Below are 106,918 nucleotides of genomic sequence, written 5' to 3' on the forward strand. Positions count from 1 at the left end.
AGGGTGTGCAAACAGTGTGTACTCATTAATTTATTCCACCGATATTTATTGAATTTCTACTATGTTTCCATCACTATGCTAACCACTGGGGAGTATAGTTGTGAATAAGGCATAATCACTATCCTTAAGGAACTTAGAGTCAATTATTACAGACTAACAAAGAAAAGCTAAGACAGTGGTAGGTATGGTATGCGAAGGACCTACTTGGGGTACACCTGACCAGTTTTAGGAGTCAGGAAGGCCTTTTAAAAGTGATACCCAACAGAGACATAAAGAAGTATCCATTTAGCCACATGTATGTACAGGTGGGAAGAGGAGTTAAGAAGGGAGAGGGTTTGCAGGCAGAGAGAACAGCATATGCGGACCCCAGAGGCAAAGAATAGCATGATAAGCCCGAGGTTTCCATATGATAGAGAACAGGAATAAGAGACTGGTTTAGTATTTAACAGGGACAGATTTTAAAGGCCTTATGTACATTGTTAAGGAGTTTAAAGCTTTTCTTGAAGACAGTGGGTAATCATTTAAGGGCTTAAAGTAAGGAGTAACATAATTTGATTTACATTTTAGAAAGAATGCTGGCCACACTGAAGAGACTGGATTGGAGAAAAGCCAGACTGGAGGCCTGGAAACCTCTTAAGATGCCATAGGAGTAATCTGTGGTAGAGATGCTGGTGATCTGAACTAATGCTAAGTAACATATTTTGAGGGATGAGAACTGAGGCACTTGAGGGGTTGTTACTTGTCCAGAATCATGCAGCTGGATGATGTGAGGTAAATGAGGATTTGAACCCAGAAAAATGCCTAGCTTCTGAACCAGCACTCTTAACCACTGTACTAAATAGTGACAGTGGACATTGAGAAACATGGATAGGTTTCAGAGGTTTTTTTTTCTTTTTTTAGATGGAGTCTCGCTGTGTCACCCAGGCTGGAGCGCAGTGGCGCGATCTTGGCTCACTGCAACCTCCGCCTCCTGGGTTCAAGTGATTCTTCTGCCTCAGCCTCCCGAGTAGCTGGGACTACAGGCACGTGCCACTATGCCCGGCTGATTTTTTGTATTTTTAGTAGAGACGGGGTTTCACCGTGTTAGCCAGGATGGTCTCAATCTCCTGACCTCGTGATTTACCGTCTGCCTTGGCCTCCCAAAGTGCTGCAGTTACAGGTGGGACCCACCACTCCCGGCCAGTTTCAGAGGTTTTTAGGAGACAGAATTCTTAGGACTCAGATAGTGGATTAAAAGATGAGAGGGAAACAGAATAAAACCTAGATTTTTTTTTTTTTTTTTTTTTTTTTTTAAGATGAGGTCTCACACTGTTGCCCTAGGTAGAGTGCAGTGGCTCAATCCAGGCTCACAGCAACCTCAACCTCCTAGGCTCAAGTGATCCTCCCACCTCAGCCACTCTAGTAGCTGGGACTACAGGTGCATGCCACCAAGTCCAGCAAAAAACCTAGATTTTGTCCCTGAGACAGGGTACGAGGAGGAAGAGCAAGAAAAGAGGGGTTGGGAATATGATTAGTTCAGGATTAGATATATTTTAATATTAAGTAGCCCATGAAATATGTAAAAGGAAATAAACTGTAAGCAATTAGATTTGTAAGTCTGAAGCTCAGGAGAGAGATTTGTTCTAGAGATAAAAGTTTGGGAATGATAGACCAAAAAATAATAATTGTAGTTAAGCTAGTAGATGAGATTATCCAAGTATGGTAAGAGCAGAGGACTGAGGAGGGAAGCCAGGGGGCTACCAATGTACTTAATTCCTAGAAGAAGAAAGAGGACTCCATTGAGAAGAGATGAGGAGGACAGAAAGCCCAGGAGTGTGTGGCTTTTAGAGGAAACAGGATGAGCTGGAAATGGCCATTGGATGTGGCAAAAGAAACTTCATAGGGAGCAACCATAGTAATAAGAGTATTGAGAATAGAAGCTAGTTAGCAGTGGGTTCAGTAGGAAATGGTAGATGAAGTGGTGAGAACAAACATGAAGATCTCATTCTCAAATTTGATTGTGAATAGGGAAGAATAAGCAAAAGCTGGAGATACAAGGACATGAAATTCTGGCAAGGATTTTCTGTGTATGTGTGGGAGGTGCGGTATTTGAGCATGCTGAAATAGGAAGAAGCCCTAAAGGAGGGAGGGCAACATGAAGTTTCAGGAGAAGGAATATATGGGATCAAGCACACAACTAGAGATTTTAGCTTTATTTATTCATTGTTTATTTTTTAAAAGTTTATTTATTAGGCTGGGCGCGGCGGCTTATGCCTGTAATCCCAGCACTTTGGGAGGCCAAGGCAGGCAGATCACCTGAGGTCAGGAGTTTGAGATCAGCCTGGCTAACATGGGGAAACCCCGTCTCTACTAAAAGTACAAAAATTAGCCGGGCATGGTGGCAGGTGCCTGTAATTCCAGCTACTCAGGAGGCTGAGGCAGGGGAATCGCTTGAACCTGGGAGGTGGAGGTTGCAGTGAGTGCGGATTGCGCCAATGCACTCGCAGCCTGGGTGACAGAGCGAGACTGTCTCAAAAAAAAAGAAAAAATATATTTATTGATTGATAGGGTCTTGCACTGTTGCCCAGGCTGGTGTGCAGTGGTGCATTCATGGCTAAGGGCAGCCTCGATCTCCCAGGCCCAACTGATCCTCTCACTTCAACCTCCTGAGTAGCTGGGACTACAGGTATGTGCTACCATACCCAGCTAGTTTTTGTGGGGTTTTTTTGTAGGGATTGAGTCCCACTATGTTGCCCAGGCTGATCTGAAACTCCCAGGCTCAAGCAGTCCTTCCATCTCGGCCTCCCAAAATGCTCATTTACAGGTGTGAGCCATGTGAGCCACTGTGCCTAGGCATTTTTTTTTTTTTTATTGGCTGTGTTGCCCAGGCTGGTCTTGAACTGGACTCAAGTGATCGTCTTGTCTCAACCTCCTGAGTAGCTAGGATTACAGGTGCATGCCATTGTTCCTGGCTAGAGATTTTAGCCTTAGATAGAATAACATTTTGTCAGGCAGAAAGTATGATTATCTTGCAGATGTTAAGGTAACAACTACAGGTGGAGCAATTGAGTGATTTCCTGTATTAACACAGCATTCTGTTGTAGGAATGGACATGAGGGATAGTTGATTGACCCAGGATTGGAGTTTTACTTTGTGAGTGAAAGGATGACGAGGTAAAGATGCCAAAGACTGGCAAAAGTGATTGGAGTAATGGTCCATGGAGTCTAGACTGCCTAGGGATTGAAGTGGAGATGGAGTTGATAACGGAGGATGTAGAGGAGGCAAGGGACTGAAGGTCCATGAAGGCTGTCTGAACTTGAGATTTCAAGAATGGAGCAACTGGGGAGAAGCAAGTGCAGGGTATGACCTTTGTTGGGACAAAGGTCACTTCAGTTGCGGTGGTCAAAGCAGTGGGTATGTGGGTGGTACTCAAGGACAGTGAGGTCTCCTGCGATGAAAACAAGCCAGGACTGCAGTGAGGAAGACTAACCCGATTCGAAAATGCCAGTGAATGGTGGAGGCTGGGAAATTACCTGCATGAGGAGGGGTATAGGGTGACATTATGCCTTATCTTCAAAGGGATGAGAGCTTTTACATGAAAGTGGAGTAATGGTTTGGAAATGGATTTGAGGAAAAGAGGATGCTGACATCAACTGGGATATGTGGAATTTCAGGGAATGGGCAACATCTTGTGTGTGAAACCTGCAGAGGGTGTGGGTTTTCAGAAAGAGCCGGATTTCAGTTAAGCCAAGGAGGCAGGGAAGGACTTTCAGTGCTGGATTGTGGAAGGTGGAAGTTTTGATTTGGGGGGCTAGTGTTACAGACAGACACAACCGGGGGGAAAATCTCAGTCTGCTTTGCATTTGAGCAACTGAGTCGTAGCATAACCAAGATAAAACAGGGGCTCCATTCATAGTACGTTGCATGAGTACTAGTATGTTCAGTCAGATATGTTGTGTGCCTACAATGTCCCACGCAATGTTTTGGGTTAATAAGCAGTGCCCAGTCTCTGTACTCTGGAGCTCAGAATCTAGTGAAATAAGTGGACAAATAAACCTATGTCCATGGGAATGACTAAGTACAATGATTTGTGAATACTGAGCAAGGGCACCTGGTCCTGGAATGGGAGGGGGGATTCAGGGAAGGTTTTTTAGACATGATGACTGAGCGTTAAGTAGGTAAAAGAAACAGGAAACTTTGCATGCAGGCAAAGGCACAGAAAAGCTGATGAAACAACATGGTCTTAAGTATGGGGAACTACGAGTAGCTCTTGTTGCTGGGATCGTGACTGTGAGGAAGGCAATGGTGAGAACAAGGCAAGATGTGTTATATCTTGGAGGGATTTGTAGGTCTTGTTTTGGATAGCCATTGGAGGGTTTCAGGGAAGAGTGAAAAAGATAAGTATGTAGGTAAATGCCAACAGGGTGGATGGGTTTAAGAGAGTCTACCTGCTAAAGGTCAGATGCCCTATTAGCAAGGGTCCTAACAAAATTAAATAATAGCTTTCCACATGTTTTGAAAGTAGGATGGGGCTGGGCAAATTTCTCATCAAATTCTCAGCTTTGGGCTGCACTCGGCCACTATTGTCTTTACTCTTCTTCCTTTTAGAAGCCAGTACCTTCATGACTCCCTTTTTTGGCTTTTGGTCTCCTGTTTGGCACTCTGTGCTCTAGTCATTTAACAGCTATTTGAACTAGAATCAGTTACTCTGATCTTCAGTTTTTGAATTTATAAATGAAATAACATCTGCTTTATTCTCTCCAGCTTTAGAATTATGAATTCACTTTTAGGTTTAAATATCTTGAGTCTTCTCTCACATTGTTTTTGTTTCCCATATTTTGGGGATAGTGCTTAACAGTAGTTTTTAAAAACCATACTCCTTTTTTTTTTTTTTTTTTCCTTATACATGTCAGGCAGGGTGCAGTGACTCACGCCTGTAATCCCAACACTTTGGGAGGCCGAGACAGGTAGATCACTGAAGGTCGGGAGTTCGAGATCAGCCTGGTCAACATGATGAAACCCCATCTCTACTAAAAATATAAAAATTAGCTGGGCGTGGTGGCAGGCGCCTGTAATCTCAGCAACTTGGGAGGCTGAGGCAGGAGAATTGCTTGAACTCAGCAGCTGGAGGTTGCAGTGAGCCAAGATTGCGCCACTGTACTCCAGCCTGGACGACAGAGTGAGACTACGCCTCAAAAAAAAAAAAAAAAAAAAAAGATACAGCCAGGCGCGGTGGCTCACGCTTGTAATCCCAGCACTTTGGGAGGCTGGGGCAGGCGGATCATGAGGTCAGGAGATCTTAGACCACGGTGAAACCCCGTCTCTACTAAAAATACAAAAAGTTAGCCGGGCATGGTGGCGGGTGCCTGTAGTCCCAGCTACTTGGAGAGGCTGAGGCAGGAGAATGGCGTGAACCCGGGAGGCGGAGCTTGCAGTGAGCCGAGATTGCGCCACTGCACTCCAGCCTGGGCGACAGAGCGAGACTCCGTCTCAAAAAAAAAGATACATGTCCATTGTTGGGAATCTAAAAAAATAGAGAAGCAAATGGAAGAATATAAAAACCACCTACAGTCACATTACTCAGAAATAATGACCGCTAACATTTTATTTTGTAGACTTTTGAATTTGTTGTGTGTGTGTGTGTGTATACATGCTTTTAAAAATAGAAATTCTCCCTCTAATTTTGTAAAAACATTACATCACCAGATCAGAGGAAATGGGCCTGGCAAAATACTGATATTTAAGCATTCAAGGATATTCAACATTTCCTATCAAATTTTTTCTCTATTTCCTTTCTTTTTTCTTTTGGAGATAGGGTCTTGCTCTTTTACCCAGGCTGGAGTGCAGTGGTGCAATCTTGGCTTACCGCAACCTCCGCCTCCCAGGTTCAAGCAATTCTTGTGCTTCAGCCTCCCAAGTAGCTGGGACTACAGGTGTGCGCCACCATATCCAGCTCCTATCAAATTTATATAAGCTATTCTTCCTGTTGTTACTGAATTTTATACTGATGACAAGATAATTAATTGGCCACCTTTTGTCAAATGGGCCTTTTGCATGTTTCCTGGTGGAAATTTGGGTTTGTCCCTATATGCAGGTTACAATGGAACTTATTTTATAAGCTTTGAAAAGTTTTCCATTTAGTACCATTCTGGGGCTTACTCTCTTGTTGAATATCTCTTGATAATAAACATGTCCCTGTACTGTATGCAGTAGTATCATGTATATAGCAGGATCATGTAGTGTTGTGGTTTGTCAACCAGACTGCAGGTTCTTTGAGGTGGGGCCTGGGCCTCCACTTAATATCTAAACTACATGATACAATGGTGAAACCAGAGATGTTAAGCATTTTGTTGGCCAATTAGTTGACTGCATTCATGCTTGCTCACCTTTCTCCCAAATCTAACACCAGGATGACTCAAGTACTTTCACACCTGGGCATATAGCTAAAATTTATTTCAAGGGGTTCCCCTCCACCACTGCCATGTTAACATTCAATAAACACTTAATTACAGATTACTATGTACCAGGCACTGTCTGAAATTTTGAGGACACAAAGATGAATAAATCAAGGCTCCTGACTCAGGGATATCAGGATATAAGTTAAAGCACTGTTGCACATTTTCACAAATTGTTAACAAAAATTTGAGACCATGGCTGGGCGCGGTGGCTCACACCTGTAATCCCAGCACTTTGGGAAGCCAAGGCGGGTGGATCACCTGAGGTCAGGAGTTCGAGACCAGCCTGGCCAAGATGGTGAACCCTCGTCTCTACTAAAAATACAAAAATTAGCCGGGCATGGGGGCGGGCGCCTGTAATCCCAGCTACTCAGGAGGCTGAGGCAGGAGAATTGCTTGAACCTGGGAGGTGGAGGTTGCGGTGAGCCAAGATCGCGCCACTGCACTCCAGCCTGGGCGACAGAGTGACTCCGTCTCAAAAAAAAAAAAAATTGAGGGCCGGGCGCGTGGCTCAAGCCTGTAATCCCAGCACTTTGGGAGGCCGAGGCAGGTGGATCACGAGGTCAGGAGATCGAGACCATCCTGGCTAACACGGTGAAACCCCATCTCTACTAAAAATTACAAAAAAATTAGCCGGGCGTGTTGGTGGGCGCCTGTGGTCCCAGCTACTCGGGAGGCTGAGGCAGGAGAATGGCGTGAATCCAGGAGGTGGAGGTTGCGGTGAGCCGAGATCGCGCCACCGCACTCCAGCCTGGGGGACAGAGAAAGACTCCGTCTCAAAAAAAAAAAAAAAAAAAAAAAAAAAAAATTGAGACCATGAAACATCAAATAATAGTTTAGGTGAAACAAAATTTTTCCTTGAAGCTCTCAGATTAAAAAATGTGCAGTAGGCCGGGCGCAATGGCTCGAGCCTGTAATCCCAGCACTTTGGGAGGCCGAGGCAGGAGGATCATGAGGTCAGGAGATCAAGACCATCCTGGCTAACACGGTGAAACCCCGTCTCTACTAAAAATACAAAAAATTAGCCGGGTGTGGTGGTGAGTGCCTGTAGTCCCAGCTACTTGGGAGGCTGAGGCAGGAGAATGGCATGAACCCAGGAGGCGGAGCTTGCAGTGAGCTGAGATTGTGCCACTGCACTCCAGTCTGGGCCACAGAGGGAGACTGTCTCAAAAAAAAAAAAAAAATGCAGTAATCAGAAATACAGAAATACTTTTCCAGCATTTTCCTTTATCATAAAATGTAATATTTTAAATTGTGTTTTCAAATCCTTGTGACACACTAAGTTTTAACAGTTTTCATTGATTGTGCTCTATGTGTCAGGCACTGCCAGACCATTTTCTGCCATTATCTTAATTTTCTCAATCGATGAAGTAGGGTTTGTTATCCTCATTTCATACAAGGGAAACTTGGGTTCAGATTAGATAATGTGTCCAAAAATAACAGAGCAGACTGAGTATGGTGGATCCTGCCTGTAATCCCAGTACTTTGGGAGGCGGAGGTGGGAAGATCACTTGAGCTCAGGAGCTCAAAACCAGCCTGGGCAACATGGCAAAACTCCTCCTCTACAAAAAAAAAAAAATTAAAAAATTAGCCAGGCATGGTGGCACATGCCTGTAGTCCCAGCTACTCGGGAGACTGAGGTGGGAGGATCGTTTGAGTCTGGGAAGTCGAGGCTGCAATAAGCCGTGATCACGCCATTACACTCCACTCCAGCCTGGGCAACAGAGGGAGAACCTGTCTCCAAAAAATGAAATAGAGACTGGGCGCTGTGGCTCATGCCTATAGTCCCAGCACTTTGGAAGGCTGAGGCAGACGGGTGGATAACCTGAAGTCAGGAGTTCGAGACCAGCCTGGCAAAGATGGTGAAACCCCATCTCTACTAAAAATACAAAAATTAGCTGGGCGTCGTGGTGCAGGCCTGTAATCCCAGCTACTCGGGAGGCTGAAGGATGAGAATCGCTGGAGGCGGAGGTTGCAATGAGCTGAGATAGCGCCACTTCATCCAGCTTGGGCAACAGAGCGAGACTACGTCTCAAAAAAAAAAAGGCCGATTTTCAATGTCAGATATTACTATATTCTATCCCATTTTTGAAATTTATTTTTTTATATATGAAATATTTTATGTATATATATGTGTATATATATATATAGATATACAGACATAGGGGTTTTGCTGTGTCGCCCAGGCTGGTCTTGAAGTCCTGGCTTCTTTGGAGGCTGAGGCAGGAGATTCGCTTGAGCCCGGGAGGCAGAGGTTGCAGTGAGCCCAGGTCGCGCCATGGAACTCTCCAGCCTGGGTGACAGAGCGAGACTCTGTCTCAAACCCACAAGACCTCTCTCTCCCGCTAGTCTATAAAGCTTCTTGAGATAAGGCTTTTGTGTTTGCTAGTGAATACTACTCCTGTTTCTCCTACCTGATACAGTGAACGCTCATAAGATGTTTGAGTGCTCGCATGAATGCACGACCAGACCCGACTGAATTATTTTTATTCTTCAGGCTCCTGAGTCTGGCCGACACTTTCAGAGTAGACGTTTCCAAGAGATGGTTAAGAACACACATCCGCGCGTCTGTACATGCAAACTCGAGCAATACAACATAAAGCACTGAAGATGCGACACTCAAAAGCAACTGGAAGCCTTCATTTATCAGGCTGGGGCTAGGGAAAATCCAGCCAGTGTTGGAGAGGTTCTACAAAGCTAATCTTTGTAATTCCTTGAGGTTCTACCGTTCCGTAGATGGCTTCTAGACCAAGGGCCGCAAGTGGTCAATTCACTAAATCCAGCCACAGTCACAGACCCCTGCTTTGAATTTACCACGCGGAGAGCAGCCTTTCCTGTGCTTCCTGCTTCCCCCGGAAGTGCCTTGCTACAGGAAGTGACGAGAGCCGGGAGGACGGAGGGTGGGGAACTACCTCTTCCTCTCCACGCGGTTGAGAAGACCGGTCGGCCTGGGCAGACTGCGCTGAAGATGCCGGGAAAACTCCGTAGTGACGCTGGTTTGGAATCAGACACCGCAATGAAAAAAGGGGAGACACTGCGAAAGCAAACCGAGAAGGTGAAACGGAGGGACCTGGGGCCAGGAGGGACGCTGAGTGGAGCAGAACCCCCGGGTGCGGGAGAAGGGCCCGGGCTGGGATGGTGGGAGCGCGCGGCGGGTAACAGCGCGTCCAGACACCGGGCGTGGGTCTTGGCGGGCGGTCGCCCAGGAGTGGTGCGCTCCCCGGGCAGTGGACGCGTCGTTTGCCCGACCGAGCCAGGTCCGCCGCGCGCTGATCTCTTCCTCTGAGTTTATAGGCATCCACATGTCCCAGGAACTCTGATAGAGAGGCCCTATTGGAGCTCGGGAGAAGGCCGGGTGTCCCACGTGGTCCCCGGCGACTTGGGCGCGCCTCACACAGTGCGCAGAGTTGGACCTTCAGTCAGGCTCCACGTTGTTGGCTAGGACATAACTCCCGGCATGAGCGTGCGCGAAGGGAATTAGAAAGTCAAGTCAAAGTGGGGACTGGAGGCCGGGTGCGGTGGCTCACGCCTGTAATCCCAACACTTTGGGAGGCCGAGGCGGGCGGATCATGAGGTCAGGAGTTCGAGGCCAGCCTGGCCAACATACTGAAACCCCTGTCTCGACTAAAAAATACAAAAATTAGCCGGGCATGGTGGCGCGCGCCTGTAGTCCCAGCTACTCGGGAAGCTAAGGCAGGAGAATTGCTTGAACCCGGGAGGCGGAGGTTGTGGTGAGCCGAGATCGCGCCACTGCAGGTCAGCCTGGGCAACAGAGCGAAACTCCATCTCAAAAAAAAAAAAAAAAAAAAAAGTGGGCACTGGAGCTTTAGAGTAGACTGGAGAGATCTTAACTTCATCTTCGCACGTGGGCCGCGTCTTTACTGACTTTTTAAACTCTAGTAAGGGAAGTAGAGTTTGTTTTCCGGTAAGCCGCCCTGAGAAGATGACGTAATTCAGTTCTTCTTAAGAAAATCTGTTTTACAACTGTTTGACCAACCACATGAGTTGACTAGATTTCCCATGGAAATATAAAGGCATGTGTTGCGGTGCTGAGTGTACACCATATTTTTTATATAGGCCAGCAGTGTGCAGTAATTTTAACCTTGATAGCTGTCCGCTGCTTTGCTGTTGCTTCCTAGTGATTTAACTTGTGACCGAGTCTCTGTTCTGAAATCAAGTCAGTGGGAACAAAGATTGTCCTTGAACTTAGGTTGTACGCTACTTAGAATTAACTTTCCTTGTTGGTTTCTCTGTCTTTTGATATGGAGTTCTTACAATAGCAATATTTTAGAATTGTAGGAAGCCGCGGCAGATTTGTACTCAGGTGCAAAAAGGTCGTGGTCCTGGTTTACATTGCATCAGTCAATTGCGTTCAATTTGGCATGCTCACATCCAGAGGTACATGACCAAACTCTGTTATATTCCAAAAGAGACCACCAGGATGGGAAACTCAGTCTTATTTGGTGGAACCAAGGGATGAAAACAAATTAAAATTTTGGAAGGAGACTAGCTTGTTTTTTGTTGGCAAGGAGATTATTCTTAATCTGTGATTTGAGAACAGAGACCAGGCCTGAAGTTTCCAGGAGGCAGAATTCAGCGTAATATGTACTTCCAAGATTGTTCTGGGGCTCTGCCAGAACAGGCTTCTAAGGAGGCTACAACACATGTCTAATTGTTTTCAGTAGTATGAAAATTTGTAGAGGGTCAGAAAGTTCAAATAGGAGCCACAGTCATGTCTTACTTGGTTCTAAGGTGTCACTCCTTCCATATTCTTGTAACTTACTTTATTTTAAATTAAGCACATCTTTTTTACACATGGGTGATAGACCGAGTTTTTATAACTTTTTGTTTCGTAAAGTGTCTCTTTTATTTATTTTATTATTTATTATTATTATTATTATTATTATTATTATTATTATTATTTTGAGACGGAGTTTCGCTCTGTCACCCAGGCTGGAGTGCAGTGGCGCAATCTCAGCTCACTGAAAGCTCCGCCTCCCGGGTTCACGCCATTCTCCTGCCTCAGCCTCTCCAAGTAGCTGGGACTACAGGCGCCCACCACCACGCCCGGCTAATTTTTTGTATTTTTAGTAGAGACGGGGTTTCACCGTGGTCTCCTGACCTTGTGATCCGCCCGCCTCGGCCTCCCAAAGTGCTGGGATTACAAGCGTGAGCCACCGCGCCCGGCCTTATTATTTATTATTATTATTTTTTGGGATGGAGTTTTGCTCTCGTTGCCCAGGCTTGTTCTCCATGTTGGTCAGGCTGGTCTCAAACTTCCAACCTCAGGTGATCCGCCCACCTCGGCCTCCCAAAGTGCTGGGATTACAGGTGTGAGCCACTGCATCCTGCCCTTTTATTTTTTGTAGAGACAGAGTCTTACTGTCACCCAAGCTAGAGTGCAGTGGCATGATTATAGCTAACTGCAACCTTGAATTCCTGGGCTCAAGCAATCCTCCCACCTCAGCCTCCTAAGTAGCTAGGAGTATAGGTGTGTGCCGCTACACTTGGCTAATTTAAAAAAAATTTTTTTTTTTTTGAGATAGTCTTGCTGTGTTGCCCAGGCTGGAGTGCAGTGGCGTGATCTCAGCTCACTGCAACCCCCGCCTCCTGGGTTCAAGCAGTTCTCCTGCCTCAGCCTCCTGAGTAGCTGGGACTACAGGTGCGTGCCACCATGCCTGGCTAATTTTTTTGTATTTTTAGTAGAGATGAGATTTCACTGTGTTAGTCAGGATGGTCTCCTTCTCCTGACCTCGTGATTCGCCCTCCTCAGCCTCCCAAAGTCCTGAGATTACAGGCGTGAGCCACTGCGCCTGGCCTAATTTTTAAACTTTTTCAATAGAGACGGGGTCTCGCTATATTGTCCATGCTTGCCTGGAACTGCTGGCCTCAAACAATCCTCCTGCCTTGGCCTCCCAGAGTGCTGGGATTACAGGCATGAACCACTGCATCTGGCCCTAAACTGTCTTTATATAAATTCATTTGCTCTTGTGAGATACACAAAGTGCAGAATTCCTGTTTTGGAGTTAGAGGTTGCAGTGAGCTATGATCATGCCTCTGTACCACAACCTGGGTGAAAAAGTGAAATTCTCTCTTAAAAAAACAAAAAAAATCCCTGTTGTTTTACCTGGGATTTTAGCAGGAAGAAAGAAAAGAAACCTGCTTAACATCATCAATCTGTAGATACATGGCCTTATTCTGTTGGAATAGAATTTGGACTTTTTATAGTATTGAGTTTGGAGCCTGTTGGACTATCCCATGAGCTTATCCAAATCCCTTATTTCAAATCCCTTATGAAAATCTGGTTTATAGGCCAAGCACGGTGGCTCATGTAATCCTAGCAGTTTGGGAGGCCGAAGTGGGTGGGTTGCCTGAGCTCAGGAGTTTGAGACCAGCCTGGGCAACAGGGGAAAACCCCGCCTCTACTAAAAATACAAAAATTAGCTGGGTGTGGTGGTGCGCACCTGTAGTCCCAGGTACTCGGGTGGCTGAGGCATGAGAATCGCTTGAACTCGGGAGTGGAGGTTTCAGTGAGCTGAGATTGTGCCACTTCACTCCAGCCTGGGCGACAGAGCGAGACTCTGTCTCAAAAAAGAAAATCTGTTTTATAACTGTTTGACCCACATGAGTTGAATAGTTACTAAGGGGCACTCTTCATTTTCCAAGATAGTGAAACTATCTTAGAAAATATACTCATCTCTATATATAGCTAAGAAGTGATTTTAGAAAAAGCTTACTATTTTGATTTTTACCTTATCACAGCGTGAAAGTACAAATGTTGAAATGCCCCAAAATTGTATTTTTTAAAGTTGAAAATGATCTTGAAATAATCCAGAATTGATGAATGTTGCAAATGTATAAATGCCTTATTCAGTGTTTGTATTTTCCTTATAAATTTTTTTTAGAAAGAGAAAAAAGAGAAGCCAAAATCTGATAAGACTGAAGAGATAGCAGAAGAGGAAGAAACTGTTTCCCCCAAAGCTAAACAAGTTAAAAAGAAAGCAGAGCCTTCTGAAGTTGACATGAATTCTCCTAAATCCAAAAAGGCAAAAAAGAAAGAGGAGCCATCTCAAAATGACGTTTCTCCTAAAACCAAAAGTTTGAGAAAGAAAAAGGAGCCCATTGAAAAGAAAGTGGTTTCTTCTAAAACCAAAAAAGTGATAAAAAATGAGGAGCCTTCTGAGGAGGAAATAGATGCTCCTAAGCCCAAGAAGATGAAGAAAGAAAAGGAAATGAATGGAGAAACTGGAGAGAAAAGCCCCAAACTGAAGAATGGATTTCCTCATCCTGAACCTGACTGTAACCCCAGTGAAGCTGCCAGTGAAGAAAGTAACAGTGAGATAGAGCAGGTACATTTGCACTTCATTGGGTAGAAGATATCTTTCATTGTTGTTTCAGCTAAATAAGTAGGTAACTGCTATATGTACTCTTTAATAGTAGGAGAAAATGTGATGTGTCAGCACCTTGTGGGTTGGGGGATACCTTAGGCTGAGTGGGACTGCATCTTAAAAATTAGCACACGACAGGGCACGGTGGCTCAGCTAAGAGTACTCTGTCTTTTTTATTTTTTTTTTGAGATGGAGTCTTGCTCTGTTACCTAGGCTGGAGTGCAGTGGCGCGATCTCAGCTCACTGCAACCTCTGCCTCCTGGGTTCAAGTGATTCTCCTATCTCAGCCTCCTCAGTAGCTGGGATTATGGGTGGCTGGCTAATTTTTTGTATTTTTTGTATTTTTAGTAGAGGCGGGCTTTCACCATGTTGGCCAGGCTGGTCTCAAACTCCTGACCTCAGGTGATCTGCCCGCCTGGGCCTCCCAAAGTGCTGGGTTTACAGGCATGAGCTACTGTTCCCAGTGGACTCTGTCTTTAAAAAAAAAAAAAAAATTAGCATAGTGTCACAATGCCTCCTTTACAAATAAGCAGATACTGTTTAAGCGTAGGGAGAGTCTTGGTCTGCTTATTTGCAAGTCAGTCAACAGAAGAGATACAGTTTTGTAAATGGGCCCTAGTTTCCCTCTGAGGGATTTAACCAAATAAATTATTGGAATTACTGAAAAGGTTGATTGCATAAGTCCTTTTGGTTAGGCCATTAAGTAATCATCCTGGAGTTGAACAGGATGATAAAATGTCTGTCCAGAACCTAATTCTTTTATCTTTCAGAAACTCAGTTATGAAAGAAAAATACTAATTGTATTAAAAAAATTTTTTTTTTAGACATGAGATCTCGCTGCGTGGCCCAGGCTGGTCCAGAACTTGTGGCCTCAAGCAATAATCCTGCCTAAACCTCCTGAGTAGCTGGGATTACAGGCACAAGCCACCACACCCAGCTGAAAAATACTAATTCTAATGAATTTTCTTTTTGCTATAGATCATGGTCAACATTTATAATTTTTTTCCTGATTATAAAAAATATGTGATCCAGAGAAAATAGAAAATGCAGACATTTTGCAAAAAGAAAGAAATGCTTCCTGGAATTTCACCATTCATTTAGTAAATATTAATACCTGTACTTTTCAAGTACAGAAGTAATCTTGTTAATTTTTGGTGTTTCCTTGTAGTACTTTTAGTATATGCATCTATTATTTTTAATCAGATTAGGATTGTACTATGCAATCTTGTATCTTGACTTTTCTGTTTCTATCTAAGCATTTTCCTCATTAAGTACGCTTAATGGTTACATAATCCTTCATATAAATGTCTTGAAATCTACTTACTACTTTTATTGAGCATTCAGATATCTTACTATCAAATAATGCCACAGTGACTGCTACCTCATAAAACGTTTGTTCATTTTCTATGGATGTGTGTTTACGAGAGATGCTGCTTTGGAAGAGGGCTAATGACATTTCCGACAGTGTATTGTTGGTTATGGTTATGGAGTAGATCTTAGTTGAGATCTAGTCACACATAATATACCCAGTATATATTTGCCTCAGATTTTTCTTTTGTTGAGGTTTTATAGATTTATGACAATGCTTCCTTTTCAGATCTCGATTTACCTATCAAGGTTTTTGTGTCTTTTTGGTTGATTTTTAAAGTGATGTGTTTAGAAGAATTGCTTTAGGATAGCTTGTTTTGTCTCTTTCTCAGAAGGTTCTCTATTAATTTGTGTAGGTGATTATTGATTTCTTTCTGTGGCCCTTTACTTGATAGGAAATACCTGTGGAACAAAAAGAAGGTGCTTTCTCTAATTTTCCCATATCTGAAGAAACTATTAAGCTTCTCAAAGGTAATGTTCTTGGAAATATCATATGATGTTAGAACGTATTATTTTAACAGAAGCACTCCACTGTTTTTGTTAAGATGAACCAGGATGTATTCTTATTGTAGGCTGATATATGCAGTCATATAATGAAGTAGGCCTGTGTATTCAATATAGTACTATAGTAGTGATAATTCTTCATGTTTCTTAAACAAGTAGTTAAAATTTCTTCAGGCCCTCTGTGGTGGCTCACACCTGTAATTGATTGAGGCCAGGAGTTTGAGATCTTCCTGGGTAACATAGTGAGAACCTGTCCCGACAAAAAGTTTAAAAATTAGCTGGGCACGTGGTAACACACATCTATAGTCCTAACTACTCCAGAGGCTGAGGAAGGAAGATCGCTTGAGCCTAGGAGTTCAAGGCTTCAGTGAACTGTGATCACACCACTGCACGCCAGCCTGGGTGACAGAATGAAACCCTGTCTCAAAAAAAATTGTATTTAATACAGTATGTATTCAGAAGTGTAATGACTAATGGTGCAGGTGAAATTAAGCAATTAGGTGATGCCATGTTAATGTTTTATCTCTTTCACTTCTGAGGCATCTCTAGATTAATTAGCCTAATTTGTAGGCGTAAACCCAGAATTCATTTAATAATCTGCTTCTGAAGTAGCTGGAGTCACAGTTACTCAAGTAGGTGCTTCCTAAATCAGGAGCAGCACAATTGCATTGCAAAGCACCAGATTTTCAGGCTTATGGATAAGACTTCAAATATTTACTATAATTGGATGCTTTACAGTTTGTTGATATTTTTCAGTCAAGCAGATTCTTTACTATCAGAATATTTCTGAGCCAGGTATGATGGCTTGCACCTGTAATCCCAGCTGTCCATCAGTCTGAGGCAGGAGGATCACTTGAGCCCAGGAGTTCAAGGCTGCAAGTGAGTTATGATCACACCACTGTACTCCAGCATGGGCGACAAAGCAAGACCTTGTCTCTTAAAAAATATATGTATTTGAGCCTAACTTTGTAGATGTTGACCAGAAGGTAAAATTCCTTAGTTCTACAGGACCAGAAGCATGAGTAATATACTTCAGTATGTCAGTATGGCTAATATTTTAAGAATTGCAATGTGAGATAACACAGTTAATTTGTTCATAGGCCGAGGAGTGACCTTCTTATTTCCTATACAAGCAAAGACATTCCATCATGTTTACAGCGGGAAGGACTTAATTGCACAGGCACGGACAGGAACTGGGAAGACATTCTCCTTTGCCATCCCTTTGATTGAGAAACTTCATGAGGAACTGCAAGACAGGAAGAGAGGCCGTCCCCCTCAGGTAACTGTCTTAAATACAAGCGCTCTCAGTCAGCACAGGAAAAAACACCACTTGGGCATTGTGTACATACCCTACTATTTTGTATTGTGTTCTTATAGTCACCCATTCTATTTACTGTGGATCTTTATGTGAAAGTAATCCAGGACAATTCTTTTATATTTAATAATTAATATATACAGATCATTCTCTGTATATTTCAGTATTTTAATTTTTCCCACAGTTTTGATCATCTATATAATTAATGCTCATCATATTTCCTTCAAACCCTTAGATGTCCCTGGGGCTTATAGCTTTGGTCAAGTGTCTGACCATTTTTGCCTAGATGGAGAAAGCATTTTTGGTAGAAAAGCATGAATGGGCGGTGGCCCACGCCTGTAATCTTAGCACTTCGGGAGACCGAGGCGGGCGGATCACAAGGTCAGGAGATCGAGACCATCCTGGCAAACACCGTGAAACCCCGTCTCTACTAAAAATACAAAAAATTAGCCGGGCGTGGTGGCGGGTGCCTGTAGTCCCAGGTACTTGGGAGGCTGAGGCAGGAGAATGGCGTGAACCCAGGAGGCGGAGCTTGCAGTGAGCTGAGATCGCGCCACTGCACTCCAGCCTGGGCAACAGAGCAAGACTCCGTCTCAAAAAAAAAAAAAAAAAAAAGCATGACTGGAAAGAAGGGCAAGTCAGAGGTGAAAAGGCCAAGCCCCCATATTAGGGTGAGTCCATTGGGCTCATTTCTAGAGAACTTGACATTTAACAAACATTAACCTCATTGAAATGATTGCAAATGCCCATGTTGTCACTTTGGCTGTGGGTTCTTGCAGTTGTCTTTCTGGCCTAACCTCACTTGCTCACTGGCCTTCCAGTGTCCATGTTCCCCCTTTGTTAATTTGTTTACTGCTGTATCCCTAGCACATAGAATAGTGCTTGGCCAATAGTAGGTAGTCATTAAATATTTTTTAGATGAATGTATTAGGTGTTCTTGAATCATATTAGTTTCATACCATTACCCTATTTTGAGGACCTGTAGCAGTTCAAGCGATTCTCCTGCCTCAGCCTCCCAAGTAGCTGGGATTACAGGTGTGTACCACCATGCCTGGCTAATTTTGTATTTTTAGTAGAGATGGGGTTTCACCATGTTGGCCAGGCTGGTCTGGAACTCCTGAGCTCAAGTGATCTACCCACCTCAGCCTCCCAAAGTGCTGGGATTATAGGCATGAGCCACTGCACCTGGACTTTTTTTTTTTTTTTTTTTTTTTTTTTTTTTTTTTGAGACAAAGTCTTGCTTTGTCGCCCGGGTTGGAGTGTGGTGGTGCAATCTTAACCTCTGCCTCGCAGGTTTAAGCGATCCTCCCACCTCAACATCCCAAGTAGTTAGGATTACAAGTGTGAGCCACCACACCTGGCTCATTTGTATTTTTAGTGGAGATAGGCTTCCACCATGTTGGCCAGGCTGGTCTTGAACTCCTGACCTCAAGTAAGCCACCCACTTTGGCCTCTCAAAGTGCTGGGATTATAGGCATGAGCCATTGCGCCTGGCCAGCAGTTTCATGTTTTTTATATATATATATATATATAGATCAAACTCATATTGCTCTAGGATTCAAAGCGCCCCTTACATTGTTGGCTCTACCTTACTTCTCTGACTTTGTTCTGCTTCAAATTTTCTTTACTGTAGAGGTTAAGACTATAGGTTTTGGAGCCCAATTGCTTGAAGGCTCTGCTCCTTCTTAGCCTTTGGGGCTTAGTCAAGTTATTTATCCTCTAATACCTAGCTCAAAAGGTTGCGAGAATTAAATCAGTATAATACATATAAAGAATTTAGTAGAGTCTAAGATCTATTAGACGAAAATATTAGCTAATGTTATTGTCATCATCAGTGTGAGACCTTGTTCAAGTCGTTCTTTTGCTGGAATGCTGTTCTTTAAGGACTAGATTAAGAAACAAATACTACACAGTAATTTGAATTCAATTATTTTTCTTTATCAGGTACTGGTTCTTGCACCTACAAGAGAGTTGGCAAATCAAGTAAGCAAAGACTTCAGTGACATCACAAAAAAGCTGTCAGTGGCTTGTTTTTATGGTGGAACTCCCTATGGAGGTCAATGTGAGTACATTCAAAAAGTGAGGGAAGTATAATGCCACCCATTGTTGACTGCTCTGATTGGATTTCTTTTCACCTTGACATCTGGCTTCTCTACATAGGATAGTCATTTATGGGGATTTTCTTTTGCCATTGTTTAAAGGTGGTCAAGAACATGATCCTGCTTGATGATAGGCAAATCCTATATATGGTTCTTAGGACTTTTATCTATTTATATTTATCTAGGGGCTACAAAGGTAACTTATTATTGAACTCAAAAAGACAGTCCATTTGGGCTCTAGGAAATAGGAAGTCAGAATTCAAGGTTACTCTTGTCTGTCAGGACCTTGGGTCTGTCCCTCTTTCTGCATGGTTGCTTCTTTCTTGATGTAGGCAGGCTTTCTTTCCTTGGGGCTCAAGGGCCAAATGTTACAGTCTCTGCTCTTGTATTCCATTACTTCCCAGTTCAAGGCCTTGGAGCTTTATTATTAGAGCAGATGTATAAATTAGGAGGGGATTTAAGGAATTAAAAAAATCATAGTTTTGGCTGGGCACAGTGGCTCACGCCTGTAATCCCAGCACTTTTGGGAGGCTGAGGCGGGCGGATCACGAGGTCAGGAGATCGAGACCATCCTGGCTAACACGGTGAAACCCCATCTCTACTAAAAATACAAAAAATTAGCCGGGCATGGTGGCAGGCACCTGTAGTCTCAGCTACTCAGGAGGCTGAGGCAGGAGAGTGGCGTGAACCCGGGAGGCTACCACGCCTGGCTAATTTTTGTATTTTTAGTAGAGATGGGGTTTCACCATATTGGCCAGGCTGATCTCGAACTCCTGACCTCGTGATTTGCCAGCCTTAGCCTCCCAAAGTGCTGGGATTACAGGCGTGAGCCACCGTGCCCAGCCAGAACTAATTTCTTTCCTGGTGCTATTGTCCTCCAGTAGTGCATATTTCTTTCTTTTTTATTTATTTATTTATTTATTTTTTTTTTGTGAGACAGTCTCACTCTGTGGCCCAGGCTGGAGTGCAGTGGCGTGCTCTTGGCTCACTGCAACCTCTGCTGCCCAGGTTCAAGCGATTCTCCTGCCTCAGCCTCCCGAGTAGCTGGGATTACAGGCACCCGCCACTGTGCCTGGTTAATTTTTGTAGTTTTAGTAAAAATGGGGTTTCACCACGTTGGCCAGGCTGGTCTTGAACTCCTGATCTCATGATCCACCCACCTTGGCCTCCCAAAGTGCTGGGATTACAGGCGTGAGCCACCACGCCTGGCTGCATATTTCTTTTATGTCACTTTGTACACTAGACTGTCATTTCAAATATTTACTATAATTGGGTGCTTTAAATTTTGTTGATATTTTTCACTTCTCATGTTTTTCCCACTAGATTAGGAGTGCCATGAGTATCTTTATCATTATTACTTAGCATATTACTTTGTACTTGTAGGTATTTATCAAATATTTTAGAGTAACAATACAGTTAACTGTGGTACCCCAGACAGATGAAAGTACTTACTTAAAAACCCAGCAAATCTTGTCATTGTTTTTTATAGTTGAACGCATGAGGAATGGGATTGATATCCTGGTTGGAACACCAGGTCGTATCAAAGACCACATACAGAATGGCAAACTAGATCTCACCAAACTTAAGCATGTTGTCCTGGATGAAGTGGACCAGATGTTGGATATGGGATTTGCTGATCAAGTGGAAGAGATTTTAAGTGTGGCGTACAAGAAAGGTAATCCACAAATTCAAGAAGCTGATAAAAAATACCAAAGGAAGGGTGGTAACTAAATAATTGTCTTTATTTATTTTGAGGCAGAGTTTCACTGTCTCACTCTGTTGTCCAGCCTGGAGTGCAGTGGCATAGTCTCGGCTCACTGTAACCTCTGTCTCCTGGGTTCAAGTGACTCTCATGCCTCAGCCACCCTAGTAGCTGGGATTACAGGCACCCGCCACCACGCCTGGCTAATTTTCGTATTTTTAGTAGAGATGGGATTTCGCCATATTGCCCAGGCTGGTGTCAAACTCCCAGCCCCAAGTGATCCGCCTGCCTCACCCTCCCAAAGTGCTGGGATTAGAGGCATGAGCCACTGCGCCTGGCCTGGTGACTAAGTAGTTTTCTAAGAGATGAATAAAGCCTTGGGAAATTGGAAGGGGGCTTATTTTATCTAGAAACTTGGATTAAAAAAAAAAAAGTCATTACTCTGGGATTAAAGCTGGTGAGGAAAAAAAAAGTCATGATTTATCATATTACCACAATGGGGAAAACTTGGGAAAGTAAAAGAAGAAAAATACCATCTTCTGTCATCTTGATGTGGTCTGCTTTTGGTGTATTCCTGATGTTTTGCATTTTATTGTGTATATGTGTTGATTATACTCTGACTATACATATACAAATTCAGCAAAAATACTGTATGAAGTGGTTGGCCATGACTTAATTCTACCATTTGCCTATTTTGATTTTTATTCAATATAAATAATTCTGTTTATATTTATTCAATATAAATAATTCTGTTTAGCCACTTTTATACAGATAGCTTCTCACCTCAATATCTGGAATTGTTTTTTTTTTGAGACAGGGTCTAAATCTGTCACCCAGGCTGGAGTGCAGTGGTGGGATCTTGGCTCATTGCAACCTCCACCTTCCAGGTTCAAGCGATCCTCCGAGTAGCTGGGACTATAGACGTGCACCACCATGCCCAGCTAATTTTTCTGTTTTTTGTAGAGGTGGGTTTCACCATGCTGTCCAGGCTGGTCTTGAAGTCTTGGACTCAAGTGATCCTCCCTCCCACTTTGGCCTCCCAGAGTACTAGGATTACAGATGTGCTCTACTGTGGCCGCCCTTTTTTTATTTTTAAGATAGGCCCTCACCCTGTCACTCAGGCTGTAGTACAGTGGCACCATCATAGCTCACTGCATCCCTAAACTCCTGGGCCTCAGCTTCCTGAGTAGCTTAGGGCTACAGGCGTGTGCCACCATGCCTGGCGAATGTTTTTATTATTCATAGAGACAGGGTCTCACTGTGTTGCCCAGGCTTGTCTTGATTCCTGGCCTCAAGTGATCCTCCTACCTCCACCTCTGAAAGCATTAGAATTACAGGTATGAGCCACTGTGCCTGGCCTGGAATTGGTTCTTTAGGATAGATTTCCAGAAGTGGAATTACTGAGCTTAAAAGTGTAAATAATTCATGCTCCTCAATATACACTGTCAAATTCTCTCCAGAAGGATTCTACCACACTTCTATTTGGAATGTTTGAGAATGTGATGGCACTCTTAAGTAGAATTGAACAAACAAAAATAGTAGCTGGACTCAATGATTGGACAAGAATTCTAAATTCATAAAATATTGAGAATAGAAATCTTAGAATAGATTTCGTTTGTAATTCAAAAGCCTAATGGTCAGAAAGCAAAATAACTTTAAAGTACTTTCACTATTTTAAGGATCTTTTAGATAAATTACCTAGAGGTATTTCTTTGCCCATTGGGGAACCTCTGTCTTCCAGTTTTGTGTCCTCAGTGCCTGACTTGGCCTCAGGTGGTTGCTGGTGAACATTGATGGACTGTAGAAGTATTAGGTTAGGTGGAATACTATGTAGGCTTGTTTGGATTATTCATACTGACTTTTTTTTCCCCCTCCTCAAAGATTCTGAAGACAATCCCCAAACATTGCTTTTTTCTGCAACTTGCCCTCATTGGGTATTTAATGTTGCCAAGAAATACATGAAATCTACATATGAACAGGTGGACCTGATTGGTAAAAAGACTCAGAAAACGGCAATAACTGTGGAGGTAAATTATTTACTTAGTTGCCAGAATATAAAATTGTATATTATTTTTTTCTTGTCTATTAGTATTAAGACTGGTAAATATTCTTTTTCCAGATAAATACTAAATCCATGTGAAAAGCCAAGGAAAGATATTTCTATTTGAGCTGTATATGATATCTGTGTTTTTATTTTTATTTTTATTTTTTGCGATGGAGTCTCACTCTGTCACCAGGCTGGAGTGCAGTGGCACAATCTCCGCTCACTGCAACCTCAACCTCCCGGGTTCAAGCGATTCTCCTGCCTCAGCCTCCTGAGTGGCTGGGACTACAGGCATGCACCCCCACGCCCAGCTAATTTTTGTATTTTTAGTAGAGACAGGGTTTCACCATGTTGGTCAGGATAGTCTCAATCTCTTGACCTCGTGATCTGCCCACCTCCGCCTCCCAAAGTGCTGGGATTACAGGTGTGAGCCACCACGCCCGGCCTGAGAGCTGTGTTTTTAAAATTTCATCATCGATGGCCTCATTTCATTTCAGAATGATTTGGAACTTAAATCTATCTGAATTATGTAAACATAAATCACACTTAAAATTTAAACATTAGAGGGCAGCAGAGAAATCTAGTGCTTTGTGTTTAAGCTTAAAAGTGTTGAAGTTTAAAATTTCACCTTCGATTCTGATACCTAGATGAATTAATTTCAGTGAGGAACAGACCTGTATAAATTAATCTACTACAGATTGGGTTTTTAAGTAAATGAAAGGGCAAAACATACAGAAATTTGTTGGTTATTTGGTTTCCTGTAGAAAGCTAGGGAATGGCATTTCCTGCATTTTCCTGGTTGTCAGAAAATAAAGAAGTTAGATGCTCTTTAGAGAAAGGGGAGAGGCATGGGGAGATGGGCAGATCATGTTGCTTTCTGCTTTACTGGCTTATTTAGGTTTTTTTCTCTCAGTGGTGGCTGCAGACAGCTCTTATTAGGCTTGAGTAGTTGTTTCCAGGAGCAAGACATTAGAACATTAGTGTTGTGCTCACTCATCATTGTGTTGTGATTTTAGTTTCCAGCAAAGCTTTACTAAGTAGATGTTTTTTTTCTTCTTATATAAGCATCTGGCTATTAAGTGCCACTGGACTCAGAGGGCAGCAGTTATTGGGGATGTCATCCGAGTATATAGTGGTCATCAAGGACGCACTATCATCTTTTGTGAAACCAAGAAAGAAGCCCAGGAGCTGTCCCAGAATTCAGCTATAAAGCAGGTTGGTCCTTCCTCTTATGCCAGCAAAGCTGGGGATATCAACAAATCTTCACCTTGGGCATATCTGCTCTTGGTCTGATTTTCATTCATTCAGTGAATACCAGTTTAGTTTAGTTTAGTTTAGAAATGAGAGGAAGCTACTTTTTTTTTTTTTTTTTTAATTGAGGCAGAGTCTCACTCTGTTACCCAGGCTGGAGTGCAGTGGTGTAATCTGGGCTCTCTGCCTCCTAAGTTCAAGTGATTCTCTCCCACCTCAGCCCCCCAAGTAGCTGGGATTACAGGTGGGCACCACCACGCCTGGTTAATTTTTTTTTTCGAGACGGAGTCTTGCTTCTTCGCCCAGGCTGGACTGCTATGGTGTGATCTTGGCTCACTGAAACCTCCGCTTCTTGGGTTCAGGCAATTCTCCTGCCTCAGCCTCCCGAGTAGCTGGGATTACAGGCATGTGCCAGCACGCCCAGCTAATTTTTGTATTTTTAGTACAGATGGGGTTTCACCATGTTGGCCAGGTTGGTCTCGAACTCCTGACCTCAAGTGATCAAGTGATCCACCTGCCTCGGCTGCTCAGAATGCTGGGATTATAGGCATGAGCCATTGCGCCTGGCCTACCTTTTATTTTTTGGAGACAGGGTCTCACTCCCTTTGCCCAGGCTGAAGTGAAGTGCATTGGTGTGATCTCGGATCACTGTAGCCTTAACCTCCAGGTAGCATGCACCACCATACCTGGCTTTTTTTTCTGGATGGTGTTTTATTATTGCTATAATTCATGTGCCACATATTACCATTTTAAAATGTACATTTCAGTGGCTTTTAGCATAATCATGAGGTTGTGCCACAGTCACTACTATCTAATTGGGAAGACTCTTTTTTAATCTTCAGCTTTTAGGTTCAGGGGTACATGTGAGGATGTGCAGGTTTGTTACATAGCTAAATGTATGCCAAGGTGGTTTGCTGCACAGATCATCCCATAACCTAGGTATTAAGCCCAGCATTTATGAGCTATTCTACCTGATGCTCTCCTACCCACCCTCCACTAATTTTATTTTTTTTTTTAATTTTTAGTAGAGACCGAGTCTTGCCATATTGCCCGGGCTGGTCTCAAACCTCAGGCTCAAGCAATCTGCCTGTCTGGGCCTCCCAAGTGCATGAGCTACTGCACCTGGCCTCACTTCTTTCTAATGATCAGAGTGTGCATGTCATGGCATCTCATCGCACAAATGAGGAAAGGGTGGCTCAGACCTAAGGTTACACTGATAAAATAGGTTTGATCACTCTTGTCTCATATCCTCAACTTCAATAAGTAAAGTTGGATACAGTTGGAATTCATAACTGCGGGTTTGGAAATAATATTGAGGCTTATCCATTCAAGACACATTTTCCCCTTTGTAATGTTTTCAACAGGCATATCACCAAAATATGAATGTCTTTTACAGGCGTAACTGATGAAGAGAAAAAGTACTTGTATTGTTGGAGCTGGTGTTCTTACATCCATTTATTTATTGGCAGGATGCTCAGTCCTTGCATGGAGACATTCCACAGAAGCAAAGGGAAATTACCCTGAAAGGTTTTAGAAATGGTAGTTTTGGAGTTTTGGTGGCAACCAATGTTGCTGCACGTGGGTTAGACATCCCTGAGGTTGATTTGGTTATACAAAGCTCTCCACCAAAGGTATGTGCTTTATGCTTAGATTTTATTTTGTTTTGTTTCTTTTGGGTATTAAAACAAATTGGAAATTGTATTATTTACTTTCATATCATTAGTATATAGCTATCTTTTGAGTGCTGGGATGCTAAGGGTGATTTTGAGAATGAACCTGTTATGAGACACCCCCCTCAGAACTGACACTTGAGTAGAAGTGCAATCAGCAGACAGAGGTTCAAAAGGTGACTTTGGGATATAGTGTGATTTTTGAGCCAAACCTTGAGAATGGGTGGAAGGACTTAGATGGGATAGGGGTAAGTAAGATAGATAAATGCATGAGCCTAGAGGACAGGGGAGAGAAAGAGCCTGTAATTAACCTCTGTGGTTAGAGATGCTTAGCTTTGTGAGTTATAGGAACCTCTCAAGGAGGACCCTGAAGCATAGTTTACTTGATGTGGATAGTTCTTCACGTAAATAAAGGTTGTTCTAAAGGTATTCCAATCACTTCCAACATGAGGACCACAAAATCTCACCCAAATTGGCAAATCCCCCACGGTTAAAGGCTGCTTACAACAATGGGGAAAAATAACTGAAGACTATGAATTCACCAGTTCTTAAAAAGGAAGTCTCATGAGTGTGTGGTATAAACATTGTTTCACGAGCCTTTAGACTTTTTGATATGGTAGCCACTAGCTGTGTTGAGCACTTGAGATGTAGGTGATCTGAATTGATCTGTGTACTGCAAGTGTAAAATACATAGTGCATAACTTTTTATTATGTGGTCTGGATTTTGAAGACTTATGGAAAAAATACAAAATATTGCATTGGTACCCTGGTTTGTGTAGATAGTATATTGAAATGATAAGACTTGGATATATTGACAGGCATGGTGGCTCGTGACTGTAATCCCAGCACCTTGGGAGGCTGAGGCAAACGGATCACTTAAGGTCCGGAGTTCGAGACCAGCCTGGCCAACATGGCGAAACTCTGTGAAACCCTGTCTATACTAAAAATACAAAAATTAGCCAGGCCTGGTGTCAGATGCCTGTTGTCCCAGCTACTTGGGAGGCTGAGACAGCAAAATCACTTGAACCCAGGAGGCAGAGGTTGCAGTGAGCTGAGATCATGCCACTGCACTCCAGCCTGAGTGACAGAGCGAGACTCTGTCTCAAAAGAAAAAAAAAGACTTGATATATTGAGTTAAAATACATTAAGCTTCTTGAAGAAATCTTTTCAGTGTGTCTACTGGAAGACTGAAAATTGGAATTACATATATGCCTGTAATGGACAAGCACTATTTAGACAATGCTCTTTGTAAGTTTGCCTGCAGGACAGGGACCACTGTTCTAGAAGCTTTAAAAATTGCCAGAGGTCTTTAAATTGAAGTGCTAAGGGACCTTCTTCCTCATGTCCCCAGGCTTATAACCACAATTGCTAGTGTTCACTGACCTGCGTAGGCTACTCAGGTGTTTGTCTCTCTTTTTTGTTTTAGTGTTACTCATGTATTTTACTTCAATAGGATGTAGAGTCCTACATTCATCGATCCGGGCGGACAGGCAGAGCTGGAAGGACGGGGGTGTGCATCTGCTTTTATCAGCACAAGGAAGAATATCAATTAGTACAAGTGGAGCAAAAAGCGGTAAAACTATTCTTACCTTTCATTAAGCAAATGTTGAGTTCTAAAGTCAGTCTTTGGTTTCTTCAATTTTTATCCACTTTAAAATATTTTTATTTCTAGTGTGTGGCAATGACTGAAAGCTTATTGTTAGGTACATATGTTGTCCTGTGATAAAAGGCCCATTCTGAAGTTACTTTGCATTTGAAAACAGTGATTTTGTTTTCATATGTTTGAAAGGCAGTTTTCAGACAATGATAATATGAACCAGAGATAATTAAGATTGAGGGGCTGTAGGAATTGCTTGAAAATCAAATGAATGAGGGTATGTCAAAAGGATAAAAGGGAGAAGAGACTAATTTTTCCTCCAGGAGAATTGGAATAGTGTATGTAGATTCTTGCCCCTTGGCAGGAGCTTAACTCGTCTGCTTCCTCTTGAGTGGACTGCACTTAGGGACTTGCTTTCAAAGAATACAGTAAGGTGGGGAGTGAGGACTTTACCGTGGAGAGATGAACAAACACTACCTAGGCCAGCTGATCGTGGGTCACGTCATCAGTGATAGGCACATAGGCATGTGCCCCTGATAAGAGGTGGTGAGGCAAGCATTCATGTCGGGTATTCCTCCCCCAAATATATAACCCTGAGCATGAGGAAAACACCAGACAACCTCAAACTAAGGGACATTCTACAAAACTGTTGACTAGCACTCCTTAAAACTGTCAAAGTCATGAAAAACAAGGAAAGAAGGAAAGACAGACATGGAATAAAGTCTGGGGTTCGATTAATAGTTTAGCAATGTTGGTTTCTTAGTTGAAACAAATATACCTTAACAGTGTAAGATGTTAACAATAGCAGAAACCTGGAGCTCTCTACTGTCTTTGTAGCTTTTCTGTAAGTCTAAAATTAAAAGTTCATTTTTTTAATGTAATAAATACATTTGGCCTATATTAAAAAATTAGGGGACTGCTTATCTTATTGGAAACAATTGATGGCCATTGTACATTAAACTGTGGTTCATTTTCCTGTAGGGAATTAAGTTCAAACGAATAGGTGTTCCTTCTGCAACAGAAATAATAAAAGCTTCCAGCAAAGATGCCATCAGGTATGTTCCCTACCACTGCTATGGTCTGTTTTAGTGTTTGTTCAAATACTGCATGTCTTTGTACAGTAATAAGATTTGACTTTTTAAAAAATTTTTTTTTTAATTTTTGAGACAGGGTCTCACTATGTTTCCCAGGCTGGTCTCAACTCCTGGTCTCAAGCAGTCCTCCCACCTCAGCCTCCCAAAGTGCTAAGATTACAGGCGTGAGCCAGCATGCACAGCCTATTCTTTTTAACTGATAACCTGTTTATCAAAAAAAAAAAAAAAAAAACAGACAGTGCTGAAGTAGAATTTCACAAAGTGGATATCCTCGTTTCTACTCATCCCTGTCCTATCCTGTTTACCAGAGGAAACCACTATTAAAATAGTTTGCTTTGTCTAGGATATTTTAAGGGATATCTTAGGTATAGTATAAGTGCTTCTCACCCACTGGCTGATTAGACCACAGATTACATTCCAAATCTACATTAATCCAGTTCCTTGCCTGGTAGGATGAAAGTTGATTGCTTCGTTAATAGTAAATGTCTAGATGGTGAGGATTGGGTTAATTAACAGTTTGTCAAATGGAGGTGCTGCTGTCATTGGAGGCAAGAGAATTACTTTTTATGGGATTGTCCTGCAAATGGAAGGATATTTAGCTGTTTAGGATCCGTGGCTGATTTCCCTGTGCCGCATACTCAGGGTAAGTAGGGTTGGCATTATAAAAACCAGAAACCATTTTCCAGATGCCTCCTGGTGGTGACCTACATTCTCTGTTAAAGAGCCACTGAGTTTGGGCATCATTTTTATAGTGGTTTCCACAGTTACTGTAAATGCTTATTTAAAAAACAGACACAGGGAGTCCATGATCGAAGGAAATCCTGGATGTCAGTCAGCATATTAATAGTTCAGGAAAGTTTTGTAAATGAAAGTTTTGGGCCAGGCATGGTGGCTCATGCCTGTAATCCCAGCACTTTGGGAGGCTGGGGTAGGCGGATTGCCTGGGCAACACGGTGAAACTCCATTTCTGTAAAAAATACAAAAATTAGGCCAGGCGCGGTAGCTCACGCCTGTAATCCCAGCACCTTGGGAGGCCGAGGTGGGTGGATTACCTGAGGTCAGGATTTCAAGACCAGCTGGCTAACATGGAAAAACCCCATTTCTACTAAAAATATAAAAAAATAGCCGGGCGTGGTTGCGCACACCTGTAATCCCAGCTACTCGGGAGGCTGAGGCAGGAGAATTGCTTGAACCCGGGAGGTGGAGGTTGCAGTGGGCCGAGATCATGCCATTGCACCCCAGCTTGGGCAACAAGAGCAAAACTCCGTCTTAAAAAAAACAAAAAAAAAATACAAAAATTAGATGTGGTGGCAAGTGCCTGTAGTCCCAGCTACTCTGGAGGCTGAGATGGGAGGATTGCATGAGCCCAGGAGATTGAGGCTGCAGTGAGCTGTGATTGGGCTAGTGTACTCCACCCTGGGTGGCAGAGTGAGACTATCTCAAAAAAAAAGAAAGAGAGGGAAGGAAGGAAGAAAGAAGACAGGGAAGGGAGGAGAGGAAGGATGAGTGTATTTTTTTTTTTTTTTGAGACAGAGTCTCACTCTGCTGCCCAGGCTGGAGTGGAGTGGTGCGATCTCGTCTCACTGCAAGCTCTGCCTCCCTGGTTCACGACATTCTCCTGCCTCAGCCTACCGAGTAGCTGGGACTATAGGCCCCTGCCACCACGCCCAGCTAATTTTTTGTATTTTTAGTAGAGACAGGGTTTCACCGTGTTAGCCAGGATGGTCTCAATCTCCTGACGTCGTGATCCGCCCGCCTTGGCCTCCCAAAGTGCTGGGATTATAGGCATGAGCCACCGCCCCCTCCCGAAAGAGTGTATTTTAACTGCATTTTTCAAATTTATTTTAGCATAGCATGTTTTTTTTTAAGTATCCTACAGACAGGGTTCCCTTGGGTGCCAGTTAAGGAGAGTTGGGGTTAGATGGCCAAGAAGGGGAATGGGACAAAGATGCTGGTGGTATACAACAAACAGCCTCCAGAGTGCCAGCCCTGACACTGCTGCATGTCACTTTCTACCCTTTTACTGGATGATCTTTTTCAACTTTGAATGGGACATTTATTATTGCCAAGATAATAGTGACCCCCCCTAAAAAATGTACAAATAGTCCCATAAAGGTCCTTATCATTTTTTAAACTGACTTTGGAGGTCTTTTTCTTATTTCTTTTATTTTCTTTTTTTTTTTAAAGAGACGGGGTTTCTTAAAATGATTGTGTGTGGCACAGTCATAGCTCACTGCAGCCTCAAGCAATCCTCCCACCTCAGCCTCCCAAGTAGCTGGGACTACAGGCATGTGCCACCACACCCAGCTTTTTTTTAAAACTTCAGAATGGAAATAGGTTTTTTCTGATCCTAAAAGTAACACATGCTTCTTGTATAAAAACTCTTGACATTATTCATCATCACATCTAATGGTAGTATGACATTTTATTATGACTGTTTTGTGGCTTATATAAGCAGCCCAGATGATGCACATTTTAAAATTATTTATACTTTTTGTATATTATAAGTAACACCATGGTGAACTTCTCGTTTTATTATTTCCTTAGGATAAAATGGTGGGGTAGGTGATAAATTAGAATTACATACAGTCAAAGGAATGGATTTATTACTATAGCAATATGATTATTATACACTGCATCAAAATAAATGTGTTACACATGTGAAAGATTTGGAAAGTTATTCATTTATCTTGAGATGTCTTAGAAATGAAATCTGTCCACTTCTAGTATCCTTTCTCCTAACACACTCTCAAACAACAGGCTTTTGGATTCCGTGCCTCCCACTGCCATTAGTCACTTCAAGCAATCAGCTGAGAAGCTGATAGAGGAGAAGGGAGCTGTGGAAGCTCTGGCAGCAGCACTGGCCCATATTTCAGGTGCCACGTCCGTAGACCAGCGCTCCTTGATCAACTCAAATGTGGTAAGGTTCTGCAGCATATTCCTGACACTTCATAATTTGGGGTATGAGCAGGATGTGAAAGGGTTTCATTTAAGCTTCCCAGTTGTTTTCATTTTCTCATGAAAGTAAGAAAGTATTAATTGTATTTTACAATTTCTGGCCGGACACAGTGGCTTATGCCTGTAATCCCAGCCCTTTGGGAGGCACAGGCGGGAGGATGGCTGGAGCCTACAAGTTTGAGGTCAGCTTGGGCAACCTAGTGATACTCTGTCTCTACAAAATATAAAAAATAAAAAATCAGCTGGGCGTGGTGACATGCTGTGGTCCCAGCTACCTGGGAGGCTGGGATGGGAGGAGGGAGGATCACCTGAGCCCAGGATGTTGAGGCTGCAGAGATCCATGATGGTGCCACTGCACTCCAGCCTGGGTGACAGAGTGAGACTCTGTCTCAGAAAAGAAAAGAACCAATAATTCCCATGTTTAAACACACACACATACACATTCAAATCCATATAGGCCGAAAATATGAGTGGTCCCGACTGGCTGTGTGGAGGGAGGAATGGCAGTAGCTAGTAATGGACGCAGGATTCTTTTGGGTGGATTATGCCATGTTCTGAAATTTTAGATAGTGCTGAATGGTTGCAGATCTTACAAATGTACTAAAACAAACAAAAAAAAACACTGGATTGTATACTTTCAAATGGTGAATTTTGTGGTATGTGATTTTTAATTGTTTTAATCCTAAAGTAGCCCAAACATATACATGCATAAATGCATATAATACATTTAGCCAGCATACCTAGGAACTTTAGAAGGTGTATGCTTTTCTTTTCCTGTAAATTCAAATTTTTATTGAGATAATTGTAGATTTACATGTAGCTGTAAGAAATAATACAGAGAGATCCTTTGTATACTCTGCCCTGCTTCCCTAAATGGCAATATTTTGGAAAACTATAATACCACACCAAGATATTGACATTGGTACAATCAACCAGTCTTACTCAGAGTTCCCCAAGTAAAACCAGGGACTGTTTCTACTAATTGTTTGTGTGAGGTATACGTTTTTAGGAATAACTTTTCAAGAAATATTTTAGAATCACAAAAGCAGGTATTTATCAATTAGGTTTATTTTCAGCACTTTAATTTTATTCTCCTTTCTTGTGTAAGGGTTTTGTGACCATGATCTTGCAGTGCTCAATTGAAATGCCAAATATTAGTTATGCTTGGAAAGAACTTAAAGAGCAGCTGGGCGAGGAGATTGATTCTAAAGTGAAGGGAATGGTTTTTCTCAAAGGAAAGCTGGTAAGGCTGGGGTCTCTGTTGTAACCTTGATGGGGCTTTATGTGGGCAGGAAAACAGTGTGGTGTGGGTTCTTCCTGTTCTGTGGGGATGCTGCATCTCTTCACTCTCTCATCTTCCCTGGGTAATCTCATCTGTGATCCTCAGATGCCACTCTGCCACTGACAACTGCTGTACCTCTATCTCCAGCCTGAACCGTTCTCACAATGCCAGACTTGATCCAGCTGCTTCCCTGACATCTCCACCTAAACAGTTATTTAAAGTAACTTTTTCAGAATCTTTTTTTTTTCTTAGCAATCCTATTTTAGCACTGGACTTATTCAGAATCTTGAATTCAAATGAAAAATGAAAAATTTTGCCTCCCAAACCTGGTGTTCTTTCTTCTGAGGCCTTCTCTTGGTTTATGCCATAGACTATCACAAGGATTCTCAAACATTTTGGTTTCACAATCCCTTTAGCAAATGTTAGGGACCCCCAAAAACTTTTGTTTATATGGGTTATATCTATTGATACTTACTGTATTAGAAATTAAAACTGGAACTCTAAAACACAATATCATGTTCCATTAGCCATCAGAGCAATGATTTTATCACATCATATAGTGTCTAGGAAACTCTACTGTACCTTGAGGGAATGAGTGTGGAAAGGGCAGCATTATTATGAAAATAATTTTGACTTGGCGAAGCCCCTAAAAGATCTCAGGTTTCCAGGTTTCCACTGGCCTAGTGAACCAATCAGGTTTATCTTCAACTTATTGCATGTCTAGCCATGTTGTTTATCTCCTTAAGCAACTCCACAAAACTTGTGGGATAAAGTCTCAACCCTTTCATAGGAGGATAAGATCCTTCATGTCCTGGCCTTTGCTAGCCTTACAGCTTAATTTCTACCTCATTGCTACCAACACCATTTACTCCAGCAGTGCCCAGTACACCATGTTTTATCTCATCCTCAGTGCATGCTGAACCTACTATTTATAGTAATCTTTCGGCCAGGCGCGGTGGCTCATGCCTGTAATCTCAGCACTTTGGGAGGCTGAGGTGGATGGATCACCTGAGGTCGGGAGTTTGAGACCAGCCTAACCAACATGGAGAAAAGCTGTATCTACTAAAAATACAAAATTAGCCGAGGATGATGGCGCATGCCTGTAATCCCAGCTACTCAGGAGGCTGAGGCAGGAGAATCACTTGAACCGGGGCGGCAGAGGTTGCGGTGAGCCAAGATCGCGCCATTGCACTTCAGCTTGGGCAACAAGAGTGAAACTCCATCTCGAAAAATAAAAAATTATATATATATATATATAAATCTTTTCCTCCAAAGTAGCTTTTATGACTTTGCTTAGCCTTAAATCTTACCAGGCAATGTTAGGGGCGTCTTTATCTGCATTTCAGAGTCTAGGACACATGTTGATGCAGGTAAACTTTTACCTTGCTGTGTTTGCTAATGGAGAGCCTCAAGAACACTCAAAGGCAAAAACTGTTTTCTAATTGCCTCTATACCCAGTGAATGCCTGGGATTATACTCTACTTTGTAAATATGTAAGCGAAGATTCCCATGAATGGCAAAATCCACCAGTAGGTGATGATACCTATGTTATGATTGGGTAAATTTTGGGGTGAAAGGGGTGTTCCTTATAAAATATTGCAGTTGAAGACAGCAGGGGGAGGAGTGCCTGTATTAATTAATACATAGTTTGACTATATTTTTAGATGATTTCCTTGATAGGAGAGGATGGCACTTAATATTAAAGATGGTGTCCTGGCTAGGTGCCATGGCTTACACCTGTAATCTCAGTATTTTGGGAAGCTGAGCTGGGAAGATAATTCTTGAGACCAGCCTGGGCAATGTAGTGAGACCCTGTCTGTACCAAAAAAAAAAAAAAAAAAAAAAAACCAGATGTAGTGGCATGCACCTGTAGGAATTCAAAGTTACAGTGAATTGTTAATTGCACCACTACACTCCAGCCTAGGCAGTAGAGCAAGACCCTATCTTAAGAGGGAAAAAAAAAAAAGGTGGTGTCCTGTATTATTTTTTTCATACTCTTACAGAAGGCTGAATTAAGAAAAACCAGAAAATCAACAATAGAAGATCACTTGTTTTTCTGCTTTTAATTAGGTCATTCTGAATAGCTGGCATTGCTTTTCTGATGGAAGGCAGTATATAGTTTAGACTATAGGTTTTAGAGCCATACAGACCAGATTTTAAATACTTGCTCCATTTAATAGCTGTGGGGCCTTAGACAAGTCAGCTAACCTTTCCAAGCCTGTTTGCTCAGCAATAAAATGTAGCTAATAGCCACTAGAGGGTTAGCACAGTGTAATAGCTAAGACTGTCTATAGTTAGAAAGTTCTAAATCGTTTGGGGTTCTTTTTTTCAATATTCCTTGTCTTTCTGCAGTGTACTTTTGGCAGCTATAATGTATTAGCTTTGGTCTAAAGTTCATCTAAAATTATACCTGGTGGTTTTTTTGCTTTATGTTTTTTGTTTTCTTTTTTTTAAAGAATACGTGGTCTTTTAAAGGGAGTATTTTTAATGTGCGTTGGTTGGATTAACTTCCATTTGCTTTGATTTCTAGGGTGTTTGCTTTGATGTACCTACCGCATCAGTAACAGAAATACAGGTATTCTTTTCCCTTAGATTTTAAAGTTAACGTACCTAAATTGTAGAATGTTAATTACGAAAATAGAGAATAATAGATTGGGAAACAATAGTTCTGGTTCCTTTAGTAAGAGATAATTGATAATTAAATTTTGGAATATTGCCCCCTAACTTTTTAATTCTGATATTTTTGTAGTTGAACCCACCTGGTTTCTATATTTCCTTTATACAAAGTTGTGAACGATGTCCAGCTCTCCCCACCCTTTAACACTTACATATGTCATACAGATTTTGTGTGCGTGTGTGTGTGTGCATCCATGTGTGTGTGCGTTTTCAGACAGTCTCGCTCTGTCACCCAGGCTGGAGTGCAGTGGTGCAATCTCGGTTCACTGCAACCTCCGCCTCCTGGGTTCAAGCGATTCTCTTGCCTCAGCTTCCCAAGTAGCTGGGATTATAGGCCCACCACCACCTCCGGCTAATTTTTTGTATTTTTAGTAGAGGGGGTTTTGCCATGTTGGCCAGGCTGGTCTCGAACTCCTGACCGCGGGTGATCCACCCACCTCCCAAAGTGCTGGAATTACAGGCATGAGCCACCACGTCCAGCCTACAGGTTTTCATAGACATTTAAAATTGTTACATCTTTATTCAGTACTGTGAGAAATGTGTGCTTAATATATTTGTTTTATCACTTTTGGCTGTAGATACCCTGTAGCAATTGAGTTGAATAAATTGTTTAATAACTTAATAAATGAAGTAGTGATGCAGGCTATTTCTCATAATGAAACTATATTTTCCCACACTTCATTGACACTGGCTTTTGGACCATGATGGTTGGCCAGTGTTATTTTTGACCAGTGACTTCTTAAGCACCTATGTTATCACCTTTTCTTTGAAGAAATGGCAAATGTTTTGCTTTTCTCATGCTTTTTAAAAATCGAATACTAATTAAAGCACATGAAAACAAAACATTCTCTCAACAGGAGAAATGGCATGATTCACGACGCTGGCAGCTCTCTGTGGCCACAGAGCAACCAGAGCTGGAAGGACCACGGGAAGGATATGGAGGCTTCAGGGGACAGCGGGAAGGCAGTCGAGGCTTCAGGGGACAGCGGGACGGAAACAGAAGATTCAGAGGACAGCGGGAAGGCAGTAGAGGCCCGAGAGGACAGCGATCAGGAGGTGGCAACAAAAGTAACAGATCCCAAAACAAAGGCCAGAAGCGGAGTTTCAGTAAAGCATTTGGTCAATAATTAGAAATAGAAGATTTATATAGCAAAAAGAGAATGATGTTTGGCAATATAGAACTGAACATTATTTTTCATACAAAGTTAAAAGCACATTGTGCCTCCTTTTGACCACTTGCCGAGTCCCTGTCTCTCAGACACAGACAAGCTTCATCTAAATTATTTCATCTGATCATTATCATTTATAACTTTATTGCTACTTCATCAGTTTTTCCTTTTGAAAGGTGTATGAATTCATTACATTTTTATTCTAATGCATTATCTGTAGATTAAAAGATAAAATCAAGCATGTATCTGCCTATACTTTGTAAGATCACCTGTCTTTATACTCAAAAGTGTCCCTTAATAGTGTCCTTCCCTGAAGTAAATACCTAAGGGAGTGTAACAGTCTCTGGAGGACCACTTTGAGCCTTTGGAAGTTAAGGTTTCCTCAGCCACCTGCCAAACAGTTTCTCATGTGGTCCTATTGTCTACTGAGACTTAATACTGAGCAATGTTTTGAAACAAGATTTCAAACTAATCTGGGTTATAATACAGTTTATACCAGTGTATGCTCTAGACTTGGAAGATGTAGTATGTTTGATATAGATTACCTATACTTATGTTCGTTTTGATGGATTTTTAGCTTCTCATTATAAGGTGATTCATGCTTTAGTGAATTCTTCATAGTATATATAAAAGTACATTTTAATAGAAAGCCAGGGCCTTTAAGGAATTTCAAATGTATAAGGTGGCTCCATAGCTTTATTTCTAAGTAGGCTGGATAAATGGTGCTTAAATGATAATGTACTCCACTTCTTCCTATTGGAAGATTAACATTATTTACCAAGAAGGACTTAAGGGAGTAGGGGACACAGATTAGCATTGCTCAAGAGTATGTAAAAAAAAAAAAAAAAAAGAACCAAACCACCGGAAAAAATCAAATGCAAAAAGGTAACAAATTCATAACTGGAGAGCAAAGAGAAGAACAAGTATCATTTCCATGATAAAGCATTGTTTTAATGGTGAAAACTTCACAGATCACTAATGTTTCTAGAGGTTAACTTCAAGTGGGCAAGCTGGGGTTTTTAGGTAGTCAGTGGCCTAGTTCCTAAAGCCACAGTATAGGATCTGTTTGTTAAACTGAATCTCTGTTGAAAGTTTGTTTCAGCTGCTTGGAGGCTTCCTTTTAAGACAAACTGTATGTGATTAAGTTGTTTTGAGGGAACTGAAGAACCTGATGTAGCCCTTGGCTAGATAACTGCCTGATTTCTCAGATATTATTTCTCTGGGAAACATTCTGCATAGCACAGGAGCTTAAGAGTGGCATTATCTTCTTGCCTTAATTTCCAGAGATTATTTCTGTACTGAGAATCCTGGAACTACTGTGCTAGGAAATTTAAAGCCGCATGGTCTGTCTTGTTTTCATTTAGTTATTGTGAACACCTAGAATCTTTCTAGGTCCTGATTTCTCTTGCTTAATCCAGTCTTTATCTCTAACTGCCCCTTATTTGATCACCATGTACTAGGAGCTCTGATGGCCAGCTCAGCTCTTAATCCTTGAGGCAACATCCTTTTTATATTTGAACTTCAGTTCTGTCCTTGAATCCTGACTGATATTTCTTGCCCTCTGGTCTCAGAATTCTCTTGGTTTTTATTCCTTGATCCACTTGCCAGTTTTATCACTTTACCCTTTTTCCTCATGGCTTCGCATCAAGCCATGGGTATTAGTTGACAGTGTAATTTATTAGATTCTGGTTTTGCCCAAATACTAGGCATGCTTTAATAACAACTGAACCATTTCGTTATTTGGATAGGCATGGGTACCTTATCAAGCAGATTAAAAGGATATGGTACCCGTCCTTTAGAAAAGAACAGCTAAAACCTTGTTGTGGATTATGGATTTAGCCTAAAGAAAAATAATCTGGCATAAATTAAGAGTAAGAGGGAAGATTAATAGAAATTTCACTTCACATAACTTAAAACATGGCTATTTCAATAAATGAAACTAAAGTTTCTCCTGGATCCCAGAATTCAACCTGTATTTATAAATGTAGAATGTATTTAGCTACTTTTTGGTTTAAATGAACTTCTTGGGTTAGCTTGGTAAATGTTGTAATTTTTACTATTTTCTACAAAGAAAATATTTTCTAATTTCAGTTGGAGCTATCTGTGCAGCAGTTTCTCTACAGTTGTACATAAGTGTTTTTACTATGAAATGAGCTAATGTATAAAATACTGCTCTATACCATAATAAAGATAGTAATACTTGATTTTGGTGGCTTTTGTTTTCTAAAATGAAAATAGCTTGAAATATTTATTATAAAAATAATAAAAGCTAGATATAAAAATCTAAAGATAAAAGAAACCAGTCACCCTTATCTAATATTTTAGTGAGCAGTCTTCCACATATTCATTTATAAAATTGGAATCATTTGATTTTGTGTATTGCTTTTCCCCCCCAACATGTTGTGCACAATTTTGTACAGGCTTACAAGGACATTTTTGATGACATGTTATCTTGTATGGATATGCCACTACACATTTAACCAGTACTTGATGTCCATGTTGGTTATTTCTAATTTTTCACCATTATAAACAACCCTAAAGTTAATATCCTCATATATGTGTTTGCATACTTGTCTGTCACCTTAGGATACGTTTTCTAAAGGTAGATCTACAGCTTTGAACTCCTAGGCTCATGTGATCCTCCCTTTCAGCCTCCCAAGTAGCTGAGACTACAGGGGGTACCACCAAACCTGGCTAATATTTAAATTTTTTATAGAGATGGAGTCTCATTCTGTTGACCAAGCTGGTCGTGAACCCCTGGCCTCAAGCAATCGTCCTGCCTTGGCTTCCCAAAGTGCTGGGATTATAGGTGTGAGCCACCATGCCCACCCTCTTCTAATTATCTGTCATGAGATGGATCTCCAGTCATTGCACTGAGGTTTATGTATTTAATATATTTAGTGTTTTCCCTATACTGGGGCATGGATTTTTGTCTTTCTTTGAGACAGGGTCTCTATCTGTTACCCAGGATGGAGTGCAGTGGCATGATCATATAGCTCACTGCAGCCTTGAACTCCTGGGCTCCAATGACCCTCTTACTTCAGTCTCCCACTTAGCTAAGACTATAGGCATGTGCCGCCACACCTGGCCAATATTTCTTTAAAAATGTTTTTTGTAGAAAAATTAGCCGGGTGTGGTGGCAGGTGCCTGTAGTCCCAGCCACTTGGGAGGCTGAGGCAGGAGAATGGCGTGAACTCAGGAGGCGGAGCTTGCAGTGAGCCGAGATTGTGCCACTGCACTCCAACCTGGGTGACAGAGCAAGACTGTCTCAAAAAAAAATGTTTTTTGTAGAGCCAGGGATCTCACTGTATCGTCCAGGCTGGTGAATTTTTGTCCATTTTTTACTGCTGAATTCCCAGCACCTACAACAGTGCTGGAAAATAATAGATACTAAATACTGAACAAGTAAACAAATCTTTTTTTTTTTTTTTTTTGAGACAGGGTCTCACTCTACTACCCAGGCTGGAGTACAGTGGCTCAATCACAGCTCACCGCAGCCTCCAACTGCCAGGTTCAGGTGATCTCCCATGTCAGCCTCCTGAGTAGCTAGGACTACAGGCATCCACCACCATGCCTGGCTAATTTTTGTATCTATTTATTTATTTATTTATAGATATGGGGTTTCGCCATGTTGCACGAGCTGGTCTTGAACCCCTGGGCTCAATCGATCCCACGACCTCGGCCTCCCAAAGTGCTAGGATTACAGGTGTGAGCCACTGTGCCCGGCCCAAATCATTTTAAATGTACTGGGAGATGCACTGATAAGAGGCCAAACTGGCAGCAGGACTGCCTGTTAGAAGTAATCAGATGATGGCGGCCTAAACTAATGGAGATAAAAAGATGTACACAGAGCTCTTTAGGAGGTGGACTAAGCAGTACTATTTGGTTTTAGGTTTAATGACAGAGGAGGCCTGGTGCAGTGGCTCATGCCTGTAATCACAGTACTTTGGGAAGCCAAGGTGGGCAGATTATTTCAGGTCAGGAGTTTGAGACCAGTATGGCCAACATGGTGAACCCCCCCCCACCCCGTCTCTACCAAAAATACAAAAATTAGCTAGGTGTGGTGGTGCACACCTGTAATCCCAACTACTCAGGAGGTTGAGGTTGCACTGAGCTGAGACCACGCCAATGCACTCCAGCCTGGGCAACAAAGCAAGACTCTGTCTCAAAAAAAAAAAGAATGACAGAACAGGCTGGGCTTGGTAATCCCAGCACTTTAGGGGGCTGAGGTGGGAGGATTGCTTGATAAGCCTGGACAACATGGCAAGACCCCATCTCTACCAAAAAAAAAAAAGTGCAGGAAATCGGCCTGGTGGATGGTGGTGCCATTCACTGACGTGTAGAACTGCAAATGTGGCAAATTTGGTATGGGAAGGAAGGGGCATGTGAAGAGGAAGATCATACATTTAGACTTGAACATACTGATACGCAGCAGCTATTGAAACATTCAGGTGTGATTGTTCTAGCTGGATGTTGGATATTCCAGTCTGGAGCTCTGGAGAGCCATCTGGCCTGGAGACAAAGTGGGAGTAAGCAGCATGTGTAATGATAGACCTGGAAATGGATGAGATCTCCCAGGGATAAGGTTTAGGAAAGAATTTTTAGGAGCATTAACACTTAAAGGATGGAAGTTTAATTTTATTTATTCTTCAGAATAATTCTGTCGAGGTAAGTAGTAGTATCATTCAGATTTTACTATGGGAAACCTGAAGCTTAAAAAAGTTAACTTGTCAGTAAGAAAGCTGGTCGATCTGAGGTTCAAACCATATGTCTATGAGCTCCCAAAATCAATGCTCCTTTGTATGTCTCAAAGCACTGTACACAGCTGGTGCTTAATAGTTAAAATCTATCACCCTTCCCCATTTGACTTGATAACTTAGGAAGGTAAAAGGCATGAGGTGGCTTTCACAGCTGTGGGACTTAGCTCTTGTTACCTTGGGCACTTGTACAGATTGCTACAACCTGTATTTCAGGGTCGAAGTGAAAATATTTGTCTATCACTGAGTGTTTTGTGTATTTACGGCCCTCGATCAAGAGATTATATGTTAATGATAATAATCAGCTCTTGGCTACATTTCCATTTTTTTTCTTTTCTTTTACTTTAAGTTCTGGGATACATGTGCAGAACGTGCAGGTTTGTTACATAGGTATACATGTGCCATGGTGGTTTGCTGCACCTATCAACCTGTCAGCTAGGTTTTATGCCCCGCATGCATTAGGTATTTGTTCTAATGCTTGTGTTTTCTTTTTCTCTGAGGCAGTCTCGCTCACTGTAACCTCCACCTCTTGGGCTCAAGCCATCCTTCCGCCTCAGCCTCCATGGTAGCTAGGACTACAGTCGCGCGTCACCAAGCCCAGCTAATTTTTTTAAAAAAATTATGTAAACCTGGGAGGCGGGGCTTGCAGTGAGCAGTGATCGTGCCACTGCACTCCAGCCTGGGCGACAGAGCGAGACTCCATATCAAAAAAAAAAAAAAAAAAAAAATTATGTAGAGATGGGTCTTGCTATGTTGCCCACTCCAGTGGGCATCCCAAAATATTACTGGCATCCCAAAATGTTAGGATTACAGATGTAAGCCACTGCGCCTGGCCTTTTTTAAAAAAAAGTTTTATCCAGTGACAGGCTGCGGTATACACCTAATGTCTAACGGTTTTTGCCTTTCAATTCATGTCAACGCGAGTAGAGTTAGCTAGCTATGTTTGTAAACAATATTCCGATATGCTTCGTTAAAGTAAGCCGATATTAAACATTTATATAAATCCATCCTCACAGGGTCAGTCTGGAGATAAACTCACCAATGCAGGGGGTGGGGAAGGAGGCGGGAACACGCTCTTTGACTACTTCATTTCCATGAGAATGGTTGCTGTGGTGATTGCTACGTCTTCCCATTGGTCACTACCAAGCGTACTGCGGTTCTCCGGGAGGGTTTTATTGGTTCCCGTTCCACAGCGGCCGCAACGTGTCGAGAGCCGTAAGTAAAGTGTCGCAAAGCAGAAGGAAGGCGGGAGTCCCGACTGCAAACATTGAGGAAAGCCAGGCAGTAGAGGCCGTTATGGCGAACGTTCCGTGGGCAGAGGTCTGCGAGATATTCCAGGCGGCGCTCGCCCTGTCGCGGGTGGAACTGCATAAAAATCCGGAGAAGGAACCGTACAAGTCCAAATACAGCGCCCGGGCGCTACTGGAAGAGGTCAAGGCGCTGCTCGGCCCCGCGCCTGAGGACGAGGATGAGCGGCCTGAGGCCGAGGACGGCCCGGGTGCTGGTGACCACGCCCTGGGGCTGCCGGCTGATGTGGTGGAGCCCGAGGGGCCCGTCGCCCAGCGAGCGGTGAGGCTGGCAGTCATCGAGTTCCACCTCGGGGTGAACCACATCGACACGGAGGAGCTGTCGGCGGGGGAGGAGCACCTGGTGAAATGCCTGCGGCTGCTGCGCAGGTACCGGCTCTCGCACGACTGCATCTCCCTCTGCATCCAGGCGCAGGTGAGAGCGAGCCCGGCCAGGCCGGCCCCTGTCGGCAAATGGCGAGGGATTGGGAGGAGCCCCTGCCAAGGCCAAGGGCAGACGTTCTAAGGCGCAATTCGTCCCCACGTTTTTGAAGCTCTGGACTGAGTCCCAGAGAGCGTCTGTGGTCTTCAAAAAAGCCAGTCATAAGGACTTATTGCTTTGTAACTAGATCTCCCACAGTCGTCCGTCCCCAAACTCCGTGTCCACCCTCGTCGCCCACTCCAACATCGCTTGCTGCTGCTTCACTTAGACGTGGCGATGCACTGGTGTCCGAGACCCTCCTACATCGTCATGCGCTTTCCTCTCCACCAGTCCAACTCCTTTTCATTCTGTTAAGAAAATCCAAAGTAATCTAAATCTTAACTTCTCAAGGAAATGACAATGACCGGAGTACATTCTTTTTTGATTTTGTTTTGTTTTTGTTTTTTTTTCTTAGAGATGGGGTCTCACTCTGTCGCCCAGGTTGGAGTTAAGTGGCACCATCATAGCTCATTGCAGCTTCCACCTCTTGGGCTCAAGCAATCCTCCTGCCTCAGCCTTCGTAGTAGCTGGAACCACAGGCGCATGCCACCATTCTTGGTAATTTTTTAAATTTTCTGTAGAGATGGGGGTCACACTATATTGCCCAGGCTGGTCTTGAACTCTTGGACTCAAGTGATCCTTCTGGCTCGCCTTCTCAAAGTGCTGGGATTACAGGCCTGAGCCGCTGTGCCTGGCTCGGAATACATTCTTAATTCAAAATAAAATGTCCAAAATCTTCAGCTTCCTTTCTTACCAAATTCATTTGTTTGCATCTTAGGGAATTCTTCCCCATTCTTGAAAACCTATCTCAAGAATCACTTCCTTTAGTATTAATAACTTTTTTGGGACCATTTTGGGCCAAACTGATCTCTTCTTCCTACCTTTGAATTCTTATAATACTTTTTGTTTCCCATTTATATGGTACTTGGTTTATTAAATAAATCTGGGCAGGGCACAGTGGTTCCCATCTGTAATCCCAGCATTTTGGGAGGCCGAAGTGGGAGGACGGTGTGAGGTCAGGAGTTCAAGACCAGCCTGGGCAACAAAGTGAGACTCTGTCTCTTAAAAAAAAAAACTCAGAAAACTAGCCAGGCGTGGTGGTGCACGCCTGTAGTCCTAGCTACTGGGGAGGCTAGGCTGAGCTGGGAGGATCACTTGAGCCCCTGGAGGAGCCATGATCATGCCACTGCAACTCCAGTCTGGGTGACAGAGCAAGACCTTTTCTCAACAACAACAAAATCCACATCAATATTCTAAAGTAATATTGGTCAACACCTGTGAAAAGAAGGGGTGAAAAAAAGAAAAATACTTTAAAAAGTTAAAATAATATTGGGACAGGTGAATATGGATGTTTATCACAGCAGTGTTGATTATTAAAGAAGGAAAATCGCAGGGCTGAGGCAGGAGGATCGCTTGAGCCCAGGAGGTCAAGGCTGCAGTGAGCCAAGATTGTGTCACTGCACTCCAGCCTGTGCAACAGAGTGAGACCCTGTCTCAAAAAGCAAAGAAAAGGAAAACAATATAAATGTCAGTAGGAATATGATTAAATTCTGTTACATCCAAACAGAAGAACAGTACACAATTACTAAAAATAATAGTTTATATTAACAAAAATTGGCAATATGAAGAGGGAGGGAGAAGACTCTAAGCCATGTTTAGAATTATGTAGAAAAGGCCGGGTGTGGTGGCTCACACTTGTAATCCTAGCACGTTGGGAGGCTGGGATGAGATGATTACTCAAGCTTAGGAGTTCAAGACCAGCCTGGGCACATAGTGACACCTCGTCGCTACTAAAAATAAGAAAAAAAAATTATTCCAGGCATGGCTGCTTTGCTAGGCAGTATGTTCTTTGGGCAGCCAGCGGGGCCCCGACCACCACCGGGCTCTGGGGCCAGGGTTCCCTTACTTACCAGCAGCTCCAGGGGCTCTGAGACCTTCTAACAGTACTTTGGTGGACGACGTGGAGTCAGCTTTCCAGACTTGCTTTGCCTCTCCAGTAAGTTAGGATTATGTCAGTGGCAGCAATCAGGAAGAAATTGGAACTGGTTTGATCCGTCTATACACAAGTTTCTGGATATTGCAAGACAGACAGAATATTTCTTTTTTTTTTTTTTTTTTTTTTTTTTTTTTTTTTGAGGCGGAGTCTCGCTCTGCCGCCCAGGCTGGAGTGCAGTGGCGCGATCTCGGCTCACTGCAAGCTCCGCCTCCCGGGTTCACGCCATTCTCCTGCCTCAGCCTCTCCGAGTAGCTGGGACTACAGGCGCCCGCCACCACGCCCGGCTGATTTTTTTTATATTTTTAGTAGAGACAGGGTTTCACCGTGGTCTCGATCTCCTGACCTCGTGATCCGCCCGCCTCGGCCTCCCAAAGTGCTGGGATTACAAGCGTGAGCCACCGCGCCCGGCCCAGACAGAATATTTCTTATCCTACAAAAAAGATTGCAGTTATCTGTCCAGAAACCAGAGCAAGTTATCAATGAGGATGTTGATGTCTCCAGACTAAGAAATGAGTAACATTGGAGACACGCACTGGTCCAGAAGCACTTGACAAAGCTAAGGCATTGGCAGCAAATGCTGGAGGTCATCACGTGCAGTACAAAAAGCTAGCCGACATTCGTCAAGGCTCCTTGGTCTACCTTGAGCAGGCATTCAATATCCCTGCACTTCTGAAGTGCACCTGAGCAAAAGGGTAAAGGCTGTGGGCCTGAGAGTGGGCTGGTGTGGGAGAGCCCCATGCAGATGGTTTGCCACACATCCCTTCTTGTAGACTTGGCATTTTGGAAGAACTCTTTGACAGAGAATGAGTTGATTTTAGTTTTATGCTCTCACCTAAAATTTTTTCACTATTTTTATAAGACGTTGATTTCTTGAGTACTTTATTTGTAACATGCCTGTACCTTGGGTAAACCAAGTAAACTTTTTTTTGTCTTAGGCAAAGTTTAGACTGTTCATATGATGATACACTTTCTTTTTTATGTGGGTTTTTTTTTTGCTTGTTTTTTATTTTTATTTTTGAAACAGAATCTTCCTCTGTTGCCCAGGCTACATAGCAGTGGCACCTTCACAGCTCACTGCAACTTCCACTTTCCTGGCTTAAGCGATCCTTCCACCTCAGCCTCCCACAAAGCTGGGACCACAGGTGCATGCCACCATGCCCAGCTAATTTTTGTATTTTTAGAGAGACGGTGTTTCACCATGTTGCTCGGGCTGGTCTCGAACTCCTGAGCTCACGCAGTCTACCCACCCCTGCCTCCCAAAGTGTTGGGATTACCAGTATGAGCCACCGTGCCTGGCCTTTTAAAAATTTTTGCGTGACTTTTCATCATTTTATGTGTGTTTCCCATTTGTTTGATATGAGGGAAAAATTTCTAATAGCTTGAGAATCAAGGGGATGGGGATTTTGGTTGTAGGCATTTTGTAATAATTACCCCTCAGCAGTGGTGTAGAAAAATAGGTAAATTTTTTCTGTTTCAAGTCTTAAAACTACCTCAAGAAGAACAATCTAATGCAACAGTATTTGTAATGCTTCCAGAGGTCTCAGATGAGGAATTTTTTTGTAAATGGGTTGGAAAAAGATTAAAACATCCTGGGTTAGTGTAGTAATATTATGGTAGGATCCTTAGGTTGATGCTGACTTTTGTTTGGGGTAAGTTTATATTTTGTGTGGTGTTTATTTATTTTTTTTGAAGAGGAGGATGTAGTAGGAGCAGTGTTACAAATCAGTTGAAGTAATGGAGTAGACCCTGTTGTCAGTAGGTGAGTTATGAGGGCTATGATGGTCTCTTTTTGTTTTGTTTTCTTTGCTTTTATCTTTTTTGTTTTACATTTGGGGAGGGGAGATATTTTCCATTAAGGAAGGTTATTGCTAGTGGATTTGATTCCAAGGGCCTGGGGTATCACAATAGGGTTGGGGAGGGGCTGCAGGGTGATCCTTGGCTACTGAACCTCCACAAACAGCATGTGGTGCCCCTGCCCTTTGAAGATAATTTACTCTCTTGTTAGTTTTGCAGTCCACCTCAGATTCTCTGTTGAATTGCTGTTAAGAAATACAGACCAGTGTTGTTTCTGGGCTCTTGTTGGGTGAGGTTTTCCTGAGTTTTATGTCTCTTAGTTCACATCGTGTTACCCAGAACAAATGCTTCACTGTCTTCTGAACAGGCAGTACTCCTGTGGCTCTGTGTCTTGGCTCGTTTAGTTTTCTTCAGCCTTGAAGGCTCCTTCCCACACTTACTGACATCCACTCATGTTCCTGGTATGACCTGGATTGCTGCCTGGACCTTTCAACCTCCCAGTGCCCTTTCTGCTGCATTCCCAGAGCACAGAACTTTTTTCTACTGACCTTGCTTGGTTCTCCCTTGTGGGTTAGTAAGTTCTGTCTGTCTCTGCCCCTCACTAATTGTTCACCCATGAGAATTAGGTATTATTCCTTTTAAATATACAGGGACCATATAGTCTTTATCTTTTATACATGATACTTATTACTCAATTGTGTGTGTGCAAGGTATCTGGCACATGGACCTATGATTAGTAGCCTGAGGTCAACAAATCTCAGTTAGAATGCATAGGTTAAAAAAGCTTTTTTTTTTTTTTTTTTTTTGATTAAATTTAATTTTATCTTTAAAGAGATGGGGTCTCACTATATTGACCAGGCTGGTCTCAAACTCCTGGCCTCAAGTGATCCTCACATCTCGGCTTCCCAAAGTGCAAGGATTACGGGCATGAGCCACTGAGCCCAGCCTAAACAAAGCTTTTAGAAGCTCCTGCAACCTCAAGGTTGTTAACCTGGTCATCTCATGGTAATTAGAAACTCTGATTGGCTGCTTTAGATTTCTTGATTAAAAACCTAAATAAACTGATTAAGTTTTAGGCATTCTTTCAAAGGTTTCTCAGTGAAAAGATTGGGAACTATTCTGTTTGGTGCTTTGTGAAAATATTTTGAATTAGCGTATGTGCCAGTTATTGCCATTTCTTTTTTTTTTTTTTTTTTTTTTTTTTGAGACGGAGTCTCGCTCTGTCGCCCAGGCTGGAGTGCAGTGGCGCAATCTCGGCTCACTGCAAGCTCTGCCTCCCGGGTTCACGCCATTCTCCTGTCTCAGCCTCTCCGAGTAGCTGGGACTACAGGCGCCCACCACCACGCCCGGCTAATTTTTTGTATTTTTAGTAGAGACGGGGTTTCACCGTGGTTTCGATCTCCTGACCTCGTGATCCGCCCGCCTCGGCCTCCCAAAGTGCTGGGATTACAAGCGTGAGCCACCGCGCCCGGCCTATTGCCATTTCTTAAGTCCAAAATGTTCTTCTGGTCAAATAAATAGCAGTTTTTCAAAAACAAAAATTAGCTGGGTGTGGTGGCATGCACGTGTAGTCCCAGCTACTCAGGAGGCTGAGGTGGGAGGACTGCTTAAGCCTGGGAGATCAAGGCTGCAGTAAGCTATGATGGTGTCACTGCACTCCAGCCTGAGTGACAGAGTGAGACCCTGTCTCAGAAAAAAAAAATAACTTGTAGAATGATCCTATTTTTGTATAAGACTAGGTATACACACGCACATATATTTACATTATATATACACGTATAATAAGTTTATATACATGTGAATATATACAAATACATATATACGTGTGTGTGTATGGAAGAGTTTTGCAAGTATCAGTTCATGGGAATTCATGATATTCTAGCTGCTTTGTCTTAATCTGGTGTCTTCTCCTTGGGGAACTCCAGAACTTGGATCTATATTATTTATCAAAAGAGACTGATATTACATTACATTATCAAAAGAGACTTCTGTCTTCTCTGGGTGCCTTAGGAATAATTTTTATCTGGTATTCCTTCACACTGGCACTACCATCTTGATTACTTCACTTCAGTAAAATTTCCTAGGAAATTAGTAGATTGCTGTCCCCACTCCAGGTTATATATGTATAGGAGTACTTTTTGTTGTTATTGTTCACAGCTTCATTGAGTTGCAGTTGGCATATAATAAACTGCACATATTTTTAAGGGTACAGTTTGATGAGTTTTGACATATGTATTTATACCTGTGAAACAATCACTGCAATCAAGATATGAACATATCTGCCACCACCAAAAGTTTTCTTGTGCTCCTTTGTAGTCCCTCCCTCTCTCCTATATTCTTTTCCTCCCTTCTGCTTGCCCCCAACCCTGCATTTTGTAGAATTTTATTTTATTTTAGAGACAGGGTCTTAACATGTTGCCTAGGCTGGCCTCAAACTCCTGGGATCATGTGAACCTTTCACCTCAGCTTCCTGAATAGGTGGGACTATGTCGAGATTTTATTTTATTTTTGGAGACAGGGTCTGGCTCTATCACCCAGGCTGGAGTGCAGTGGCGGGATCTCAGCTCACTGCAACCTCTGCTTCCTGGGCTCAAGCCATCCTCCCACCTCAGCCTCCTAAGTAGCTGAGACTACAGGGTCACGCCACCACGCCCAGCTCATTTTTGTATTTTTTGTAGAGGCAGGGTTTCACCATGTTGCCCAGGCCTCAAGTGATTTGCCTGCCTCGGCCTCCCAAAGTGCTGGGATTACAGGTATGTGCCACTGTACCCAGCCTGTGTAGAATTTTATATAAATGAAATCATATTGTCTATACTCTTGTTTTGGTATACCTTTTTTCCACTCAACATCGTTATTTCATTCTGTATCTACCAAGCTGATCGTGTCTTTTCATTTTCAGTCTGTTAATAGGGTGGATTACATTGATTTTTGTAAATGTTAAACTAATCTTGCATTCCTGGGATAAACTCCATTTGGTCATTAACGTATTATCCTTTTTATATATTGTTGAACTGAATTCACTAAATTTTTGTTTAAAATCTTTGCATCTGTGTTCATGAAGGATTTCAGTCTGTAGTTTTCTTGTTATATCTTTGGTTTAATATGAGATGGGAAGTGTTCTGTCTTTTTCTCTTTTCTGGAAGTGTTTGTGTAGTGTTGGTGTTAAACTTCGTTACATGTTTGGCAGAATTTGCCCGTAATACTTTTTTAGCTGTTTTTATTTTATATTTACTTTTCTCCTTACCTAGTTTGATAGTGGCAAGGATATGATATGTGAAAGATGCAAGACCTTCCATTGTAGCTTTTCTACCCTTAGTAGGATTTATATTGTATTTAAAGAATAATTCACGTAAAGGCTGGGCACGGTACCTCATGGCTGTAATCCCAGCACTTTGGGAGGCCGAGGTGGGTGGATCACTTGAGGTCAGGAGTTTGAGATCAGCCTGGCCAACATGATGAAACCCTGTCTCTACTAAAAATACAAAAATTAGCCAGGTGTGGTGGCAGGTGCCTGTAATCCCAACTGCTCAGGAGGCTGAGGCACAAGAATCGCTTGAACCTGGGAGGCGGAGGTTGCAGTGAGCCGAGATCATGTCACAGCACTCCAGACTGGGCAACAGAGCAAGACTCTATCTCAAAAAAAAAAAATGGTAATAATAATTCAAATGTCAATAGTGGTTATCTCTATGGAGTCAAGCTTTAAAAAAAAAATCCAAAATACCAAACCTAATTTAATTTTTAAAATAAAGGCGGGCCGGGTGTGGTGGCTGACGCCTGTAATCCCAGCACTTTAGGAGGCTGAGGTGGGTGGGTCACCTGAGGTCAGGAGTTCAAGACAAGCCTGGCCAACATGGCAAAACCCTGTCTCTACTAAAAATACAAAAATTAGCTGGGCGTGATGTTGGGCACTTGCAATCCCAGCTACTCTGGAGGTTGAGGCAGGAGAATAGCTTGAACCCAGGAGGTAGAGGTTGCAGTGAGCTGAGATTGCGCCACTGCACTCCACCCTAGGCGACTAGAGGGAAACTGTCTCAAAAAAATAAATAGGCTGGGTGCAGTGGCTCACGCCTGTAATCCCAGCACTTTGGGAGGCCAAGGCGGGTGGATTGCCTGAGGTCAGCAGTTCGAGACCAGCCTGGCCAACATGGTGAAACCCCGTCTCTACTAAAAATACAAAAATTAGCCAGGCATGGTGGCGCACGTCTGTAATCCCAGTTACTCAGGAGGCTGAGGCAGGAGAATCGCTTGAACCCAGGAGGTGGAGGTTGTAGTGAGCCAAGATCGTGCCACTGCACTCCAGCCTGGGCAACAGAGTGAGAGACTGTCTCAAAAAATAAAATAAAATAAAAAATATTTTGGCCAAGCTCAATGGCTCATGCCTGTAATCCCAAGACTTTGGGAGGCTGAGACTTGAGTCCAGGAGTTTGAGACCAGCCTGGGCAACATAGTGAGAGTTTGTCTCTATTTGAAGAAAAATAAAATAAAAATGATTTGATCATTCCACTGGAACATAGCACTTTGGTCTTCTGGCTTTACAAAATATATCCATTGTATATATATATTTTTAAGTGACTTGATCAGTCCTCAGTATCCAGGACTATAGGTCATACTGATAATGTTGTGAGATTGGATAGTTCTCTCCTCTGTGTTACTTATGAGGTCCTTTCCAGGACCTCATTCAACTACATAAGTAATAGAGGCTTAACATAATAGAGGACCTTATTAAACCTCATAAGTAATAAGAGACTTGAAGGGTGATATGGTTTGGCTCTGTGTCCCCACCCAAATCTCATGTTGAATTGTGATCTTCAGTCTTGGAGGAGAAGCCTGGTGGGAGGTGACTGGATCATGGGGGTGGATTTCCCCTTGCTGTTCTCATGAGATCCGATTGTTTGAAAGTGTATGTAGCACTTCCCCCTTTGCTCTCTCCCCTTCCCGCTCCAGCCATGTAGGATGTTTGGGCTTCCCCTTCACCTTTTGCCATGATTGTAAGTTTCCTGAGGCCTCCCCAGCCATACTTCCTGTACAGCCTGTGGAACTGCGAGCCAATTAAACCTCTTTTCTTTATAAAGTATCTAGTCTCAGGTAGTTCTTTATAGCAATATGAGAATGGACTAATACAAAGGGCTCTGCCTTCCTAATAACCTACTGATTGTAATTTCCTGATGTTAGACCTACAAGCCACCTTTTCCTTACTCTTCAGTTCAACTTATTTCTCCTTTGATGATAGACGGTACGTGGGAAACTCCTTTGACCATGTCACCAGTAAGCCCCACTGCAGCACACTGCAACTAACCTAGGTAGTCTAGAGACTCACCTAGTACCACAGACTGGTTAGTCACACTATTTTTGGGACAGGGTTGTGTTTGGTCTGCTATATCCAGGGTAGAGTATGCCACAGAAAACAACAATTCTTGGTATGTGACAAATCTGAAACCATGAAACCATGATTGTAAGTTTCCCGAGGCCTCCCCAGCCATACCTCCTGTACAGCCTGTGGAACTGTGAGCCAATTAAACCTCTTTTCTTTATAAAGTATCTAGTCTCAGGTAGTTCTTTATAGCAATATGAGAATGGACTAATACAAAGGGCTCTGCCTTCCTAATAACTTACTGATTGGTCATGTTACATGTTGGTCAGGCTGGTCTTGAACTTCTGACCCCATGATCTGCCCGCTTCAGCCTCCCAAAGTGCTGGGATTACAGGCGTGAGCCACTGCACCCGGCCCAAAAGATTTTTAAAACAAAATGTGTGATATAGTAATATATATGCTTCTTTATTAACACATTATATAATGTGTCTAATATCTGTGGTGATTTTCAAGTAATGATGAGCATAAATGATATTTTGAGATATCTGCAAACTAGCATAATAGAAAGGTTTTTTTTTTCATTTCTATTGTTCACAAAGTCCCAGGTCCTATAATACTGCTACAATTTGTTTCCTGTGTTCATAATGAAAAGAAATGCTGTATTTTAATAGGAGATTAGTGAAAAGAAATTTGTATTTTTTTCGCTATCCAAATTCATGGACTCTGAATTCTCTTTATGGATGCCTTGGGGGTCCTTAGACTTGAGGTTAAGAATTTCTGCATTAGGGCTGGGCGCGGTGGCTCACGCTTGTAATCCCAGCACTTTGGGAGGCCGAGGCAGGCGGATCACGAGGTCAGGAGATCGAGACCACAGTGAAACCCTGTCTCTACTAAAAATACAAAAAAATTAGCCGGGCGTGGTGGCGGGCACCTGTAGTCCCAGCTACTCGGAGAGGCTGAGGCAGGAGAATGGCGTGAACCCAGGAGGCGGAGCTTGCAGTGAGCCGAGATTGCGCCACTGCACTCCAGCCTGGGCGACACAGCGAGACTCTGTCTCAAAAAAAAAAAAAAAAAAGAATTTCTGCATTAAAAACTCTGTTTCCTTAACCTGTTCCTTCCCTAGTGGCAAAAGATGGTAGAAGGCCAGCCTCAGAAGTATCCTTGTGCCTGAAGGACTGACTATTCCAAGGGAAGTGAGGTAGACTAACCCCACTACATACATAATTTTTTTTTTTTTTTTTTTTTTTTTGAGATTAAGAGTCTCAATCTGTAGCCCAGGCTGGAGTGCAGTGGCACGGTCTTGGCTCACTGTAACCTCCACCTCCTGGGTTCAAGCAATTCTTCTGCCTCAGCCTCCCAAGTAGTTGGGATTACAGGCATCTACCACCACACTCGGCTAAATTTTTTTTGTATTTTTCAGTAGAGATGGGGTTTCACCATGTTGGCCAGGCTGGTCTCGAACTCCTGACCTCAAGTGATCTGCCTACTTTGGCCTCCCAGAGTGCTGGGATTACAGGTGTGAGCCACTGTGCTAGGCCCATATATATAATTTTTTGGTTTTGGTTTTGTTTTTGAGACAGTTTTGCTCCATCACTCAGGTAGGAGTGCAATGGCGCGATCTCGGCTCACTGCAACCTCTGCCTCCCAGGTTCAGGCAGTTCTGCCTCAGCCTCCCAAGCAGCTGGGATTACAGGCGCACACCACCACTCCTGGCTAATTTTTATGTTTTTAGTAGAGACGGGGTTTCACCATTTTGGCCAGGCTGGTCTTGAACTTCTCGCCTCAAGTGATCTGCCTGCTTCGGCCTCCCAAAGTGCTAGAATTACAGGCGTGAGCCACCACGCCCGGCCTATTTCTTTTTTTTAAAAAAGATCTCTGGAAGAGTGTAGTATTTTGAAAGTATTATATGTTTCTGATCCATCTGTGTCTATTATCTCAGAAATCTCAGCATGGCTTAGCTGATTGTCCCTTACTCAAAGGCCCACATCATATTGTTGACCTGCTGGGGCTCACGTAATACTTGAAGACTGGGACGCCAGGAGGATCCATTTCCAACTTACTCACATGGTTGTTGGCAGGATTCAGTTCCTCACAGGCTTTTTTGACTGAGGGCCTCAGACTGTTGACCGCTCTCATTTCTTTTCCATATGGTCCTCTCCATAGGGTGGCTCACAACATGGCAGTTGGCTTCCTTAAGAAAGAGCAGGCAATTGACCGGGCGCGGTGGCTGACGCCTGTAATCCCAGCACTTTGGGAGGCCGAGGCGGGTGGATCACGAGGTCAGGAGATCGAGACCACGGTGAAACCCCGTCTCTACTAAAAATACAAAAAATTAGCCGGGCGTGATGGCAGGCGCCTGTAGTCCCAGCTACTTGGGTGGCTGAGGCAGAAGAATGGCATGAACCCGGGAGGCAGAGCTTGCAGTGAGCGGAGACCATGCCACTGCACTCCAGCCTGGGCGACAGAGCGAGACTCCGTCTCAAAGAAAAAAAAAAGCAGGCAATAGATAGCATCCAAAATGGAAATCAAGGGTTTTGTTAACTAATCTTGGAAATGACTTTCCATCACTTCTGTGATAGTCTAGTCGTTAGAAGCACATTACTAAAACCAGCCTGTACTCAAGGGGAAGAGGTTACATAAGAGCATGAATACCCCGAAGCAGGAATCATTGGGGGTTAATTTTAGCAGGTACTTGCTGCACTACATAAGGTCAATATCATTGTGAATAATTAATTCATTGGTAATTCAACTCCACTATTTGGTTGGTAAGTATTGACTTCAAAACTATGAAAGTTACTTTAATTGGAAGTCTTATATCATTGTTTGTTTCTCTTTTTCTTTATTTTCCAGAATAACCTGGGTATCTTGTGGTCTGAAAGAGAAGAAATTGAAACTGCACAGGCTTACCTAGAGTCATCAGAAGCACTATATAATCAGTATATGAAAGAGGTATGTTACATATCAGATAATTTTTAAGTTTTGATTGAAACTAGTCAAGAATTGATAGTAAGAATCCCTCATTTGTAATATTGGTGTGACTCTTCACTATGCCCTAGAACTTCTCTATAGAGCTATTTGGGAAGTCACCTAATAGCTGAAATTATTGCATATTATAGACTTCAGGGTTTTTAAAAAAAAAATCCTTGGATAGGGATTTAGGCAACCTAGTCTAAATACAATTATAAAGGAAATATTATTCTAGTGTTATCCTAAAATACTATTTGCATGTTTTTGTATTTATAATCTAAACATTCTATTTTAGTTTTCCATGAAAATAGCACTACTTGAAGGAAACAAGAACTACTTTAACAAAACATCTGAAATCTCTGAAGCAATGGTTCTCAAATGTTAGCACCCATCAAAATCTGGAGAGCTTGTGAAAGCACAGCAGACTGGGCATCCAGGCTCTGATGTAGTAGTTCTGGGGTGGGGCCTAGGAATTTGCGTTTTTAATAAGATCCTGCCTGGGTGATGCTTAAATGCTGCTGGTCTAAGTACTATACTGTACTTTGAAAACCACTGCTTCAGGGCAATGATTTTTCAATGATTTTTTTTTTTTTAACCCATGAAACCCTTCTGAAAATGCAGCATATAAAAATTGATTGAATTACTCTGGTTAAGCAGGTTAGAAGGACCCAGAGCCCAATCCACTACAGATTCTTCCTCCTCCCCACTGTAGTAGCACCGAAGAGATGCTGTTGAACTTTCAGGGGTCTGGGGAGCCAATGTTGAAAACTCTCACTTTAGGGGTCACAGCCTGCAAAGGTGACAAGCCACTGTGTTACCATCTGTTTCCTTAATAAACTTTTTTTAATATGAAAGGGAAATTATCAGGCACAATATTTTCTTGTGGATTACTATTTGTCACAGCTATCTGCTTTAAAAATCCATTAATACGGCTGAGCATGGTGGCTCATGCCTGTAATCCCAGCATTTTGGGAGGCCGAGGCAGGTGGATCACTTGAAATCAGGAGTTTGAGACCGGCTTGGGCAACATAGTGAAATCCCATCTCTACTAAAAATACAAAACAGCAGGCGTGGTGCTGCACGCCTGTAGTCCCAGCTACTTGGGAGACTGAGGCAGGAGAATCGCTTGAACCTGGGAGGCAGAGGCTGCAGTGAGCCGAGATCACGCCACTGCACTCCGGCCTGGGCGACAGTGAGACCCTGTCTCAAAAAAAAAAAATCCATTAATAAAGTGCTTTTATAATACTAAAAAACTTGAAATAACATTAGATATCACATAAAAGAGACTAAACATACAAAATTATGTTTGCTAAATTCATGCGTCAGAATGCTTGACTGCAAAAGGATATAAGAAGCTCGGTATGCCTGTAATCCCAACACTTTGGGAGGCTGAGGCTGGAGGATCACTTGAGCCCAGGAGTTTGAGACCAGCCTGGGCAACACAGGAAGACCTCGTCACTACAAAAAATTAAAAAATTTGCCAGATGTGGTAGCACACACCTGTACTTTTAGCCACTTGGGAGATTGAGGCAGGAGGGTCACGTGAGCCCAGGAGTTTGAGGTTGCAGTGAGCTATCATCGAACCACTGTACTCCAGCCTGGGTGACAGAGCAAGATTCTGTCTTTTTTTTTTTTTTTTTTTGAGATGGAGTCTCGCTCTTTGCCCAGGCTGGAGTGCAGTGGCGTGATCTCGGCTCACTGCAACCTCTGCCTCTTGAGTTCAAGTAATTCTCCTGCCTCAGCCTCCCAAGTAGCTGGTATTATAGGTGCCCGCCACCATTCCCAGCTAATTTTTGTGAGACCGGGTTTCACCGTGTTGCCAGGCTGGTCTCTAACTCCTGACCTCAAGTGATCCGCCCACCTCAGCCTCCCAAAGTGCTGGGATTACAGGCATAAGCCACTATGCCGGGCCTCGCACCTTGGCATTATAACGTTCTTCCTGAAGTACTAACAAGAGCAGAGTGCCACAAAGCCAAATAGAGATGTTAGTCTACCCTTTCTTGCTTTTAGGCTCACAGTCTTGTATGTGAAATTGTTAATTTAAAATGTAAAGGCTGAGGCCAGGCAGAGTGGCTCACGCCTTTTTTTTTTTGAGATGGAGTCCCCATCTGTCGCCCAGGCTGGAGTGCAGTGGCGCAATCTCGGCTCACTGCAAGCTCCGCCTCCCGGGTTCACGCCATTCTCCTGCCTCAGCCTCTCCGAGTAGCTGGGACTACAGGCGCCCGCCACCACGCCCGGCTAATTTTTTGTATTTTTAGTAGAGACGGGGTTTCACCGTGGTCTCGATCTCCTGACCTCGTGATCCACCTGCCTCGGCCTCCCAAAGTGCTGGGATTACAAGCGTGAGCCACCATGCGCGGCAGCTCACGCCTTTAATCCCAGCACTTTGGGAGGCTGAGGTGGGTGGATTGCTTGACCTAGAAGTTTATGATCAGCCTGGGCCACATAGTGATATGCTGTCTCTGCAAAAACTAAAAAAAAATTAGCTGAGTGTGGTGGCGTGTGCTTGTGGTCCCAGCTACTTGGGGGGCTGAGGTGGGAGGATGGCTTGAGTCCGGGAGGTCAGTCGAGGAGGTCAAAGCAGGAGTGAGCAAGGATCCTGCCACTGCACGCCAGCCTAGGTAACCAAACGAGACGCTGTCTCAAAAATAAGTAAAATAAAATGTAAAAGCTGAGCGCAGTGACTTACACTTATAATCCCAGCACTTTGGGAGGCCGAGGTGGGAAGATTGCTTTATGCCAGGAGTTCAAGACCAACATGAGCAACAAAGCAAGAACCTGTCTTTGCAAAAACAAGAAAAAGTTACTAAGCATCAATAGTATTTCATTAAAAATAGTATTTATATGGAAACATAACACATATAGTGAAATTCCTTGTGCTTAGTTGTACCCCTATTTCAGTTAAGAGACTGATTTGACTGTTAATATTACCTATGACGTGTGAAAGCCATAACAGTGAAGTATGTACATAAAATAATATATTGATTAATTCCCCTCATCTAGACGGGTAAGCGTGGTAAGCAGCCCTCGGAATTGTTGAAGAGTTCTCTAAAGAATTACTTATCTATTTTGTTTGCCTTGGGCCTTGCTTCCTGTCTTAGTTGTTTTTACTTTATGTGAATCCTGGGAGCCCAAGTTGTGATGCTTTTAGTGTTTACATCCAGAATGTAAAATCATATTTTTATGGAAAGCATTGTTCCTTTTTGAGTTTAATGAATTCAGTTAAAAGCAAGAGTGTGTTTCTAGATGGGACTATCCTCATAGAAGTAGAATGAGGCAGAGGTTAGGTAGTTCTGCTCTTTTGGAAGATGTAAGAGGGGGTTGTAAGTGATTTATAAATATTAACGCCCTTAATCCTCATGAGATAGATACTGTTATTACCCTTATTTTATAGATGATTAAACAGAAACACAAGAGATCAAGTGACTTGCCCAAGGCAATAAATAATGGAATCTGGTTTTAATGTCCCTGTACTGAAAGGGGGTAATATACTTTTGTTATTTCCTTGAGAAAAAAATATTAGAATAAATATTAAAATCTCTTATTTGATTTTTATTAGTGGTCAGTTTAGAATACTGCTACTGTAGAAATAAATACATTTTTCCTATTTGTTTTGCTTATGCAGGTTTTTAAAAGAGCCGTTTTACCAGACAAAATTGCCAAAAGGGGTCGGGCACGGTGGCTCACACCTGTAATCCCAGCACTTAGAGGGGCCGAGGCAGGTGGATCATGAGATCAAGAGATTGAGACCATCCTGGCCAACATGGAGAAAGCTCGTCTCTACTAAAAATACAAAAATTAGCTGGGGGTGGTGGCACGTGTCTGTAATCCCAGCTACCCAGGAGGTTAAGGCAGGAGCATCGCTTGAACCTGGGAGGCAGAGGTTGCAATGAGCCGAGATCGCACCACTACACTCCGGCCTGGCAAAAGAGCAAGACTCCATCTCCAAAAAAAAAAAAAACTTAAAGTGCCTGTAGTTTCAGCACTTTGGGAGACTGAGGCAGGAGGATCACTGGAGGCTAGGAGTTCAAGACCAGCCTGGGCAACAGAGCAAGACCCCCATCTCTAAATAAATAAATAAGAATTAAAAAAAGAAAAAATACTTAAAGAATTATATATGTCTAAAAGCAAATTGGTGGATTTTTTACATATTTGCAATTTAACTGCAACAACAGTAAAATTTTGTCAAATGTGAACTTACAGGATATCTTTTATTTGTTTGACTCAGATTTTATGGTTAAGAAAATTATTTGTTGAGCCAGGTGCAGTGGCTCACGCCTATAATCCTAGCACTTTGGGAGGCCAAGGCAGGTGGATTGCTTGAGCCCAGGAGTTTAAGACCAGTCTGGGCAACATAGCGAAACCCTGTCTCTACAAAAAAATATAAAAATTAGCCAGGACTGGTGGTGCACACCTGTGGTTCCAGCTACTCGCGAGGCTGAGGTAGGAGGATTGCTTGAGGTGGGAGGATCGGGAGATGGAGGTTACAGTAAGCCGAGATTGTGCCACTCCACTCCAGCCTGGGTGACAGAGACCCTGTCTCAATAAATAAAAATTTAAAAAACGGAAAATTACTTCTTGAGTAACATAAAAATGAACTAGGAAAAAATGAAATGTATTTGGCTTGTAGAAGTTGATTTCTCCAGGTCCTCCAGAAGAGGGCACTTGGTGTTTACAGTTTAAAACTTTAAAGAGCTTTTGTTTTTCTTAATTGTAGGTTGGGAGTCCTCCTCTTGATCCTACTGAGTGTTTTCTTCCTGAAGAAGAGAAACTTACTGAACAAGAGAGATCAAAAAGGTGAGTAGGTGTAGAAATCAGCCCTTGCAAATATTTCCACATATCATAGATTAGTGATTGTTTAAAAAGGCACTTATAAAGGTTATAGAATGTGGATTCTGACATGAGTAAAACCTCCATTTACCACTTGTTATGTGACCTTGTTCAAACCTGAGACTCAGTTTCCTTATCTGTCAAATAGATACAATAAACAAATCCAACTCAGAGGGTTGGTGGGAGGATCAAAATAAATATATATGAAATTTACTTATAAAACGTAAACCATGGTCCGGACACGGTGGCTTACACCTGTTATCCCAGCACTTTGGGAGGCTGAGGCAGGTGGATCACAAGGTCAGGAGTTCGAGACTGGCCTGACTATTTTGGTGAAACCCCGTCTCTACCAAAAATACAAAAATTAGCCAGGCACGGTGGCAGGCGCCTGTAATCCCAGCTACTCGAGAGGCTGACCCAGGAGAATTGCTTGAACCCAGGAGGTGGAGGCAGTGAGCCAAGATCGCGCCACTGTACTCCAGCCTGGGCAACAGAGCGAGACTCCGTCTCAGAAAAAAAAAAGAAAAAAAAGTAAACCATTACACAAATATTGGTTTATTTTTTCTTTACAGATTTGAAAAGGTTTATACTCATAACCTATATTACCTAGCTCAAGTCTACCAGCATCTGGAAATGTTTGAGAAGGCTGCTCACTATTGCCATAGTACACTAAAACGCCAGCTCGAGCACAATGCCTACCATCCTATAGAGTGGGCTATCAATGCTGCTACCTTGTCACAGTTTTACATCAATAAGGTAAGCTTCTTGAAGTAGTTATCTAACAGAGTACCAATAGTGAGTATAAAAATAGAACCAGTAGTACCTTGAAAATACCATCTTTTAAAAACAGGTAGCTTGTATTTTATGATGTACAACTGAACCCGAAAATGCAGCCCAGTTTGCCCTTGTACTAAAATTTTGTAGCTTTTTGTTATATGAATTATTTTGAGTTTTAAAATACCAAGTTTTATCATTGTTTTACATGTTACCTAAGACCAATTCTTTTTTTAACATAGGCACGCTATCTCAACTCATTTTAGTGAGATATTACCTTAAATTGCAGATTTTACCTTGTAGATATAGCTTTATCTTTATGTAATGGTAATCTCATAACTCTGAGAATTTGACTGAGGAAGTTGACTGTTAAATGTGGGCTTTGATAAAAGCATGTGATGCATTTCAGTTATTTTTCAGAATTAACTCTGTAATAATTTTTTAATGTTGGAAATATGTCTGCTGAGTTCCAAAGTTCTAGGTCTTTATACCATACTTCTTTTGGATTGTTACACAGGGACAATGTTTTTGAGCTTCTTAGTTATTTATCAGAATTTCTCATAAAAATTTAAAAAAGCATTGCTCACATCATGTTGGTGTACTCTTAATTGACCCATTTATTCCTTTAATCCCTGAGAGTTTTTAATGCTAAAATAATTTTACACCACCTTTTCTAACCAGATTTTCCTATTAATCCTTAATAAGACATCTCGGCAGTATAAAGTACTTTTATTTATATTTCTGATTCGCAAGCCTCTGAAATTTTGGTAATTCTCTGCTTATCAGAGTTCCTTCTTTCATCTCTCTGGTAGCCTGCTGCCTTATCCTTGGGCCTTTATCCTTTTTGAGCATTTCATTAGCGTTGGTTCTGTAAATGCGCCCGATGATTAAAGTATTGTCCCACAGAATTTCATTCAGAAAAGCTATTAGCAGGAGAGAAAGGGCTGTGGTGACTGCAGCATCGCTCCTAGGACTTTGGTCTAAGATCAAGTGTGTAAGTAACGCTACTGCATATATCAGAGCATTCAGTTAACTAATTCTCATGAATCCATTTCATTGTCCTCATCCAAAGTGTTATCCAGTGCCTCTGCTTGTGACATCTTTTTTATAGCTGTTGGAGGCCCCTTATTCATTCTGTTTAGCAACTTTAAAATTATATATTCACTGTGACTTTAATTTATACTTAAAACTCCGTGGATATTGGCAGTACTAAGATATCTAGATAATTAAAGTGTGATTAAAATTTAAAGTTGTTAAGCATTACTTTTGTGGAGCATGCAGTAATTTTCATGAGACCTCCCACACCCTGCACTTCTATTTTTTTACCAAAATCTTTTTTAAGTTTTTGTTAAAACCAACTAAGTCATATTGCAAAAAGAGGGATTTGAACCATGTTTTTAAAAATGCAATTGTCATTTATATCATTGTCATCTTCATCTGATTCCAGTGATGAGGTTTTGCTACTTGGTGAATCCCTACCTGGCAGCTGCTAAAGTCCCACATTTACCAGCCACCTAGAGGGCATAAGAAACTCACTGTTCTAGCAGTGGTTGCTCAGAGGGAGCCAATCTGGACAAAGCTGAAATGACGATAATGGTTAAGGGATTGGATTATAGAGAGATAGTTAAAGTTTCATTATGTAAACTCTAACTTTCTTTTGGCTTTTAAGATTTAACACATTTTTATGTATAGATGTTGCTGGGCTAATACTACCCGTGTCCAGCTATTCTCAAGATGGCTTCTGAATTTGCCATAATGGAAAGATACATTTAATGCTGCAATTTTAAAGTTACAGCCAACCATTTAAAGCCTTTCGGGTATTACTAATATTTAGTAGACATTCTATTTAATGAGGGTGGCTTCCAACTAAAAGTTGGACTTTAACTTTGAACTTCTGCTGGGTGGTCCTTTGACTTACATGACAAATACAAAATGTTTCTATTAACAAGGAGGTCTTCTCTAATTGTTTGAGAAGTTTGCCATGCCCGGAATTGAATTATGAAGTCTTCAGGAGTGTTGGTAAAGCAGTTCCATAAAGTTCATCTGTAGAAGTCTGTTGACTTTAAAACTTGGTGGGAAGCCTTATTGTATGTAAAGTTTAAAGATTTTAGAACACAGGAATATCTTCTTACCTGAATTTATCCTATTTGCCTTTGTATAGTAGGATGTAAAAGGGCTGTCTAAACCTAATAAAAATTAAATCCTCAGGCTGGGCAAGGTGGCTTACATCTATAACCCCAGCACTCTGGGAGGCCAAGGTGGAAGCATTGCTTGAGGCCAGGAGTTGGAGACCTGTCTAGGCAACATAGAGAAACCCCAGAATTAGTTGGGCTTGGAGGCTAAAGGTGGGAGGATCCCTTAAGACCAGAAGGTTGAGGCTGCAGTGAACTATGATTGTGCCACTGCACTCCGGCCTTGGGCCAGAGTGAGACCCCTGTCTCGCAAAAAAAAAAAAAAAAAAAAAAAAATTCAGTCCTCTGACACAATGTAAATAGTCTAAGAATTTATTGTGCATGGGATTTTGGCTATTTAGACTGAACCTAAAGGACTTTTTGAGACAGTTTAAGTCTAGGATGACAGCCATTCCTGTATATCTGTTGATTATATAAGGAGAGCTAACTTTCAGTTGGCAGTTGTCTTTCAACCCGAGTGGATTATTATTAAGAGTTTGGGGGCATTAATATTTTAACCTTTGAGGTTACATTTTAACCAGATAATACGATAATATATCTTTTATACCTTCTGAATGATCTGCAGCTGTACAGGGCCTCCTTTGTAGTATTTTTATCTGATTTTATACCTTTTCCCATATTAAAAGAAATTATGCAAGTATCAGTTGCAAATAAAGCTGTGTGATAGTCGCATTCACTGTTGTTTATTTCCCTAATAGCTGTGCTTTATGGAGGCCAGGCACTGTTTATCAGCTGCTAATGTCATTTTTGGTCAAACTGGAAAGATCTCAGCCACAGAAGACAGTAAGTTTACCTTTGCATGTTTTTAAAAAAAGTTTGATTTTGAAATTATTTTAAACTTTTGTGAAGTTGCAAGAACAGAAGAGCTATCATATGCCCTTCTCCTAAATGCACCAATTTTTAGTATTTTCCTTGCTTGGAATCAAATTTTATTTTTCTCTCTGAACCATTGGAGAGAAGGTTACATAGATTAGGCTCCTTTACCCTTTCATACTTCAGTGCATATTTCCTAAGAAGAATATTTTCTTACATAATCATAGATCATTTATCAAATTCAAGAAATGTAACATTGGCCAGGCATGGTGGCCCACGCCTGTAATGCTAGATTTTGGGAGGCCAAGATGGGAGGGGCCAGGAGTTCGAGACAAGCCTGATCAACATAGTGAAACCCCATTTGTATGTTTTTAAAGAAATTAAAAAAAAAAAGTACTTTGATACAATTTTTTTTTTTTTGAGACAGAGTCTCGCTCTGTCGCCCAGGCTGGAGTGCAGTGGCGCAATCTCGGCTCACTGCAAGCTCCGCCTCCTGGGTTCACGCCATTCTCCTGCCTCAGCCTCTCCGAGTAGCTGGGACTACAGGCGCCCGCCATCATGCCCGGCTAATTTTTTTTTTTTTTTTGTATTTTTAGTAGAGACGGGGTTTCACCGTGGTCTCGATCTCCTGACCTCGTGATCCGCCCGCCTCGGCCTCCCAAAGTGCTGGGATTACAAGCGTGAGCCACTGCGCCCGGCCTGATACAATTCTTTTATCTACACTGCATATTTCTATTTCATCAGTTGTTGCCATAATATTCTTTCTAGGCATTTGTTTGCCAGTACTGGATTATACAGTTCAAGATTGCATAATGCATTCAGTTGTCACATCTCTGTAGGCATTTTTCATCTGGAATTGTTCCTCAGCCTTTCTTTCCCTTTCATCACTTAACATTTTTGAAGAATATAAGCCAGTTATTTCATAGAATTACTGCCAACTGGGGTTTGTGTGATGTTTCCTTATGCCATGATTCAGATGATATATTTTTGGTTGGAATACTACATGCGTAAGCGATGTAGCCAAATATCCATCTTTTTAAGTATAGTGTTTCCTTTAGTCTTAGAAAATCACAGTTAACATGTGTCTTTGAGTCATTTAACAGGTTTTGTAATAAGTTCTTCATTTTCTTTAAAAATAGTTTATTTTTAAAAATAGTTTGATTCTGTTACTCACTGTTGAACAGTTTCCAACCTTCTTACGATGTTTTAGATTTTGAAACATCATGTCTTCCTTACAAATGGACATTCTAATTGTGGATCTGAAAAATGCAGAGACTCTTAAGAGCTAAAGGAAAGTACATTATCAAAGTAAATAGTTGCTTTCTCCCCTAATATATTAACTACATTAATTATAGATTAGTTGAAGTCTAAGAGGCACTTGTCTCAAAAAATGAATAAAAACTAAATTGCTGAGATATTATTTAATAATTCACTTTATTTAAAGTAATATCATGAGATTTGTTTTTACTCTTCAAAATAGCTGAAAAAATGACAGTGTCCAGTGTTTTCAAAATGTTCTTATTGAGCATTCTCATATATTGTTGGTTGGCGTATTTGTTGAAAATAATTTGGCTGTATGTTGTGAATTATTTAAAATTGTGTAAACTCTTTTACTCGGTAAATTCCACTTCTAGGAACCTGCCCTAAGGAAGAAATCCAAAATCCAGACAGATTTTTGCACAAATGTATTCATGTTTCGAGTTTAAAAAAATGTGTGTGTGTGTATAAACTTTACAAACCTTTGTGTTGACGGCTGACTTTCAATAGATTGCAGCAAGAAAGCTGCTCTGCTATGTATGACACTCTGACCCAGAAGCAGGTCATTTGAATAGTTTAGCACCAGGTTCTCCACAACCATCTGTTGTGTGACATAGAGGTTTTTGTGATAGTAAAGAATTGAAAACAACAAATTCCAGGTTAGAATTAGAAGAATGGTTAAATAATAGAATATCTATTTAATTGTATATAATGGTGTACTTAAAAATGAAGCTAAGAGTTGATAATGATATGAGTAAAGTGTTTGTGGTATGAGAAAGAAATATGCAAAAATAATAGTGAGTGCTTCTGGGTAGTAGGATTTAGGGTGGATCTTTCTTCCCTTTTCCCCGAGCCCCCTGCTTCAGTAAAGATCTGTTACTTTTATAGTCAGGAAAAAGTGATATAAAAAAAATTACAGTACCCAATGAAAATTACAGTTGTGACCCTTAACTTAGACAAATCACATGTATATTTTAGCTCCTGAAGCTGAAGGAGAAGTGCCAGAGCTTTATCATCAAAGAAAGGGGGAAATAGCAAGGTGCTGGATCAAATACTGTTTGACTCTCATGCAGAATGCCCAACTCTCCATGCAGGTAATGCAGTCAGAAGTTGCCTTTTTCTTTCTTAAATGAGGAAATTGTAAGTAAAAACTCATAGTGGGGATTGTGCTCATTGGGGTCACATTGTGTTTAATATGAAAGGTGTGTAGAATGTTTTCGTAACTATTTCTTTCTTGGTTTTAAATCGTACTCTTTGAATTGCTTGAATCCGGGAGGCAGAGGCTGCGTGAGCCGAGATTGGACCACTGCACTCCAGCCTGGGCAACAGAGCGAGACTCCATCTCTAAATAAAGAAATAAATAAAATAAATCTTACTCATCATTCAAGGCCTATCTTAAATACTACCTCTTCCTTGAAGACTTTTCTTTGGTTAGAATATAAGCTTCTTGAGAGCTGGGAACTATATCATATTCTGTTTTTTGTTTTTTTTTTTAAAGACAGGCTCTTGCTCTGTTGCCCAGGCTGGAGTGTGGTGGCATGATCATGGGTCACTGCAACCTTGGTCTCCCTGGCTCACTCAGTCCTCTCACCTCATACTTGGAGTACAGGCGTGTGCCACCATGTCCAGTTAATTTTTAAATTATTTTGTAGAGACTGGCTCTCACTATGTTGCCAAGGCTGGTCTTGAACTCCTGGGCTCAAGTGATCCTCCCGCCTTGGCCTCCCAAAGTGCTGGGATTACAGGTGTGAGCCACTGTGCCTGGCCTAACTAATCTTTTATTTTTATTTTTATTTATTTATTTTTTTTGAGACAGAGTTTTGCTCTGTCGCCCGTGCTGGAGTGCGGTGGTGTGATCGCAGCTGCAACCTCTGCTTCCCGGGTTCAAAGGATTCTCCTGCCTCAGCCCCCCGAGTAGCTGGGATTACAGGTGCCTGCCACCATGTCTGGCTAAGTTTTGTCTTTAGTATAGATGGGGTTTCACCATGTTGGCCAAGCTGGTCTCGAACTCCTGACCTCCAGTGATCCACCCATCTCGGCCTCCCAAAGTGCTGGGATTACAGGTGTGAGCAACCACACCTGGCCAAGCCCTTACTAATCTTTATATACTTCTCAGTGTTATCTTACACACAGCATGGACTTGATAAACTCTAAAAGGGTAGACTTTTAAGAAATAGCTCATGTAATAGTTCAAAAATAGAAGCAGAACTGATGGCAGTGAAGTGCGTGGACTCGAAATACACTAGGCAGGTATGAACTCCAGCTCTGCCGCTTCGTAGCTATGTCTTTGTGGCAATTTACTTAATATATTTTTGCCTCTATTTCCTCACAAGTAAGTTGGAGATAATAGTACTTAATACTGTTGTTATGAGAGTTAAATCAGTATATATTAAGGCCTCAGAAATGTGCCTGAGACATACTAAGTCCTTAATAAATGTTAACTACCATCATCATTATTAATTTATGCCCAATCCTAGTTTCTAACCACTAGGGAGGATAATAAAATTAATCATTTAGATGTAATATACTAAGTGTAGATACATAGGAAGCTTTCCTGGGGGAGTCATTGTGCTTTTGTTTTTTTATATGTGTGTATTAAGGTATGATAATTTTATTTTTATTTTTTTTTACATGGGACTCTGCTTGATAAAAGTATAATAATCTTTAGTGGTTGTATTAGTCCGTTCTCACACTGCTATAAAGAACTACTTGAGGCCAGGTGCAGTGCCTCATGCCTATAATCCCAGCACTTTGGGAGGCCAATGTGGGAGGATCACTTGAGCCCATGAGTTTGAGACCAGCCTGGACAACATGTTGAAACCCTGTCTCTACCAAAAATACAAAAAATTAGCCAGGCATGGTGGTGTGCACCTGTAGTCCCAGCTACTGGGGAGGCTGAGGCAGGAGAATCGCTTGAGCCCAGGAGGCAGAGGTTGCAGTGAGCCAAGACTGCACCACTGCACTCCAGCCTGGGTAACAGAGTGAGACCCTGTCTCAAAAAAAAAAGAACTACCTGAGACTGGGTAATTTATGAAGAAAAGAGGTTAATTGACCCACAGCTCCTCAGGCTTAACAGGAAGCATGACTGGGAGGCCTCAGGAAACTTAGAATCATGGCGGAAGGCGAAAGAGAAGCAAGAATGTCTTACCATGGCAAGCAGGAGAGAGAGAGAGGGCAAAGGGGGAAATGCCACACACTTCAAAACCATCAGATCTCATGAGAGAGCTCACTCACTACCACAAGAACAGCAAGGAGGAAATCTGCCCCCAGTGATCCAGTCACCTCCCACCAGGTCCCTCCTCCAATTTGATGTGAGATTTGGCCAGGAACACAAATCCAAACCATATCAGTGGTAAATAATATAGAACCTTGTGAAACTACTAAACGAAAGAAAATCAAACAAACAAACCTCAACACATCAGAAGCATAGGTCTTGAAAAGATGAAGATAATTTTAGAGGTTAGAGGGTAAAGAGGAGGCATATTAAGGAAAGACAAGAAGTAGGGAGAAGAACTATGGGGCTTTATGTCTAGAGAATTTGGAGCCAGGAAGAGCTGTCAAGTTTATTCTGGCCAGGCAAAGAAAGCTGGAAAAGGAGGGTTGCAGGGACTATTGGAGCAAAACAGTAGGCTAATTTAAGAAAGCATCCTAGAGAGAACATGTAAGTAAACAAGCAGCCCCAGAAGGAAGGAAGTATACAAGATTTAGAGACTTATGATCTACATTCGAAGTAATTGTGTCAAGCAAAACACACTGTGATTTGACCCTTACCTTTCATTTTGTTGATGTTTCTAGTCTGGGAACTTAGAACTTCATCACTTGGTTAGTTTAAACTCACATATTTGCCATGCTACTAAATTACTCAGATTTTCCTTAAACCGGTTTTGTTTTTTGAGATGGGGTTTCTGTCACCCGGGCTGCAGTGCAGTGGCATGATCTCCACTCACTGCATCCTCCACCTCCCTGGCTCAAGCAATCCTCCTACATCAGCCTGCCAAGTAACTGGGACAACAGGTGTGTGCCACTGTGCCCGGCTAATTCTTTGTATTTTTGTTAGAGACGATGTTTTACCATGTTGCCCAGGCTGGTCTTGAACTCTTGAGTTCAAGCGATCCACCCACGTCGGCCTCCCAAAGTGCTGGGATTACAGGTGTGAGCCACTGTGCTCACCCCTGACTTTCTTTTTTAACCTTAACTTCATCCTTTATCATCTGTATATTTATCTGAAAGACCTTCTTCAGTTCAAGCTTTAAGACATACACAAATTTATTCAATTAAGTATTTATTTATGCCAACCCTGTGCTAGTCATTGGCCAAGGATACTATGATGAACAAAAATGAACCTAGCCTTTGACTTCATGTAAAAGTACAGTTTTGCTAAGTTCCACAAAGGAGAGACACATGATATGAGAAGGCACAATAGGAGGAAATAACAAGCAAGCTCCAGGGATGAGTAAGTAGGAGTTACCTAGACTGAAGAAAAGAAGGCGCACCATGTCAAGGAGCTGAAGCAGCATGTTTAGAAGTTCTGTGGCGTAAGGGAGGATGATATCAGAAGGGGTGGAGCAAAGGCTGTGAGGTTGGAGCTGAGGGAGAGGGAGTGTGATATAAGCTAAAGTTAGAGTTAGAAAGGGGCTGGAGCAACAAGGCTTTGAAGCATTGTTGTCTTCATCTTCTGAGCATTTGGAAACCTTGAAGGGTTTGTGGAAAGATCACTGGTGAGACAGTGTCAAGTGAAAAGAAGAAAAGTCCTTGGGATCCATTATTTATTTTTATTGGCCAAGAAGAGCTTACCCTATTTCTTAACCACCTTAGTTATTCTTTCTTTTTTGATTTGCTCCCCGACCCCCAAGAGGTAGAGGAGATAAAACTTTAACTAGGAAGGTAGATTTAACTCTTTGTTCACTTTGATGTCTTTAAGAGACCTAGAGCATTTCTCTCTGATATATTTCACTAAATAACTAATAGCATAAACATGGTAGCATTAATCTTAATGGCATCCTTGTGAAACATTTTTATGATGTAGATTACAGTCTTTTTGTTTGTTTCTTGAGATGGAGTCTTGCACTGTCACCCAGGCTGGAGTGCAGTGGCGCAATCTCCACTCACTGCAACCTCCGCCTCCTGGGTTCAAGCAATTCTCCTGCCTCAGCCTCCCAAGTAGCTGGGATTACAGGTGCCTGCCACCACGCCTGGCTAATTTTTTGTGTTTTTAGTAAAGACAGGGTTTCACTATGTTGGCCAGGCTGGTCTTGAACTCCTGACCTCGTGATCCGCCTGCCTGGGCCTCCCAAAGTGCTGGGAGTAATGTATCACATGTATATAATGTTTCACAATTCTCAAAGTACTTTTACATGTAGCATTTATCTTATTGGAAGGAGTAACTGTAAATGAATTTCAGTTACTCAGAATAAATGATATGTAAGCAGCTTGTCTATTTAAATACTTTTTTTTTCACATTTCTTGAGTTTTTAGTATAATTGGAAGAAAGAAAACAGTTTTCAAAGGTGTTATGATACCCTTCTAAACCAGCCTGGAAAGTAAGAGACTTCTCTTTTCTAAAAAACTCTGAAGTTTGCTTTAATATTATTTAATAGCAGGAGGTGAGTGTCCTACTTAACCATAATTTATTTTTTTTCCTTCAGGACAACATAGGAGAGCTTGATCTTGATAAACAGTCTGAACTTAGAGCTTTAAGGAAAAAAGAACTAGATGAGGAGGAAAGCATTCGGAAAAAAGCTGTGCAGTTTGGAACCGGTGAACTGTGTGATGCCATCTCTGCAGTAGAAGAGAAAGTGAGCTACTTGAGACCTTTAGATTTTGAAGAAGCCAGAGAACTTTTCTTATTGGGTCAGCACTATGTCTTTGAGGCAAAAGAGTTCTTTCAGATTGATGGTTATGTCACTGACCATATTGAAATTGTTCAAGACCACAGTGCTCTGTTTAAGGTGCTTGCATTCTTTGAAACTGACATGGAGAGACGGTGCAAGATGCATAAACGCAGAATAGCCATGCTAGAGCCCCTAACTGTAGACCTGAATCCACAGTATTATCTGTTGGTCAACAGACAGATCCAGTTTGAAATTGCACATGCTTACTATGATATGATGGATTTGAAGGTTGCCATTGCTGACAGGCTAAGGGATCCTGATTCACACATTGTAAAAAAAATAAATAATCTTAATAAGTCAGCATTGAAGTACTATCAGCTCTTCCTAGACTCCCTGAGAGACCCAAATAAAGTATTCCCTGAGCATATAGGGGAAGATGTTCTTCGCCCTGCCATGTTAGCTAAGTTTCGAGTTGCCCGTCTCTATGGCAAAATCATTACTGCAGATCCCAAGAAAGAGCTGGAAAATTTGGCAACATCATTGGAACATTACAAATTTATTGTTGATTACTGTGAAAAGCATCCTGAGGCTGCCCAGGAAATAGAAGTTGAGCTAGAACTTAGTAAAGAGATGGTTAGTCTTCTCCCAACAAAAATGGAGAGATTCAGAACCAAGATGGCCCTGACTTAATCCTTGTTTTTAAAGAAAGGAAATGTGCAATATTGAAGTGATCTTTTTCCCTAGTCAAACAGGCCCAATTCCATTGTGATATTTACCTTTATAGCCAGGTGAGTACAGTTTGAACTTGAGATACAGTCAACTGAGTGTTTGCTAGGATCCTGAGGAACATAAAGTTAATTAAAAACTTACACCTAATTATGTAAATTGCCTTGTTAAAGACATGTGATTTGTATTTTAGATGCTTGTTTCCTATTAAAATATAGACATTTCTACCCTCAGTTTCTAAATGTAGATTATTTGTTGGCTAGTACTTGATAGATTCCTTGTAAGAAAAAATGCTGGGTAATGTACCTGGTAGACAAGCCTGTTAATATATTAAGATTGAAAAAGTAACTTCTATAGTTACTCCTTCTAAAATATTTGATTTCCTAAATTCCCCCCACCCAAAATATTTCCCTTTTGAAAATACTAAAAACTAAGTTATGTTACTATAAAGTGTAAAATGGTTTGTCTTAATTATAGGAGAAAAAGGCCTTGTTGGAAATAAAATAAACTGACTTATTTCACTAATGAAAACTTCCATTTCCTCTTTTGTTTTATTGTGAGCATTGGTTTTTTTGATACCTCAAAGATATTAGCTTATTTGCACAGTTAGAAAACATTAAAATATCATTCATGGGCCAGGCGCCATGTCTCACGCCTGTAATCCCAGCACTTTGGGAGGCCAAGGCAGGCGGATCACAAGGTCAGGAGATCGAGACCATCCTGGCTAACGTGGTGAAACCCCATCTCTACTAAAAATACAAAAAATTAGCTGAGCGTGGCCGCGTGTGCCTGTAGTCCCAGCTACTTGGGAGGCTGAGGCAGGAGAATGGCGTGAACCTGGGAGGCGGAGCTTGCAGTGAGCCCAGATTGCACCACTGCACTCCAGCCTGGGTGACAGAGCGAGACTCCATCTCAAAAAAAAAATACCATTCATGGCTGAGTGTGGTGGCTCATGCCTGTAATCCCAGCACTTTGGGAGGCTGAGGTAGGAGGATCACTTGAGGCCAGGAGTTCGAGACCAGCCTGGGCAACATAGTGAGACCCCATCTCTACAAAACATACAAAAATTAGCTGGGGCATGGTGCCACCTGTCTGTAATCCCAGCTACTTGGGAGGCTAAGGTGGGAGGATTGCTTGAGCCCAGGAGGCCAAGGCTGTAGTGAACCGTAATTGCCACTACACTCCAGCCTGGGTGACAGTGAGACCCTGTCTCAAAATAAAATAAAATATTCACTTAGTAAATATTTATTGAGCTACTACTGTGTCCCAGGAAACCTTACTGACTGATTTCTCATCAGAGGATCCTGGCATGTTTATAAACTTTTAAGCACTGTTGAGAAAGGATATATATGTCATAATTAAACCTTGTTAATATGTGTTAGTCATGTTAGGAAATGCAGGAATGGAGTTCCTATCCGGTGTATTGTCAAGATCAGTCGTAACATTTAATATAGAGAATAGCTCTGTGCTTTAGCTTGCCTGTTACTTTGCTTCTCAAAGCTTAGGTCTGCGTCAACACTAAGATCCTGTAACATTTATGTAAAAAAACACACACATATGAAAATCACCTTGCTTTCCCTTTGAGATCAATTTTCCAGGAAGAAAAATCTTTGAGTATAACAGTCAGAAATGTGTAATTCACTCAATATTTAACTGATATTTATTCAAGTCTTTACTAAGGTCAGTCCCTGCTCTCACTTTTCTAATCATTGTTCTCACAGAGTGAATAAACAACTAAGATAATTTCAGGCCATAAATGCTGTTAAGAAAGGAAAACTGAAATGGTAAACTTTTTTTTTTTTTTGAGACGGAGTCTCACTCTGTCGCCCAGGCTGGAGTGCAGTGGCGTGATCTCAGCTCACTACAACTTCTGCCTCCCGGATTCAAGCGATTCTCTTGCCTCAGCCCCCCGAGTAGCTGGGATTACAGGCGCACAACACCACACCTGGCTGATTTTTTGTATCTTTAGTAGAGGCGGGGTTTCACCATGTTGGCCAGGCTGGTCTTGAACTTCTGACCTCAAGTGATCCGCCTGCCTCGGCTTCCCAAAGTGCTGGGATTACAGGTGTGAGCCACCATGCCCAGCCTGAAATGGTAAACTTTCAATGGAAGGGGTGCTGTCTTAGCTGTGTTGATCTGGAAAGGTCTTTGAGAAGGTGGGAGGTGACACTGAGCTGAGAATGAAATGGGGGAAGAAAGCAGCCAAGTCATGTTTAGGTAGGGTGTTCCCGGGAAGCCAGGCTGGAACAAGCTCAGGAAGGAGTTTGGCATGAGAAAGACCAGTGTGGCTGGAGCAGATAAGGGTGAGGAGTGGGGGCAGCAGTGGGGAGTACAGATGGAGAGGGCTTTGTAGATCAGGGTAAGGAGTTTGGATTTTATTCGATGTGCAGTGGGAAACTTCATGGAATTTTAAAAAGGGAAGCAGCATGATCTGATTGGAATTTTTTATTTATTTTATTTTATTTTTTTTGAGACAGAGTCTCGCTCTGTGGCCCAGGCTGGAGTGCAGTGGTGCAATCTCGGCTCACTGCAAGCTCCGCCTCCCGGGTTCACGCCATTCTCCTGCCTCAGCCTCCCGAGTGGCTGGGACTACAGGTGCCCGCCACCACGCCAGGCTAATTTTTTCCATGTTAGCCAGGATAGTCTTGATCTCCTGACCTTGTGATCCACCCACCTCGGCCTCCCAAAGTGCTGGGATTATAGGCGTGAGCCACCGTGCCCAGCCAATCTGATTGGAATTTTTAAGAAACTACTCTGGCTCTTAGGGCAAGGAAGGGGGAAGGGACAGCCAAGAACCAGAGGAAGAAGAGAGACAAGTGAGATTCTGTTAAGATTAATCCAAGTGAGAGATGAAAGTGGTTTGGAATAGGATGAGGGAGTAGGGATGGAGAAAAGTGGATAAATTCTGGTTGTGTTTGAACATGCTAGAGGGTAAAGTGTAGAGCATGAGGGGAAAAGAAGAACCATGTTAAGTAGAGGAAGTATGGAGGCAAAGCATGTTTTTATGGGGGATATGTGGATTTAGAATTAAGAATTTTGTTTAGGTCATGTTGAGTTTAGGATGTTAAGCTTGAGATGAAATGATTGCTATTTAATAATATCTGCTCATCAGACTTTAAAAGGAAAGCAAGGAGGATCAAGAGGAGGCAAAGAAGGGAGGGAAGTTTCTTGAGGATAGTGATATATAGCACTTCAGCTCTCTTGAGAACTGATTCTAAGACAAATCCCCCTGTGAAAAGCCTTCCTTCATATAGCCATTTTCCTCTCAACCTTAATCAACTTCGTAACTTCATTTATATATCCATTCATTTATTTAAGAAGTACTTAGCTCTTTTTTTCCCCACAAGTATATCCAATGTGTATCTTTATTTGTAATGGAAGATAAAAAATACTGGGGAGTAAAAAACAGGTCTGTGCCGGACACGGTGGCTCATGCCCGTAATCTCAGCACTTTGGGAGGCTGAGGTGGGTGGATCACCAGAGGTCAGGAATTTGAGACCAACCTGGCCAACATGGTGAAACCTCGCCTGTACTAAAAATACAAAAAAAAATTGGCCAGGCCTGGTGGTAGGCACCTGTAGTCCCAGCTACTCAGGAGGCTGAGGCAGGAGAATCGCTTGAACCAGGGAGGCGGAGGTTGCAGTGAGCTGAGATTGCATCAGTGCACTCCAGCCTGGTGACAGAGCAAGACCCTGTCTCAAAACAAAACAACAATGACAACAACAACAACAAAAAACAGGTCTTATATTAAGGGGGATAAAGATAGCTATATCAATACAATGGAATATTATATACATTTGTACATATTACGGCATACAAGTACAAGTAATTATAAAATGTAAAAGCATGGAAAATGCATGGCTAAATGTCAAGAAAGGATAGCAACATATTAATTTATAGATATACATTTAACATCTAATCTCAACAATTAAAAATGTATATTTAGCAGGGGGTGGTCATGTGCATCTGTAGTCACAGCTACTCGGGAAGCTGAGGTGGGAGGATCACCTGAGCCTGGGAGGTTGAAGCTGCAGTGAGCCGGCCGGGCAGGGTGTCTCACGCCTGTAATCCCAGCACTTTGGGAGGCCGAGGCGGGCAGATGTCAGGAGATCAAGACCATCCTGGCCAACATGGTGAAACCTCGTCTCTACTAAAAATACAAAAATTAGCTGGGTGTGGTGGCGTGCGCTTATAATCCCAGCTACTTGGGAGGCTGAGGCAGGAAAATCACTTGAACCCAGGAGGCAAAGGTTGCAGTGAGCCAAGATCACGCCACTGCACTCCAGCCTGGGCAACAGAGCGAGTCTCCATCTCAAAAAAAAAAAAAAGTTGCAGCGAGCCACAATTGCACCACTGCACTCTAGCCTGGGTGATAAAGTGAGACCCTGTCTCTCAATAAATAAATATTTTAAAATATAGAAATGTAAGTCCGGGTGTGGTGGCTCAAACCTGTAATCCCAGCACTTTGGGAGACTGAGTCAGGTGGATCATCTGAGGTCAGGAGTTTGAGCCCAGTCTGGCCAACATGGTGAAACCCTGTCTCTACTAAAAGTACAAAAATTAGTCAGGCATGGCTGGGCGCCATGGCTCATGCCTATAATCCCAGCACTTTGGGAGGCCGAGGCGGGCGGATCACGAGGGCAGGAGATCAAGACCATCCTGGCTAATACGGTGAAACCCCATCTCTACTAAAAATACAAAAAATTAGCCGGGCATGGTGGCAGGCGCCTGTACCCTCCCGAGTAGCTCTTCCAGCCTTCTTTCCTGGGCGTGGAATCCTGTGGCATCCACAAAACTACCTTCAAATCCATCGTGAAGTGTGATGACATCCACAAAGACCTGTATGCAAACACAGTACTATCCGGCAGCACCACCACTCAGGGCTTACCTATAGAGACCAGGTGAATAAAAGTGCACACCTTAAGAAAAAAAAAAGATAAAATTCAAGTATAACAGGCATGGTCTTAAAACCAGTCTTTATCCCAATAGCCATCAACATACTCTGCTGTTTGTCATTTGTTCTCTGTAGTGACTTGTTACATTTTAAGACTGTGTTTTTAGTTATCAGAAGAAAATCTCATTGGTTGCTTTGCAGTCCTGCCCTCTGTTCACATAGCCTGTGCCACAAACACTGCTTTCCCTGAGCCTGGCTTCCCAGAGACAGCTGTCTTCCAAGACCTCAAGGCCCCTTGGCACTTAAAATTATTGAGGACACCAAAGATCTTTTGTTTATGTATGTTATATATTTCTATATTTACCCCATTTGAAATTTAAGTGGATACATTTTAATAATTTATCTTAAAATGACAATAATAAACCCACTGCATTTAAAGATAACTTTTTTTTTTTTTTTTTTTTTTTTTTTTTTTGAGATGGAATCTCTCTCTGTCGCCCAGGCTGGAGTGTAGTGGCACAATCTTGACTCACTGCAACCTCTGCCTCCCGAGTTTAAGTGATTCTCCTGCCTCAGCCTCTGGAGTAGCTGGAATTACAGGCATCTGCCAACACGCCCAGCTAATTTTTGTATTTTGACTAGAGACGGTGGTTTCACTGTGTTGGCCAGGCTAATCTTGAACCACTGACCTCAGGTGATCTGCCTGCCTGGGCCTTCCAAAGTGCTGGGGTTATAGGCGTGAACCTGTAATCACCTTACAATGTGTTTATATAGGCTGACATTACTGAGTGCTAACTAATCTATTCCAGGCACTCTGCTAAGCAGTTTATATACATTATCTCAAGTAATTGTCTCAAAACTCCATGACATGGATACTATTACCCTCCGACAGAATGTGAAACTTTGGCTTAGGGAGAGCTTCAATGACTTGCCCAAAGTCAGATAGCTAGTGAATGGCAGAGCTGTTTGAACCAATGTCAACATAAATATCTTTTATAAAGTTAACAAGAAGTTGGTTCTATCAATTTTAGTTTGAATGGACTGTAAGAAGGCACAACTACACCTCAAGTAAAATTGCTGACAAGCCACTAAGCCAGACAGAAGCAACAAAGGAAATCAACCTCAAATCACACAATGTCCAAATCAGAATTATAGCTGTATCTATACAGATAGAGATTTTTAAAAAATTATCCATTTTGTTTCTAAGTAGTTGTAGCAATGTTTCTTCTTTTTAATTAAGAAAAAAATACTGGCCAGGTGCAGTGGCTCACACCTGTAATCCCAGCACTTTGGGGGGCCAAGGTGGGTGGATCACTGAGTCCAGGAGTTTGAGACCAGCCTGGCTAACATGGCAAGACCCTGTCTTTACTAAAAATACAAAAATTAACCAGGCATGGTGGCACACACCTGTAATCCCAGTCACTCAGGAGGCTGGGGCACGAGAATCGCTTGAACCCGGGAGGTGGAGGTTGGAGTGAGCCAAGATTGCACCACTGTACTCCAGCCTGGGCGACAGAGTGAGATGCTATCTCAAAAAAAAAAATATATATATATATATTTATATAAAAAAGAAAGGGAAAAATATATATTTATATATAAATATATTTATATAATATATTATATGTATATGTATTTTTCCTCTTCTTTTTTATAGAGATGGGGGTCTCACCATGTTGCCCAGACTGGTCTCAAGCTCTTGGGCTCAAGCAGTCCTCCCACCTCAGCCTCCCAAAATGCTGGGATTACAGGCGTGAGCCTATAACTGAACTTGAGGCATGAGTCTGTTTCTAAGCTTGCCATAGACACCTTCAGTCCATGTCTGCTTTTTGATTACCATAGTCGCTAATCATGGGTTATAAAAATATAGAATTCAAATATGTTAGGGCAATAATAAATTATATATAGACGCACTGATGTTGCAGTACATAAATGAGCCTTTCAGTCATTTTGCACTCTAGATAGATGTAATCTTTTTTAAAAAATTAATTGCTTTCATCTTGAGCCTGGGATGTCAAGGCTGCAGTGAGCCATGATTGCATTACTGCACTGCAGCCTGGGTGACAGAGAGAGACCCTGGGTCATAAACATAAATAAATAAATAAATATTTTTAAAAAGATTCCAAGGCTGAGCATGGTGGCTCACACCTATAATCCCAGCACTTTGGGAGGCTGAGGCAGGAGGATTGCTTGAGACCAGGAGTTTGAGACCAACTGGGCAACATAGGGAGACTCCTGTCTCTACAAATAAAAATTAAGAAAAATTTATTGGAGGCTGCAATGTCTATTACTATTTTTAAATTATTTTTTATTATTAGGGTTTGAAAAAAATCTAGGATGGGAAAACAAAATTCAAGAATGCAACCAAGAACTATGTGTCAAGGAGAACTCCCAGAGAAAGTATAGCTTTCGTTAAGCCTCGCCCATATAACTCATAATGCAACCAGAGTCTTTTTTTTTTTTGAGATGGAGTCTCACTGTGTTGCCCAGGCTGGAGTGCAGTGGCGTAATCTTGGCTCACTGCAACCTCTGCCTCCCACGTTCAAACGATTCTCCTGCCTCAGCCTCCCGAGTAGCTGGGATTACAGGTGCCCGTGACCATGGCTGGCTAATTTTTGTAATTTTGGTACAGACAGGGATTTCACTGTGTTGGCCAGGCTAGTTGAGAACTCCTGACCTCAGGTGATCCTCCAGTCTCAGCCTCCCAAAGTGCTGGGATTACAGGCATAAGCCACCTCGCCTGGCCCCAACCAGACTCTTTAAGCCAGTAACCTCTTTCTCAGGAAGGTCATGACCCAATATTAATTTTTCATCTGCAGGAAGTGACAAGAAGGCTTTATACATGTGCTGTGTAAAAATGGGGTTCAAGATGTAGTTAATAGAAACAGACCTGAGAATGTGCTAGATGATTATGAGTCGCTGAATCTGACATGACCTACAGCAGCCACACACCAACTCTACCAGTACAGAGCTCTTTCTCCCCACTTCCTTCTGAATTATCTCACCCGCTTTTTCTCCACTGGTTATCTTAATCATTTTGCCTTTCCTGTTACCACTGTAAGTCAGGTTTTGTTATCAGAAGAACTCATCACCCTTTAGTTATCTATACTTTTGTGTGGATGATTTTTATGCTTTAAATTTACCCAAAACCTATTGCTTAGACACTAAGAAAATGGAACAAACATGCAAGAAATGTTAACAATGAAAACAGAATAATTTCCAATCTGCTCCACTGATTGTGCAAAACTGTAGGATGGCTTTATGTTCAGAATCATTGCCCTTTTAGACTCAAGAGTTTTGAACTCTGCTTCCAAAGAGTTAATCCTTCATCCGTGTTTTCTGTGCATGGAGCCCATAAAATCTAATTACATTCCGCTTCTAAATAAGGAGAAATGACTTCCAAATTCGTCTGGAAAAGTAGCTTTCTTTTTTTTTTTTTTTGAGACAGAGTCTCACTCTGCTGCCCAGGCTAGAGTGCAGTGGTGTGATCTTGGCTCACTGCAACCTCCACCTCCCAGGTTCAAGTGATTCTCCTGCCTCGGCTGAGTAGCTGGGACTACAAGTGTGCACCACTGCATCTATCTAATTTTTAAATTTTTAGTAGAGATGAGGTTTCACCATGTTGGCCAGGCTGGTCTCAAACCCCTGACCTCAAGTGATCTACCTGCCTCGGCCTCCCAAAGTGCTGGGATTACAGGTGTGAGCCACTGAGCCCGGCCAGGTTTTGTTCACTGAGGATGTGCCAGTGTCCCAAGTTATAAAAAATTAATTCCATAGGCTTGCTTCTTACCTTCGTAGTTCGAAAATCATACATATCTTATTGTAGGAATACACTAAGGCATGGATACTAAATATAGAAAGTATGTTTGGGATGATCTGACTTGAAATATGGTTGTGTTATAAATGGAGATCACTTTGTGTTACATTGGGGTGCATAGAGAACTAGGCAGAACTCTCAGGGCAGCTGATAAGGTGCTAGAGAAGCAGGGTGCTGTGGCTCACACCTGTAATCCCAGCACTCTGGGAGGCAGAGGCAGGTGGATCACTTGAGGTCAGGAGTTCGAGACCAGCCTGGCCAACATAGTGAAACCCCATCTTCACTAAAAATACAAAAATTAGCCAAGCATGGTTGTGGGCACCTGTAATCCCAGCTACTCGGGAGGCTGAGGCAGGAGAATTGCTTGAACCTGGGAGGCAGAGGTAGCAGTGAGCCAAGATTGCACCACTGTACTCCAGCCTGGGTGACAGAGTGAGACTCCATCTAAAAAAAAAAAAAGAAAAGAAGGTGCAAGAAAAGAAGGTGCAAGAGGCTGAGATGCTACTAAGCCGACACAGAAGACAAATAGGTCTCAGCTATGAGCTCCAAATTTAAGTATTGATTGCCAATTAATCTGCTTCTCACATGAGCAACTCTGTGTTCCTGGGTCAGCAGCAGAGATTTGTTTGTATCATTCAATTATTTAATGATAGTTACAAATTTAACTTAATAATAATATACAATGATATGCTGAATAATGGGGGTAATTATACTTAACATCATAATTTTAATACAGATTGTGTCCACATTCAATATAAGGCATTGTTTCCTAGAGTCAAGTCCCAGGACTATGTGCATCAGAAACATTTAGTGATACTTATTAAAATGCAGATTCCTAGGCTCCGGCCCAGACCTGATCAGAAACGCTGGGAGGTGAGGTCCAGGAATCTATGTTTTAGCAGAACCCCATGTGATATTTATGTACATTAGGGTGCTAGAACCCCATGCTTCTGGAGTTAAGGAAGCTCAAGCTACAGAGTATTGGAAAAGCTTTTATAGGGAGAAGCATCTGAACCAGAAAGTTATTCCCAAGGGGAACCCAGCCTGGGGACAGAGGGACACAAAAGTGCTCCCAGCTGCCTTAGGAGCCTAGGAGCTGCAACCCTCTCCTTCCCTAGAGCTCCCTGTACTGGGAGTAGAATTCTGCCGTGTGGACCCCAACTGGGGGCTGAGCCTGGTAACCACAGCACTGGGTCTCTCAGGGATCTAAGGGGAGATCTCCGAGATGAAAGGTAGGCACTCTCTAATGACCTTTGGAGAATATTCCAGATTGCTTCAAGGAAGGTGAGAAAAAGAAAAGGGAGATTGTTTGACTAGGAACACAGACTCGGCAGGAGTCATTCCTGGGGCATTTGAATGGAATTACCCAAATGGTAGTCCCAGGGCTGTGGTAATTAACTATTTCCTCAGCAATCTAGAGCCAGGACCATCTCTCAGGAACTCTCCAAGTTTGGAGTAGAGCAAATACTCCAGGATTCCCCCACTTTTGTTCCCGGACCAAACTGAGGGTCGGGCTGCTATTCTCGTGGCCCAATAATGAGACCCAGATGAAACTGGGGAGGAAGAGAGTTTTTATTTCTGCAACCAGTGACAGGGAGAAGGCCTAGAAATTATCGCCAGACCAACTCAAAACGACAAAGTTTTCCAGACCTTATATACCTTTTAAGCTATATGTCTACATGTAAGTGTGCATTCATCTGAAGACGTAAGTGATTAATTTCTTTTAATCTGTAACTAAGGTGTGAGTCCTGAAGACCTTCCTCTGGAGCCTCAGTAGGTTTACTTAATCTAAATGAGTCCAGGTGCTGGGGTGATTACCTTTATCTTGTCTCCTGCTAAATCATAGAGGTTTGGGGAGTTCCTTCAGACCCCCAGTAAACTTGTTTGTGGACACCTGGGGAGTTTCTTCAGATCCACAATAAAACTTGTTTAATCCTAAATGGGTCCTGTTAAGAATTCCTTCCTTATTCTGTGATGCTTCAAGGCCCAGGAAAGGCATAGGCAAAACTCTTGATGGGCTTTTGTTACATCTCAGCCTTTGTATAAGAAAACCAGCTTCTAATATTCAACTTAACCACTCATTCAGTACTCAGACAGTTGTTATGGAGGCCTGCATTAGTGAGACCTGGCCTGCCACACTGTAACACCCCAAGAAGGGTTATATTCCGGTGATGTATGGCTAAAATAAAAACTGAATGCCTGCTTATAGAGAAGCAATCTTTCCTCCCATAGCAGACAGAGCATGCCTTCCCCAGGGAAATCTGCATCTGCAGGATGGAGACATTTTGTATCTAAAACCTACCGTCAGTGCTATCTTCCTTTGTTTTTTGTTGTTTGTTTGGTTTTCTTTTGAGACAGGGTTTCACCCCACCATCCAGGCTGGAGTACAGTGCCTGGATCTTGGCTCACTGCAACCTCTGCCTCCTGGGTTCAAGTGATTCTCATGCCTCAGCCTCCAAGTAGCTGGAATTACAGATGCGTGCCATCATGCCTGGCTAATTTTAGTAGTTTTAGTAGAGACAGGGTTTCGCCATATTGGCCAGGCTGGTCTCAAACTCCTGACCTCAAGTGATCTGCCTGCCTCGGCCTCCCAAAGTTCTGGGATTGCAGGGGTGAGCTACTGTGCCCGGCCAGTACTATCTTCCTTTGAAGGGGATAAAAGTCACATGCCAGGTAGATAAGAGCTTGGAACTTGGTGAATGAGAAAAATGCAGTTCTCCCCTCATATCTCTGTAGCCAGGCAGCCCAATTTATTAATATATGCACATACAGTGCATACAGCACATAGTGGACTTAGCCATTAACTGGAGGTCCAGGGACCTCCTTGCTGCTGTCCTAATGCCAACTTTTCAGTCCTCACGATTCCTGACCTCTTGGTAGGATGGCATTTAATTGACTGCTTCTTCCGTTTTTTTTTTCTTCCTTTTGAGACAGAGTTTCACTCTTGTTGCCCAGGCTGGAGTGTGGTGGCATGATCTCGGCTTACTGCAATCTCCACCTCCCGGGTTTAAGCAATTCTCCTGCCTCAGCCTCCCAAGCAGCTGGAATTATAGGCACCTGCCACTACACTCGGCTAATTTTTTTGCATTTTTAGTAGAGACAGGGTTTCACCATGTTGGCCAGGCTGGTTTTGAACTCCTGACCTCAAGTGATCCGCTTGCTTTGGCCTCCCAAAGTGCAAGGATTACAGGTGTGAGCCACTGCACCTGGCTGTTTCCTCCTTGAAGCTCCTTCCTCCTTTTCCGTCTAAAACACTGCACTTTTCTATTCTTCTATCTTACCAGCCTTTCCTTATGTTTCCTATAGGGCCTTTTCAATCTATCACTTGACTATAATGATCCTTAGGATTGTGATGTAGTCTTCTAGTCTCTCCAGGCACCCCAGGGCAATGCTGTTCATTCTTTTTTTTCTTCTTCTTCTTTTTCTTTTGAGACAGGGCCTCACTCTGTCATCTAGGCTGGAGTGCAGTGGCACGAACTTGGCTCACTGCAGCTTTGACCTTCCAGGCTTAAGCGATCTTCCCACCTCAGCCTCCAGAATAGCTGAGACTACAGGTGCATGCCACAATGCCTGGCTAATTTTGTTCACTTTTTTTAGAGAGGGGGTCTCACTATATTGCCCAGGCTGGTCTTGAACTCCTGGGTTTAAGGAATCCTTCTGCCTCAGCCTCCCAAAGTGCTGGGATTACAGACATGTGCCACCTCGCCTGGCCTCATACTTAAGACATATTACTTACCATCTATATCTAATTCTTCATCTTAAAACAATTGTTTTAGAGATGGGGGTCTCACTATATTGCCCTGGATTCTTGGGTTCAAGCAATCCTCCCTCCCCAGGCTCCCAAGTAGCTGGGATTATATTTTCAAGCCACTGTGACTGGCTTTTATTTTTATTTTTTTCATTAGTTCTTCATCTGTTTAGCTTACTTATCCTTAAATTAGAATTTTTTGAATGCTACTGTCTCTTTCTCTCTCTCTCTCACATGTGCACACATACATATACTTTTATTCATTTCCTTTTTAAAGTTATTTTATTATAAATAAGTACATATATACTTAATTTTTAAAATTATTATTATTATTTTGAGTTGGAGTCTCGCTCTGTTGCCCAGGCTGGAGTGCAGTGGCACGATCTCCACTCACTGCAACCTCTGCCTCCCAGGTTCAAGTGATTCTCCTGCCTCAGCTTCCCGAGTAGCTGGGACTACAGGTGCGTGCCAGCACGCCTGGCTAATTTTTTGTATTTTTAGTAGAGATAGGGTTTCATCATGTTAGCCAGGATGGTCTTGATCTCCTGACTTCATGATTCACCTGCCTCAGCCTCCCAAAGTGCTGGGATTATAGGTGTGAGCCACCACGCCTGGCCAAGATCCATCTCTTAAAAAAAATAAATTTAAGAAACACCCCAAATTTGGCCAGGCACTGTGGCTCATGCCTGTAATCCCAGCACTTTGGGAGGCCGAGGTGGGTGGATCACCTGAGGTCAGGAGTTCGAGACCAGCCCGGCCAGCGTGGTGAAACCCTGTCTGTACTGAAAATACAAAAATTAGCTGGGCATGATGGCGGGCACCTGTAATCCCAGCTACTCAGGAGGCTGAGGCAGAAGAATCGCTTGAATCCGGGAGGGGGAGGTTGCAGTGAGCTGAGATCGTGCCATCACACTCCAGCCTGGGGGACAAGAGCAAGACTGTATCAAAAAAAAAAAAAGAAACACCCCAATTTGAAAATAATAGTTGCAAGGAGTTTAAAATGAAAGTGCCAGTCCCAGTCCCTAGTACTATTGTTCCCTACTCATTCCCCTCCACCACTCCCAGAAGAAAATCTGTTTAACCGTCTTTTGGTGGTTACCTGGACATGTTGTAATAACATGTTCATATCACTATTTGTTGATTTAGCAATTTAAAACATTATGTGTTGATTTCTCCAATGATGGCAAATGATTCAGTTCACTTACAACACCCCACTTCCCCTCCTCACTTCTTTCAATATATCTCCCAATATAACACTTTTTTGTTAAACCACATATGTAATATATATACATATATCTGCTTGCATATGTATAATACATATAGTAAATTTGTAGATATAAGTGTGTGTTGTTCTATTTCTTGACCACCCACTAAGATAAGGGTATTATCTACCCTTCAAACTTCCCTTTCTTCATCAACCTCACAAATCCTCTGTATTCTCATTTATAATTGTCAGGGGTTAAGCATACATTCTATTATGTAGTCATAATTATTAGTGTATCTCTTAGCCGGGCATTGTGGCGGGCACCTGTAATCACAGCTACTCAGGAGGCTGAGGCAGGAGAATCGTGTGAACCTGGGAGGTGGAGGTTGCAGTGAGCCGAGATCATGCCACTGCCCTCCAGCCTGGGCAACAGAGTGAGACTCCTTCTCAAGGAAAAAAAAATTATTACTGTATCTGTCTGTAGGGAGATCCTGAAGGTTGGTAATCAATCAACAAATATTATCTACATTATGACTGTGTGTGTGTATATATATATATATATATATATTGTCCACTGCAGAATCAAGTAAAATATACGTCATCATTATTGTTGTTCTTTTGAGACAGGGTCTGTCTCTGTTTCCCAGGCTGGAGTGCAGAGAGGTGATCATGGCTCACTGCAACCTCAACCTCCCAGGCTCAAGTGATCTTCCCACCTCAGTCTCCCACATAGTTGAGACTATAGGCACGCACCACCACACCCGGCTAATTTATTTTTATTTTTGTAGAGATAAAAGTCTCCCTATGTTGCACAGGCTGGTCTCCAACTCCTGGGCTCAGGCGATCCTCCCACCTTGGCCTCTCGAAGTGCTGGGATTACAGGCATGAGCCACTGTGCCCAGCCTGAAATATTCTTTGATTATATTCCTTTCCTGCACAGATTTGTGTTCTTCCTGGAGTTCCTAACTTTGCTCTTTTTGCCTTCAGTATTTGCCCTTAATATCTTCAGATTGTCAAACTCACCATCATCATAACAAATTCTATAGAGTTATTTTCTCCCCCAAAGACCTCCCTCCAGGAGCTCCCCTTCCTACTCCAGTCCAGGCTGATTGTTCTCTGACTGCTGCTCAGCTACCACCCTGGGATGTGGAGGTGGAGGTGAGATGCCTCTCTAAGAAGATGAGCTGGGGCTGGGCGAGGTGACTCATGCCTGTAATCCCAGAACTTTGGGAGGCCGAGGTGGGCAGATCACTTGAGGTCAGGAGTTCGAGACACCATGGCCAACATGGTGAAACTCCCGTATCCATAAAAATACAAAAATTAGCGGGGCATGGTGGCAGGCACCTGTAGTCCCTGTTACTTGGGAGGCTGAGGCATGAGAATTGCTTGAACCTGGGAGGTGGAGGTTGCAGCGAGGTGAGATCACACCGGCCTGGGTGACAGAACGAGACTCTGTCCTGAAAAAAAAAAAAAAAAAAAAGGATGAGCTGGGAGGTGAGGTGCACAGTTTGGGAAGGAGGTGAGCCCTCTTGGATCTGTAAGCCAGCAGGCTCACCCAAAATGAGTCTTGTGTGTCGACACTGAGGAGTGAAGTTCACCTGGCCGAGCTGGGATGAAGGAAGAGACACATGCAGTTACAACAGGCAGAGGAAGCATGGCATGTTTTGCGGGGGAAGAGATGGAAAGACCTGGGTTAGTTTTGGCACCAAAGGCTCAGAGAGAAAAATAAGGAGATCAATCCTGGCTGAAGACATTGAAAGAAGTACTGATCAAGACACAAGGCCTGGCTTGGCGCGGTGGTTGACACCTGTCATCCCAGCATTTTGAGAGGCTGAGGCAGGAGGATCATTTGAGCATTGAAGTTCAAGACCAGCCTGGGCAACACAGGGAGACCCCCATCTTGGAAAAAAAAAATAATTAATTAGCCAGGCATGTTGGCACATGCCTGTAGACCCAGCTACTCGGGAGGCTGAGGTGGGAGGATTACTTGAGCCTGGGAGATCGCACTATGAGGCCGGAGGTAGATTAGGGCCAGACAGAGCAGCCCATGAAGGACCTGAATTCTGGGTGAGGACTGTGAGCTTGTCCTGCAGGCAGGTGGAGTCACTGGCTATGCCTTAACAGAGGTGTGTTATGAACCAGCTGGTGAAATACTGGATGTTTTAGTTTTCCATTTGCTGTAACAAATTACCACAAACTTGGTGGTTAAAACTACATGAATTTATTATTTTACAGTTCCATAGGTCTGTAAGTGTGACATGAGTCTCAGTGGCATAAAACTTAGGTGTTGACAGGGCTGCAGTCCTCTCTGGAGGTTCTAGAGAGAGTTTTCTTACCTTCTCCAGCCTCCAGAGGCTGCCCACATTGCTTGGCTTGTGGCCCCTTCTGTCATCTTCAAGCTGGCGAAGGCAAGTCTAGCCCCTCTCACATCACATCATTCGGACCTTATCTTTTGTCTTCATCTTCCACTTCTGTGAGGAAGGACCTCTGTGATGACGTTGGGCCCACCCGGATGATCCAGGAGAATCTCTCTTTTTTAAGGGCATATGATTGGCTGGGCGCGGTGGCCCACGCTTGTAATCCCAGCACTTTGGGAGGCCGAGGTGGGCAGATCACAAGGTCAGGAGATCAAGACCACAGTGAAACCCCGTCTCTACTAAAAATATAAAAAATTAGCCAGGCGTGGTGGTGGGCGCCTGTAGTCCCAGCTACCCAGGAGGCTGAGGCAGGAGAATGGCGTGAACCTGGGAGGCGGAGCTTGCAGTGAGCTGAGATCATGCCACTGCACTCTAGCCTGGGCGACAGAGCGAGACTCCGTCTCAAAAAAAAAAAAAAAAGTGCATATAATTAGCAGCCTTAATCCATCTTCATCCCCAATTTCCCTTTGCTGTGTAAGGCAACAGTCACCATTTCCAGGAATTAAGACAATTAAGACATGGACATCCTTGGGGAGGTGGCGGTGCTATTATTCTCCCTACTACATTGTATTAGTTGGGTCTCTTTGCAAGCAAAAAAGAAAGAAAGAAAAAAGAAAAGAAAAGAGCCATGTATTGACTTAAATAACCGAGCGCTCAGCATCTTTCTCACTTTACCTCTTGGATCTGCTTTCCTTGCTTTTGATTTTGGGCAGTCTCCTTCCATGAGTGGCCCTGGTACCCCAGGCTTACATCCTACCAGCTTAGCAATGTTAACGAAGGGTCCCCTCTCCTGGTAATTTTAGCATAACCCAGGATGATGAGTATTGACTCTCACTAACCCAGCTTCTGTCCAGGGCTGTCCCTGGACCAAACCCTGTGGCTTCGGAGAAATTCTCATGGGTCAGGCATGAATTTCATATGCATCCCTGAAGCTGAAACTTCAGAAGCCCCCCTAAACCACAGAGAATGAGACCTGGGGGCTGGTGATTCCTTAGACGAAAACTGGCAGATTGCTATCCCCAAAACAACAATGGCGGTGATAATTGCACAACAGCGTGAATATACTTAATGCTACAGAACGATACACTTACAGATGATTAAGGCTGGGCATGGTGGCTCATGCCTGTAATCCCAGCACTTTGGGAGGCTGAGGCGGATGGAGCACTTGAGCCCAGGAGTTCAAGACCAGCCTGGTAAACATGGTGAAACCCCGACTCTACTAAAAATATAAATACTAGCTGGGTGTGGCAGTGCGTGCCTATAGTCCCAGCTACAAAGGAGGCTGAGGCAGGAGAATCGCTTGAACCTGGGAGGCAGAGATTGCAGTAAGCCATGATCACATCACTGCACTCCAGCCTGGGTGACAGAGTGAGACCCTGTCTCAAAAAAATAAAAAATTGATTAAAATGCTAAACTTTAAGTTACGTATATTTTACCACACACAAAAACACAGAATCAATCTAGGATATAGCATCAACCCATGGACTTTTGATGAACCTGCTAAAAAAGAGGATTTTTCTCTTTCTCCTGAGGATGCTAGGCTGGTCTGAGCCTAGGATGGAGCTGTTGGGGCCATCATGTCCCCAGGTGAGGAAAGGACCCGCCTGAGAGCAAAGACAACATGAGGAAAGCAGAGCCCAGAGATGCAGGCAGTCAGGTTCCTGATGATGACTGGGACACCTGGACCCAGCTGTGCCTGAAGCCCTCATCTATCCAATAAAGTCCTTCTTATGCTTAGATCAATTCAATTTGAGTTTGAACTGGCCATTAAAAGAGTCCAGACTTAGAAAAACAAAAAGTATAAGGGATGGTGGGTAGTAAGCAGCAAGATAAATCCACAAACAGCATTCCTGGATAAGGGTGAAGCAAGGACAGTCTAAAGGCCAGAAAACAGCAGAATGTTCTTAAACAAATGTAGATGTGAGATGTTGAAAAAATGGAAAGGAAAGATGGTAAGAGAAGCTTTAAATCAGCAATCCTCAAACTTTCTGGTCTTAGGACCCCTTTACACTTTTAAAAATTATCAAGTTTTGGGCCGGGCATGTTGGCTTATGCCTGTAATCCCAACACTTTGGGAGGCTGAGGCAGGAAGATCACTTGCATCCAGGAATTCCAGACCAGCCTGGAAAACATAGAGAGACCTCATCTCTACAAAATCAACAAATAAATACATAAAAATTACTGAATTTTCTTTATGTGGGATATATCTACTGATGTTTGCCATGTTAGAAATTAAAACAATAATTTTATTTTATTTTTATTGTTATTTATTTATTTTGAGACAGGGTCTGGCTCTGTGGCACAGGCTGGAGTGCAGCTGTGCTATCACAGCTCACTGCAGCCTCCAACTTCTGGGCTCAAGCAATCTTCCCGACTCAGCCTCCTGGGTAGCTGGGACTACAGGCATGGATCACCATGCCCAGCTAATTTTTTGTATTTTTTTGTAGAGATGGGGTTTTGCCATGTTGCCCAGGCTGGACTTGAACCCCTGGACTCAAGTGATCTGCCTGCCTTTGCCTCTCAAAGTGCTGAGATTACAGGTGTGAGCCACTATGCCTGGCTGAGAATAATTTCAAATGGCAATGATAAACCGATTACATGTTAACATAATTAATATATTTCATGACAAATAGCTATACAGTCTTTCTTTTTTCTTTTTTTTTTTTTGAAACAGTCTCACTCTATCACACAGGCTGTAGTGCAGTGGCGTGATCTCGGCTCACTGCAACCTCCACTTTCTGGGTCCAAAGGATACTTAGGCCTCAGCCTTCCAAGTAGCTGGGATTACAGGCGCATGCCACAATGCCTGGCTAATTTTTCTATTTTTAGTAGAGACGGGGTTTTGCAATGTTGGCCAGGCTGGTCTTGAACTCCTGACCTCAAGTGATCTGCCTGCCTCGGCCTCCCATGCACAGGCATGAGCCACTGTGCCCGGCCCACATACATTCTAAAATTTTTAAAAATTACTGAGAAGAGTGGCATTATATTTTAAAATCAATCTATCCTTCCTTCCTTCCTTCCTTCCTTCCTTCCTTCCTTCCTTCCTTCCTTCCTTCCTTCCTTCCTTTTTTGAGACAGTATCTAACTCTGTCGCCCAGGCTGGAGTGCAGTGGCGCAATCTTAGCTCACTGCAACCTCCGTCTCCCGGGTTCAAGTGATTCTCCTGCCTCAGCCTCCCAAGTAGCTGAAATTACAGGCACCTGCCACCACGCCCAGCTAATTTTTGTATTTTTAGTAGAGAAGGGGTTTCACTGTGTTGGCCAGGCTGGTCTCGAATTCCTGACCTCGTGATCCACCCGCCTCGGCCTTCCAAAGTGCTGGGATTACAAGCGTGAGCCACCACACCTGGCCTGTTTTATATTTTTTCAAGTCTCTTTGATGTCCGACTTAAGAGACAAGACAGCTTGCTGGATTTTCTTATCTGTCTCCTCATTCAAGCTATTTTGACACCACCGATCACAAAGCTTCTGAAACTCTACTGTACCCTTTTGAGAGAAAAAGACTAAAATAACATCTTAGTATTATTGTGAAAATAGTTTTGGCCTTATGAACACCCTGAGAAGGTCTTGGGGATCGCAAGGGTCCCCAGACTCACTGAAAAAACCCAGCTGTTCATTGGAAAGAGACCTGGATTTGAGTTCTGGCTATCTGCCTTTCTAGCTGTGTGACCTTGGGCAAATTATTTAACCTTTCTGAGCTTCTCTTTTCTCCTCTGTAATGAAGCCCATCTCATAGATTTGTGTTGAGGGTTAAATTAGACAATATTCGTGCCGGGTTCATGTTCAGCACTCAGTAGATGGGATTTGATCCCATTGTTACCGAGGTCTGGGGCTGGGGGGGCAGGGTGAATGGCGGTGTCATTGGCAGTAATAGAGACATAAAGGGCGGAGCTGGTGAGGGGGTAAGGAAAGTTCGGTTGGGTTGTGGTGAGCTAGAGCTGATAATGGGCCGCCCAGGTGGAGCAGCTGGGCTAGAGCTCTGGGATCGGGTCTCAACTGCAGATCAAGATTTGTGAGTGGTAGGTTTTGAGGTAGAAATGAAAGATGTGAGGGCCAAGAATGTTAGCACTGTGAGGGCAGGAAGGGTCTTGGAGCCCTGGGTCTAAGAACAGTGCCTGGCACAAAGTAGGTTCTTACTTATTTACCTACATTTTTTAAGAGATAGAGGTCTTGTTCTGTTGCCCAGGCGGGAGTGCAGTGGTGCGATCACAGCTCACTGCAGCCTCCAATTCCTGGGCTTGATCAAACGATCCTCCCACCTCAGCCTCCCTAGTAGCTGGGACTACAGGCATGGGCCACGAGCCTGGCTTATTTATTTATTTATTTATTTATTTATTTTTGAGATGGAGTCTCGCTCTGTCACCCAGGCTGGAGTGCAGTGGCACAATCTCGGCTCACTGTAACCTCCCCCTCCCAGGTTCAAGGGATTCTCCTGCCTCAGCCTCCCAAGTAGCTGGCCTTACAGGTGCCCGCCACCACACCTGGCTAATTTTTGTATTTTTAGTAGAGACACGGTTTCACCATGTTGGCCAAGTTGGTCTCGAACTCCTGACCTCAGGTGATCCACCCTCCTTGGCCTCCCAAAGTGCTGGGGTTACAGGTGTGAGCCACCGTGCCTGGCCTAATTTTTATTTTATTTTTTGTTTTTAAAGACAGGGACTCACTATGTTGCCCAGGCTGGTTTTAAACTCCTGGCCTTAAGCAATCCCCGTCTGCCTCCATGTGTATCTGGGGTTACAGGCGTGAGCTAGGCCCTCAGTAACTGTTGAAGTGGAAATGAAATCAGGGAAAGAGAAAGACAACTAGTCCTGGGGCCATGGGCAGGAAGGGCGCGGGGTCTGAGACAAAGCTGTTCTGAGACTCACAGGGATGCCAATTTCCTTTGGAAACATTTGCTTTTAACCACCAGGGAATCCTTCCTGAAGCGTTTGCTTGAGACATCATCTTTTTTTTTTTTTTTTTTTTTTGAGGTAGGGTCTTGCTGTGTTACCCAGATTGGAGTGTAGTGGTATGATCACGGCTCACTGCAGCCTGAACCTCCTGAACTCAAGCAGGTGGGAGGATCGTTTGATCAAGCCCAGGAATTGGAGGCTGCAGTGAGCTGTGAGTTCAGGCCCCCACCTCGGCCTCCCAAGTAGCTGGAACTACAGGTGCGCACCACCGTGCCTAGCTAATTAATTTTTTTGGTAGAGATGAGGTCTTGCTATGTTGCCCAGGCTGGTCTCAAACTCCTGAACTCAAGCAATCCTCCTGCCTCAGCCTCCCAAAGTGCTGGGATTGCAGATGTGAGCCACTGGGTGCCCGGTCAAGACAGACACCCGTCTTTTAAACTGGGACCACTTAACCAGCTCAACCATTTGATTTGGCTCAAGAGCTGGAGTTCAGAGAGAGGTCCCTGCTGTCCGCTGGTCCTTCGGGCACCGTTTCACATTTAGTTGCCCTTTTACACAGGTTACCTTGACCTTGAGTTGTCCTGTTTCACCTTGTGGAAGGGAGAGAAGGTGTGTGATTCTTGTGACTGGGACTTGTGGTAGACGTTCATCAATATTCAAGTCCTTCTTTACTGTCTCACAGAAGGATGAAGAGGAGCTGCAGGACAAGCTCCAACATCTCTTTTCCATCTTCGTCCACTCCTGCCATGGGTGTGCAGAGGATGCACAGAGTGGGAGACCCTCTGCTCACCCTCCCGGTGGCCCAGTGCATTCCTGTTCTGGATACGCATGAAGCCCACTGTCTTGGAAGCAGCAGTGCACATGTCCCCATCATTCTTCCATCAAGCCTGGAATGGACTTTTTTTTTTTTTTTTTTGAGAAGGAGCCTTGCTTTGTCACCCAGGCTGAAGTGCAGTGGCGCGATCTCGGCTCACTGCAACCTCCACCTCCCTAGTTCAAGCAATTCTCCTGCCTCAGCCTCCTGAGTAGCTGGGATTACAGGCGTCCGCCACCATGCCCAGCTAATTTTTGTGTTTTTAGTAGAGACGAGGTTTTAGCCTGGTCTTGGACTCCTGACCTAAGGTAATCCACCCACCTCAGCCTCCCAAAGTGCTGGGATTACAGGTGTGAGTCACCTCGCCCAGATGGAATGGACATTTTTTTTTTTTTTTTTTTTTTTTTTTTTTTTGAGACGGAGTCTTGCTCTTTCACCCAGGCTGGAGTGCAGTGGCGCGATCTCGGCTCACTGCAAGCTCCACCTCCCGGGTTCACGCCATTCTCCTGCCTCAGCCTCTCCGAGTAGCTGGGACTACAGGCGCCCGCCACCACGCCCGGCTAATTTTTTTTGTACTTTTAGTAGAGACGGGGTTTCACCATGGTCTCGATCTCCTGACCTCGTGATCCACCCGCCTCGGCCTCCCAAAGTGCTGGGATTACAAGCGTGAGCCACCGCGCCCGGCCGGAATGGACATTTTTAAGGTGAGTATGATTTCAACAAAGTCATCCTTTCTCAATTTTAAATTTTGTTTCAGGTGTTTTAAGTCAGTGTCAATGGTTGAAAACTATTGGATAAAGGAGATCTGGGAACTTACACAGACCGCACATGAATGCTTAGGGAATTAATTCTCCTTTGTCCAGGCTTTTGCTGTAAGATGTGCTTTTTTGTGTTTAACCTTGTCATATACAACATGGACTCTCTGCCAAGGGCCTCTTGGTGATCTGCAAAGCATTCTCAGATGGCTGTCTCTGAGGGCCTTGTCCCTCCTTTAGCTTGTCCAAGGACACAGAGATGGGTCACTGGAGCTGGCTCTCCTTGGGATACAATCCAGTCCCCTCAGCTAGGGCATTTGTATCACTGCCCTCGGGTGGAGCTCAATGGTGACCCCATGGTTAGACCATCTGGAAACAGGCTGCTGACACCCGGGACGTCTGTGCTGCCAGGAGGAACGAGGCAGGAGGATGTGTCCCTGCACTCAGGCTGCCTTCCAAGCCTGTGGAATGCAGCCCCTGGTCAGAGAGGTGGCCCAACTGTTGCTGACACGTATGGGAATCCAGAGGCTGGGCTCCCCTTCATACAGCCAGGGCCCCACGCAGACCTGAGCTGACCCATCACATGCCAGACGGGACACAGTGCTCACATGGGCCACTTGCTGGACCCTCTGACGCCTTTAGGAAGCAGGTATTTTCACCATGGCCACACCCAATGCTAGAAGTGCCTGTGATGGTTAATTTTATGTGTCAGCGTGGCTAGGCTCTGGTGCCCAGTTGTTGGTCAAACATTGTTCTAGATGTTGCTATGAGGGTATTTTTTTGAATGAGAGTAACATTTAAATAAGTAGACTCTGAGTAAAGCAGATTACCCCCCACAGTGTGGGTGGGCCTCACCCAATCAGTTGAAGGCCTTAAGAGAAAAGACTGAGGCCCCCCGAGGAGAAAGGAATTTGTCTCTAGACCACCTTAGGATTTAAGGCCACAACATCAACTTCTGCTAGAATTTCCAGCCTCCTGACCTGCCCTGAAGATTTCAGACTTGCCTGACTAGATCATCGCATGAGCCGATTCCTTAAAGTCTCTCTCGCTGTTTTTCTGGAAAACCTGACTACTACAGTGCCTGAGGTGGGACCCGATTACCCCATTCTGCCTTCCAGCTGCTGGTGGTGCGTGTATTTGCCTGGAAGGGTGATCCAGGGCTTGATCAGGCAAAGCATGGGGATGGAAAGTCCGGTGACTTCGTGGCCTCGCCTGGTGAGGGGCACCCCTGGGGCGAACCCCATTTCCTACTGATTCCACGTCAGCACTGCTTTCCCTGCTGGCAGAAATCAAATCAAGTCAGTTGCCGTGGCTCACACCTGTAATCCCAGCACTTTTAGAGGCCGAGGCGGGTGGACCACCTGAGGTCAGGAGTTCAAGACTAGTCTGGCCATTGTGACGAAACCCTGTCTCTGCTAAAAATTTAAAAAAAAAAAATAGCTTGGTGTGGTGGCGGACGCCTGTAATTCCAGCTACTCGGGAGGCTGAGGCAGGAGAGTCATTTGAACCCGGAAGGCGGAGGCTGCAGTGAGCCGAGATCGTGCCACTGCACTCCAGCCTGGGCAACAGAGAGAGACTGTCTCAAAGAAAAAAAAATGTTCCCGCCATCTAGGCATGAACTGTCTGCTGAAGCCCCTCAAATCTCCTGCCTTGCCCTGGGTGGAGACCTGTTTTTGTTATTTCTGTCTATAAAAGCAGCTAGGTTACTATATTTTTCCTTTTTATTGAAATTTGAAAAACTGCACACCACTTATATGAGCCACGTTATAATGGACAAGGCAGGTGCCTCCAGAGGAGGCACACAGGGCGGCATGTGTCTGCGTGATGTGTGTCATCAGAATACATGTGTGTGGGTTTTTGTCTAGCTCCCTTCATCTGCACGGCGCCAACAATGATTGTGAAGTTATCTGTGAGCCATGCGTTCCTTTACTAAAGCAGCACATGCTACGCAGGGCCTCCTCTGTGCCAGGCACCACACTGGGTTCTGGGGACCAAACAGGGATCAAGACACAGTCCCTGCCCGCAGGCAACGTGCAGCCTAAGTGTCATCCCCGAGGCTGCGTTCGAAGGGAAGTGAGGAGCGTTAGAATTGGGGCCTGGAGCGTTAGAATTGGGGCCTGCAGCCTCTTTACTACTTAGCTATTTATCATTACAACGGGGCTCTATGAACCTAGTAATATTTTCTGTTTGAGTCAAAGACATTAGCATTTTTTAGAGCCAGCCAGCCGGAAGTGGGCTCTCCAACCTTCCCTCCACATCCTCTCTGTGCATCTCACCGTGGCACCTTCACTTTCTGCCCCTATCATGTGATTTTGTAGATGTGGTGCCCACGGGCTGAGCTTTGGCCTCACCCAGACCTGGGATTGGGTCCCAGCCACACCATTTCTAGCCGTGTGATCTTGGCCTCACGACTTAGCCTCTCTCAGCTTCCCTTTCCTCATCTATAATACTAATTCGGGGGAAAATAATAGCTCTGTACTTTTATTGGTGGGGCTGTTAGGGAAATTAGTGAGATGATACATACCACAGTCCCTTGCTAAGTGCCAAATAAATGTTACCTGCCACAGTCCCTTGCAAAAGTGCTAAATAAATGTGAACTTCCTTTTTTTAAGTATTTTTTTTTTTTTGAGACCAAGTCTCGCTCTGTCACCCAAGCTGGAGTGCAGTGGCATGATATCGGCTCACTGCAATCTTCGCCTTCCTGGTTCGAATGATTTTCCTGCCTCAGCCTCCTACGAGTAGCTGGGATTACAGGCACCTGCCACCACACCCAGCTAATTTTTGTATTTTTAGTAGAGACACGGTTTCACCATGTTGGCCAGGCTGGTCTCAAATGTCTGACCTCAGGTGATCGGCCTGCCTCAGCCTCCCAAAGTGCTGGGATTACAGGGGTGAGCTGCCTTGCCCAGCCATAAATGTAATCTTCTATAATATTATTTTTGTTATTGTTACTTATCTCCTTACTTATGTATTTTTCGTTATTCAAGGGCAAGGACCATTTTTCCCCTTCTCTTCTTACCCTCCTCCTTATTCTAAATAGGACTTATGGCAAATTTCAGCAAGTTGATGAGAAAAATAGAGGGAAAATGAAGATATAAACATAAAATGGAGCCAGCAGAGACTAATACAGAAAGTACATCCTTACTTTAGCGGGTCACAGAATTGGCTCTGAGCTTTCTAGCACCCAATGAGATGAAAGAAACTGAATTAGTTACATAATGTAACACTGTTGTCCATGAAATAAAACAAGTGAATAGCTCAGGAGAAACACACCTGGGCAGCATTCTTTTTTTCCTTCTCACTTCCTTCTTGACCTTGTGATTCATTTTGCTGAAGGGAAGACCATTTGTTGGAAAGTGTTTCTGAATGTGATGGGAGTCCTGGCCCTTAGTAGAGGCCCACCCCTCACTGTCTTCAGCTGATCTATTAGTAATAGAGAAGATCTAGTTCCTGGCCCAGAGAACTAATCTTGCAATGGGGCTGTGTTTTTGAAACCAAAAGCGTCATACAGATAACAAAGGAGATGTGTCTCACTGTGGTTAGGCTATTTTGTAGCAACACTAGTTTCCACTCTTTTGCAATTTCAGGTTCCGTCCGACTTGATCTAAACATGAATGTGCAAGTCCAGTGCTCAGGCTGATATAACCACTGTCTGGGCCCTGAGTTGATTTGAATTTCCACTTCCAGTCTGTGGTGCAACGTATGTAACACAGCAGTCAGTAAGGCTTTATCAAGCACTTTCTTTGTGCAAGGCCCCAGTCCCAGGCCCTGCCTGGGAACCCTGCTTCCAGCTTGCAGTAATGGGGGTCAAGAAGGAGGGGCAGGTAACCCTGGTTTTGAGAACTCAGGAGGGAGCTTGCAAACTCAGGAAGTTAGGGAGGCCTGGAAACTTCATGGTGGAGGTAGGACTTGAAGGATGAGGGGGGTAGGAAGGAGAAGAGGCTGCACATGATGACAAGGACTCCAGCTGCCACGGTCCAGTGGTGTTCAGACTCCAGGAAGAGCCTGACCTACCTGGAGTGGAGGGGAGGAGAGAGGGAGGGTGTGGACGTCAGGATGTCATGGAGCCCAAGGCTGCTACAGCTGCTCCCTGCTCCCCACATGGAAGTCAGGGAAATCCTTGCTCCTCCTGTTGCCCACCTCACGGGATCCTAGGGAAGAATCCAATATGAGACTTTTCTTTTTTTTTTTTTTTTTTTGGTGAGACAGAGTTTCGCTCTGTTACCCAGGCTGGAGTGCAGTGGCATGATCTTGGTTCACTGCAACCTCTGCCTCCCGAGTTCAAGTGATTTTCCTGCCTCAGCCTCCGGAGTAGCTGGGATTACAGGCATGCGCCACCATGCCCGCTTAATTTTTGTATTTTTAGTAGAGATGAGATTTCACCATTTTGGCCAGGCTGGTCTTGAACTCCTGACCTCAAGTGTTCCACCCACCTTGGCCTCCCAAAGTGCTGGGATTCCAAGTGTGAGCCAAAGTGCCCAGCCCAACATGGGACTTTTTGAAACAATTTGCTACTTAGGGATTTATGAACTTTTAAATATATATCATCTGGCCAGGTGTGGTGGCTCACATGTGTAATCCTAGCACTTTTGGAGCCAAGACGGGAGGATCACTTGAGCCCAGGAGTTCGAGCTCAGCCTGGGCAATAGCTGCTAAGTGTGGTGAAACGCCATCTCTACAAAAAATACAAAAATTAGACAGGTGTGACGGTGCATGCCCGTAGACCCAGCTACTCTGGAGGCTAAGATAGGAAGGATCGCTTGAGTCTGGGAGGCGGAGGTTGCAGTGAGCCGCGATTGTATCACTGCACTCCAACCTGGGTGACAGAGCGAGACTCTGCCTCAAAAAAAAAAATCATCTCTAAGTGAGTGTGGCTAGTGGTCAACATCCACATTTCTGTCCAATGGAAATTGCTAGATCCCAGCTGCTAGCTTTGTAGAAAACCTGCAGGTCAGCATTGCATTCCAGGTTTGCAGGTAGAACTAGACCATGACCTTCACTTGGGATAATGTCAAGATCCTAAAATTGGTTGCAGAAATATTTCTTTTTCCATCCGTTGAAGAAAATAACTCTACTGTGGTTATCTTTATTTTGGTATCTTGGGAGAAACTTAAGGAAGAATGTTGACCCCAAATGTGCTGTTTGGTTACTCTTCAAACCACTAGACCACATGTCCCTGATAGATGGTGGGGCCACTGAGGAGGAGGCTGGGGGCATAGGGAGCAGAAGAGGGGCCCAGTGGGCCGGCATCTGTGAGGACAAGAGCAGGGCTCTTGCATCTGTGAGTTGTTTAACCTCATCTCTCTATTCTGCATATAAGGGGATGGAGACTCAAGAAGTTAAAGAAAATTTACCCAAGGTCACAGAGCTAGAAAGTGGCAGGAGTCTGGCTTCAAAATTCAGATGAGTGTAAACCCCAGTTCCCTCTCAGCCAGGCCACCTTCCTTAGAGAACAACCAAACCCACACCAAAAGGCGAACACAAGCTGAATCACCAGGACTCATCAGCAGTGAGGCTTCCTTGGTCCTTTCCCTAGAGATTCAGGTTAGTGGCTCTGGGGCCCGGGCACCTGGGTTTCCACCCTCTCCCCTCTCCCCAGGTGATTCTCAGGGCCAGCCAGATCCTGGGACCACCTTGTAAAGAGCCTTCACTCTAGGTCCCTAGAGACCTAGATGGAGTTTCACGCTTGTTGCCCAGGCTGGAGTGCAATGGCGCAATCTCGGCTCACTGCAACCTCTGTGTCCCGGATTCAAGTGTTTCCGTGCCACAGCCTCTCCAGCAACTGGGATTACAGGCGCCCGCCACCACACCCGGCTAATTTTGTATTTTTAGTAGAGATGAGGTTTCTCCATGTTGGTCGGACTGGTCTCAAACTCCTGACCTCAGGTGATCCGCCTGCCTCAGCCTCCCAAAGTGCTGGGATTACAGGCATGAGCCACTGCGCTCTGCCTGGGATGAAGGATTTCTACTGGGAGCCTCTCTCTGAATGGTAGGGTGGAGGCTCGGGCCAATGGTAGAGTCAGATGGGGAAGAGCAAGCAAGAGGAAGTTGTGTCCTTTCTGTGGAAACTTCTTTGAGAACTGAGTAGATGGCAGCATGTGTCACTCTCATAAGCGCAAGAAGCTGTAGAAACTGCTGCTTGCTGACTTCAGCTCCCCCACACCCTCCGCCCTCCAGCTGCTGATGTCAACAAAGAATCTTAAGGCCGGGCACGGTGGTTCATGCCTGTAATCCCAGCACTTTGGTAGGCCGAGGCGGGTGGATCACTTGAGGTCAGGAGTTCGAGACCAGCCTGGCCAAAGTGGCTAAATCCCATCTCTACTAAAAATACAAAAATTAACCGGACACGGTGGCACACACCTGTAATCCCAGCTGCTCAGGAGGCTGAGGCAGGAGAATCGCTTGAACCTGGGAGGCGGAGGTTGCAGTGAGCTGACATCGTGCCACTGCACTCAGGCTGGCGACAGAGCTAGACCCTGTCTCAAAAAAGAACAAAACAAGAATCTTAGCTGCCCTCCAGGGCTGGGGGCAGTGAAGGGAACTGATTGAGTCCTGAGCAGGGGGCTTCGAGTGCAAGCTGTGCCTCAAAGCAACTGTGATCCCTTGAGTAAGACACCCTGCCCCTCCTCTGTCCACAGGCTCCTGTACTGAAAAAAATGAAGCAGCTGGAAGCAGTCTTCAGCCCATAAATCTGTACCCACTGCAGGGGTCCTGAGCCTTTTGTGGGAGGCAGACTCCTTTGAAAATCTAATAAAATGATTTACCCTCTCCTGGGGAAAAAAAGCAGACATCCAAATTTTGGCTGACAATTTCAGGGAAATGAATGGACATCCCCAAGCTCATTCAGGAAGCTCTGGGTGTCACTGGCCTATGTTAAGCACTGCTGGTCTGTCCAGAAGCCTCTATGGCTGCACCGTTCAGTGCTGCAGCCTCTCATCACATGAGGCCCTGAGCATGCGCAGTGTGGCAGGTGTGAACTGAAAGGTGCTATAGACATGGAATGCACACTGGAATTTGAAGACTTAATAGGAAAGAAGAACGTAAAATATCTCATGACTAATTTTTATACTAATTATATATTAAAAGATAAGTTGGGGCTGGGCACGGTGGCTCATGCCTGTAATCCCAGCACTTTGGGAGGCCAAGGTGGGCGGATCACGAGGTCAAGAGTTCAACACCAGCCTGACCAACATGGTGAAACCCCGTCTCTACTAAAAGTACAAAAATTAGCCAGGCATGGTGGCACGTGCCTGTAATCCCAGCTACTCAGGAGGCTGGGGCAGGAGAATCGCTTGAACCTGGGAGGCGGAGGTTGCAGTGAGCCGAGATCGCACCACTGCTCTCCAGCCTGGGTGACAGAGCGAGACTTGATCTCAAAAAAAAAAAGAAAAAAAGATAAGTTGGATATTTGGGGTCAAATAAAATATGTTATTAAAATTACTTTCACCTGTTTCTCTTTACTTTTTAAAAGTGTGGCTAGAACATTTGAAATGCGGTATGTGACCGGCATTATGTATGGACTGGACCCCGCTGCTCTGTGATGACACTCTGGAGACGTGGCCTCATGGCCGGACCTCTCAAGTCAGTTTCTGCCCTTCCTGGAAAGCTCAGCACTTCCTCTTTCTGGAAGATGTAGTTATGAGAATGGGCAGGGAAATTTTCACCAGAACAAGCTGTAAGTTATGTTTTCCTGACAAGATCGCAAGCTCTAGCTAGGCACAGTGGCACGTGCCTAAAGTCTCAGCTACTGGGAAGGTTGAGGCAGGAGGATTATTTGAGCCCAGCAGTCTGAGTCGGCAGTGAGCCACGATTGTGCCACTACAATCATGCATCTCAATAGAGCAAGGCCCTTCATTAAAAAAAACAAAAATAAGCCCGGGCACGGTGGCTCACGCCTGTAATCCCAGAATTTTGGGAGGCCGAGGTGGGCGAATCACAAGGTCAAGATATCGAGACCATCCTGGCCAACATGGTGAAACCCCGTCTCTACTAAAAATACAAAAATTAGCTGGGTGTGGTGGTGCGTGCCTGTAGTCCCAGCTACTTGGGAGGCTGAGGCCGGAGAATCACTTGAACCCGGGAGGTGGAGGTTGCAGTGAGCTGAGATTACGCCACTGCACTCCAGCCTGGTGACAGAGCAAGACTCCGTTTCAAAACAAAACAAAACAAAACAAACAAACAAACAAAAAAGGCTGGGTGCAGTGGCTCACGCCTGTAATCCCAGCACTTTGGGAGGCCGAGGCGGGCGGATCAGGAGGTCAGGAGATCGAGACCATCCTGGCTAACATGGTGAAACCCCATCTCTACTAAAAATACAAAAAATTAGCTGGGCGTGGTGGCAAGCGCCTGTAGTCCCAGCTACTCGGGAGGCTGAGGCAGGAGAATGGCGTGAACCCGGGAGGCGGGGCTTGCAGTGAGTCAAGATCGTGCCACTGCACTGCAGCCTGGGCGACAGAGTGAGACTCCATCTCAAAAAAAAAAAAAAAAAAGTTGAAAGCTCCTAGCTGGATGTAGTAGTGGTGCACACCTATAATCCCAGCTACTTGGGAGGCTGAGGCAGGAGGATCGCTTGAGTCTAGGAGTTGGAGTCTAGCTTGGGTAACATAGCAGGACCCCCATCTCTTAAAAAAAAACTGGGGGTGGGGGCTGCCAGGCGTGGTGGCTCATGCCTGTAATCCCAGCACTTTGGGAGGCTGAGGCTGATGGATCATGAGGTCAGGAGATTGAGACCATCCTGGCTAACACAGTGAAACCCCGTCTCTACTAAAAATACCAAAAAATAAAAATTAGCCGGGTGTGGTGGCATGCACCTGTAGTCCCAGCTACTCGGGAGGCTGAGGCAGGGGAATCACTTGAACCTGGGAGGGGAGGTTGCAGTGAGCCGAGATCGCACCACTGCACTCCCACCTGGGCTACAGAGTGAGACGCCATCTCAGAAAAAAAAAGGCACTTTTCGGGCAAAGACATGTCTAATGTGTAAGGCTTCTGGGTCCTCTCCAGGGATGGGCACCTGGCAGATGGAGTGACCTATCTTTGGCCACTTGTGGGACTGGAGCTCCAGGTAACATTGCTGTATTATTTTCCTAGGGCTGATCCAACAAAGTGCCACAAACTGGGTGGCTTACAGTGACATCCTTCGCAGTTCTAGAGGCGAGAAGTCTGAAATCAAATTGCTGGCAGGGCCATGCTGCTGCCGAAGGCTCTGGGGGAGGCACGTCCTTTCCTCCTCCTGGCTTCTGGTGTTGCCGGCAATCTTTGGTGCTCCTCAGCTTGCGGATGCACTGCCCTCATCTTGGCCCCCATGGTCACTTGGTGTCATCCCTCTGGATCGCATCCTCTTCCTTCTGTGTCCAAATTTCCCTCTTGCTAACAGGTCATCAGCTATTGGATTAGGGCCCATCCTCATCCATTATTACCTCATTTTAACTTGATGACATCTGCAAATAGCCTATTTCCAAGTAAGGTCACATGAATTTTCCAGTACACATGAATCATACTATTCAATCCAGTATGATTGATGAGTATATTTTGTGAGAAAGATATTTCCAAAGAGTTTGGGTAGAGCTTAGGTAATTTCTCCAGCATCTTCTAACCCCAAATAGGGACAGAACACAGTGCTTACGTGTGCCAGGCAATGGTCTCAATGCCAGGGACACGATGATGAACATGACACAGTCTTTGCCCCCATGGAGCTCACATCCTGGTGATGGAGGCGGACAATCAATACGTGGATATCTGTCAATACGTGGATATCTGTCAATACGTGGATATCTGTCAGTACGTAATATGATGTTGGGTTGCATCAGCAGAGTAGAGTCATGGAGAGGAACAGGCCGGTAGAGGTGGTAGGCTATTTTCGATAGGAAAGAATGGCAGGGAAGACCACTGTCACCTGTGAGGTGACATTGAGTTGCAGAAGTAGCTGGTTTAGTGATTCAGTGACGAGAAAAAGCGCCAAGCCCCTGAGGCAGGAATATGATTGGTAAGTTCAAAGCACACGGAAGGGGAAAGATGATGTGTCTCATCCACCGTGACCTGGGCTGGGAGCTGGGTATCGGGCCTCTTGGCCCAGAGCTGCTGGTCTGGAGTGGGGAAGGTGGTGGGGAGGAGCTTTGTCCTGCTTCTGGTCAAGGGTTTCACTTCCTTCAGCCCTGCTTCCCCCATTGGTCGGCTGGGGTGGAGGCCGGTTACCCCTGGCTCTGGCTGGAGCAGTCCAGTGCCATTGTCATTGTCTTTTCCAGACAATAAGAACAGAATTCAGTCTTTTCTTTGCTGCTGGCTTTAAACCTCCAGGTCCTAAAGCCCCTTCTCTCACTTCTTTGTTAATCTCAGGGTGTGCCTGAGGCTTTTCACTCTGCCTCCACTTTCACCACTGCCTGGTGGCTGGTGCGTGGGCTTCTTACCTGGCTCCCTCCTTCACCTCCTGCAAGTCTTCCTTCTTGGATGAGCGCCCCGACCACCTTACTGAAGGAGCATGCACTCCTCTCCCAGCTGCCTCTGTACCTTGCTCCTTTCCCCCACAGCATGCTGTAGAATTTCCTTAGGCATTATGTGTTGTTTGGGGTCTCTGTCACCCTCACTGCTATCTACTAGATTGTAAGCTCCACGAGGGCAAAGATGGGTACCTTTTGTTCATGGATATAGCCCAAGCACCTAGAGCAATGCCTGCCACACAGTAGGTACTCAGAAAGTATTTGTGGACTGAAATGAATAAACAAGTGAATGGGTTGTGGGGTAGAATCCTAAATGGCTGAACTGGAAGAGCTCGGCACAGGAATTCCCCTGCACCACCCCTAGGAGAGAACTGAGATTCAGAGAACAGAAAGGAATTCTTTAGAGAATCAGGTGGGAGGCTGGACACACAGCTTGCCCTCAGGAAATTTACACGAATTGGGGGGTGGGGTGGGCAGTGCCACCTCCTTGCACAACTCCAGGGGGTGCCATTTTCATTGAACACAGTATAGGTGGTGCTCCTGGAATGGTGCTTGGCCTGGGGGTGAGGTAGTTGAGGAGAGACTGTGGCTGGACCATGGCGTGGGGCTCAGAAGACAGAGTGCAGGTGTGACAGCTCAAAGGGCCCAACCCAAGAAAGAACATCACCAGCCCAGGGCCAGGAGGGGTGTGGGTGGAGGATGGACGCCATGGTCAACACACAGAGATCCAACACACACACTCCCAGCACCATCTCTGGTGTTTTCTGTGCCCAGCACAAGGCCTGGCCAAGCCAGTAGGTGAAGTCGCCCAAGGTGCCCAGTAGGTGAAGTCTTTTTTTGTTGTTGTTGTTTTGAGACAGGGTCTTGCTCTACCCCCCAGGGTGGAGTGTAGCAATGCTGTTTGCACTGGGCTCACTGAAGCCTCGATCTCCCAGGCTCAAGTAATCCTCCCACCTCAGCCTCCCAAATCTCTGGAACAACAGCCGCAGGCCACTACGCCCAGCTAATTTTTTAATTATTTTTGTAGAGACGAGATTTCACCATCTTGCCCAGGCTGGTCTTGAACTCCTGGGCTCAAGCAATTCTCCCACCTCAGTCTCCCAAAGTGCTGAGATTACAGGCATGAGCCACCGTGCTGGGCCTAGGAGGTGAAGTCTTGATGGGGGCTGTGATGGTCTGGCTTGGGAGCGGAGCTGAGTTTGCTCTAACACCCGGCCCTCTTGTCCAGTGGGGCTCACTCCTCTTGACTCTGTTCCCCTTGCTGCTGGCTCTTCACTTTGCTGCCTGGTAGAGCCTAAAATCCCCTGGGGAATTTTAGAAAACATGGGATGCGAGGGAGTCGGGGGGGGCGCATCCTTGGGGATTTCCATTCAGGTGGTGAGGAGCAGGAGTGGACATCCCCTCACCACGTGTTAGCCAGGCTTGAGAACCCCTGCTGTAGAAGCTGTCCCAGTGATGTGGAAGGACCCAGGTAAAAGATTCATAACCCTGTAGTGTTATCCACACAACTGGTGGGCTCGGTCACTTGGTGGGTATCAGTTCAATGACCACCACCAGAAAGGATGTAGCAAGGGGATTTTATGACTTGTAACAAGTCCCAAATCAGCACCTCCCTGAGCCGGGGACTGGGTCATGTTTTACAAGCATAGGGTAATGATCCGACTGGATCCTGCCATGGGTTGATGCCAAAAGTCGAGCCGATTAGATCCTGGATCCTGCCATGCAGTGCCTGCTTCTTTTTTTTTTTTTTGAGAGGGAGTCTCACTCTGTCACCCAGGTTGGAGTGCAGTGGCATGATCTCAGCTCACTGCAACCTCCACCCACCAAGCTCAAGCGATTCTTTTTTTTTTTTTTCTTAGATGTAGTCTTGCTCTGTCGCCCAGGCTGGAGTGCAGTGGCGCGATCTCAGCTCACTGCAAGCTTCGCCTCCTGGGTTCACGCCATTCTCCTGCCTCAGCCTCCCGAGTAGCTGGGACTACAGGCGCCTGCCACCACGCCCAGCTAATTTTTTGTACTTTTAGTAGAGATGGGGTTTCACCATGTTAGCCAGGATGATCTCGATCTCGTGACCTCATGATTCCTCCGCCTCGGCCTCCCAGAGTGCTGGGATTACAGGCGTGAGCCACCAAGCCCAGCCTCAAGCGATTCTTGTGCTTCAGCTAGCTGGGATTATAGACATGCACCACCACACTTGGCTACTTTTTGTGTTTTCAGTAGAGACAGGGTTTCGCCATGTGAGCCAAGCTGATCTCGAACTCCTGGCCTCATGTGATCCACGCGCCTCAGCCTCCCGAAGTGCTGGGATTACAGACATGAGCCACCACGCACAGCCCAGTGTCTGATTCTTCATTCAGCCGCCACTTGGGATCCCCCTGTGGTTGC

General features: G+C 43.7%; 2 protein-coding genes across 2 annotated transcripts; both read left to right on the forward strand.

Annotated features, from left to right (window-relative positions):
- The first annotated feature begins 9,277 nt into the window (after window positions 1–9,277).
- On the forward strand, window positions 9,278–38,755 carry DDX21 (DExD-box helicase 21). Its single transcript, XM_003258195.3, has 15 exons — window positions 9,278–9,489; window positions 13,340–13,783; window positions 15,586–15,661; window positions 16,795–16,973; window positions 18,954–19,071; window positions 20,598–20,783; window positions 22,692–22,837; window positions 23,920–24,069; window positions 25,575–25,736; window positions 27,229–27,348; window positions 28,354–28,427; window positions 31,227–31,386; window positions 32,533–32,667; window positions 35,237–35,281; window positions 36,240–38,755. Exons 1-15 carry the CDS (start codon window positions 9,403–9,405, stop codon window positions 36,507–36,509), a joined length of 2,352 nt encoding a protein of 783 aa, XP_003258243.2. The 5' UTR covers window positions 9,278–9,402; the 3' UTR covers window positions 36,510–38,755.
- Window positions 38,756–42,491: 3,736 nt separating this feature from the next.
- Window positions 42,492–72,097, forward strand: KIFBP (kinesin family binding protein). The gene is made up of 7 exons (XM_003258194.3): window positions 42,492–43,030; window positions 55,027–55,125; window positions 59,861–59,940; window positions 60,546–60,729; window positions 63,638–63,722; window positions 65,988–66,103; window positions 70,655–72,097. Exons 1-7 carry the CDS (start codon window positions 42,605–42,607, stop codon window positions 71,528–71,530), a joined length of 1,866 nt encoding a protein of 621 aa, XP_003258242.2. The 5' UTR covers window positions 42,492–42,604; the 3' UTR covers window positions 71,531–72,097.
- The last annotated feature ends 34,821 nt before the right edge of the window (window positions 72,098–106,918 follow it).

Source organism: Nomascus leucogenys, chromosome 18, assembly GCF_006542625.1.
Source record: "Nomascus leucogenys isolate Asia chromosome 18, Asia_NLE_v1, whole genome shotgun sequence".
In the NCBI taxonomy this organism is placed as follows: domain Eukaryota; kingdom Metazoa; phylum Chordata; class Mammalia; order Primates; family Hylobatidae; genus Nomascus; species Nomascus leucogenys.

What these genes read in the sequence shown, in the direction of transcription:
- DDX21 (XM_003258195.3), top strand. Translation starts at nt 9,403, where the DNA reads ATGCCGGGAAAACTCCGTAGTGACGCTGGTTTGGAATCAGACACCGCA. An exon ending in AACTATTAAGCTTCTCAAAG is followed by an intron (nt 15,662 to 16,794) that starts GTAATGTTCTTG and finishes ATTTGTTCATAG; the next exon opens with GCCGAGGAGTGACCTTCTTA. An exon ending in TACAAGTGGAGCAAAAAGCG is followed by an intron (nt 27,349 to 28,353) that starts GTAAAACTATTC and finishes ATTTTCCTGTAG; the next exon opens with GGAATTAAGTTCAAACGAAT.
- KIFBP (XM_003258194.3), top strand. Translation starts at nt 42,605, where the DNA reads ATGGCGAACGTTCCGTGGGCAGAGGTCTGCGAGATATTCCAGGCGGCG. An exon ending in CCCTCTGCATCCAGGCGCAG is followed by an intron (nt 43,031 to 55,026) that starts GTGAGAGCGAGC and finishes TTTATTTTCCAG; the next exon opens with AATAACCTGGGTATCTTGTG. An exon ending in ATGCCCAACTCTCCATGCAG is followed by an intron (nt 66,104 to 70,654) that starts GTAATGCAGTCA and finishes TTTTTCCTTCAG; the next exon opens with GACAACATAGGAGAGCTTGA.